Source organism: Lissotriton vulgaris, chromosome 3_1 (genome assembly GCF_964263255.1).
Source record: "Lissotriton vulgaris chromosome 3_1, aLisVul1.2, whole genome shotgun sequence".
Lineage (NCBI taxonomy): Eukaryota > Metazoa > Chordata > Amphibia > Caudata > Salamandridae > Lissotriton > Lissotriton vulgaris.
Window position 1 is genome coordinate 167838251 of NC_141689.1, and position 144179 is coordinate 167982429.

Sequence of the window (144179 nt, forward strand, 5' to 3'; positions counted from 1 at the left end):
CCCCAACAGCAGTGCTGGGGTCAAGGTAGCACTACGAACACTGTCCAGCTTCCCATCCGCATCAGGTGGAGAGGAAAGGGCATCTTCTCTAAAAAAAATGTGGGTTCTCCATCCACCCACATGTCCTTGTGCCCTGTTTCCTTGGATTCCAGATGTTCTTAAACAATTTGGGGCCAACCTCAGGATCCACTTCATTCAAAGGTTCAAGGCAAACATCTCCAATGAGTAACTCATGAGCTACTGGGAACTCTCCAGCTACCCGTAAGTAGCTCTCCTGTGTGTAGCCTAACACTTAAAATTTAGCTTTTGCTTGGTTCACTTAATATAGACTTACCAAAATTAAAAAGCATACATTCAAGATGAAAATATGTGAACTTTCAGAACTCATACGCTAAACTTTGTAGAAAATGGTTGAATTTTCAAAATATACAAAAAGCTGATAACTGAGAGTTCAATCGTGTGTATTTGGGAGACCTAATAATATTAGTGGCAGGTCATTGCAGCTATGGTTGTTATGTGCTACCCAAATAGAGGCATACCACATTGACGAAATGTTATTATTTTCTTGCTGGCAGCCATCCATGCCTGATGAGTTGAGGTGATCACTGCTTGTAATCTTGGACATGGTGCCCAATAATATAATCTTGTCTGATGTGGCCATTCTGCAACACTAAAAATAATAGCAGTTCAATAAGATTTTCATTGAACAAAAGTAGCTCTCATCTCAGAAAATGTCTTGGCCTCTTGGCCCCTGGGCCTCTTCCAGCCCCAGAGATGTGTCCACTTTCACAGGTTCTGAAGCCGAGTCAGAGGTCAGACATCTGTGGACTGGGTCTTGGTGATCTGTATATCGCGCTCATAGAGAGACCTTCATCAGTTTCTATTGTTTTGGGAAGCAGAAACGACAGGGGCAACCTTCTTTAGATAAAGGAGCATTGTGGAGGGCCTTTACATTCCCTGTACTCCCCAGCTACAAAGGATTTCATTGAGGGAGATCTCAAAAGCAGTGCCTAGAGGCTGGCATATTCAACATGGGAATGGCTATTGTAGAGCGGTTGAAAAGTTTTGGCCCTCTGTCCATCATCTTGTTGTGTTTGGTATGTTTGCCTTAAGTGGCCAAGGGTTTGCCCAGACATGGTTCCCTTTCTCGCAGTGCACTGGATTCAAGCTAGCCTGGCTGATGAGGGGTGATACCCTGAAACTGGTCCCACAATGCTTGTTTCTGGTCTAGGGAGGACCAGGCTTGTCAGTTCGGGCTGGACTGTTTCCATGGGGAGCAGGGTCAAGACTGATTTGCATGAGGCTGGGTCCAAACTGGAGTGGCATACTGAGCAAAAGGATGGACTAAACCCACATTTGTCAGTGGTTGAACAGTTTTAGCACTCCGTTCGTCATCTTGTTGTGTTTGCTATAGCCATTGTAGAGTCATTGCCTCCAATGGAGGTTCTAGGTGGGCTCCCCCTTTTCCAAACAACACACATACACAAACGTACACATACATGATAACGATAAAGTTCTCTAGTTATGGGGACTGGAGACTTTACCGATTGTTAACTGGGACGAGTGGGTATTGTCCCAAAAGTGATGTAGGGAAAACAGTCTGTACCCATGTTTCAAATAATTGCCCTCGTCGCCAGGCACTGCATAGCTTGGAAAGGTAATAGAAGCCATCCTCAATTTTTTCTCTCTTGTAAACATACGCTGTCTCTGATGATAAAAGGGCCGTAAAAATAAGATACTATCAGCTGCTTCTCATAATGAAAAACATGAAGAAAAGGTACCGGGCAGGTGGCTCAGCCTATGCAAGTGTTTTCCTCCCAACTTGTTTGCCTGCCTCTGCTTGTCTGATTGATACGTAAGTATTTTGCTATTTTTATTATTTTAAAGGCAGGACAAAATATCAGAAGTAAAAAATCCAGAATAATTGCTCTCAGCAGAACAGAGGGCCTGCACTAGCACTAAACACTTCAGCAAACAGGCTACAGCAGGCTTGCAGTGCTCTGGAAGCAGCATCTTCAGAATGATAACAACAGATGGGAGGCAGGCCAGTGATGGAGCATGACTCAGACCACAAACCGAGGGACAAAAGGGCCGCGAGTTTAAACATGTTCCTCCTGCATGAACAGGCAGCCAGGGGGAATAAACTGGAGCCATCTGAACGCTTCAACAGATTAAACAGAGTACCCGAGGCAAACACTTTCCGAAGAAGCGATTCCAACCAAGAGTTCAAGATGCGAGTGGAGGGGATGTTCAGTCAGGCACCCAACTTCATAATTAGAATCACAGTGTGGTATTCAATGGGAGGCAACAGCCTCACAGCAGGAGACAAGGAGATAAAAGCAAGCAATGATTTAAACAGGCATTGGCAAGGGCAATAGTTTCTCTCTCTATGAACAAAACATCTGTTGTAGGACTCAGTATTACACAGCACAGCACAGAAAATGCAGAACAGGCTTCTCACTCACAGTTAAAATATACAAGGCGGGTGGCACTGCTGTGAGTTTCCCTGTACACATGTCAGGCACGAATGTATGATGTTACTATGCGATCATGTTGATCCCGGTATGTTACAACGCAGGTTTTACAACGCAAATCGTTTCACCGACTTGCTCTGGAGAGCGCTGGACTTAGGGATAGAACGATTTACTATTCCAACACCAGTCTACGTACATTAGGGAAAGTCTTGGAATAGTAAACCATTCTATTCCTTAGCTTACAGCGAGATCCAGCACAAGTCATTGAAACGACTTTTGTTGTAAAGCCCGCGTTGTAAACCTACTGCGGTGAAACGCCTGCTTTGTAAAGGTCGTCTCCTGTCAGGCACAGCAGAGGTAATAGTAGAGCAGGCTTCCTCGCACACATGAAACATATACACCATGTGTAACAACAGTGCAAGATTACCTTAGGTACAAGGAACCATGCTTGCACAAACACAAAAGGCTCAACATCTGCAGCAGCAGAGTGAGTACACTGCACTGCTCCCTTCAAGTTCATGGTGGGTGAGTGTGTGTGTGTGTGGTTGTATGTTAACATCTAATGTGTCCAACACTCTGGGGTGGGGTGGTGTGTGTCTATGTAAGAGTACAGCAAGGAGGGCAGTGAAAGAGAGGAGGGTGAGGCAGAGAGAGGACGGTGAGGCGGAGAGAGAACAGTGAGGAAGGAGAGGATGAAAGAGACAGGAAGGCGGCGAGGGTAGCCAAATGGATGTAGTGACGGAGCCACCCGGCCGGTTCAGGTACGATCAACATGCACCCACGCATCCCGAGGGCGGGCTCGCCTGAGGGTATAAATAAAGGGACACTACAATGGCCAATATATTACTAGAATCACCAGCATTCCCATCTGAAGGCCAATAGAAATATTTGGAAAATAGGCAAAAAAACTGGGTTTTTTTCTCTTTGAAATCTATAGCAGAAGTTACAAGTAGGAATCACTTCTAATGTATGTTATGGTTGTCTTAATTATTCCTAATTAAACACTAACGCACACAAAGGCAGCAGAGAGGTAGAAAAATGATTCTTGAGAATGCCGAGGAGTTTATGAAACTGGTGGAAGAACGGTGGTAGATCATACACCGGATTATAGAGGACATAGAAATGGAGCTGCTGTGCGGAGCCTACAGGGGCGGAGTCTACAGTACCGATTCACAAGATACCATAGCAACATGGCTGCTACAGGAGACAATGTGGCAGCTACTGATGATCTCATGGCAGAAAGGACATGATAGAGCCTCTGCCTTGGACAAAATGTGGACCAACAACATCCACATGCGGGCAGAGCCACAGTGAAACCGCAGTGAGTAAAGCTAGTTCATTGTGTTCACCCTGATAGGTGAATAAGAGTTCTTGCTTCAACTTTCTTACTGCGCAATCAACATATGTTATGTTATTTTAACTTATAACACGCACGTATCACCCTGGGAGGGGTATCTTGGTGCAACCAAGAGACAAAGTGATCCGAACTAGTTTGAATATGATGTGGCAATTTGTTCCAGTAATAAGGAGCCAAGTATGAAAAAGACCTGCCCCCCTGAACTGGCCTTTTTTAATGCAAGGACAAAAATAACAATGCTTTATTATTAGATCTAAGGAGTCTAGGAGGGGGTTAGTGCCTAAGCTTTGAAGCTAAGTAACAAGGGCCTTTACAAGTCAGGGATTAATGTGTAAGGCAACACAATTTTATAAAGGATCATCTTCCGAACCGAAAGCCAACGTAAGGTGTGTAGGTGGGGAGCGGATGCAGCCCCTGATGGCAAATCGCAAATGAGGAGGGCTGCGGTGTTCTGCACCACTTGTAATTCTGATAGCAATGTCTCATTTGCCTATGTTACCGTATCCCAGATGGCTAATCACAAGAGTCTGAACCACATTTGCCTCGCTATAATTGGGAGAAAAGAAAAGGCTCTTCTCAGTAAGAGCATGATTTGAAACCAGAGGTGGACATCACCTGCTCTTTTATGGCAAGTGGTTGGTGAAGACGGACTCCCACGTTCTTAACCACCCATTTGGATGTGAAATCAATACCACGTTCTGTGGGCCACCTGTCAGCAGCCCACAGTTGTTGGACCTTGTTAAACAGCATAATCTCTGTTTTTCTAGCATTCAGCTGTAACATATCAGGGATAACCTAGCTTCTAGGCACCCTGGAATGATAAGCCACCATATACAACACCATATAAGTGAAATAAGATATCACAAATAATATAGAATAAGAGTTTCCCAAAATGTTATCGCACCATATTCTTAGTTTAAATAAATAATCTTTCATTTTGTTCATGAATTCATAAATGTTAGAAATGGGATTTCTGGTTGGCTAGTGTAGGCACCTAAGCTCGGCAGAACCCACCACCCTAGTCAGGGTATGGGATTTTCAAACCCTGGCTTGGCAGAGCATTCAGGCTGATCCCAGAAGCAATGTGTGAAGCTTCTGCGCAACGCGCACACACACACACACACACACAAACACAACAGTGACACACAAAATACACCACAAAGACTGAACACAGTAGTATATAAAAATATCTTCTATATTGTGTATAAAACACATAGACAATAATCACATAATCATAAATCACTTTGCCACTAGGCAATTGTGATAACATCATAGGTAGTGCAATAAGACATGTGATTATGGTAATTTCCTGGTTCTTCTTTACTGTTGAGGTCTTTCCCTGCAATGCCAATAAGGAAAATGCCCCTCAAGGTATGTCATCAGGGTAGGGGTGGGTGTACGCACTTCCTACATCCTCAGGGAGACTTATCTTAGTCCTCCTGTGGTAAATATTTGATTTACCGTCTTAATTTCTATGCAGGTAAGTACTTAATCAATAATAACTCAATCGGAAAGAAAAAGGCAGAGTCCGTGGTGTTAGAGTTCTTAGGGGTTTTATTCCTTACAAAGGAATGGTCATGACCTGGATATCATGTTCCTGCAACCACACGGGTTCAGGAAGGGATAGAGCAATATTTTATTGACAATACATAGCTTATATACTTAAATCATACAGTAGAAACCAAAACAGTAGGCGTAACAGCTGAGAGAAACAAGATAACAGCATCCACGTGGTAGTGATACGTAATTAGAAGGCGTGAACTAGGCGTGAACATAGAGGTATGTACTAGAAACGTCACAGGTAGGTGTCACAAGTGGGTGGCACAAAGCAGAAATGTTGCAATGTCAGCAGAAATCTGAGGCTTGGATGCGCGCGCAGCTGCATGACATGTGATTGACGTGAAACTGGAGGGTGCAGGGGACTTGACATTTACACTGGCGGAAAGAGACAGAAGTCTGGCATGTCAGATCAACTCGTACTTCTATCATATCTGATCTATCATATCTGATATCTGATGTTTGGGAACCATATTATCTAAACGGAAAGGTCTCTGGGGCAGAAGCTATTCCATACTGACTGTGAGTGCGTGTATAAGCGCCTAAGTGTCTACATGAGAATGCGAGGGGCATGGGCCTACCATGGTAACAGAGGTTATGAATTACTTGCACGGAGACAGTGAGGCCGGGCCCTTTGCTCTGCAGCTGGGGGGATGTTTACTTAAACTAGTAGGCAGGAATGCATTTTCGAGGAGCGGAACAGATAATTCGAAGGTTGAAGTCAGTCTTGGCAGGCAGCAGGCTGTGCTAAGCGCCGGGAGCCGCACAGAAAGTAAGTCAGAGGTCACGGGTACAGAGACAGCCTGAGTCAGAAAGCAGGAAAAAGAGGCTCGATGGCAGAATTCAGGCCCTACTTTGCCAGAGCTGAAAAACGTGTAAAGTACACTACAAAAAGACGTTGGCATAGCATACTTAGGAACGGACTATTCAACCCATTCAGGGTGGGTCTGAAAGAGGACATGTTAACGTTGGACGCAAATGTATTTACGTCTTCATAGCTGGCACAGGAGGGAAGTTACATGCACTTTAAGCTGGTACATGGAGACGGTGGGGTACACGCTAGGGAACACAACTTGACCATAAAATTTATATTTCCTCATTCCCTCCTTGTTCCCTACGGACCCTTCATGATATATCGATCCTCATGAATCGATCAGTTTGTTCTTGTAACATCATTTGTTCTTCTTTCTTTCTCTCACGTTTTGAGAGAAAACTGGAATGTTCAATGCATGATGTGGCACACAGTCCACAAATCGCTGGCCCACACTGTAGGCACAGGCAGCAACTAAATACTATGACTAGGCCAATGCCTAGGAAGGATAGGATCTTCCATCCCCAAGCAGTTAACGTTGTCCAGAACCAACCGGACCAAGTCCAGGTGCCTGGATTCTGGTGTATCAAACTTGCAATCTTATGAAGACGTGTAATAGCTTTGTATACGGTTGGCGCGTTTTCTGGGATGAAAACACAGCAACTTGACCCGATGACCTTACAAGCTCCGCCTCTATCTGCCAAGATGACGTCAATAACAAGACGATTCTGAAGAACAACAATCCGCATGGCGGACTGCTCTTCTGTTAAGTTACCTAGGGCGGAGGCAGTTTCATTCACTACTGCTTCAAGTGTTCTGGTTAATCTGCGTATTAGTTTACTATTTTGGACGGGGCCTGTGAAGAAAAAGAATCCTTTATTGAAATCTGTGTACTGCTCCCATGCCGTTTCAGTGTAGTCGACAATCGGGAGATCTCTTCGGAGCCTATTCTTTACTAGATTTGTATTTCTGTGATAATCGGGAGGGGCTAGAAAAACAGGTGGCAGAAGGAATGCAATGTAACAGGTACCATCCCAATCTAGAGGTAAGCGTACGTATGCGGTATGACCACAAACAAAGTAGGAATGACGGGTAGCTCTAAAGGAAGATTTACCTTGATCACTGAATTCGACCACAGTAGTACATTTACTATGACCTAAGTGTACTGAACCTTTCTTACTGATACATAATTCACCAGTGACTGGTAATACTGACATAGCAGGGAGAACTGGTGCAGCTTCGGATTCAACAGTAAGAATCATAAGGTTAATTGTGTAATTACCTAATCCATATACTTCATTTTCTAGATCAGTTCCTATTCTAGTGGGGAGTCCCTTCTTGTCGGGGTAACAGACATTAAGCAGAACTAAGTTCAAGTTTCCCCAAACCCAGCTCCCTTTGAAAACGGCAATATCAGGATCTAAGGAATTAATTATTCTAAACCATGCACCACAGGAGCCATTGTGAGTGAACGGGTACGGAAAGAGGGGCAGAACTCCCTTGTATTTCTGGTAGGGAGGGAGTCGGCCACATATCCAGCAATTTGTAGCATTGTTAGTCTGATGGGAATGATGTAACATACTAATGAATGTGTTGTTGCGCAGCGCAAGTCTGTAAGAAAGTTCGTGTGGAGGTAATTCACTAAAAGAATGTTCAGCAGAAACATTTGTAAGCAGATTGTTCACGCTTGAAAATAGGGTAGTAGATAGGAAGCAATATACTCGCAACAATAATCAGAAGACTTAGGAAAAACATAATCAATAATGTCACTATACAGTGACTGCGGAGTGATTTGCAATATGTACGTTTCTTGAGTTGTCTCTCTCTCTCTCTCTCTCTATCTCGATCTAGGGGATACATGTCAGAAACTATTTAACCGATTCACCTAGGGGAGGACTTAAACAATTAAACTGTCTGACTTGCTAGATCGAAGTTTCAGTTTGTACTCCTCTTGGGGAGTTTTCTCTTGTTTCGGAACTTTAAAGTCACTAGGTTCGATACAGTCTTTGGAAGGGGTGGACGAGTCTGGGTCTGGTTTCAGTTCGTTGCACTTTTTAATATGACTCGTATGTATCCACCCCTTTCTGCCTTCCACCTTTATTGCTGTCCTCGTAGTAAGAAGGACGGTCTTCGGCTCTTTCCAGCGGGGCTCCAGCGGACTTTTCCTGTCGAAGTTCCTAATTAGGACCAGGTCTCCTGGACGGACATCATGCGGCTTTACATCAGTGTTGTCAGGGAAGGCTGCGGCAACCTGTGAACGACATGATTGGAGTGCAGACATCAAGGAGGCAAGGTAATCTGTCAGCATATTACAATCGACATCGGTAATTTTCTTAGGTAAGGGCGTCCCCCACATATTTTGTGGTCTGCCAAAGACCACTTCATACGGGGATAGTCCTGATCGCGAGTGGGCGACCATCCTCATATAGAACAATGCAACTGGCAGGGCGACTATCCAGTCGACCCCTTTCTCTTTACAAACTTTAGCAAGGCGGGTCTTTAGTGTCTGATTATGCCTCTCTACAAGGCCAGCGGCTTCGGGATGTCGGACACAATGGAATCTCCACTGATATCCTAGCAGCAAGGAAACTTGTTTCATTAATTCGGATGAGAATGGCTGTCCGTTATCTGAGTACACGACACGAGGCAAGCCGTACCGTGGGAAAAATTCTCGAACCAGCTGCCTGGCAGTGGTCGGAGCAGTGTAATCTGGGACTGGATATGCTTCGGTCCAACGGGAAAGTGCACAAACAATTACGAGAACATATTTGAATCCTCGACAACGGTCCATCTGGATATAATCCATCTGGAGGACTTCAAAAGGGTGATCGGGAGGATGAAATCCACCTTGCTCTACAGGGACGCTTTTACCTGGATTGAACTGACAACAGATCATGCAAGTACGCACTTTCTGTTTTGCTGCTTTTCGTAAGTGTTTATTACACCAGAGATTCTGTAAACTGTCTAACATCGCTTTCTCTCCTAGATGTGCTGGACTATGTGCTGTATTGATTATGACTTGAACCATAGAGTCGGGGAGAAACCATGTAGATTTTCCCTTCGTCATCCAACCTTGATCTGTCTGGATCCCTCCTAGTTCGGTCCATTTCTTTATTTCATCTGCAGTAGCATGTGTCTGAATATCGATTACATCTAGGGCGGGATCCCTGACTGTCATACACTGTGTCAGTACTATTGTCTTTGTCACGTCAGTTGTCTGAGTGTGAGTCAGTGCTGTATGTTTTGCTGTCTGGTCTGCCAGGTCGTTACCCTGGGAAACAGAATCTGTAACTTTAGTATGTGCTTTACACTTCATGACGGATATGCCTGAAGGCAGATATATTGCTTCTAACAGTGCTTGAATGAGGGGACCGTGTTGAATCTTGCCACCATGAGAGGTCAAGAAACCTCGTTCTTGCCATAACATTCCGAAGTCGTGTACAACTCCGAACGCATAACGGGAATCAGTGTATATGTTAACATTTCTGTTCTTGGCTAGTATACAGGCTCGGGTCAGAGCGATGAGCTCTGCCGCTTGAGCGGACAGTGTGTCAATACGATGTGTTTCTTTAACTTCGGTTTCAGTGGTCACTGCATACGCGGCCACTAATTCTCCTGTACTTGTTCTCATGCATGAACCATCCACATAAAGTGTCAGGTCGGGGTTTGTCAATGGAACATCGGTTAAGTCTCGTCGAGGCTTTGTTACTGTATTAATGATCTCTATACAATCATGCGGGGCTGAATCTGTCATAATTGAGGGTAACAATGTTGCGGGGTTCAGAATACTGCAGCGTCTGATTTCTATGTGTGGCTGGAATAGCGTTAATTCATAACCTGTCAGTCGTGCTATAGTCAAGTGTTGAGTCTGGGTTCTGTTTAAAAGAACCTCTACAGAATGTGGAACTTGTACTGTTAATTGATGTCCTAAAACAATTGAGTCGCTCTGTCTGCTTGCTAATGCTGTTGCTGCTACTGACTTTAAGCACGCAGGGAGTGCCTGGGCTACTGAATCCAATGTACTTGAAAAATAAGCGCAAGGCTTATGTGAACCTGCTTGATCTTGAGTGAGGACAGACAATGCTGTACCATCACGTTCTGTAACAAAAAGTGTAAAAGGTTTGCTGTAACATGGTGTCGCTAAAACTGGTGCTTGGCATAAAGCTTTCTTTAATTCTTCAAAGGCTTGTGTGTGTTCCTGAGTCCAAGGGAGGGCAGTCGAAGTCGCTGCCTCCTGTGTCGTTAACTGAATGAGTGGTTTAGCTAGAAATGCATACTGAGGAATCCATTGTCTGCAGTACGAGGTGAGGCCTATAAAGGCCCGCACTTCCTTTTGTGTCTGGGGTTGCGGCATATTTACAATTAACTGAATGCGATCGGGAGTGAGCTGTCTCCCCACTTTGGACAGCAAGTGACCCAAGTACACAACTTGCTGAACACAGAATTGTAGCTTCGAAGGGGACACCTTGTGTCCCTTGTCGGCCAGGAAATGTAAAACTGTCAGTGATGCTTGTTCACATTCGGGCTCACTTCGTGCGGTGATCAGCAGATCATCGACGTATTGCAGTAAAGCGGTGTTAACTGGCATTTGAACACAATCTAGTTGTCTTTTCAGTGCTTGACTATAGATGCTGGGGCTTTCTGTGAATCCTTGAGGTGCGCGTGAAAATTTGAAACTTCGTCCATTTAAACTGAATCCGAAGAGATATTGGCTCTCTGGGTCAATAGGTACACTAAAGAAGGCGTTCTTGAGATCAATTACAGTAAAGAACGTTGCTTCAGAATCAATAGCAGTCAATAGGGAAGAGATGTCAGGGACCACAGGGTACTGTGGTACAATGCATTTATTCAGTTCTCGTAAATCAATCACCAGCCGATATACTGGCGGTGCATTGGGATCAGTACGTTTAAGAATTGGAATGATAGGGGAATTACAGATATTGGAGTCGGTCTCTACGACCACTCCTTGGGCAATGAGCTCTTCAATGATTTCCAGTAAAGCCACTACAGCATCGGGTGGTAACTTGTATTGTCTGATTCTGGGTAGAACAACACCTGGTTTGAGTGTAACACGGTATGGTGTGATATGCATACAGCCTACATCAGTTGGGCCTTGTGCCCACAAGTGATCTGGTACATTTTTCAATCTGACATCAAACTCTCGTAATACATAATGACCCTTGAAATCCCGCAGAAAGAGTCTAACTCCCTCCGGGGAACAACATATCACTGCTCCTAGAGCCTTCAATGTTTTGATACCTAACAGATTTTCTGGACATGATTTCGTAAGTAACAAGTCTGTAACACGTGATAACGGACCCACAGCCAGGGGAACGGGTTCTGATACCTCATTTACAATAGGCTGTCCTGAAAAACCAAGGGAAACATTCTGTGAGCCTGAGAGGGGTGCCCCTGGGACTTCATTATGGCTGATTGTTGTGCGGCTTGCCCCTGTGTCAATTAAAAACTTTCTGTCTTTTCCCAATACTTGACTGTGTACGTAAGGACCCTCTTGATCTACAGGAATTTCAATAAGAGGCAAGCCAAATTCCCTCTCTAGGCTGTTTCATGTGTATCGTGGATAATCGGGGTAAGCAGATTGGGCATACTGGTACATCTGTTGGGAAACTTGTTGAGTCGCGGCAATGGGCTGTGGCTGTGATACCGCTACTGTCTGTGCTGCATGTGGTGAAGCATGCATAGGCTGTGAATTCTGCATGGGCTGTACATTCTGTGAAGTCTGTTGCTGGGCCTGATCTTGTCTTGGTGGATGCGGTCTTTCTTTAGTTTTACCTGTTGATATATTATGTTTCAGAACTGGACATTCATGTACGTAGTGACCTGGCTGCTTGCAATAATTGCATGTCCCTTTAACGGGAGCTGCGGCGTGACCTGTCTGGGTCGTACCCTTTCTTTGGCCGTCGGCTGGAACCGATTGGGCCACTAACATTTTCATTTTCGTGTCTTTCATACGTTTCTGTTCATGATCCTGTTCTTCTCTAATTCTGTTCTGATGGTATTGTAACATCTGTAGCATTTGTGATGGCGTATTTGCTTGCCATGTACTCTCAACCTTGTATACACGGTTTTTAACTGCTAACAGGGAATTCTCCACTAACTTCAATACAAAAAGATGCGGGTACGACTCGCTACTTGGTTTAAGACCACTATTAATAATGAAACATTTCTCGAATCTTGAATAGAAGTCACTAGTATCTTCATCTGGTTTCTGTTTACAGGCCGAAATTGCGTCCCAATCTTCCTTTCTAGTTGTCAGTAATCTTGGCAGAACCTGTACTATCAAACCTGGTAATGCTTTAGTTTTCTCCCCAAGGCCTAGCCCTGGGGTACGTTTATCCTCCTCGTCTTCTATTTCTGCCCATACAATCTTTTTGTCTCCCACCTCCCATTCTTTTTCCTTGAGTTTCTCGTAGATGCCCGTGGGCAACAGTACTTTTAACATTTTCATGATATCTTCATATGTGTAATCCCCCATCAGTAACATGTCTTTAAGTTCTCTGTGAAAACCTGCAGGGTCTTTATCATGACAGGGTACTAGTTTCTTCATTTCTAACAGTTCTAACTTAGTCAGAGGCGTGTGTACATACACACGTTTCAAGGTCTGATCGGCACCCATAACTGGATGTACTTCTCGTAAGGGGTTCTGACTTTCAAGACCATGCAGACGCTCCATATGATACATTTTTCTTTCTGGGGGCCGAGCGGGAACATATTCGGCACTTAAGAAAGTGTTGTATCTATGTCGTTGTTCTAGAATTATTTGTATTAACTTGGTACTTAGACCTCTCTATCTATCCATGAGTAGTGCTTCTAATGTATCGTGTAAGGGACCTGGATCGGAATGTTCGTTTCTGTATAACGTGAGGAGGTGCTGAATCATGTATACACCTGCTAATTTCTGCTCGTCTGGGGAAAGGTTCAGAAATGTCTGCGCTACTGTGTCATCATTGTATATGTTTGGATTGTCAGCCCATAATACTGCTGACCGGGCTAGTTCTTGTTCATCCATAGAATTTAGTACGTGGTACCCTATTCGGTCTCGAAGCCTTTTATCAGTCTCCTGGAACTGATGTTCAGGAGAATTCGGTTTTGTTATGCCAGAGAGAAAAACTCTCTTGCTTTCCGGACGAATGCCTTTCCTAAGGTAAGTTCCCTTACCTACATACGCTATCGTATCTGTAGTCTTTTCTGGTTCTTCAGGTTCTTCCTCCTCCTCGGAGGAAGCTTTTTCTTTCTCTTTTTCGTGTATTTCTATCACTGCTTTTCTTATTCTCTTGTACATACTGGCTATGCAACCTCCTTTATCATGTTTTCCTTCGGATATATTTTGACCCCACTTGTTGAGTCCATCTAATTCCTCCTGTACTGTCTCAGGCCTGTCTCGTTCTCTGATTAGGCAATTTATAAAAAAACGTAATATATATGCTTGAGTGTCAACTTTCTGATATGCCATGGCCTCCTTAATACTGTCAGGATCTTCCCCAGTCTGGACAAAATGATATATTCTATCTAGGTGCTCTTTCATTCCTGAGAATAATGTTAGGTAATCTGTAGCTTGTCGCAATCGTAGTGAGGCTATCAACATCCTATCGTCTTTGGATAGTACTGGATTGTATCTGCAAACTGGAAGCGGTTCTTTGAGTCTGTCGAGACGGGGTGATTGAAGCGTAAAAGGGTTCTGCATATCCCTAAGCTGTAATCTGTGTGTTGGGGGCGGGGTCTGGTGACCCCCGGTCGCACCTCCTGAGGCGGAAGCGTGGACATTATTTCTCTGTGGAGTCTGTATCTGTACTTGAACTTGTCTTTTAGTAGGATCAGGTAGAAGCGGTTTCGGTATATCAATTTTAGGTGCGGGGAGTGGTGGAGGTGGAGGAACGGTGGGCTGTCGAACGGGGAAACCTGATTGCAGTAACGGTGGGATATGGTCTGGAGGCGGGTTGCCACCTCCGTCACCGTCAGTAGGCGGGACGCGGACAGGCAGATTAGTGTAAGCGGGTGCTACATCCTCTAGATAGGAATTCAGAAATATGTCTTTAGTAGTCCTATGATTTACTTTAGTTGGAACCAATGGTGGCGGCAGATTTTTTGGTATTTCTGAAGTGGCTTCAGGCGAACCCTCGGCCACGAGATACATACCATTTACGAGATTGTTTCGTGCGCGGTCTATTTGTTCTGATTGTACTCGGATCCCTTCAGTAACTAATTCGTTTTCTTGGGCTTTATCTGATTCTTTAAGTCTGTCTTCTCTACGGAGTGCTTTTTCAGCACGCTTATGTGATTCCTTACGCCAAAATTCTATGGCGTCCTTCTCAGATTGTCTGGCTTTCTTTTTCCACAGTGCTTCTTCTACCTTCATGATGCACTCGGCATCCCATGTTCCGGTAACAGGCCATCTGTGTCTCTCGTCTAGATGCTTAGTATAATCGGCCCATAAATCTAGATACAATATGGCATCTAAGCCATGCTTGTGATACATAAAATTTCCAGGAGTGTCCCTAGGGGGGATAGGAATTTCTTCCTCTAGTATCCCTTTCCTAGTTCCTATCTGCTTTAACTTGTTGAAAAACGGCATCTTGTTTACTTAATACTGAACGCTCAATCCTTGCTACTTAATTTTGAATACAGCTAGTTACACAAGAACACAATAATGCACATTAAAAACAGTCACACTCATACCACGACATTAATCACATGAAAAGACATTTGAGACATATATGACTACCCCCTCTACCGGATGTACTGCTAAACAGCACAGATACACTGTCAGAGACAATGCAAAAACAAAACTTGAATAACTGATGTACTGCTAAACAGCACAGATACACTGTCTAAAACAGTGCAGACCGAATTTGTGTACCCAAACCCGTCTTGATACGTCCCAGCAATGGTACTCACCGGGAAGCATGGAAACAGAAGGCCTCGGAAAACTCGACTGTACCGGACTGGACTCGACTCGACTCGACACGTGGATACTTCGGAAACTGGTGGGCCTCTTGACACCTCGGACCTTGCTTCTTTCGGCTAGGCTCTGGTCGGGATCCTCCGCACTCCTCACCGCCTCGTCTGGGTGCTGATCGCAGTCTTCGTCACCTCCGTGGGCCAGAGGGAGATACAGGAAATCCTGCCAGTACGCGTAGTTTCCGTCTAACTGATGGCAGGGGACAGAGCTTGCAACGCACCAACCGGCGCGTGGGGTGGGGGAGGGGTCCCTATTCGGGCGCCAAAATAATGTGGTAAATATTTGATTTACCGTCTTAATTTCTATGCAGGTAAGTACTTAATCAATAATAACTCAATCGGAAAGAAAAAGGCAGAGTCCGTGGTGTTAGAGTTCTTAGGGGTTTTATTCCTTACAAAGGAATGGTCATGACCTGGATATCATGTAGGCGTGGGCGGAAAATCCGTTCCGCTCGCGGATTTTGCGGATTTTCGGGAAATCCGCAATCCGCGAGATTTGCGAATTTCCTGAAAAATCCGCAAATCCGCGAGCAGCGGATTTTGCTCGCACTGCTCGCACTGTTCGCGTGAGTTCGCGCCCCGCGAATAAGTGCGAAATTGCAGAAATACGATTTTAGCAAAACTGAAAGTAACTACTTACCAGGTTCAAAAGTTCAGGCTCATCATTAGTAGCCATTTCCTGTAGTGCTTCCTGAGGGGCCCCTCCAGAGTTCAGTTGCCAGTTGCAACTATTATGTGACCCTGCTCTGAACCTCAGAATAGTTACACATATGCCACAAAGGTCCTGAATTACAGCTAAGGGAGACAAGCAGGAGCCAGGCTGGAAGTTAAAATCCATTAATCAGCCCCTAATTCATTATTGTCAGTTGGGGCAGGGCAGGTGTTGTAACTAATTTTGCAACAATGAAAGCACTTAGCAAGTGCAAAAGATCACTAATCAGGGCGCACTAAGGAAGCAGGTGCCAGCTAAAAAAATATTCTGTGACACATTAATCAGCCCCAAATTAATTCAGGTCACTTGAGGCAGGGAAGGTGTGCTTTGCTTTGCCAAAAATAATGTACACTGGACAACCAGAGGGTGTGGTGATGAAACAGAGGGTGGCATGGGTGGGCCAGAGGGTGGCATGAGTAGTCAGAGAGTGGCAGTGGTGACAGAGAGTGGCAGTGATGAAGAAGAGTGTCCCAAACAGGTTGGACACGTAGAAACAACAAGTTCGCAAAACTTGCGACCCGACAGGTAAGTTCGCAAATTGCGAAATTGTAAAAACCCTCGCGAACTGGCAGAAACACGGGCGAACACAAAAAAAAAAAAAAATCCGCAAATTCGCGGGAATTCGCGGATTTTGCGGATTGCGAGTTTGCAAATCCGCAAATTCGCGGATTGCCAATCCGCAAAATCCGCTCATGCTTAATATCATGTTCCTGCAACCACACGGGTTCAGGAAGGGATAGAGCAATATTTTATTGACAATACATAGCTTATATACTTAAATCATACAGTAGAAACCAATACAGTAGGCGTAACAGCTGAGAGAAACAAGATAACAGCATCCACGTGGTAGTGATACGTAATTAGAAGGCGTGAACTAGGCGTGAACATAGAGGTATGTACTAGAAACGTCACAGGTAGGTGTCACAAGTGGGTGGCACAAAGCAGAAATGTTGCAATGTCAGCAGAAATCTGAGGCTTGGATGCGCGCGCAGCTGCATGACGTGTGATTGACGTGAAACTGGAGGGTGCAGGGGACTTGACATTTACACTGGCGGAAAGAGACAGAAGTCTGGCATGTCAGATCAACTCGTACTTCTATCATATCTGATATCTGATGTTTGGGAACCATATTATCTAAACGGAAAGGTCTCTGGGGCAGAAGCTATTCCATACTGACTGTGAGTGCGTGTATAAGCGCCTAAGTGTCTACATGAGAATGCGAGGGGCATGGGCCTACAATGGTAACAGAGGTTATGAATTACTTGCACGGAGACAGTGAGGCCGGGCCCTTTGCTCTGCAGCTGGGGGGATGTTTACTTAAACTAGTAGGCAGGAATGCATTTTCGAGGAGCGGAACAGATAATTCGAAGGTTGAAGTCAGTCTTGGCAGGCAGCAGGCTGTGCTAAGCGCCGGGAGCCGCACAGAAAGTAAGTCAGAGGTCACGGGTACAGAGACAGCCTGGGCTGAAGTTTTTGGAGTCAGAAAGCAGGAAAAAGAGGCTCGATGGCAGAATTCAGGCCCTACTTTGCCAGAGCTGAAAAACGTGTAAAGTACACTACAAAAAGACGTTGGCATAGCATACTTAGGAACGGACTATTCAACCCATTCAGGGTGGGTCTGAAAGAGGACATGTTAACGTTGGACGCAAATGTATTTACGTCTTCATAGCTGGCACAGGAGGGAAGTTACATGCACTTTAAGCTGGTACATGGAGACGGTGGGGTACACGCTAGGGAACACAACTTGACCATAAAATTTATATTTCTGCACCATATTCTTAGTTTAAATAAATAATCTTTCATTTTGTTCATGAATTCATAAATGTTAGAAATGGGATTTCTGGTTGGCTAGTGTAGGCACCTAAGCTCGGCAGAACCCACCACCCTAGTCAGGGTATGGGAGTTTCAAACCCTGGCTTGGCAGAGCATTCAGGCTGATCCCAGAAGCAATGTGTGAAGCTTCTGCGCAACGCGCACACACACTAAGCATGAGCGAATTTTGCGGATCTCGCGTTCGCGAATTTTGCGGATTTGCGGATTCGCAATCCGCAAAATCCGCGAATTCCCGCGAATTTGCGGATTTTTTTTTTTTTTGTGTTCGCCCGTGTTTCTGCCAGTTCGCGAGGGTTTTGTACACTTTCGCAAATTGTGAACTTACCTGTCGGGTCGCAAGTTTCGCGAACTTGTTGTTTCTACGTGTCCAGCCTGTTTGGGACACTCTTCTTCATCACTGCCACTCTCTGTCACCACTGCCACTCTCTGACTACTCATGCCACCCTCTGGCCCACCCATGCCACCCTCTGTTTCATCACCACACCCTCTGGTTGTCCAGTGTACATTATTTTCGGCAAAGCAAATCACACCTTCCCTGCCTCAAGTGACCTGAATTAATTTGGGGCTGATTAATGTGTCACAGAATATTTTTTTAGCTGGCACCTGCTTCCTTAGTGCGCCCTGATTAGTGATCTTTTGCACTTGCTAAGTGCTTTCATTGTTGCAAAATTAGTTACAACACCTGCCCTGCCCCAACTGACAATAATGAATTAGGGGCTGGTTAATGGATTTTAACTTCCAGCCTGGCTCCTGCTTGTCTCCCTTAGCTGTAATTCAGGACCTTTGTGGCATATGTGTAACTATTCTGAGGTTCAGAGCAGGGTCACATAATAAATTCAACTGGCAACTGAACTCTGGAGGGGCCCCTCAGGAAGCACTACAGGAAATGGCTACTAATGATGAGCCTGAACTTTTGAACCTGGTAAGTAGTTACTTTCAGTTTTGCTAAAATCGTATTTCTGCAATTTTGCACTTATTCGCGGGGCGCGAACTCACGCGAACTCACACGAACAGTGCGAGCAGTGCGAGCAAAATCCGCTGCTCGCGGATTTGCGGATTTTGCGGGAGATTCGCAAATCTCGCGGATTGCGGATTTCCTGAAAATCCGCAAAATCCGCGAGCGGAACGGATTTTCCGCCCATGCCTAACACACACACACACAAACACAACAGTGACACACAAAATACACCACAAAGACTGAACACAGTAGTATATAAAAATATCTTCTATATTGTGTATAAAACACATAGACAATAATCACATAATCATAAATCACTTTGCCACTAGGCAATTGTGATAACATCATAGGTAGTGCAATAAGACATGTGATTATGGTAATTTCCTGGTTCTTCTTTACTGTTGAGGTCTTTCCCTGCAATGCCAATAAGGAAAATGCCCCTCAAGGTATGTCATCAGGGTAGGGGTGGGTGTACGCACTTCCTACATCCTCAGGGAGACTTATCTTAGTTCTCCCACAAGGAAAATCACCAAAGGCAGCTGCCCACAGACATGTGATGCATATGCCGGGCTCACTGACTCCACCCCAGCCTTCTTTGGTAGGGACACAAGTACGGCGTGTCACCCGACATCCCGCCTCAAGCCGTACAGGCTCCTTCAGGGTTGCTGCACTGTGGTGGAATCTCTCGACGCAACCACCTTTACTAAAAGGTGTGTTATTAAATTCTGAGTTCAGAGAGTCTAAACTCCATTTCTCTAACTTGTCTCAATTGAAAGTTACAAATGTAATATGTTACAGTGCAGCTTGAATTATAGCCTATGGGACAGACAGCCTTTCAATAGAGAAAAACGAAATACATAGTATTTCCCTATCAGGACCTGTAAAACACACCAGCACATGACCTACATTTCACATACAAGGCACCCTGCCCATGGGGGTATCTTGGGCCTACCTGAGGGGTGCCTTACATGAAAGAAAAGGGAAGATTAGGGCCTGGCACATGGGTGCACTTCCCAGGTCAACATGGCAGTCAAAAACTGCACGAGCAGGCACTACAGTGACAGGCTTGAGACACATTTACAGGGCTATTCATGTGCGTGGCACAACCAGTGCTGCAAGCCCACTTGTAGCATATAATTTACAGGCCCTGTCACACACAGTGCACTTTACTAGGGACTTACCACTAAATCAAACATGCCAATCATGTATAACTAATCATAATCGCAATTTACACAGAGAACAAATGCACTTTAGCACCGATCAGGAGTGGTAAAGTGCCCAGAATCCTAAAGCCAACAAAAACAGTGTCAGAAAAATAGGAGGCAAAAGGTTTGGGGATAGACCTGCAAAAAAGGCCAGGTCTAACAATATACATTTGTCGTGAAGGGAAGAATGGCCCAACATAATGAGTATGCTACTGCCAACTAATTTCCTTCCAACTTTGCACCACTAGAAAAATTAAGTTGTGTATACAGTTCAGCAGATAGAAAACGCCTCAGTATACTTAGGAGTCAGACCATGCAGGTAGTTCTGCACAGTAGCAGCATGCTGGACTTAGCAGGTGAATCTATTGTAAGTCAGCCAAATTTCTCACAAGCCTACAAATATGGTTGCATATTGTCAAACCAAAAACCACTCTAATGTCCCTACTTTTCACAGTTTGCCCCTTCTTCACAGAGGACGGTGGAGCAGTAAAGTAACTTGCTTGGCAGTTATATAGCTGGTGATGTGCGTTACTTCTCGCGTTACCCTCTGCATCTTTAGTGTCCGTCTTTTACACTCATGTTTCGACATCGCTTTTAGAATGTTTTCTCATTTTTCCAGGGGGTGCGGAGGGGGCGAACGTTTTATATTGGTTCTGGTACCATTCGTCCTGTTTTTTTGTAAGGGGAGGGGGGGAGCAATTTATCATTTTAATTGATTTCCAAGAAGATTGCACTGATGTGTATTTTTCCAAGTGTCTCAACCTGAAATGTTATTCACATATAGTCAGTCCAAGAAAGTGGAATAATGTTAGAAACAATTGGAGTTCATTTATAATTCAGTTTTAAGTCCGGTAGTTGGTTCCTGACGTGAGTAGGGCCCTCGGAGCACTGGAGAAAGCCTCAAATGCATAAAAGGGCTATATATCTCACAAGAGCGTGTAATCTGCGTCTACTCGAATATTTACATCCTCGAATAATAACCTTTGTGTCTTGGGTTTGAAGATCTTTAAACTCTTCAAACTCAAAACTTTCTATTGTACTCTGTTGGGCAATACATGGCTGTGATCATACCTGAGAGATCTGAGTCGACCACACACACTGAACAGTGAACTTCTCAGTTGAGGTTGTTGTGATATGAAACTGATCTGAACAAAACAATAATCCACCCACCATTGTTGACTTGTCAACTGGCAGGGTGAGCTGTGTAAGGGGCGGCAAACATATCATTTAACATTACCTCTAGGTGTTTGGGGAGCCATGTTTCAGTCAAGGCCATCACTTTGGTTTCTCCATTTCCCAGTGGACATGCAATATTTTATGAGCATCTTCTGCCATTATAACTGGCACTTTACCCATGGGTGTCTCATTTTCTGCCCCTGGTACCTATTATGCCTGCCAGGGAACTCTAAACTGGTTGAACATATACACAGTACCCAGACATATCAAATGTAGCACGTCCATGTGAAAGTAACTCTTCCAGTCCAGGATTTTTCTTTGCCTCTGGTACTTGTAGCTTTTTTTAAGTTCAGGACCACAAGTACCAGAATGCAAAGAAAAAGAAGGCTAATTGTGTTACTCACAAAAGAACCTGTGAAACAGGAGAACTTTGCTGCTCCTTTCATAGAAGCTACATTTAAATGGAAAGACGTCTGTTTCCATAAGGAACAAGCACTGACAATGCCAAAAGGTCTGACTTATCAATGAACGTGGCTTTTGTGTCATTGATGGTTTTAGGCACTCAATAAATCATCACACATGCATCCTGTCACTTATTTTTGCATTAATACATCTATTTAACAATCCACTTATTTGTTCTTGCATTCATTATCTGGCATGATCAGAATAAGAACATACAAACTCAACAACATATGCAAGATAAGTTAAAAGAATATAAGTATAAAATAAAAAAAGCATGCTACTGTCTAAACACATATGTTTGCAATAACAAAACTAAACGTATCAGTGGGAGGCCATCTTGCAAAGGTATTGTGCATTGACACCATATTTAGAACCAACAGATTGGCCATCTTGGAGTGGTAACACAATGATATACTATAGACAACAGCATTATATAATGACCTCCTGGTTTAGAAGATGTAGCCACGTCTGATGTGGTGCACTGTAAATTAACTGAGTTCCATGGAAGTGCCCTGCTAGCACTGCCTATAGAGCGGTAGTGTCCTCTTTAGAAAATAAAATGAAAAGAGGAGAAGAAAAGAAAAGAAATGAAAGGGGGACTATAAAGGGAGAAAATGCAACACCATAGGACTGGCAAACCAACCCTGACACTGAAGCACTAGAGAATGGCCCAACCCTGAAATAGCCTCCACTCTCAGGGAAAAGCCAGGGCGACCAACCAGAAATGGCTGCCAAGTTTCGTGACGGCCTTCTACGAAAGCTATGGTACTGCACTTGAAGTATGTTGTTGTGTAGTCTTCTCAGGATCCAGAGACACAGGATGCATGGAGTCCAGATTAGTATGTAATAAATTCTACTGCTTCAAAGAGGATATCACCATTCTATGTTATCCAAGGCTAGCCTCTCCACTCCATTTTGAATGCCATGATTATACAATATAGCTGCTGGTGGCCATCACAGTTCATGTACATAACTTGTCAGCCATTTCAGGTAGTTCGTGCTGGTTTTTCTCTGTGAGCGGAGGCCATTTTAGGGCTGGGCCATTCTCTAGTGTGGAAGTGAAGGGAGTCCACATTTTAAATCTGTTTTCTACAGTTATGTGGGAACGGCGTTCCTCGTGTGCACTTAAATTGTTTAGGAAACAGTGCTTAGTGAGAAACATGGAAGCGCGCATTCTTATATACTGCCACCTCATTGTATCGAAATGTAGATTGGTAATTCTTTTTTAGTTTGCTTCATGGCTTGCGTACTTCCCAATTGACCTGGTGGGTTGATACCTTTTTCAGTGACCACTTCATTGGTCGCCTGGTTAGCTATATTTCTCTGGTGCTGGTGAGATGCAAACATTTCTGACCCTTTCCACGCACAGCGTATAGTGCTTTTGATTTCTATAAGTTATTCTTGCACAGGCGCAATACTGGGTGCAGCAATACCATCATTTGCACAGTTCTTTTAGCACCCTGTTTGGTGATTTTTAGATTTTGCATCGTTTCTGAGCAGGTCCCTGTGGCTGCCCCCCTGTTGCCTGCCTGGTTTTGCTCCCCGGATACTGCAGCTGATTTACCTGTCTCTTTCTCATATTGCTTGGTTTTATAACATTCTGTTTGCCTAATTCTTTTGTTATTTGTATTTTTTGGTGTCATTTTTTGTCTTTGCCTTCCCCCACTGCCCGTTTGATTCTTTCCGTATTGCTCTGATTTTGTGTCATTTTGTGCTGCGTTTGCCTGACTCTGCTGTTATCTGTTGTCTTTGCCGCAGTTTTTTCCTCCTCTCACCCGCTGTCTTACCACTATATTGCTTTGATTTTGTATCATTGATCCTCCTGGGGTTCCTGAACAGCGTGCTACTCTCTGAAAAGCACTGCAACGCCTCGTACGCAGTAGTAAGAGCTATATAAATACAATTACAATACAATACAGTTCTCTCCCTCTACTTGTAGTATGCTATGTGATGGTGTCAATTGGTGTGTCAAGTATGCTAACCCTCTCTTTCTCCCCATAGGCCATAGCTGTAGCATATTTGAGTGAGTGTTCAACCTCCTGATCAGTCATTTCCGTGAACTCTGATGATTTGGTTCTGATCCCAGTTAGACTGTTGGGAGCCTGAGTGTGGGGGTCCACAAAGCCTATTGAGTGGGTCCGCAACTGCTTACAAAATAAAATAAGATTAACTTTATTTATTTATTTTTATTTATAAAGTTTTATATAGCGCAAACTTGACCCAAAAGGATATGAGAGCGCTTTACATTTAGAATTGTTGCATTAAAGGTTACATCAGTTAAAAGAGCATACTAAAGTACAGTACACATAGACAATGTTTCAGTAATTCGAAGGAGGGGGGGGGAGGAGTAATAGTGGGGAGACGAGGAAGAACAATGCCCAATGTCCAGCTGGGAAGTTGACGGACGAGGGGGAAACCAGGGCCCATCTCCTCATTAGCTGTCAAGCAGCTCCACCGGTCATCAGCCATGTTGCTCAGGTCTCAGCGTTCAGGAAAAACCAGTTTAGATTATTTGATTTGCGAAGGTTATACAGCGCTATCTAGACCCGGAGGTATCAGAGCGCAAAACCAGGGGAAACCTTGCATTAGAAGGTACATCAAAAGGTTTAAAAAGTGCTGGCTGTACTCGTAGGTATCAGAGCGCTAGAACAGAGGAAGCATTGAGTTATAAATTGAGTAGTAAGTTAAAGTAAAACAGACACGAGGTTGAGAGAACTTATAGGAAAGGAGGGGAGGAAGAAGTCATAGCGGGAGATGAGGAAGAACCGTGTCCGATGTCCGGCTGGGTAGGTGACAGTCGAGGGGGAAACCAGGGCCAATCTCCTCATTAGTTGTCTAGCAACTCCATCGGGCATAAGCCATGTTGTTCAGGTCTCAACGATAGGGGAAAACAGTTTAGAATAGAAACATAGGCTACGATGATAGAAGTAAAAAAAGAAGGTGGTGGGGAGGGTGTAGAAACAAGCCAGAGAGGGCACTGGGGCTACCATATAGGCCGATGAAAATGAAGGCAAAACCAGCTTTCCTGTAGTTGCGTTCATTCTTCCCTCGGGTGTTGGCGGGTGGATTTTTAATCAGACTACCACTAGCAGCAGGCCATTCACGTTTCCTGATCATGCACACACCCTTTGGCCCCTCAGGGGCATTTCTGTGCATGTCAGCACCGCCAACAGCCCCCAGGCCCGCGCAACCCAGGTCCTGGAAGACGTGGAGAAGCTCCGGGGCCAGCCATTCAATTCCTGCATTAGAGCAAGGAGGCAAGAGGGGGAGTCATGGACTGAGAAGAAATGCGGAGGGTCCTCTTGAAGTCAAGCAAAATCCTGGAGGGGTAGAGAAATAAAAGTCGAACAGAGAGATAGAGGTCATCGTCAGCCATGTTGGGGCCAGGCATCCTGGGGCCCCTTTCATGACTGATTGGTAGTGCTGGGGGCCGCTTTGAAATACACCAGGCAGGGCAAAGGGGTCAGACGCCTCCCTCCTCTCGTCCTCCGCCGCGCTTCGTGGTCCGTTCTGCTATTTTGCGCCATCAATTTGTGTCGTGTCCTTACTTAGGCGCCATTTTGGAAACAGGCACGCGGTAGCCGTTTTTGTTGTGACCGATTTGCAGCGCATGGGAGGGCCACTTGCTGTCATGCAGAGCAATGGGGCCAGTCGCCTACCTCCTCCCTCCCTCTGCCGCGCCACCTTGTCGGTCTGGACCTTTAATGTCTGTCTCGGCCATCTTCAGGCGCCATTTTTGGACCAGGCAGGCATTCCCAGCGAAGCGTGGCGCGTAGCACCGCAGTCAAAGGCAGGGAAAGGGAGGGGGGCGGAAAAACCGAGCGTCTCAAAATCCCGGCGCCATCGGTAAAGGGTCGCTTCCCCGCAGAGTCGTCTGAGGTGATATCGGCAGCAACCAGAGCAGGAACGTAGTGGCGGCACAACAGGACATGGTAGCTCTCAGAATGCTGGCACGGTCCTCGGCGCCCTTCTCAGCCTCAACACCGGTGCTCGGCTACATTAAGCGTTGGGTGGTCACCACTTATTCACCAGGTCTGCCGGCACCCCCCACGGAGTGCGCCGCTGGAAAGCAGTCCACAGGTAAGGTTTCTCTGAACATTAATCTCACTAGTACATTACACAGTGAAAGCATATGTTCTACCAATCACCTACCCTTAAAAGACTCCACTATGCCTCACAGGGATAGAGCGTAGTCCTTTACCACTCCAGCGTACCCCTGTTGAAATAGAGTCATAAGAACACAAAAACAATTAAACTTGTCCCAATGATAGGTATAGTTTCAAAAGCATAAGCCAAAGTTATCTTGTCTTAAAATCCAGGATAATTCACCATAAATTCCAATTGATGCACACACATAAACATATATATAATTTGAATGTCTAAGTAATCCAGAAACCCAGTTCTCGCATCCCCCTTAAATGTAGGGATAATCAAAGGCCAATAGTTCATAATGTTTATATAAATAAAGAAGAAAACTTTAAAACTGAAGGCTAAAAATCAAGGTGCATATATACAAGTCCCTTGCGCCGTCGATGCGTCACTTTTTGTAATGCACCGGCAGCACATTTTGCTGCATTATATTTACAAGGATGCGTAAAACAACTCTGCGTGGCTTTTGGTGTCCTTGTAAATACAGCCCCTTTTCACACAGCACTTTGCATGAAAGGAGTGTTCAATGGGTGTTGCTGTGGGTGTTCCCACACAACACCCATGACTTCTGTCGCATTGCCATATTCACAACCTTTCATAAACCTGGGAATGCGTCAGAATACTACGTCTTCCCAGGGGAGGTGTAGGGAGGTGTAATGAGGAGAAATGTTTTCTTTTCAGGAAGTTTTTTCCTCTTTCTATGCGTGCTGCATTCTGCAGTACATATAGAAAGAGGAAACCACCTCTCGTGATTGTTTTTGTGCCAGAAGGTGTCCTTTCCTGTAAAAAATCAATCTCCCCATGGTGCAAGCGTGCCTGCCGACAAATAGCAATTTTTTTTTTTTTACATGTTTCAATTTGGGTCTGCCACCAGACCGCTAGTGTGAAATCTCTTAGGGGCACATGCATCAAGGTATGATTTTGAAAGTCCTTAATTGCGATTATTAAGGAATCGCAATTTAGGACTCACAAAAGCCTATGCATGTAGGAATTGCTATAAAAATAGTGATTCCCAAACATTCCTTAATTGCGACTCGCAAATTGCGAGTCGCAATTAAGGAATGGCTCCCCTTTCATTCCCATGGGCCTACAGTACCAATAGGTACTCGCAAATTGCGCATGCAATTTCAAGGGTACATGGGTGTCAAAAGGACACCTTGTTGCATCCCTGAAATTGTGATGTGCACCCATGTTGCGCACAAACACATGCCCCAAGGGCATGTGTGTGTGCAACATGAAACGTTGAAAAATGCACCTTAGTGCATTTTTTGTCGTTTTTTCCAAATTACCGACCAGTTTAATTGCTCGGTAATTTACAGTCCCAAATAGCGAAATCGCTATTTAAAAGGGGTGATTGCATTGCATTTAAGAAATCGCAATAAATTGCGATTTCTTAAATTGCGAGTGCCTTACACTTTCATGCATCGCAAAAGCCATTTTTGCGGGCGCAAACTGCTGATTTTTGCGAATCGCACCGTTTGCTCTCAGAAAAAAGGTTGATGCATGTTCCTGTTAGTACTTTCAAACTTGGTAGATGGCATGATGAGTTAACGCTCGCTACAAGCATCATAATGATCAATAAATACATTGTATGTCCGAATCAGGTCAAGGCCTTCCATCTTTTCAAGCTCTGTAAATTGAACATCTCTAAATTGAATAATATTAAAACCTGTTATAAAGAGTGCTTAGAAGCAGAATAAATGCTTCATATATATATAAAATCAAGATATGACGTCTGTGAAAATGATATGCTGTTGCCCAGCCGTTCAATCCCCGGCATCCAGGTGTGGTACTTGAGCTCGCATTGTACCGTCTTCATATACCCGCTGAATAAGTGCCCTCTGCCCTCATCCGGCAATAGCCAGGCCCTCCTGCCTTGTAGCCCAGCCTCCAAGAATAGCAGTGGTCCTCTCGGTGGTGTAGCCTCCAGACAAGCCTAGGAGCAAGCCAAGGGCTGATTGAACTGCAGTGGCCCAGAATAGCCCTCCCTGAAACTGAAGCCTGCATTGTGACTTCAGAATGTGTCAGCCAAGCAGGTCTTTTAATAGCCACCCATCAAAGGCATATTTGTTTAGCTGGAAAGTCCAGACCAGGAGTGTTTTTCCCAACGTTTTGAGATCTGTATACTGCGGATACTCAAACTTTTAAATCATACCCGCTTTGTAATGCTTCAATATTCTTTATTTAACTTCTCTTTCAGAAACTGTTCCTTGACCTCCCTCTGGAACGTGTTTTATTCACACATGTTTGGTAGGGGGCGCTGTGGTCGCTGTCATGTGATGTTAACCTTGTATTCTGGATATGAAGAAGGGAACATCAGCGCCCAGAAAAGACGCTCTTCCCCTGCTTGAGAAAAGAAGTTGGACCACTAGTGCCCCCCCTGCACACACAAACACACACAAACACACACACACCCATGAAGATGCTTCCTACCGTCAGAGCCGCCGACTTTGAACCCAAGGCAGGGGTTCGGGTCCCGGCGGTGCCTTAACATCCTGTGATTCTGGGCCCATCAACTAATATCTCATACTTAAAAACATGTGAAAAGTGCTCAAGTTCAGCGCTCCAATGCTCTTGGGCCGAGCTTGCGCCATATGAAACTGAAAACAAAATAAATCTAGTGCTGTGAGGGGCTAGTCAAGGCGCTAGTTTCCTCTAAGATGTTGTTCTTGGAAATGGCTAATTGTCTTGTGTGACTGAAATTACACACACATTATTTTTTAATTTTTTTAATAGCGTTTTATATAGCGTTAACTTGACCCGAATCGGGTCTCAGAGCGCTTTACATAGCACCGGTTGCATTTCATGAGGATACTGTCATTCAGTAGGACTGAGAGGTTTAATTAAATTCACTCTTTTATTAGTATTTTGCAAGGATCACTTCTTAGAGAGAGGGGTCCTCTCACAGCACATGTGTATGTGTGCATGGTTCTCTGAGCCCCGTCGGGTGGCAGTGGCAGTTTGGCTGGGGTGGGGCTGTCAGAAAATGTTCTAGCTCCTAGCTACAGGGGTTGGCCTGGCAGACTCACTGGAAAGGGTCGATTTCATATTTACTAACATTTCACGCAACGCAGCGCAGCATGTAAGAAAGAGCATAACAGCGCCATTCTGACAACGCAGGCACCCTTGCATCATGGAACAGGAGTGCCTGCGTTGTGGCCAGGATAGCTAATGAGCAGGAAGGGGCACCTTCCTGCACAAAAACTATCCTTTGAGGTTATTCCTCTTTGTACATGTGATGTAGAATGGAGCACGCATGTAAAGTGGAAATAACAGGACAAATAAAGATATTTCTCCTTGTTACGCCACCTCGGGTGTATCATTTAGGCGCAAGCCCATGTTCACTAATCTTTGTAAATATGAGTTTGCATCAAAATACATGGGTGGATGCACGGGAAGGACCATACACCACCCATGCATCGCGTTACCTGACATAAAGTAACGCTCTGCGCTGCATTGCATTACTTTTACAAATAAGTGACGCTCCCAGACACAAAATCTTAGTAAATCTGGGCCCTAATATTCGGTGTGCATGGTGTGAGCATGTGATTGGTCAACTGGATGAAGCGCTGCTCCTAGAGTTCACCTGGAGATATCATATTCTCATGAGAGTGCATCTGAGGCTTTCTAGAGAGACAGTCATTTTTCACTCGGAGGCCTGAGTGGGGTCCACTCACTGGAACCAGATGTAGTCAGCGTGTTGAATAGGCAGACAGTAAGTCATTTTAGTATTTGCTGTGCATATTGTACCTCATGTCTGGCATTATCTTTATTGGGATACAGTTCTGTTACATAGATTTTGGCAAGGGTCACGCTCTTCTGCGTGAGGGACATGGTGGACCAGCCACATAACACAAATCACACTCATCCAACAGTCCAGTAAAGGAGACTCTCTTGTTTACATGGGTTGGTTGTAATACAAGTGGAGATGTATGTCATTGTGCCATCCTTCCCTGGTTGGTTTTTCTGCCTGGCGCTGTACTTTTCTGCTATTGGATTCGATATCTGAGAGCCCAGTGGAGGTGCTCAATGGTTTTGATTCCTGCCTCAGGAGAGCTCTCAAGCCTTTAATGTTTTTTAAAGCCCTCCTTCGTCATCAATGTGCTATCTTATGCCTAACTCCCCTTGGGACTGCGAACTGTACGACAACCAATTTGGAGTCTCTTCTCGTCCTCTGGACTGTGGCAGTCTACCCTCTATTACCTCCTCGTCTGTCTTCCCGTCCCATTCCTTACCAAGGAACAGTTTGTCTGCTCCACAGAAACCTTTTACCCAGCAAAGCCAAAATACTTCCCCCAATATGGCGCCACCTACCCGGCCCGGCATGCATAAATGGGGAAGGAAGTGCGTCACACACACATCCTGAGAATACCAAAGAAAACTCAAGAAGAACACAAATCAATCACTCAAACAGAAACAGGGAGGGAGGTACGGGCTCAGGCATGGAATGGGAAGACCAGGACTCGGAGTAATGAAGATTACCGGTGAGTAACCGGGCATTACTGGTGCTGAACCCCAGAGCTGGGAGCTGTTGACATTGCTCAGTTTTTAGCATCTGGCTACAGAATGTACAGAGTCCTCTGGCTGTCTGTCCAGGGCAAATGTAATATATTCTTACAGAGCCACAGTATATGGTGAATGGAGACAGCATTATGTCATTGGAGAAATAGTTAAAGTCAGTTTCTACTTTGCTTTTTCGTATGCATGGATCAATGGCTCCACCCTGTGATATTCTTGGTATGATGAGCAAGCTAGGAGTGTTGTCACTTCCAGTGGGCGTTTTAAATTGCGATGCAGCAGCTCCAACTTTCGTTTATGTGGGATGGCTAATTCATTTTAGCCGGTAGGATATTAAGGTCAACGCGAGTGCCATAGGTTTGAATGAGACTCCCTGGAGTTCTAAATGCCTGAGCTTTGGTACAAATAGGGCAAGGCTGTTCTTAATTTGCAAACAAAAAATACAGGGACCCAGGGTTTCTTTTGAATGACCTGCTGCCAAATGCAGTTACTGAAAACCAGGCCTGCTCCTTCTTGATTCTACCCTTGCTGAAAACACATGCACAAGTTAGGCCCTGTGACAATGTATGTAAAATGTTATTTATGATACTTAGAAACCTGTACGCGACATCCGTGCTTTGTTGATTATAAGGTAGTAATGACACTTGCGGGGAAAAGAAAGATAATTGTAGAGGTTCCCAAACTGCATGGAGTTTGCAATCCTCCACCCATAGATTAAAGTCGTATATAGGTCTGCATGGAAACAGAAACATAAAGGCTCACAGCATAAGCAGTATAATAACATTTGGGCGGACAGTTAAGGCTGAGAATGTGGCAGGACCCTCTGCTTTCTTCTGGACTGCCCTTTGTTAACCACTATCACCTTCCTATGTGTACATAGCTATTTTTTTATGCAATATAGTTCTGACTTACATTGATGTTATTGTGTTTAATTACTTATACTATGTCAGACTTCTAAATATGCAGCAGTCTTCTGCAGTCAGCCTTGACTGCTCTTCTTCACGACCCATGGGTAGTCAAGAATATAACGCGAGCCTTGGCTGTCCGATGCCTTAAAGTTGATACAGCAAAGTCTCATTGTCATCCTTGACAACATGCTACCTTAGGAAGAAAACATCAAAACAGCTGCCCACAGCATCTGATGCTACAGTAGATGGAAAGGTTGAAAGTAGATTGAAAGGTTATAAAAATTATGCTTGCTCTTACTTCAGAATATCTTGGGGAAAGGTTAGTCAACTTGCATGCATGATTCAAGACCTCTCAGGTAACACATATTTATTTATTTATTTATTTATGGAATTTGATAGAGCGCACGGCTACCCCCCACCGGGGGTGTCCCGGCGATAAGGACAGGGACATCAGTGATTAGGCAACTAGCAGCGTGAGAACAGGTATGTTTTTAACTTGGATCTGAAGAGGCATTCTGATTCGGTAAGTCTGAGGTCCAGCGGCAGGGAGTTCCACAGCTTGGCGGTGACTACCGCAAAAGCTCTACCACCTCTTCTTGCATGATGAAAACGGGGAGGAAGTATGAGACGGAGGTGGTTGGATCTTAAAGAGCGGGCAGAGTGGACCTGCTTCAGCCTGTCTCTGAGATAGCGTGGCCCATAACCATTGAGCGCTCTAAAAGCTAGGACCAGGGCTTTAAACTGTATGCTATAGGAAATTTGAAGCCAATGTAAATTCTTCAGGTAAGGGGAGATGGAATGCCGATAGGGGAGATGACAAATCAGTCTTGCCGCGGCATTTTGGACGACTTGCAGTCGATGGCAAAGGTATGCAGGAGCCCCTACATACAGACTATTGGCATAATCCAAATGTGAGGTGATGAGGGCGTGCACCACCGTCCTCAATGAATCATTTGAAAGATAAGGGGAATTTTTTAAAATCATTTTTAGTTTGCCAAAACAAGCAGATGTGACCTTTTGGATTTGGGTTTTGAATGACAGTTCATTGTCAAAGTGGAACCCAAGGTTCCGGGCAGAGTGGGCGGGGATAGGTGGTGGGTTAAGCTCAGCCGGCCACCATATAGACGTCAGCATGGGTGTTTTTGAATTGAAAAACAGTACCTCAGTCTTATCCGTATTCAGTTTTAATGTGTTAGATGTCATCCAATCCACAATTTTAATAAGGCAAGATTTAAAATTGTCGATCCCCTTGTCAGAGTGGTCTCTAAATGAGAGGATAAGCTGAGTATCATCAGCATAAGAGACCACTCTGACACCACAGCTCTCCACAACCTTTGCCAATGGTGACATGTAGACATTAAAAAATAGAGGGCTGAGTGCCGAACCCTGTGGGACACCACACTCGAGGGGCATCTTATTTTTTTATCATACATGGGTTTACCTTGGCAAGCAGAGGTATCCCTTGTGTTACCCAAACCCACAATTTCAGGAGTCTAGTCACAGAGTGATCACTCAATATATATTCAAGGATCACATTTGTTTATTTAATCCTAATGGGTGACACATATTACAAGTCCTGCCTCAGGGACCCGAGCTAACACACTCACTCTCACCTCATACAGCAGAGTTATCTTGCTCATGTATTTATGCATGTTTGCATGTATGTGGTATTTCTATAGAACAAACCAATCCAAAAGGCAGGAGAGCACTGTACACAGTCAAAGGTGAGCATACAGTCAACAAGATACAGGAGAGTTAGCAGGGTTCTGGAAGAAGATGGTTAGTACTACTACATTGTGATGTAGTGTTCTTTAAAGAGGTGTGTCTTCACCTCTATCATAAATTGCCTTTTGGAGGTCCTGATGGATACAGGGATGTTGTTCCAGATTCTGGGTGCAAAAATGGAAAAGCCCTGATGCATTTTTTTAAATGTTGTATGCTTCTTCATCTCCAGTCTAATGGTGACATGGTTGTGGTTGTGTCAAGAGCCAGGAGAGATGGTGTTATGTCTATAAGGTACGTTTGGGTGCTGGTTTTGATGGCTTTGTAAATGATGCAGCTGTTTTTGAAGACGGGCTGGGTCAGCAAGGGAAGCTAATGCAGCTCCATCATGATAAGAGTGATATAATCATATTCCTAAATGCCCTGAGTGAGATGTGATGCAGCGTGTAGGATGCCTGTTGGGGGAGGTAAATGTGGAGTCTTGGATTCCAGGAAACAGCGTATTACCACCAACCAAATGTGGGAGTGCGAAGACTTGAACAGCATTTTATGAAGTCACTTTCTGGAAGAAATGGTTTTGCTTTTCTTACAATAGAGAGTGTGTAGCAGGTCAGCTTCTATTTTTTGACAATGTGTTTGTTGAGGGTGAGGTTGCTGCCCAGAGTGAAACCAAGTGACTTGACATTTGGTGAAAGTTGGGGTGTGAGGCTGTCAAGGTTCATGTCACTGAGATACATTTGTATTCTTTCTTGCTTGTTGTTCTTGGGAAATAACAGGAATTCTGTCTTGGTTGGGTTGAGCTTCGTCTGTTTGTTGGACATACAGATCTGGATGAGGTGCAGGCAGTGTGTGAGCCATAGGATGCCTGGAGTGTGGTAAACTCTAAAGCAGGATTGTGTATCATCAGCATATTGGTGTAATGTGTATGCTCTTGTCTATAAGTAAACTCCTAGGGGGCTACATTTTAATGTTGAAGATGACAGGGGACAAGATGGAACCAGCAAGGGATCTCCGGGTGACAGGCATCTTTTAGGAGCTGGAGCTGCCATGTGAATGAACTGATATGAATTGAAAAGTACAAAGAGAACCAGTTAAGGACATTTCCAGATAATCTAACTCCCAGAGTACATAAGAGAGTGGAATGGTTGACTGTGTTGAAGGCAAGTATCAGCTGGCAGCAGGTGTGCCCCCTGAATATCAAACCCATAATATCGGTGGGACAGTGTATTGAGGATGAAATATATTCTGTCTCTTGATATTCTGTTCTCAGTATTTCTGCACGACGATATTGTTGGTGTCAGTATTCAGTAGTGCAACAAAGTCAGCAACCATCTTCATCTGTGTAAGGAGAGCATCATCTACGAAGTGTAATGTAGTGATGTCTGTCTTGAGAGCTTCTGGGAACATGCCACAAGTGAATGAGGTGTTGACAATGGTGAATAGGTAGTGAGAGAGACTCCCTATAGACAGCTTTGATGAAGGACACGGGTAAGACATCACATTTAGAGGAACTGGCCTTGAGGGGGTGAGAATGTCAGTGTGATCTGCGAAAATTAGGGCGTTGAATTAGACCATTGCAAGATTTTATGGGAAGTGGTGGGTGTAAGAGGAGTAACAGGCTTGGTGTTGTCGATGTGCTCTCGGATCTGCTGTGTGTTTTCACTGAAGAAGAGGCTGATGGCATTGCACTCGTCTGTGTAGAGTGGGGTTGGTGGGTCAGGCAGAGGACAGATAAACTGATTGTCATAAAGAGTATTCTGCTTTTGTTGGCATAGTACTTTGCTTTTGTTGGGATAGTGCTTTGCTCTGGCTCATGTGATGAGTTGTCTGTGTGTTCATGTAGGGACGTCAGTATCATGAGGTCAACTGGAGTTCTGCTTTCCTTTCATTTCCTTTCTTGTCTGCTAATGAAGCATTCATTGTCAACAAGGTATTTGGAGTACTAAGGTGCTGAAGGTTCAGGCTTGCACGTGCGTATTTTAGTTGGAGTGTGGACATGAAAGTTCACATAATTTTCCAGAAAAGGGTTGACTTTGTTTAGAAAGATGTTGTTGTCAGATGTGGAGCTGATAGGGTGAGATATGAGTTACAGCAATAGGCTGGATACATATCACATATCTGCATAACACACATGGTTTTAACAAAATTTGATTGTGATTTATTCATTGTCAATCAGCTGTCAGTTTGAAAAATACATCAGGATCATACTCAAAAGTTTACAGACGGTAAACCATCAAGTTCCACAATATACCCAACCTTCCCTCCCTTCACATAGGCCAGCACAATACCATTTCCATTGTCTGTCGAACAATTCAAGACAGTAATATCTCCTATACCTGTGTCAACATGGAGGTACAGTTAACGTATATTCTTCATAATGGTGGCTGAGGTTAATTGCATCAAGGGAGCTCTGGTAATGCAGCTATGGAGGAGGGCAGTAGCGAGAGAACCCTGTGGTGTACCTAGGAAGGATTGTTGAGGGGGTCCCTTAAGCAGTCCACCAGAGCCTCCCATGCCCTTGATGTGTCCAGGGACCCTAGACCCCGTCCATCCTCTCACAACTGTATTTCCCTTTCATACCCTGCCATCTCTCAAGTTCCTTGCGCCACATGTTGACCTGGGGACCTCCAGGCACTTTCCAGTTCCTAGTTATTTCTCTTTTTGCTTACAGGAAAGAACGATCTTGGAACCTGCTTGACTTTTTCCCTTTGGATATATGAGGGAACCAATACAAAGGGCAGTGCCCAGGGGAGCGGGGAACCTTCTTTGATATGACATCCACAACTACCGTTGTTACCTCCTGACAATAAGTTCCCAGTCTTGGGTAAGTCCACAACATATGCATTAGCTCAGCTCCACCCTCCCCGCACCTTAGACAGGATGCTTCAATTATGTGAAACTATCCATTAATGCACCCAGGGTTCATATAATATTTAGTCTGGCACTCAAAGATATTTTAGGAGTCCTCTCAAGTATAATCTTCCAATCCTTGTCTGGTATGGGAATTCCCTGAATCTCCTCCCATCAGGTTTTGAGGGACTCAATGGGTTGAAGTATGTCCTTGTGTATTGTCCTATAGAGGCAGTTCACTGCCCTAAAGGTCCCTGAGGATGATACGATATATTGACAGGTCGCGTGAGCATGTGGCACCTCCAGTGCTTGCAGAGGGCCATTTTCTAAATTACACACATACCTACAAAGTACCACACAACAAAGGCCCTGCATACCTCAACTGCATCTGATTTCACAGCCCAGCCAGGCATCTCTGCTCGAGTAACGTACTCCTCTCCCACGTAGCCTGCATCCAATAGGCCAGAGTAGGAGGTCGAGTCTTTTCCTACGTGTAGAAAAAATGTCCCTTCCACATCAGAGCTGCCAGGTCCACCCTGAAATTCCAGAAGAAACTAAAAACCTAGATCTTCCAATAGGCTGTCTGATGTCAATGTTGTAAATAACAGCATGGAAATTAGATGGTTTCTTGAAGTAATTTAATCATCAGGAGAAACACAGGACGATCCCTACCAGACGCAGCTGGTTAAACAGTAACTCTCCACTGTATGATGACCTCACATAAAGAATGCAGGTACATCATAAATACCATGACACAGTCTAGAATAACACAAGCTAGTACATTATAGCATATCTCCCCATCTTACACTAAAACACATTAAGAGGAAGCAAAGTTAGGAAAAAATAAAATAAAATAAAATCAAAATCAAACAGACACTAAGTAATCTTTAAGATACTGCAGAGCTCTCCTTTCCCCAACCTGTCTCAAAACGCGAGAAGATTCAACTACATCTCCTCTCCTTCCATCATCACCTTGTCTCACCTCCCGATCTAAAACAGCCCCCCTAGATCCCTCAAAGATCCTATTTCCACAAAAATCTTCATCGCCCATCATCATCCAAGGTGACCCACCTATTTTTTCACATTCTCCCTCCATATCAAACTCACACCTACCATTCTTCCTTTGATAAAGAGCCACTCACTTCAAATTCCTGGTCTGTCCATTCATCAATCTCACCCAATTCACACCAACAGCTTTCACTTTGAATGGACCTCTGAATTTATTCAGAAAACTAGTGTTGAGCCCAGGCTTAACCTTAACCCAATCACAACATTGATAAAATGTTTATCATTCTTACTTATTGACGAATTCTCTTCTTTTTGTTTTTTTGTAGCACGCATCCATGCTGGAAACAATTTTGTGCCAGCCACTCTACCACGCATCATATCAAAGGGACTCAAACTTAAATCAGAGTTTACTGTTGTCCTGTAAGCCCACATCATCTCAGACAAAGCACTCACTACATCCATATGTGAATTATAAGCCAACTGCATAGTACCTTTTACCATTCTATTCAAGCGCTCAGCTAAGCCATTGCCCTGTGGGTTGTATAATGAGCAACAAGAATGCTTGACACCAACTGAATTTAAAAATTCTTCCATCTCATAAGATCTCAATTGTGTACCATTATCAGATAAGATAACCGAAGGAAAACCCTCCCTCTTAAAAATTTCAGTTAAAACAGCGATAGTGGTTGCAGTAGTTATTGAATTCATAAAGGCCACTTCAATCCATTTTGATTTTACATCCACTAAAACAAGAGCAAACTTTTGAGATTGTGGCAAAAACGCAAATGGACCAATAAAATCAATGCAAACCTTCTCCCATACTCTTTCCACATTGGTAATATGCTGTTGGTCACTTGAACATCCTAGACCTACTCTTAAACGCTTCTCAGATTCTCTATAAGCTTCACACTGCTCCACCCATTCCTTTACATCTGAATCCATATTCGGCCACCAATAGTTCACCTTAATCCTTTTGATCGTCATGGTTTGCCCCATATGTCCTTCATGTGCCAAACCAATCAACCTTCTCCGTAAACCACATGGAGGCACAAACTTGTCATTTCTCATAACAGTACCATCAGGAGTTACAGCTAACTCATCTATAACCTTCACAAATGGTCTCACACCATCAGGTAACGAACCTTCTCTCCTGGCACCATCCTTGATCATCCTCACAACGCCCGACAAAACAACATCCTGCTGTATATGGGTATACCACGTATCACTTTGTATGGCACCTGCACAAGTCTCCACGGCATCACGCCACTACCTCTTCCGTCTTAAAATCGAGGATTTCTTTACTACAATCTGGTAAACGGGACAAACAATCCGCAACTCTGTTCTTCCATCCTGGCAAATACTCTAATCTACAATCAAATTCTTGCAACTTCACCGCCAACCTAGTCAATCGTCCTGAACAATTCTTAATACCACCTGGTCCTAAAACTTTCAACAAAGGTTTATGGTCAGTGCAGAGTATGAACGTACTACCACATAAGAACACTCTAAAATAATTTGTGGCCCATGCCGCTGCTAACTGTCACGATCGTGCTGGGGAAAGAACTACAGTTCCCGGCAAGACGTGTGTCAAAACTACTACTCCCATGAGCCTCCGCGAATCTCGCGAGACTCCGATCAAGGACGCATAAGGAGGAAGCTTTTCCCGAGTTCGGCGTCGGGAATTCCTCTTGTCCAGTGATTTCTGGTGGCCGTTGCAGATCTTCTGTGGGTGCGGTAAGGGTGCTTGCACCAGGAACTGTGGCCGCTTTTGTTTCTACTTGGTGTTTGACGTGTTGGCAAGGTTTGCCTACACGTGGTAATCGACGGTCGGTATTGTCGGCCGAGGGAGACGTGGATGTTTTGGAGATCCACAAGTATCTCCATTTATGTTTGTGTTTATACAGCGATAACAGGAATTAAGAGCAAGGAACTCGTAAACTAAGCTTCCGTCTTACTCGAGGAACAAACCTCTGATACATTTGCTACAAGTGAAGTTAACTACGAGGCAATTCATGTGCTTTGACGTTTTTTTTTCTTAATGGATAGTCTGATATGGATGTATGGTGTGTTAACCCAACTGTCTCTGGCTCCTTTTATTAACAGGGGTTCCAAATGAGTGGTAGTGGACTACCAAACAGTCCAGCCTGAACTGTCCATCACCACCCCCTTTTGTACCGCTTTGTTCACCAAAAGTTGGCAGGGTATGCTCAGACGTGAGTCCCTTGCTCACTTTGCCACTGGATTCAAGCAAGCCTGGCTGAAGATGGCTGTAATACCAGAAACTGGTCCTAGGAAGCTTGTTTCCGGTCCAAGGAAGGCATGGCTTGGCAGTTCGGGCTGGACTGTTCTCATGAGGCACAGGGTCACACTGATTTGCATATGGCCATGTCTGAACTGGGATGGCAGAGTGGGCTAAAGAACGGTGATGGATTAAACCCAGATCTGTTGACTGGGTGTGAGTGTTTGATTGGTTCAGATACTCCGTCCATCACCACCCCCTTTTGTACCTTCTTTAGATATTGGAGCCCTGTTATCTTCCCTCTACTAACAGTCAATCCGGGATCTCAGTTATAAGGACTGACCACAACAATATCTGTCTCTTCTGACTGTACTGGCCTCCTATGGTACCATTCCACACATAAAAACACCCCATTAGTACCAGGGGGTGTTGGAAAGTTGACTCCTCTTCACAGTCCATCTGGGCTGTAGGAATATGGGAGAGAGGTCTTCAAGATTCAAAACTACAACAAAGTTAGTAATCTCCGCAAAGGCTCAGAACATATGGAAAAGTATGAAGGAAAGGAAACCAATGTGGTATCACGCTGCTTCACCTCCCAGCAGGTCGCCCCTGAGCATTGTGGTCAATGCAGTTCACCAAGTGTGTGTGCTTGCAGGATTGTCTCGAGTAATTGCAAAGTTGTACTGGCCATCTCTATACACGTGTTTCTGGATCATTATCCGTCGTCAGTAGAGATTAGGAATCAAATATTTGAGGCTGCTGAGCAGGATGCCAAAGTATTCTCAGGTCGCAGTACCTCTCAAGGCGCGCAGGTGCCTCTCCACAAGCTCTTCAGCTCAACCGGCTCGAGGGAGCCTTTTAAACAGGAAACCAATGTGGGATCACACTTGTCTCAAGTAATTACAAAGTTGTACTGGCCATCTTTATACACGTGTTTCTGGATCATTATCTGTCGACACCGAAGAAAGTGTTATCATGCACTGCATTTATAATGATGCATCGGGGCAAACTTAGTGCTGGAGTGTGAGGCAGTGTGTGCCACACTCCTCCTATTTGAAAAGGCTCCCTTTAGCTAATGAGCTGACGAGCTCTGGCTGATGCACTGCGTCCAGCGAGTGGTACTGAGACCTGAGAAGACTTTGGGCAGCATCTCCAGCACCCCCCAAAAAAGTGTTGCTCTCTACTGAAGAAGGGCAATTATCCTGAAACACGCGTCTAGAGATACACAGCACTGGCTGCACCAATAAGGGTGAAAAACTCAAGCTTGACACCGAAGAAAGTGTTATCATGCACTGCATTTATTATGATGCATCGGGGCAAACTTAGTGCTGGAGTGTGAGGCAGCGTGCGCCCACCCCCCTCCTACATAAGGAAAAGTATGTTTAGTGGTGGTATCATTCTCACACCTTCAGTGTACAAATTATATGATGTCCCTAAATGTACTTACAGCTGACTTAACTACAGCGCTACATCCTCCTTCAGAGAATTCCTTCTGAGGCATTTCACGTCGCACACCTACTTGCGCTGAATACCAGATGATTAAGGTATTGGGCTATTTCCACTTGAGGGGGCACCACACCGGTGAGGTACAGAGAGGAAGGTCAACACATGCTGGCTTGTAGCCAGTAATCTGCTCTGTTCCCTGCACAGATATTTGCCCTACCACGTAGGTGTGTGTGGATCTTAATGTTCTGACCTGATTGTGCTGAGGTGTAACCTACCTCTCAGGGCTTTCTTAGGATCATTAGCACGTGTATCTCATAATATAGTTTGCTTCAGACAATAGGTCATGTACTGAGATAAGGATTCCTGGATTACAGTAACATTTTAGAACATCTCATTAGACTTGACATAGGATCACACCTTGTGTCTGGAATTGTGTAAATAGGTACTGAAGGCCCACACAAACCGCCCTAGCAAGTCCTGTTGAGCATAATTATTGCAGCACCCTCTCCTACTCTGCACAGGTAAACAGACTTTTTTTTAAAGTGCCAGGCACATATCCAGAAGACCAGCAGACAATCATGTCAGGTCAAACTCAACAAAGTGGCCAAAATGAGACATATACACAAATGTTACTTAAAGAGATCTCCAGACACAGGAAGCTGAGATGAACATCTCCCGCAGAAAGAAGAGACATCCGAAACAGTACCTGAACCTTCTAGCAAGAGGTGCTGAGCAAAGATATAATTTCCAATATAAACACAGATGAAGAGAAAATGAAATGTTATGAATGCTGGCTCAGAGCCTGTCTAGAAGAATATCTAATATCTGTGAAGAGACCAGAGCAGCAAGCACCAAAGACAAGTGTCTAATGACTGGTATGAGGAGAGCGAGTACCAAAGTCAGGAGACCTAGAACAGAGCCCCTTAGACAGAAGACTGACTAACAGTAAAAGTACAGCGAGTCTGAAAGATAGGTGACTACCAACCAGTAGAAAGACAGCAAGCAAAAGTGGCAACTGAGGCAACCAGTACAAGGAGAGCAATCCCAAAAGACAGGTAACTGATGACCAGTACAAGGACACCTGGCCCAAAGAAATGTGATTAATTGATTCATTGATGACCAATATAAGATGAGCCAGCCCCATATATAGGAGACTGATGACTAGTACAAGGAGAACGAGCTATAAAGACAGGTGAATGATGACCGGTACAGGGAACCGGAGCCCGAAAGAAAGAAAAAGGATGACCAGTACAATGACATCCAGCACCAAAAAGAGATGGTTGATGACCAACATAAGAAAAGCGAGATCCAAAGACAGGTTACAGACGACCAATACAAGGAGAGCGAGCTCCAAAGACAGGTGACTGACGACCAGTACAAGAAGAGCGAGACCCAAAGACATGTGACTGACGACCAATACAAGAAGAGAGAGACCCAAAGACAGGTGACTGACGACCAATACAAGAAGAGCGAGACCCAAAGACAGGTGACTGATGACCAATACAAGGAGAGCGAGACCCAAAGACTGCAAGCTGTTTCGACAATAGACTGATGATCTGTACAAGGACATATAGCCCAAAGAAATGTGATTAACTGATTGATTAATGACCAATATAAGAAGACAGGAAATCGATGACCAGTCCAAGGGCAGCCAGCCCTGAAGACAGGTGAATGATGACCTGTCCAAGGAACCAGAGCCCGAATGAAAGACAAAGGATGACCAGTATAATGACACCCAGCACCAAAAAGAGATGGCTGATAACCAATATAAGAAGAGCGAGACCCAAAGACAGGTGACTAATGACCAATACAAGGAGAGCGAGACCCAAAGAGAGGTGACTGATGACCAATACAAGAAGAGCGAGACCCAAAGACAGGTGACTGATGACCAATACAAGAAGAGCGAGACCCAAAGACAGGTGACTGACGACCAATACAAGAAGAGCGAGACCCAAAGACAGGTGACTGATGACCAATACAAGAAGTGCAAGACCCAAAGACAGGTGACTGATGACCAATACAAGAAGAGCGAGACCCAAAGACAGGTGACTGATGACCAATACTAGGAGAGCGAGCACCAACAACAGGAGACTGATGGCCAATACAAGGAGAGCGAGACCCAAAGACAGGTGACTGATGACCAATACAAGAAGAGCGAGACCCAAAGACAGGTGTCTGATGACCAATACAAGAAGAGCGAGACCCAAAGACAGGTGACTGATGACCAATACTAGGAGAGCGAGACCCAAAGACAGGTGACTGATGACCAATACAAGAAGAGCGAGATCCAAAGACAGGTGACTGATGACCAATACAAGAAGAGCGAGACCCAAAGACAGGTGACTGATGACCAATACTAGAAGAGCGAGACCCAAAGACAGGTGACTGATGACCAATACAAGAAGAGCGAGATCCAAAGACAGGTGACTGATGACCAATACAAGAAGAGCGAGACCCAAAGACAGGTGACTGATGACCAATACTAGAAGAGCGAGACCCAAAGACAGGTGACTGATGACCAATACAAGAAGAGCGAGATCCAAAGACAGGTGACTGATGACCAATACAAGAAGAGCGAGACCCAAAGACAGGTGACTGATGACCAATACTAGAAGAGCGAGACCCAAAGACAGGTGACTGATGACCAATACAAGAAGAGGGAGACCCAAAGACAGGTGACTGATGACCAATACAAGAAGAGCGAGACCCAAAGACAGGTGACTGATGACCAATACTAGAAGAGCGAGACCCAAAGACAGGTGACTGATGACCAATACAAGAAGAGCGAGACCCAAAGACAGGTGACTGATGACCAATACAAGAAGAGCGAGACCCAAAGACAGGTGACTGATGACCAATACAAGAAGAGCGAGACCCAAAGACAGGTGACTGACGACCAATACAAGAAGAGCGAGACCCAAAGACAGGTGACTGACGACCAATACAAGAAGAGCGAGATCCAAAGACAGGTGACTGATGACCAATACAAGAAGAGCGAGACCCAAAGACAGGTGACTGATGACCAATACTAGAAGAGCGAGACCCAAAGACAGGTGACTGATGACCAATACAAGAAGAGCGAGATCCAAAGACAGGTGACTGATGACCAATACAAGAAGAGCGATACCCAAAGACAGGTGACTGATGACCAACACAAGAAGAGCGAGATCCAAAGACAGGTGACTGATGACCAATACAAGAAGAGCGAGACGCAAAGACAGGTGACTGATGACCAATACAAGAAGAGCGAGACCCAAAGATAGGTGACTGATGACCAATACAAGAAGAGCGAGACCCAAAGACAGGTGACTGATGACCAATACTAGAAGAGCGAGACCAAAAGACAGGTGACTGATGACCAATACAAGAAGAGCGAGACCCAAAGACAGGTGACTGATGACCAATACAAGAAGAGCGAGACCCAAAGACAGGTGACTGATGACCAATACAAGAAGAGCGAGACCCAAAGACAGGTGACTGATGACCAATACAAGAAGAGCGAGACCCAAAGACAGGTGACTGATGACCAATACAAGAAGAGCGAGACCCAAAGACAGGTGACTGATGACCAATACTAGAAGAGCGAGACCCAAAGACAGGTGACTGATGACCAATACAAGAAGAGCGAGACCCAAAGACAGGTGACTGATGACCAATACTAGAAGAGCGAGACCCAAAGACAGGTGACTGATGACCAATACAAGAAGAGCGAGACCCAAAGACAGGTGACTGATGACCAATACAAGAGACCCAAAGACAGGTGACTGATGACCAATACAAAAAGAGCGAGACCCAAAGACAGGTGACTGATGACCAATACTAGGAGAGCGAGCACCAACAACAGGAGACTGATGGCCAATACAAGAAGAGCGAGACCCAAAGATATATGCCCGATGACCAACACAAATAGAGAGAACACCAAGGAGAAATGAAATGAAAATGGACTTTATAATGAAAATGAAATGAAAATGGATTTTATAAAGCGCGAATAGCTGCCCTGAGGCGTCCAAGCGCTGAGACCGAGGTCCTGCCCACAGAGGCCCATGGGCCAAAGGAGAGCTCTATTTATTAAACAGGAAATGAAGGAGAGTTGACTGATGAACGGAATCAAGAAGGCTGAGGCCCAATGACAGACTGATGACCAATACAAAGACTGCGAGTTGGTTCGACAAGAGACTGATGATCTGTACAAGGACATAGAGCCCCAAAAAGAGATGACTTATGGCCAATACAAGGAGAGCGATCCCCAAAGACAGCTGACTGATGACCAATACAAAGACAGCTAGCCCCAAAGTCAGGAGTCTGATGAGCAACACAAGGAGAGCGAGCACCAACAACAGAAGACTGATGACCAATCGAAGGATAGCAAGCACCAACAACAGGAGACTGATGATCTGTACAAGGGCATAGAGTCCCAAAGAGAGGTGACTGATGACCAATACAAGGACACTGGGTCCCAAAGATGTGTGACTGATGGCCACCACTACAAGGACAGTAAGCCCCAAATCTAGAGGCAATTCATTACATGTAGGGGGACAGTGAGCTCCAAAGACAGACAACTGAGGGCCAGTGCAGGGACAGAGACCTCAGTCTGAAGCCTGAAAGAAGGCCTTATAGAGCTGGAAAGGACAGTCAAGCCAGAGTTGGCATCCGTCTGGCCTTACAAAAAGAGCATCCATATGTTGATTCACTGCACTGAGAATATGAGAAAACAGAGAAATTCCACTTTGAAGAATTTGCCAGCTGAGTCGTTCATATTCTCACTAGTCTTAAAGTGCAAGATTCACATTGAGCTGAAGAGAGGAAAGTGAGAGCTGGCAGGAAAGAATCAGAGCCCTTGTTGGCTTATGTCACTATCAGACGCAAATAAACCCTTCCATAAACTCCTCACAGCATTTGTGCACCTGTAAAACCTAGACGTTCCTTGTCATGCCAACAAAGTATTATTTTGATGCCTTGTATGAATGAATGAATAAACAAAAGTGGGAATGAATGAATGAATGAGACACTCCTTTTTAGTTGACTTGTACCGCATTGAAAATATAAACTCTAGCTCAGCTAAAGGAGCGTTTGAGAAGAGTTTCAATTATCCAATTGCCCTGTCCTATTACAGTGCATTATCAGGTATCTGCTAATGCAGAAGTGAGCAATTATATATCATTCTGCTTCATAATGGGACGCGATTCGTGACTGTTTGCTTGGTAAATGGAAAATACCGGATGCTATTTAATGAGCTTTCTTTGTTATCCATCCCTTAAAAGCACCGCTGAGAATGTTGAGCAAATGCGATAAAAAAACAGCCTTGCTGTTTTCACTGGCAAACTGATAAAAGAGCTGCACCGGTGGACCTACAGACTGTGTGCAGCTAAACCAATGGAAACTTCTGAGTGTGTGCCGAATCTATTCCAAGCCATGGAAAAAAAGCATCATGGACAAAACAAAGGACCTATTACAAGATGGCGGCCTCCGACCCGCGTCATTCAGCCAATGTGTCTGTCATCAGTGCACTGCTTGCACTGCAGGTCCAAGAAGGAAGTGACAGACAAGGGCACATGTTGCAAATACATCAAAGGAAAGACATTTATTGAAGTTTATTTTAATCACCTTGGACGGATCATCTCAATTGCAGCATGCCAAGCAATTGAGCAGTGACATTTTGATTCCCGAACCAAAACAGACAATCAGTCTATCTGACCAACACAAAAACAATAATTTTACACGGTTTAGTAGAATTTTTTTTGACAAATCCGGCCCGGTGAACAACCTTTACAACAAAACTTTTACAACGCACTACCATTACAACGCAAACCATTACAACGCATTGCGCTGGGGGGCGCTCTAGGATAGGGAATAAGTTTAATTTTGTATCCAACACCTTCCCTAGTGTCCACGGGGACTGGAGTTGGAATAGAAAATTAAACTTTTCACTATCCAGCACCCCAAAGCGCTATGCGTTGTAAAGGTTTGCGATGTAAAAACCGCGTTGTAAAGGCATGCGTGGTAAAAGCATGCGTTGTTACGTCATACATCCATCCGGCCCTTCAGATAATATACCCAATACTGGTCATAATTTAAAACTTGTATGTTTCTGGAAAACTGGCACATGTAATTATTTTGCTAATATAGAAATACAGTTCAATGTCTGATTGATATAAGTATATACATTTACGTCTCCCATAAGCCACAGCTGTTTCAGAAAACAACCCATAAAAGACCAACTAAAGAGACAAGCCTGCAGTGAGCGGTCATTAGTTCTAAAAGGGCCTGTAGAGTCAGGTGAGAACAAGAAACGGGGAAGACAATAGGTTAGACTTTTTGTTTCAGGAAGGAAGTTTTTGGGGCAATAGTTGGGGGTCTGTTCGTGGTGCCCCAGCGAAGACAGAAAGTGTACAAGATATTGAAGCTTCATATTGAGCTACAACAGTATGGAAGGTGGGAGAAAGCCCCTTTGCTCAATAGAAAGAAGTAGCAAAAATAAGCTGTGCCCCTGCAGAAGAGAACTATGAAAAGGAGACAGTAAATGAAGTTTACGTTGTAAGGGGTGACATTAGTTGGCACACTCTGCAAAGTATTGCAGTCAGTACTTTTCAGAGACTAGTTTTTGTTGCATCTGTAAGAAAGCCCATGTGTACACACGTCTCTTCTTAGAGACAAAACTATACATTAAAATTAAACAGATAAACAGGCAATGTAGATTAATTATGTGTTCCTCAATACAGCATCCATGTTCTCTTCATTCAGTCTCTTCACCCACCATGATGCTCACCCTCTCCTACTCGATGTCTACTGGCTATCAAATGGATCCTTTTATTGCAGTGGCACCAGTAAAAGAAGAAATCCACATCTTTATCAAAAGGCAAAACCTACCAACAACAGAAATACTTTTATCTTGTCTTAGTGACAAAATGAATAGCATAACAGTGAAAGTATCATGGAAGCTTTTCTGATTTCTTACTCCGTTTTGGGGGAAATTCCAGCAAAACAAACGTGCTGCTTTACTGAAGAATGAACATCAAATCATTTTTACAATGCCAATCTATGTCTGTCTTTGCTTCTACTCTTCATTGTATTTATTTCTTGTCTGAACACTGCCTGGAGTGCTATAAGGTGGACATAAAATGACGTGCATCTCATGGTGATACAGCAAATTTTGGGGAAATGATTTGAAAAACCACAGACAGTTAATGTAGGTGAAGAAAAACGGGAGTGATGAGGAACACAATGGAAGCTGCTACCACAGCAAAGTCTCCTAATGGGCAAACAGGTTTGAAATGATATGGGAAATAAAGGGAAATTGACAAAGGAGTATTATTTACACGTAATCTTAACAATACAGAGACTTGGACGGAAATACGAATGTCGGAAGGGTTTAAGAATACTTTTCTTTTATACTTTTTCTAAGAAAGAGAAGCTCAACAGTCCAGGAGGCCCCAGCAAGTTTAACAGTATGTTTCACTTATTAATTATATGGTTTTGATGTCAAAACATTTAAAGCGATCATTTCAAATATGTCATCAGGCTTTAGCAATTTCTCCAAAACGTTGTCCTATATTTGCTACTTTCAAAAAGTGAGCCAGTCAATGCTGAATTTTAGTTAATTACTGTAATTAAGTTCAAATACGAATACTCTTGCTTCAATGTCAGTTTCGATTTCTCAATTTGCTTTAAACTTTTTTTTATAAAGGCATTTTATTGATCAAATCTATCGGGCATAGAATGCAAAAAAACATTTCTCTTCAACTGTATATCGTCACCCACTTAAATCATCCCTTGCTGGATCGATCCTAATTCAGAAAAGCACACGAGTATCAAACCCATTAGTGAACCAGTCCGCTGCACATGTCACACTTCTATCTTATCGCACGTCTCTCCGGGCCATCACCAGGTCCTGCATCCGCGCCTGCCGTGGCCCGTGCCTGGTTAGAGCGGCGGCGCAGTGGTGGCCGGGTGGGATTTCGACAAACGACGACAAGAGAAAATACATTATTTATTTAATGTTCCCTCGTCATTGTCTGTCAAAATCCCCCCCCCCCCCCCCGGCCCCACTGCCCCACCACTCTTACCTGCACGGCCGCAGCTGGTCTACATTTAGTTTGGGGAACTTAAAGTCCAGTGCTTCATTTCGGCATTTCCAATAGTCAGTGCTTGCGATGTCCGGTGGCATGCCATGGCTGTCAATGCACATTTCAAATTATCCTAAAGTGATTTCCACAGTTTTGACGGTGGTCCTGTTTTTTGACATACGTGGCACTTTGTCACCATCTCTTCCACCATGCTGTCAAGTCCCGGGAACCACACTTTTTCCCGCAGCATCTTTTTAGTGGCTACCATGCCCCGGTGTGACTCGTGTGCCAAATCCACTGGTCTTCTTAGCGTTTGGGGCATACCTATTCTCGTGCCTCTCATTATTGTTCAGTTTTCGCATTCTGACAGCTCCTCATTTATTCTTTTAAATGCCAGCAGTTCTTCTTTGTCTATTCCTCTTCCTACGCACATGTGGTTGTTTACGTGGCTCCATCGTTGCGCCCTGTTGATCCTCATTGCCGCCTGCATGGTGGCGTCCTGTTTCGTTTCTTGATTTAGTTCACTCTCTGTTATTGTCGCCGGTGTACTGAGTTTCAGTGCGAAGTTCAGGTACTCTTCTGCCATTGTGGTCGCTTGTGAGTTTTGCGGCAGGGGGTGCCTTGACACATAGTCTGCTGGGTTTTGCTCTTTTCCTGGCTTGTGAATAATTTTAAAATTGTAGTCCATGAGCCTGATTCCCCACCTTTCTATTCTTGGCGGTATTTTTGCATTCGGGTTGCCATAGATTGTTATCAAAGCCTGATGGTCAGTCACGATTGTGACCGGTTTTCCGTATACGAACATGGGGTAATGTTCACAGGCCCACACCACTGCCAGACTCTCTTTTTCGGGTTGTGAATATCCTTTCTCAACGTCTGTCAGACTCTTGCTCCCGTACGCAACGATGTGTCTTGGGGAATCTCTCCCGGGCTGATGTTGTGCTAAAATTGCTCCCAGCCCCACGGGGCATGCATCCACTGTCAGCTCTGTGCATAACTTGGGGTCGAAGTAGGCCAAATGATCCACTGCTGTCACTGCCCTTCTTATCTCTTCGAACCCTTTGTCACACTCGCTGCTCCACTGAAAATTTTGTCCTTGTTTCGTCAGCTCTCTCAGTGGCGCGCTGACGGTGGCGAAATCTTTAATGTAGCGTGCACAGTAACTTGCTAGCCCCAGAAACGCTCTCACTTCTGCCACGTCTGTGGGCTTCTTTGCTTTTTCCAATGTCTCGCCCTTGCTGCAGTCTGGCCGCATTCCTTTTTTGGAAAATATGTGACCGAAGAACACTAGCTCATTCCGCCCCAGTTCGCATTTCTCTTCATTTAGCGTTAGACCTGCTTCTTCTAGATATGAACATACCTCCCTTAAGGCCGTGTCATGTTCTTCGTCCGACTTGCCGAACACCAGGATATCGTCACTGTAGTTCAAGCTGTTCTTGACCGGCCTGATGACTTGACGAATTGTCTCCTGAAATATTTCTGCAGCCGATGAGATTGTATTGTATAGTATTGTATATTGGATTTATATAGCGCTTATCACCCAGGGGTCTCTAAGCGCTTGCCTTGGGAACCCGTCCTGGCTTTTCCCTGTGAGATAGCCCCTACAGGGCATCCCCAAGGTGAAAGCCAGGCATCCCGCCGCAGGGGGCCGTTGTGGAGATTAAGCAAGCTTAAAGCCCAGAGTTGCAGAGTGTGAACCCATGATAAGGTCAGGCACCGAAGCGAGAATTATCGAGTCCGTGGACATTTGAGCTCAAGACCCTGCCGCGTTTGGAATTGAACCCTGGTCCCGGGTCTGACCTCTGCTTCAGGGTCTGCCTGCTCTAACCAGTGAGCCACACTTCTCCCAAAACTCAAATGTTTGTACCTAAATAGTCTGAGGTGGGTGGAGAACGTCGTGATGTATCGCAACTGAGGGTCTAGTTCAAGTTGGTGGTATCCCTTGCATAGATCCAGTTTCGAAAATCTTCTCGTGCCTATGAGACAGCTAATCATGCCGTCCAGATGTGGGCCAGGGTGTTGCTCACGTTCAATTGCCTTGTTCGGGATCCTCATGTCCACACATATTCTTATCTTCGATTTGTCCTTCTTTGGGACGGCCACCATGGGTGACACCAATGGTGTCGGTCCATCCGCTTGTTCTATGATGTCCTGTTTTAGTAGGGCCTCCAGCTCTTCCTCGACTTGTGGATGTAGGTGTATGGGCACCCTTCTGTGATGTTGCACAACTGGTCTTATTGTTTCATCTATGTGCAATGTTATCTGCCGTCCTTTCAGCTTTCCTAAACCTTCTATCAGTTTGGGATATTCTTTTAGAATGTTTTTTTTTCTGACATCTGATACGTCATTTCCATCAGCCCCATTACTTGTGCCTTTATGTTGCTCAACAAGCATGGCGCTGGGATGTCTCCTTTGAGCACATGTATCTGCTCCGTTAGCCTTTGATCCTTGTATCGTAATTCCTCTTTGAATTTCCCCAGGTTGATCACTGGTCGCTTTGCCCCCCATGTGAATACTTTCACTGGGGATGGCTTCAGAGTCGGCTTCACTTTCATCTTCTCATATTCAGAGACGCACATGATATTGCACGTTGCGCCGCTGTCCAGCACAAACGTGGTATCGTGTGGCCCCACTTTGATTGTTACGGACTCCGTTTTCTTTATTTTTTTCTTGTCCACCAGGCATATTATTTCGTCGCACTCTTCTTCATCTTCTTCGGAGTCTGTGTTAACCTCTGTCATGAGGTATAGCCTCTCCGTTTTCTCTTCTTCTTCCTCGTCCCCTGATTCTGCGGACGAATTCCTCAATCCTGTCTCGACATGCCTGATGTGTCTGCGTGTCGGCATCCTTCCTCTACTTGTTCTTCCACGGTCATTCCTGAACTGTGCCCCTTGACATACACTTGCGTAATGGTCTCGTCCATTGCATTTTCAGCACGTTGGCCAAATGCTGGGCATGGGCCGCCTCGGTGTGGGAACTCTAGTCCGCATCTGTAGCACGTTCCTTCTTGTTGCTTCCTCCCTGCCTGGCCGCCTCTGTCTTATCTCCAGTTTCCTGTTTTGTTGTTGTTGCTCGCCATTCGATTAATTTGTTCTCCACCTCTTCCTTTGCCACGTTCCATTTCTTTCGCGTGTGCTGTTGCTCGCCCTTCTGCCCTCCCTAGTGCGAGGATATTCTCCAATGTTATCGGTTCTTTCAGTATTCTTGTTCGGAATTCTATGTCCCGACAGTCTGCGATGATCAGTAGCCTTATGGCCTGCTCGTTATCAAACTTGTCAAATGCACAGTGAGTCAATAGTTTCCTCAACTTCGTTGCAAAATCGTCTAGTGATTCCTCAGCCTGTTGGAAAGCGATCATGAAACTATACCTCTCGAAATCGACATTTCTTTGCGGATCAAACTTGTCCGTCAGGCACTTTGTTAACTTGGCATAGGTGTCAATGTCCGCAGCTGGCAGTGTCGCCAACAGATCCTCGACCTCATCGCCCACATAATTTAGAAACAGTCCTCGTTTCTTGGCCGCTGTGACATCTGTTGCGTCAGCATAGTTTTCAAAACGCCGGAGCCATTTCTCCCATCTTATCCCTGTTTGCGGTTCAGACAGGCTGAATGGCAGTGGTCTTCTGTATTGCGCACTTGGTTTTGGGTCTGCCATTTTTCCTTGTTGTCCTTTGTTCTGTTGCCTTTATTTTCTTTATTTCTTTCTTTGTGCCTTTATTCTCTTCTTCTTTTGTCTCTTTCCTTGTTCTCCTTTTTGTCTTCTCCTTGTTTATGCCCTTAATTCTCTTTCATTTGTGCCCCTTCGTTTTCTCTTTGTTTTCCTTTGTTCTGTTGCCTTTATCTTCTTTATTTCTTTCTTTGTGCCTTTATTCTTTTCTTCTTTTGTCTTTTCCTTGTTTTTGCCTGTGCTTGTTGTGCACTTCTGCCTTTCTGCCTTGACAATCGGCACTTTCCTGGCCTTAAAATGGCCGCCGAGCCAATCTCGCTTCTGATTGCCTTATTTGCCTGGTTTCAAAATGGCCGCCGATAGTCTCGCGGAACTTCGCAGCCAATAGAAATGTTGCCTGACTCCAAAATGGCCGCCAAGCCTTTCCCGCTCGCTTATTGGCCCTCTCGCCTGCCTCTAAGATGGCCACCGAGACTCTCGCGAGAGCTCGCGGCAAATCTTCAAATTCGTGCTTACATGCACAGCGCTTACCGGGGCAGGCAGTCTTTCCTCGCAGCGGCCGGGGTGGGCTCCCGTGTCGCTGCGCTCCGTCTTCTAGCCGCTGTCTTCTTCTGGGCACGCCGAGATCCTGGTCACCAGTCTTCTGAAGACGATCGATCCTTTCCCTTTCCGACGAGGTGCACACAAATTCACGCTGGTCGATGTCGCCGCCTTCGTCGCTAGTTGTCGCGTCGCGAAGATCGGGAATACACAGGAGACGGTAAGGTGATCAGCGTCGGTCTTTATTTGCATGTATACATTGGTATCAGTATGCCGCGCTCGTGGTCCCCTGACCTCTCACCCTGAGGTCCTGCAGGCGAGTGATCCCTGACCCCCGCCCCCTGACCGGATGTGGTGTCTGGTGTCCCTGTCCCCCTGACCCTGAGCCCCAGGGTCCTAGTGCCATCATGTGGACACGACACTGTGTACCCCCTACACCAAGGGGATTTTAAAGCTATGACTTTTCTTCGTGCCCCTAGGACAATCTGATCTTCGATATGGAGGAAGCCTTTTCCACAACAACTCATCCAGGGGAATCCTAGGATAATGGCCGACTGCACGGGTGAGCTGCTCTTAGCAGCTGTTGAGGAGACGGACTCGGGATCACCTTTTGGGTCTCATTCCTGGGCTATCACCTCCCTTCCGGTCTTGACCATTACAACTCTGCATCCCGCTGCAGCTGCTGTGCACTTGGAGTCTCTGCGTGATGATGGCCCTGCAGGTTTATCCGCTTTGGCTGCCCCGATCCCCGTGAGATGATTACCACCGGTCTGAGCGGGGAGAGAGGACTTTGCTCCTGTCTCCGGCCCTCTCATCCCCCTGACGGCCCCTCTGGACTCTGCCCACCTCCCCCAATACCTTCTATCCCCTGTGGGGGCTTTTTGTCTTTTTTTATTATACGATGCTCCAGTAACTAATGCTTACTATGTTGAAACTGTTCTCATGTAAAGCTCTCTGATACCTCCGGGTCTAGCCAGCGCTATATAAAACTCTGCAAATAAATAAATAAAATAAAAACTTCCTCTTGCATTCATAAAACGTTTTAATTTTACTAATGCTGAAACGGATTGTCAACCTCAGACAATCCCCAACCTTCCATTTTCATTTGATGATGAGGGAAAATTAAATAAATAATTTCCTCTTGTCGTTGTCTTTCAAAATCCGCCCCTACGCGCCACCGCTCTTACCTGTAAGGGTCGCAGCTGGCCCAGACACAGGATCTGGTGATGGCCCGGAGAGTTAAATTTAAGACCCTTTGCATAGCCCATAGGACCTATTGGGGTTTGGGACCAGCCATTAACAGACCTCTCATCACTCCCTACCAACCAAGAAAATTCCTTCACTCCTCCAATCATCATCTGGCAGTCAACACTGAAAATAAAAAGGTTGAGAAGTGGAGGCAGATCATTTAACTACAATCTGGCAGATGCATCAAAGTAATGTTTTGCGAGTCCTTAATAGCGAATTTTAAGGAATCGCTATTAAAGACTCGCAAAACGGGATGCATGTAGGAATCTCAATGTTATTAGCGATTCCTTAAGATTCCTTATTACCGATTCGGTAATAGCTAATCGCTAATAAGGAATGGCTTCCCCATTCATTCCTATGGGCCTAAAGGCCCATAGGAATGAATGGGGAAGCCATTCCTTATTAGCGATTAGCTATTACCGAATCGGTAAGGTTCCGCTATTTCAAGGGTGCCAGGGTGTCCAAAGGACACCCTGTTGCACCCCTGAAATGGACCTGTGCACGAATGTTACACACACACATGCCCTAAGGGCATGTGTGTGAGCAACATGTAACTTTGAAAAATGCACAAAAGTGCATTTTTCAAAGTTTTAGCAAATTACCACGAAGTTCAACTTCATGGTAATTTGCTCCCCCTATTAGCGAAATCGCTATTTTTTTGGGTTTCATGCATTGCATTTAAGGAATCTCATTTTGGGATTCCTTAAATGCAGGAGCAATTTAAGGAATCGCTATTTAGAGATTCCTTAAATTGCGATTTCAGCATTTGGGATGATGCATCCCAAATGCTGAAATACCGGGAGCAAACGGCCAGATTCTGAGATTCTGCCCGTTTGCTCCCGGTATTTTCTTTGATGCATATGCCTGAATGTAGCCAAACTCTGGAACATGCTGCTCTCCATTATCCGTGGCAAACCCCTTCTTCTTACATTCCGGAAACTGCTCAAAACATGGTTATTGAATCAATCCACTTAACAATCCCACTGCACTCTGGCTAGTCGCAAGCGCTGGGACGCCCCTGGGTAGCTACGTGCTATATAAAAATCCAATAATAGTAATAATATTAATCGTTGACAAAGTCTTCCCCTCTCACCCAGCACCACTGCCCCACCACTCTTACCTGCACGGGCCGCGGCTGGTCTGCATTTAGTTTGGAGTCCAGTGCTTCATTCCCGCGTTCCCAATAGTCAGTGCTTTCAATGTCCTGTGGCATGCCATGGTTCTCAACACCTATTTCAAATAATCCACAAGGGATTTCCACCTAATATAGAAATTGTGTATTTAATTTACTTAAGTTGAGAGTCAACATCTTCATGGACATAAATTCCAGATCCTCTGTGCCCAATTGTATGTGGTTAGGGAGCCACCTTCTTCCAGCTCTAAGCTCTTCCATGATTTCAGGCTATGATCATAGGGAATGCTAAAGTTCAATTATCTCTTGTCATGCCAGCCAGTATTACTAAGGGATCATCATCTGACAAAGGAGACTCTGCTCAGCTTTTCTTTTCAATGCAAATTTAGAAGGGAACGTAGATATCATTAAGGCAACACCTCTTCACTCTTTACACATTGTTGCTGCCTCTGACGCCCACACCTTAGGTTTCTCCCTGTTTTTGCTTCGTTTTGTTGTAACTGTTTTGTCTTTGTTTTGCCTTTAATACCTTGTTTTCTCCTCCTGTTTTGCCTTGTTTCTGCCTTAATTTCCTTCTTTTTCCCTCCTGTTATTGTCTGTGCCCTGTTTTGCCTTCTGTTCTCTTCGCCGTTCTCTGCCCATTTTTTTCCCGCTGCTGTGTCCCAGCGGCCAGCCCCCCTGCTCGCCCATTCGCCGCCCTGCCTCCCAGCTACTCCTCCCTCCCACCTCCCCATATATGGTGGCCGTGCTGAAGGTGCGCCTAAGGTAAGAACATCTGCGTCCGTCCGCACCTGGACCTGCCCAGAGCCAGAATCCCTGGCCCCCACGAACACTACGACGCCAGACGAACGTATTAATGTTACTAATGCTGAAACGGATTGTCAACATCAAACAATCCCCCACCTTCCATTTCCGTTTGCAAATTAGAACCATTCCATTGTAGGACAGAAGTCGGGATTGTGGATTGGAATAAAAGTTGAAAGAAATACTGTGGTGTTTCTTGTTCTAGAGTTTGGGTCCCAAAGCTGTATAATCGGGCGCATTATATGAGATGCGTATTGTTAAAGCAAAAAAATGTATTAATAGGGACAAGAAGAAGGGCACATACAAGGTTTCAAAAGAAAGTGGCTTTATTGCCAATAAAGCTGCAGCTGAGACAATTTGCAGGAGTGCAAAGTGATCTGGTTTTTTCAGAAAGCAAGCCAGTTCTTATATACCATTTTCAGAACCTGGATACATTAATGATTAACAAATTACATCATGGTGTGACCATGCTAGAATTAGGTCCACGTGTACATTACAGTATCAAGGTGCATTGCAAAATATGTCTACGTTCACAATTTACATTATTTGCGACACATCTGACCATGCAGCTACAGGTTAATCTTTAAACTACCATCTCCTGACTTTCAGCCTTGCCTTGGCCGGTTATCTTGAAATGTCAATATGCAATGTTGATCTACTATCAGCAGAGGCCCGTGTTTTCTGCTTTCCAACACAAATGACGCACTTGCTATCTATGCTATCTGTGCTGAGCAAACAATTCGCCTCTTCACTTAACGGGGCAAGGGCAGGCCAAACTTGTCACGTCCTAGGTCAGCGAACGATTCCTAGAAAGAGCTCGCTGAACTGACTGAACTGGCTCTGTACAAAGGTGAAAGGCTAGTGAATCATTAAACAACTTGGAGCAAGAACAGAATGGGCACGTTCATGTTCACTTGTCATTCTTTTCTGGTTTCAGCTGAATTTCAGACAACTTAATTTAACCCTCTGTGCACCAGCTGTGCACCATGGAGCAACATTTCATTATGACTATTGGGCTCATTTTGTTTGCAAGCAGGTTAAAAGACAGAAATTAATATAAACTACGGTTCAATTTTAATATTATCTTTCAGCAAGGGGCCAACTTAATTTTTCATCTTTTACAAATCGACCCTTTGAACCTCAGTTTAAAATAATTTCATCACGCAGCATATCACAATTTAATAATTATATTGTTCATTCTTATCATCGTCAGAAATGTCTATGTTCATTAACTCAGTAGTGACTGTTTGCATCAGTATTCTTTCTTTTTCCTTTAATTTCCTCACTTGGCATTTTGTCAGCTGTCCCAATAGTTGACAGCACATTGGCAGGCAATTAACTAATAGACAACAGCCTATTATTAGTAGGAAAATTGTTATGAACACCATTCCTATCTTCCAACCCCATGCGCTCAACCAACTCCAAAGTGAACCTCCTATATCCCATGTACCAGAATCCTGATGTGCTTCTACACCTATATGATGCAATCTTTTTATTGCTTCCCTGACAGTAACAGAGGAGTCCGGGACATAGGTGCAACAGGACGCCCCTATAATTGCACAGACTCCTCCCCTTTCTGCTAGAATCATGTCGAGAATCATTCTATTTTGTAACGAAACTAATCTCACAGCTTGAAGCTCTACTGTAATATTTTCAAGTATACTTGTTGTTTCATTTATTGTTGCTTCTAGTAGCCTGGATAATCTACGTATATCCCTGGAGTTGATAGCTGGACCAATCCATGGTATCACTCCTTTAAATATGTCACCCGCTATCTGTGATGCTGTATCTCTTTGATCCACATCCACACTTCTCCTGCCTCGCCGTGGTGCATGTCTTTGCATGTCCCTTCGAACTTCTCTTGTGTCTTTTATTGCTATAGCAGGTAATACAAAACCTAGGTGACAACAACCACCCCAATTTGTTGGAAGCCATGTATAAGCCTTCTCTCCACAAATGAAATAAATTGAGTCACCTACGTAAAGTGGAATGCTAATATTTCCGGCCGTCATTTCAAATGTCATGTTACAATTTGTGCTATTTCCCACCTGATAGGTCCCATTACTCTTAATACATATACTCCCTATTGCGTTGTGTTTTCTTAATTTTAACTTTAAAAATGGTATATTCTTATTTGCTTCTTTTGATGGGCCTGCTATCCTAATGCTTGTATTCTTATTTGGAAAGAGCGGGGTAAAGATGTCAGACAGGGGAAATGTTGCATTTTGTTCTATCACTTCCGTGCAGTTCCCTAGTGTCAGAATATCTGCCATATATTTGTTATATAATGTTCCTGCAGGTGGGGCCATAGTTGTCCCTGCACCAGCAGTACTTTTCTTTAAATTCTGCAAAACAGCTATCAGTTCTATTTTTACTATTGTTATGTAAATGGCATAACAGGATGCTGCAAACGGTAGTGGGACTTGAACCAGGGGCAAACTTTGGTCTACAGAAGCTGGGAATTGCAAACATATCCAGCAATCTCCCCTTGTTAATATCTTATTGGTATGATGCATCAAAGTCACAAAGGAATTGTGGTGCATATCTTCTTCAGGTGACAAAGTGTATGCAGGTATTGTAGCAGGTGTTGTTGGTGTTGGGATCAACCTTTCCATGGGATAGAACACATCTAATAGATAAACAGTAATTAATGCTAATAATAACAGACAGAATATCACCCCTTATATGCACATTTTAGACTTGTACCATTTTCTCTTCATTTTTTGAACTGTATTTTCCCTATCCATATCTATCTATTCTTATACTTTCTTTAATTGGATGTAGTGCTATTGATGACACTATGTTGTGAATTATCACTATGAATCTTTACTATAATATAAGCTAAGCACACAAAAAGCATAAACACATATAAGGAGAGGCTGTAGTATAAAATATATTGCGAACAGCTATTCGTTAATATGTCAGATGGTCTCTGAGTATTTTTTGGTACTTCTCTCCTCCCAAAGATATGCATGTAATTCCTATAACGCACGACAGGAGTGTCCACTATACCTCACCCCAAATGTATCTTTCTGAAGCTGGCTGTCCTGATGATCTGGAAAAAGTCCTTTGCTGGTTGCTGCAGCAGCACAGGTGCTCGCAGTGACAGAAGGACCCGCAAATTCCTTCTGGATCCGTTCAAGTCCTTTGCTGGTTGCTGCAGCAGCACGGGTGCTCGCAGTGACAGAAGGACCCGCAAATACCTTCTGGATCAGTTCATCTACTAATTACTGCAGTGGCACGGGCACTATGCAGTTACAGGAGGACTCGCAAATACCTCCTGGATCAGTTCATCTACTCAACGTTGTACTGGCCCACTTTTTACTAAGGACTTCCCTGATGAATTGTTGTAGTCTCTTTCTGTTATGCAGACAGGCTGTTATTCCTGGTGGTAGTGTACAATATACCCTAGTTTGTTTTTCTCAGTCAGCAAGTACTCTATTCAAGGCTTCTTGTAATGCTAGACTATTTAAATCTTGCATTAGTTGGTATTCTAGCTGACTAAATACTTCCTCAAGGTAACTGAGTGCGTCTTCGTTGTCTTCTTCACTGCTATTCTCAAAGTCAAAAATCGTCGTCAAAATATCTGTTAGGATAATATCTAATAGTAGTACTTCATCTATTTCCTGCAGAAGATCAGGTACCAGAATTACTGACATTTCATCTCCTTCTTCTTTGTAGATCTCAAATTGTACCTTTTTTCTTCTTTGATCAGTTCTGGTGTTGGCATGTGCTGCTGACCTGAGTCTTGGCTGGATGCAGTCTCAGGAGGTGCCCTCTTGACGTGGCTGGCATGAATCCAAGATTTGTTGTTGGTGCACTTCACTGCTGTCTTTGTGGCGAGTAGTACCTGTTGTGGTCCCTTCCAGCGAGCTTGGAGACAGTTGGACCTCTGGAATGCTTTGATGAGCACCCAGTCACCGGGCTTGAACTTGTGCCCCTCGACCTGCAGCGGCTCTGGAAGGGCTCCCTTCACGTGCTGGTTGATAGAAGCAAGAGTACGTGTAAGTGACATGCAGTAATCATTCAACAGTTCATTCGTCATCATAGGCAGAGCATTTTTGTCTGGAACTCCCCAAGCTACCATTGGCAACCCAGTGACAATTTCATGTGCACTGAGTTTGGTCTTGGCATCTGGTGTGCTCCTCATGCTCATTAGGGCAATAGGTAAGGCATCCATCCAGGTCAATTTTGTGTCAGCACATATTTTTGCTATTTTGGCTTTGAGCACGCCATTTTTTCTTTCCACTGCGCCAGCGGCCTCTGGATGGTAGGCGCAGTGTAGCTTCTGCTGTATTTCCAAGGCTTTGCATGTAACCATTATTAGTTCATTACAGAAGTGACTGCCATTGTCTGAAAATATTGTTTTTGGGACCCCAAAACGTGGGATCAGTTCCTTTATCAAGCACTTGGCTGTTGAGATAGCATCATTGTGCTTCACCGGATATGCCTCTATCCACTTTGAATACATGCACACCACCACCAGGATATACCTATACTTATTTGCAGGGGGCCTCTCCACATAGTCTATTTGCAGGGCTTCAAATGGCATTGTTGGTTTCTGAAAGTGGCCTTTGGGTACTGGAGCAGTCTTACCCACATTGTACTGTGCACATACCATACATGTTTGACATATCTCCTGTGCTATTTTTCTTATGTTCTTGTTCACCCAGAATTTGTCCATGCAATTTACAATTGCATCCCTGCATATATGTGCTGGGCCATGCATGGCCAAACACAGAGTAGACCATCCTGTCTGGTAACATATATTTATCCTTGGCGCCATTCATCCAACATCCTTGAACAAATGACCCGTTCTTTGACCAACTCATCTGTTCTTCTGCGGTTGCTCCTTGTTGCATTAGTCTTATACCTTCACTTGTTAGATCTAGTGACTTCACTTCATCTGGTAATTCTTGGACAGTTAGTACTAGTGCTGAATTATTTCTTGCTGTCTGTTTTGCTGTTATGTCAGCAAATGCATTTACCTGGCCTACCTTGTCTGTAACTTATTTGTGAGCGCTGCATTTAACTATGGCCAATTTCTTTGGAAGTGCCAGGGAGTTAAGTAATGGTGATAAGCACTCCGTGCTGTATCTTTGTGCCTTGTGAGGTAATGAAACCTCTTTCCTTCCAGAGTCTTCCAAAGGAATGTGCCACATTAAAGGCATATTGGCTGTCTGTATATATGTTAACACACCTTCCTTCAGATAATTCACAAGCTTGTGTGAGTGCCACAAGTTCTGCTGCTTGTGCAGACAACTCGGGTATCTTACAGGACTCAACTACAGTTTTATTTGTTACAACTGCATAGGCTGCTGATGTATTTCCATCCTCTGTTCTACGGCAGGAACCATCCACCCACAATTCTCCCTCTGCATCTGCATAGGCTATGTCCGTCATGTCTATTCTCCCTTTTGTTTGCTCTTCAGTTAACAAAATACAATCATGGTCTGGTGTTGGCATGTGCTGCTGACCTGAGTCTTGGCTGGATGCAGTCCACTAGATCATCAGTGGGAATAGGTAACAGAGTGGCAGGGTTAAGCACGTTCCATTTGTGAAGTGTCACATGTGCTGCAAATAAACAGATCTCATACTGCGTGAGCCTGGCATTTGTGAGGTGCTGAGTACGTGTCTTATTTAGTATCAGCTCTACAGCATGTGGAACATAGACATCAACTTCATGTCCCATTATTATGCTTTCTGCACGTTGTAGTGCTAAGGCGGTTGCTGCAACAGAACGTATACAGGAAGGTAAAGCCTTGGCTACAGTATCCAAGGTGGCAGAGAAATATGCGCATGGTCTTTTGTGGTCACCAAACTGCTGGCATAGAACCCCAAGAGCACTCCCGTCAGACTCATGAACATAGAGTTGGAAAGACTTAGAATAGTCTGGTAGGCCTAAAGCAGGAGCAGAGCAGAGAGCTTGCCGAATGGTGCCAGTGACTCGACAGGAACTGATGGTCTCTGCAGGGGATAAAGTACTGCTGTCTTTGGATTCTTCAGGAGCCTTCATGTCTCGGTGTATTCTGCGCAGCTACTGAGAGGACTTGTTTCCTGACACGCCCAGATGACAAGGCTCCCGTTGATAAGCCTTTGACAAAAGACACCACCAGCTTCCTTTGAGCCATCAGGTGATTTTGCCACAGCTAAGAAGGGTGCATACAACGTCAGGTAGGCAGTGCTTAATTGCACTGAACTCAATTTTATCAATTGAATAGTGTTTATCTAAAATACATCAGAAAGTACAAACTGAGATTCATTAGGGGTCTTTAGGGGAGGTCTGAGGGCGCCTTTTAAGATAGGTGCCTGAGGAGGACTGTCCAACCTGTGAAAGATCTTAAGGATCCCAAGGACAGGACTCATTTTGTTTGCAAGCAGGTTAAAAGACAGAAATTAATATAAACTACGGTTCAATTTTAATATTTTCTTTCAGCAAAGGGCCAACTTAATTTTTCATCTTTTACAGTATACTATAAGGGATCTATGCTGCTATGACTTTAAGACCATAAGGCCAGAGTCTATCTTAAGCAGGTTGAGACTCCATTTTCTAAATATCGGCAGAATCATCGACATGTCGGCCCCTGTTCCAAATGTTGTCTGCACTTATCTTTTCAAGAACCTGTGAAAGTTTCAAGTCACTCAAATATAGGCAATAATAACACACCTGATGCGGCACCAGTCTGAAACAAGTGCCTTGTTATCTCTATTTCAAGGTTAAACAGGAAAATTAGCCATAACAGTGTAGTCTGAATTGTCATATTTTTACCTTATTTGTTTACAAGAATGCGTCATAGAATAGCATATTGATGCCCTTTGGTTATTGCAGACATTCCTAGGGTGAAGTTGGAAATTCCATCTTAGATAAGATATAGTATAAAAGGGCTGACACCTGCCCACTCATCGGGAGAGGTCTTTCACCCTAGATTATTGTGCAAGAGACTGCCAGAGATGCTATTGACTGACAGAGATGCTGTGGTATCGCATTTTATACTGAAAGCTGATATTGTGTCCGGGAGGAGAGAAGGTGATGCAACGTTAGTTTGCCTTTCTCAGATGACACGGCCTCCCTGAGTACTTATAATTACAGCACTTGAATGTAAAATAGGTATGCAGTGCGCTTAATCTTCCTAAGAAACACTAGATGCAAGTAATACTACTCCATGTTCTACTAGTGTAGCCTAAACAAGTAGGGTTTTGGGTGTTGGGTTTTAAGATGTCATTTTTACCATGGTGGGAATAATAATTGTATTCTTGTTGTTTGCAACATGCATTGTGCTGTTTTAATTATAAGCTGTGTGGTTATTTTAGATGTAGTATGCAACATGGTGAGAATGTTGAAATTAACACTTTTTAGTTAAAGTGTATTTTTGTGGAGATGTGTGGCTCAATGGTTAGAGCGGTAGACCCTGATGCAGAGGTCTAGCCTGGGACCAGGGTTCAATTCCCGACGCGGCAGGGTCCTGAGCCCAAAAATGTGTACGGACTCGATAATTCTCGCCTTGGTGCTTATTCTAATCATGGGGTCCCACGCTGCAGCTCTGGGCAATAGCTTGCTTAATCTCCACAACGGCCCCCACAACGCTAAGGATGCCTGGCCTCCACCTTGTGGATTGATGCCTCACAGGGAAAGCCAGGATGGGTTCCACAGTGGTATTCGTACAAGCGCCTTGAGACCCTTGCGGGTGGGTAGTGCGCTATACAAGTATCAATTTACAATTTTTTTCTTAGTGCAATTTAACACCTACGCACTATCCCACTGTGTGAATAATTATTCTGCCCCCTCTATGCTAATGTCATAAGGAGATGTTAGAAAAAACTATTTACATTAATAATAGCGTGTTATATGAATAAACCAGCTGAAGAACCCGAGACTAGAGTTGCATTTTGTGACCGAGCCAGGGAAAGTTCCTCAAAAGCAGCATAAGCGATGACCGTGGAAATAAACAAGTATGTATCAGCTTGACCTTGTGCTGCAGAAATTGCAAGGACAGACGTGGGCGGGGATAACAGACATGAGTGTCAAGGGTGAATTCCATGTTGGACAAGAGGGCGTTTATACCTAATTTGAGGCCTACTTGACAAGTATCAGAAAACCACACTTGCACACGTTATAGAGAATTCATTTCAAAAGCAATCCATGAATACATGTGCAATCTCAAGTGTGAAAGTGCATTCTGTACTTTATTAATGACGCACAAAAATATAAATGATCTTTAACACTTCTTCCTCCCTTCCACTTTACTTTTTCTTTGTCGTAAGTGTGTTTTTTCAATATTCAAAGATACCCTTCAGCTTTAACTTCCAGAGCTCACTTCCTAAAAACTCAATTTGATTTAAACCTTCAAAACTATTTATGCACTGCATACATTTCTTCTAAACTTAAAATACAAATTGTACTGGTACAAAAGTAGAGCAAATGCTCTGTTACACCATTTCTGATAAAGAATACGAAATGAAGCAAGCAAGATCTGCTCTAGTCCTCAAACCATGAAGTTGGGTGCACCCGGAAAAAAAATGCAGCAGGCTGATTGACTCACCTTTAAATGAATTGCACACAAAGGAATGCAGCTAATACAGCTGTCTCCATTTTTAAAATACAAAAGATAAACACTAGTTTGCTCTGTTACTCACCATGAATGCGACATAAATCATGCAAAACCAACGTGCCTATTTTATTGTTCCAGTATGGATGTGTATCAAATATTTTCCCCAATAAAATCGTTATTACAGATGTGCATGATTTATATGCCAACAATTTTCCTTTTGCTCCAGGCCATAGTCTGATTTCTTCCAGGCTGTAGTGGAACATTGAGCATATAAACGATGGACTGGAATGTGAGCAAGAGTAAATATTAGCGGCTGAGATTAAGTCAAGCATTTAGCCATTACATTTTGTTCCTCTCAATGAGTAATCTGAATGTGATGGGTATGCCCAACGAGAGGGCACAGGAGCTTGCTATGCCATAAGATTCAAGCTGTTCCTCACCGATGACGTCCGATAAGGCTGAAACGTGTCTGAGGTTGGTTATGTGGCGTAGGTGGCTGTAGCATTACAATTTGCCTGGTCTGCTTCTTTCACACTGCACGTGGTTGGGGCCTGCTTGGCATGGCAAAATGAGTAAAAAAGGTGTTATACTGGGATGTGGTGCAGAGCAACTGTTAGTGGTTTAGATTCTTACAAACTTTCTATCCTTCACTGGTAGTTCTTCCCAGGATGTATCTTTAGAATGCTTTATGAATACTTTCTTCATTTTCTCTCTGGTGAAAGTTTCTGAAGTGTGCTCAACTGAAGCAAACTATGTTGGGCCAAAGTTGCAGTGCAGGGTTAATGCAACTTGCCCCTTGTTGTGCTTTCTACACTCCCATTGAACCACGGATGATCTACAGTTGTAGAACAGAAGCCACAGACACCTGCTTGCTGCTCCCATGGGCAGCTTGTTGTACGCACTTTCCCTTTCCCTGACACTACATGCAGACCTACGTGCTGTAACCATGGAATCTTCAGTTGTAAAACCCAGCCTGGGTGGCATGAGAAAAGTCAGGGCGATTATTTGGTTTCTCAATGCCATGAACAAACCAAGAAAAAAACTTGAGTCACTTTGAATAATCAGCTAATGGGATGTGCGCCCGACTGTCGCCCACATAAGAGCCGGGCCTTGATTTATAGCTCTGATCTGTTCAGCTGTGCCAGCTGATTAGGGCATGTATTCTTCTTTTGTAGTGAGAGGGAGAAAGTGGGCAGCAGGAAAGAAAGGTATCAGCACAGAGCGCACAGCATGTGTGTGTGTGTCAAGGCAGCTATCTTATGCACACCACTACCACAAACATCAAATAAATGGAGATTTGTAGGAAGGTAAACAGCAAGCGCGGAACAAGATAACCAGGAGGCCTCCATGAAAGTATGGTGATAGCTCATACAAACAGTCGCTTATGCTAGTACTGTTGACGTGCTCTTGTGTTTATAGGTCACTTCCTGGGAAAGCTGTCCAGTAAGTAAGTAAGTAATATATTTATTTGTGTATGATTAATTAAAATCTTTACAAAAATATAAAACGCCATGTGGCAATACAAATGATTTAAAATACAGCAATTACTATTATCAATTCAAGGTTGTTATTAAGTCCCGATAAGTCTTTCAAGTGTGCTTGAGTCTTCCCTTCATTAAATCGAAGAACTTCACAACCTGACAATTCAATTTAATATCGCTGGAGGAAAAACACAGTTTAACTGCCTGCCTACAGGTCTGAACGGCATATAATCTAAAAATAGGTAGCAACAACTTATGTCTCAGGTCCGTTAGCCTCGAGCAAATGCATATCACATGGATAATGTCCTCCTTGCCAGATTTACATAGCCGACATAAGGCCGAGGTATGAAAGCTGTCCAAAAATTGTGTTGTAAAATCGAGAACAGTTATTGCATCTGCCTTAATTATAGGATCACAAAAAAATGGTCGTAGGAGGCACTCATGGTGCATAAAATGGGCTTTGAAGAATGCTTGGTTTAGGAAGAAAAAGATTACCCAAAGGATAAAATGTTAATTTTTGTATCTGTGGCTCCAAAAAGTCTTGCACTATAACCTATTAAAACATATGGCAAAACAAGTGTTACTATTGTAACTCTTTATCAAATGTTTTAAAGCATATTTTAGCAATGTAAGTAATGACCAGTAGTTACTATAGTAACATGTCAATAATGACAGCACCCAAGGTCGCATTCTAGGTCAGTGCTTCCTTTTGGCATACTGGTCTACAATTAAGCATACTGAGGTTTCAGTGTATGCATATTACCGACAGCTAAGAGCCCATGTCATGTTAACAACCACATTTTTCCATGTTTCATGGCATTAGGCCTGGTCTTTCCATGAAAGCTGAGTAGCTTGCATTGTATGTCGAAATAGAGAGAAGAGAATTTTTGTGCTAACAAAACATTGCAGCCAAAATGTTATTGAGGTAAGTGCATACATGTTAGTATAGATATGCTATTCTTAACCCCAAAAGTATGAATCTTGAAGATATATATCTATACTAATATAAAAAAGAGAGAGCCCAAACCTTTGAGGCGGGTAATCTCAGGAACCACAGCACCAATCTCAACACCCAATACAGCGCTGGAAAGGGCAGTTGCAGCAGAAGGACATAGGCTATGCAGACGCCCACCATATGCATTTAAAAGGTAAAAGAACCGTGCCAGCAAAGTAGTCCCTTGTGGGCGTGTCTGCGTTGTGCTGTGGGCGTGTGCTGGGGGCGTGACAAACGCTGGGGGCGTGTGGTTCGTTCCACCCTTCATGCCATGACTCATATCGTGTGCTGTGGGAGTGTGATGGGGGCGTGGGCGTGTGCGGGGCGCGGGATTACGGAAAAAAAAGCGAGCGTTGTGCCCAATATTTCATTGTTTTTTCTTCCCAGGTTCTGTACATTCCAGCTCCGGGTGTGCTTGCCCCGCGCTCCCAGTGACTTGCACCTGCTTTACTGTATGGAGGTCAGGCATGGCGCTATTCCCAAGGGACGGAAGGAGCGCAAACAGGGGCCTTTGTGCAGGAAATGTAATCTCGACTTAACTTCCGGTGACGCCTGAAGCGCACACTGGAGATTTTCCACTTCTATTGCGCACAGGCCTCGCGCCACGCACATCCGGACACAAGGCCCGCCTCCACGGAAATAGCAAGAAAGGGACTATCCCTCCCCCGAGATTATGTGAGACGTTGTTCCTTTTAGAACATATAAACCACGACCTGCCCCAAAACAAGAAATCTGGTACACAGAAGATCTCAGACAGCTAAAAATAATTGCACGGAAATCTGAAAAACGATGGAGAGTCACACGTAAAGCAGAGGATAAAGAAACTTATAGGACTTCCCAAAAAAGTTATCATAAAGCTATTCGGTCTGCCCGGAAACATCACATAGCAGCCCAAATATCAGCAGCAGGTAAAAATGCTAAAGTCCTTTATCAAATCTTACAGACCTTTATCAAGCCTGCAGCCTGTGAAACAGAGGGGATTGAGTCCCAGGAACTCTGTGATAACATCTCACAGCTCTTTGTTAGGAAAATAGAAGGCATTTATGCTAAGATCTTAGCCTCAAAATCTACCTCTAATACCTTGAGAACTGCTGACAGTATGGTTCCGCCACACCTTAGCACAGCAGAAAACAACGCAAGCAAGCTTGTTGAATTCCCTCCTATATCAATGGAGGACATTGGCACTCTAATCAATCAAACTAAGAGTGGATGCCCTTCGAATATCGTTCCAGCTCAGATCATGTCACTATTGAGGGATGATCTGGGAGCTAGTATTTAGTGGGTAGTGAATCTATCCTTAGGATCTGGAGAGGTCCCCCCTGATTGGAAGCGTGCTTTGGTGAGGCCTCTATGGAAGAACAACTCCATTCCATGGACCGACCTCACAAACCTGAGACCCATCTCTCTCCTCCTTTTTTTAGGGAAGCTTACCGAGAAGTTTGTTAACCGGCACTTATCCAATTACATCGAGAGTGCAGGGGGACTAGACCCCTCCCAATCGGGTTTTAGGCCCAGGCACAGCACTGAGACCGCCTTGCTGTCCGTCGCTGACAATCTTCATTTGCTTCAGGATAAGGGGTACTCCGTTATCCTGGTGTTATTAGATTTGTCAGTGGCGTTTGACACTGTGTCACATGACATCATGACCACCAGACTAGTTGACATCGGTCTGGGAGGCAAGGCGCTGCCCTGGTTAAGGAGCTTTTTCACCAAACGCACTCAGAGAGTCATACTTGGTCCCTACCAGTCAGAGGAGGTGGAGATCTCAAAGGGGGTGCCACAGGGCTCCTGCTTGAGCCCAACGTTATTTAGCACCCCTAGCTAACATCATGAGATCCCACGGGTTTATCCCCGTATCGTATGCAGACGATACACAACTCCTCTTTCCGTTTAAAATCATGACTCTTGAAGTGCGTCACTCCTTTGCCCAAGGGATGAAAGAAGTGGCACATTGGATGGCAGCAAACTTCCTTCAGTGTAACGTCTCCAAGACGGAGGTGATGCTCTTTGGGGAAGCCAAACGTCTGTGGACTCCTGACTGGTGGCCTCGTGATCTAGGCCCAGTCCCTGAGCCAAAAATGGTAGTGAAAGATCTAGGAGTCAAACTGGATCAGGAGCTCACCCTAAAACATCACGCTACTCAAGTAGTAAGCTCCTGTTTTCATGTTATTGGGCTTCTCCGAAGGGTGTTCCCCCTGTTACCTGATACCACCAGGAAAACTCTAGTTCAGTCGCTCGTGCTGAGTAGACTGGATTACTGTAATGGTTTGCTGCTAGCTGCCAATGAGGTGATCATTGCCAGACTTCAGGTTGTGCAGAACACGGCTGCACGCCTTGTTCTCAATGCCCCGGCCCGGACTCCTTCAAAACCCCTTCTCAAAAAACTCCACTGGCTCACGGTAAAACAAAGAGTGATGTTTAAAACTTGTTGCATCATCCACAAGTGCCTGTCCGGTAGAGGCCCGGATTATCTAACTAAGAAATTCATCCCATACATCCCGACAAGATCCTTGAGATCTGGAGACCGTGAATTACTATGCGTCCCCAGATTCTGGAAGACACGACAAGGTGGAAGAGCTTTATCAGTGGCGGGTCCGAAGCTTTGGAATGAACTTCCATTTGAAGTCAGAGCATGTAGGGAACACTTTCCCTTCAGGAAAAAACAAAAAACTTTCCTGTTTAACTATTAATTCTGGTTGAACATTTAACTACGCATGACAGGGCTATTTGCTCTCTGATGACGCCAAAGGCGCGGAGATACTCCCCAGGGAGTCGATTCCCAGCGCGGTACAAGTGTGCAAATAAATAAATAAATAAATATTCCACAAACCAACATCCCGCATACCATCACTCCGCAATTTTTATAACGCAGGACTATTACTCCGCAAAGACATAATTTCTAAAACGTTTACAACGCATATGACTTTATCAGGCATGCCATTATAACGCAAATGCATGTGTGGTAAAGTCATATACATTGTAAAAGTACATTATTAAAACATCAAATATATGTTTGTCTATATGTGTATTTTTACATATATACACGCCCACTGAGTAACAGTGATGTTAATAAAGCTGCAATTCAAAATGAGTGTGAGGCTCAGATGTCTTTTGTGGCAGCCAGGAAGAAGGGGTTTTCAACTTTGAAACACGTTGGCAAGCACAATTTCGAAAATGAACATTAAAGCAGGCTGCATCATGAAGCTGTATTTATTTATTTATTTATTTAAGAAGCTTATAAAGCGCACAGCTACCCCCAGTGGGGGTGTCCCGGTGCTACAGATTACATGTCAACAGAGAGGGAAAGCTGCTTTAAGAGATAGTGAACAGCCAGGTCTTGAGTTTGCGGCGGAACACTTGCTCCGACTCAATGAACCTAAGATCCAGTGGGAGGCTGTTCCAAAGCTTGGCAGCAGCAACTCCAAACGTTCTGCCCCCGCTCCTGGCACGGCGAAATCTTGGTACCACCAGGAGACGTTGGCTATTTGATCTTAATGATCTGACAGATAAAGATAATTTGAGTCTTTTACTCAAATAGACCGGGCCTGATCCGTTAAGAGCACGAAAGGCAAGGATCAAAACTTTGAACTGGATGCAGCGGGAGATGGGGAGACAGTGCAATTCTTTCCGATAAGCTGCTACAGAGTGGCGGAAAGGAATATTTCCGATTAGTCTAGCAGCTGCATTTTGAACAACTTGTAACCTTTCAATAAGGTAGAGGGGGGCGCCAGCATAGATACTGTTGGCATAATCTAGATGCGACGTGATCAGGGCATGGACAAAAGTGTTACGGGAGTCCAAAGGAAGATAAGGAAAAATCTTCCTGATCATGCATAGTTTGCCGAAGCAGGCAGATGTAACCTTATTGATCTGGGCCTTACAAGACATGGTATTATCAAATTGGAAGCCCAAGTTACGAGCTGACTGGACTGGAATCGGAGGGGGATTCAGAACGGTAGGCCACCACAGAGTAGCGGGAGGAGCAGTTTTTTGGTTGAAAAATAAAACCTCCGTTTTGTCAGTGTTCAAAACCAGATGGTTAGAGGCCATCCAGGAGCAGATGTTGCCAAGGCACTTGCGAAAGTTGATAAAATGGGAGTCAGAGTGATCTCTAAAGGAAAACACAAGCTGCGTATCATCAGCGTAAGAGATCACCCTGACCCCCCACGACTCAACCACCCTGGCTAGCGGGCCTAGGTAGACATTGAACAAAAGAGGGCTCAAGGTCGAACCCTGAGGCACTCCACACAAGAGAGGTTTGTTATCTGATTCAAAGGGCCAAAGAAGTACCCTCTGCGTCCGCCCTGTAAGGAACGATCTGAACCAGGTCAATACAGTGCCTTCGATTCCCAGCTGCTGCAGGCGATCCAGTAATATATCGTGGGACACCGTATCGAAAGCGGCGGACAGGTCGAGGAGGACCAACATGGCCTCCTCATCCCTGTCCACACACTCACGAATCGTCTCCGATACCTCTAGCAGAGCAGTCTCTGTGCTGAAGCCAGTTCTAAATCCCGACTGGGAGTCATGCAGCAGCTGGTTAGTTTCTAGGTAATAGGCCAATTGCTTCTGAGCCACCTTTTCCAGGATCTTAGCAGGTTTGGGAAGAAGGGAAATCGGGCGGTAATTACAAAATTGTGAGGGAGCCGCATCCGATTTTTTCAGAATAGGGACCAGCATAGCCTGTTTCCACACTGAGGGGAATTGACCCAGGCTTAGAGAGGAGTTCCATATGGAAAGAAGAGGGCTGGTTAGAACCGGGGCAAGATTTCCCATCACCTTGGCGGGGACTGGAGCCAATGGTGACCCTGAACTAACTTGAACAAGTAATTTAGTGGCAGTCTCAAGAGTAAACTCTTCAAAGGAATTAAATGAACATTGCTGAGAGTCAAACTGAGCGGTCATAGGGGAGGACAGAACTGGTTCAAATGAGGAAGATAACTTAATAATTTTATCCTGAAAAAAATCAGAGAGCCCGTTGCAGAGGGCCTGGCTAGGAGAGCTCTGGGCCTTCATGGCAGGAGGATTAACAAATCCTTCACTATCTTGAAGAGGGTTTTGGTAGAATTCTCAGCCTCCTTAATTAGCTGTGAGAAGTAACCTCTCATTGTGGAACGTTTTAACTTTTGGAATTTATTCAGGGCAGACTTGTATGCTGTTTTAGACTCGGGATCATAGGTCTGCCGCCATTTACGTTCAAGCTGTTTGCATCGACTCTTTTCCTCCCGCAAAGTGGGAGAAAACCAAGGAGCAGAGGGCCGAGATCTAGCGGAAGTGATAGGGTTTAGTGGGGAAATAACATCAAATGCAGCGGAAAGAGCAGAATTATATCTAGCTACTTCCTCATTGAGGTCTGTAGAAAGATCAAACTGATAAGAAAAGCAGGGATCGATGGCGTCACAGGTGACTTTGAGCCATTTTCGTCCATTCTCTCTATTCAGAGTAGAAGGGGGGGGAAGGGAAGGGATGGCAATTTCAAAAGGAAGGAGAAAATGGTCCGACCAGGTAAGGGGTAGTGCAGGAAGAGAGGTAACACGTGGATGATTAGTAAATATAAGGTCAAGGGTATGACCTGCTGTGTGTGTCGGGCCCTTAACTAATTGGGACAGAGTTAGTCCTTGCAAGGTTTCAATTAAAAGAGACGCTTGTGTGCAGGATGGATTATCAACATGTAAGTTGAAATCTCCTAACACCGTAAAATAAGCGTGTCTTAGAGAGAGGTCGGCTATTATGTGCAACAGGGTGGTAAGTGAAGAAGTGGAGGCAGTAGGGGGATTATATGCCAGGATACCAGCTAGAATAATAGTGGCGGAATCCAGGATCCTGAAATACATAGCTTCAATAAGCCCTAAATTAGTGAGTTTCTTAACGGTCAGGTTAAGATGTGATTTTAAAATAACAGCAAGGCCCCCTCCAGTTTTGTCGTTGTCACGATTGATACCCACCAATCGATAGCCGGAGGGAGTGGCCAAGTGTATATCAGGTTTGGACGTATCTTTGATCCAAGTTTCAGTAAGAAATAGGATGTCCCAATCCTGAGTGTCAAGATATAACCATATCTCATTGGCGTGGCGAGGCAGGGAGCAACAGTTGACTAGAGCCGCTTTTATCAACCTAGGGGGATTCTGGGGATTAGTGATCTTCAATGAAGGAGGGCAATGATTCCGCAGGGAGGTAATAGCGAATTCACAGGATAAACAATTGTAAGGGAGATCCTCGAAACCTAGAGGACAAAAACAGACACCTGGGGAACAGATGCCTTGCCTGAGCTGAAGAAGCTCGGAACTAGTCCAAGTAATTTTCGTAGGCGAGTGACAGGGGGACCGGCGCTAGGCGCGGGCCAGGCGCGGACGGGTGCCGACGTGCTTGCCTTAGGCGGGCCTTCGGCGCGCCATCGGCGCCGGGAGTGAGAGCCCAATGCCTGAGACTTGAAACGAAGTAGTCAGGGGAAAGTGAAAAGTAATCTTTCTAATGTGAAGATAAGGCGCCTTAAGTAACCTGGGAGGGCGGGAGGCGTCCAAGAGCTGGAGCGCTACCCTGCCTCCCCCCAAGATGGCAGCTTAGCCTTCTAACATCCGGCGTCAGCGCTGCAATCGGTTGCGCCGGGAGTGAGAGCCCAATGCCTGAGACCTGAAACGAAGTAGTCTCGTCAGGATCAGTAAAGTAAGCAAATAACACAGTTTTAAAATGCTACAATAAAATATTTACAGGCATTAAATACACTCGCGCTAATCTCGGCAATATTAGGTATAGTGAGGGATAGGTAGAAGATGCCCCCGGCTTCCGCCTCAGGGGAAAGTGACAAGTAATCTGTCTAATGTGAAGATAGGGCGCCTCAAGTAACCTGGGAGGGTGGGAGGCGTCCAAGAGCTGGAGCGCTACCCTGCCTCCCCCCAAGATGGCGGCTTAGCCTTCTACCAGCCGGCGTCAGCGCTGCAATCGGCTGCGTGGGAGTGAAAGCCCAATGCCTGAGACCTGAAACGAAGTAGTCTCGTCAGGATCAGCAAAGTAAGCAAATAACACAGTTTTAAAATGCTACAATAAAATATTTACAGGCTTTAAAAACACTCGCGCTCCAAGCTAAGTTGATATCACACACGTCCTGCTGGAGATGTTCTGCTTCTGGATGTGATATTACACATATCATTTGCGAATGTCCTCGGACTAGATCCTTCTGGCTTTTTGTGAGGAAGACATTGGCTTCTACAATGTCATTACCCTTATCTTTTACACCTGCCACTATTATTTTACATGATTTTCGTGGTTTTTCGAAACTCTCCAAACCACAAATTCGTCTCCTTCACACTGCTTTGGCCACGGCCAAAATTTGTATACTGCGTCATTGGAAATCCCCCTCACCTCCCTCTCAGGAAGAGTGGTTGGTGGCAATGATACAAACGGCTTTACATGAACGCACAATTTATAATTTACAAGATCAGGCTTCCATTTTTCTCCAAATTTGGTCCCCTTTCTTGGAGACTACTGTGGATGATGACTCTACATCCATTCCTTCCTCTTCTACACATACTGTTTCGGCTTAATTCTATTCCTTCTCTATCACTTTACTGTGGGTACCCTTCCCCCTTCCTTTCTTCCAGTTTATTCCCTCTCTGTTTCTGTTGCTCTTGTACTCTTCTCTTTTCTTTTCTTTCTGTCTTCCTTTCTCTTTTCCTTTTCTTGTCTTTTCCTCTCCTCTCCTTTTATATTATAATTTACCTATTATTCTTTCTTATTTTATCTTATATTGGAATATGGAATATGTTATTCTTTATTTCCTCATATTTGCTATATCTTATGTAAGTTTCATTATCACTTATATTTTCATGTGTTTATCATTATATCATTTTACTTTGTCAACACATTTGTATTTCTATCTGCAATTTTCAATAAAAAATTTCAACACAAAAAAAAAAACACTCGCGCTAATCTCGGCAATATTAGCTATAGTGAGGGATAGGTAGAAGATGCCCCCGGCTTCCGCCTCAGGGGAAAGTGACAAGTAATCTGTCTAATGTGAAGATAAGGCGCCTTAAGTAACCTGGGAGGGCGGGAGGCGTCCAAGAGCTAGAGCGCTACCCTGCCTCCCTCAAGATGGCGGCTTAGCCTTCTACCAGCCGGCGTCAGCGCTGCAATCGGCTGCGCCGGGAGTGAGGGCCCAATGCCTGAGACCTGAAACGAAGTAGTCTCGTCAGGATCAGCAAAGTAAGCAAATAACACAGTTTTAAAATGCAACAATAAAATATTTACAGGCTTTAAAAACACTCGCACTAATCTCGTCAATATTAGCTTTAGTGAGGGATAGGTAGAAAATGCCCCCGGCTTCCGCCTCAGGGGAAAGTGAGAAGTAATCTGTCTAATGTGAAGATAGGGCGCCTCAAGTAACCTGGGAGGGTGGGAGGCGTCCAAGAGCTGGAGCGCTACCCTGCCTCCCCCCAAGATGGCGGCTTAGCCTTCTACCAGCCGGCGTCAGCGCTGCAATCGGCTGCGCCGGGAGTGAGAGCCCAATGCCTGAGACCTGAAACAAAGTAGTCTCGTCAGGATCAGCAAAGTAAGCAAATAACACAGTTTTAAAATGCTACAATAAAATATTTGCAGGCTTTAAAAACACTCGCGCTAATCTCGGCAATATTAGCTTTAGTGAGGGATAGGTAGAAGATGCCCCCGGCTTCCGCCTCAGGGGAAAGTGACAAGGCGAAGCTCTGTGAGTGACCTCCTAATGCTAAAAGGTACTTTGGTGGAAATACTTTGACACGGCAGCCCAGCCGTGGGGAGGGGCACCATTACCGGCTGAAAAAGAAATACAGATTCCAGCAAGGTGAGGCTGTTGTTTTGCACTTTCAAGACATTTTCCAGCACAGCCCTTCAAATGCTAATTAAGCCTGCCTAATGCTCTGTAACCTACTATAGGATAAAAATAAGCCTTAATTCAGCAAAAGAACATTTGAACTTACTAAAGGTGAACAAGGACACTCGCATCATGAACTTTCTGTTACTTGATGCACCAGGTATGTGCACTGAGCACACGCCCACTGAGTAACAGTGATGTTAATAAAGCTGCAATTCAAAATGAGTGTGAGGCTCAGATGTCTTTTGTGGCAGCCAGGAAGAAGGGGTTTTCAACCTTGAAACGCGTTGGCAAACACGATTTTGAAAATGAACATTAAAGCAGGCTGCATCATGAAACTGTATGGCGAAGCTCTGTGAGTGACCTCCCAATGCTAAAGGGCACTTTGATGGAAATATCTATACTAATATAATAAAGAGAGAGCCCAAACCTTTGAGGCGGGTAATCTCAGGATCCACAGCACCAATCACAACACCCAATACAGCGTTGGAACGGGCAGGCTATGCAGATGCCCACCATATAAATTTAAAAGGTAATAGAACTGTGCCAGCAAAGTAGTCCCGTGTGGGCGTGTCTGCATTGTGCTGTGGGCGTGTGCTGGGGGCTTGACAAACGCTGGGGGCGTGTGGTACGTTCCACCCTTCATGCCATGTCTCATATTGTCTGCTAATCCCACCCTGCTCCCTTTATAATACTCCTGCAACCCATAATCATAACCCACCCTTACACCTTAAAATACCCCAACACCCTTAAACACTAACCCATTTTAACCCTATAAATATACCCTGTACCCCAAAACCCAAACCTATCCCTAAACCCTAAAAATACCCCTATACCCCAAAACCCAAAGCTAGCCCTGAATCCTATAAATACCCCTGTAAATCAAAACCCAAACCAACCCCTGAACCCTAAAAATACCCCTGTACCCCAAAACCCAAACCTATCCCTGAAACCTAAAAATACCACTGTACCCCAACGCCCAAACCTATCCCTGAACCCTTAAAATACCCCTGTACCCTTAAACCCAAACCTACCTCTGAACCCTAAAAATACCCCTGTACCCCAAAACCCAAACCTACCTCTGAACCCTTAAAATACCCCTGTAGCCCAAAACCCAAACCTACCTCTGAACCCTAAAAATACCCCTGTACCCCAAAACCCAAACCTAGCCCTGAACCCTAAAAATAACCCTGTACCCCAAATCCCAAACCTATCCCTGAACCCTAAAATACCCCTGTACCCCAAAACCCAAACTTAGCCCTGAACCCTTAAAATACCCCTGTACCCCAAAACCGAAACCTACCCCTGAACCCGAAAAATACCCCTATACCCCAAAACCCAAAACTGGCCCTGAACCCTAAAAATACCCCTGTACCCCAAAACCCATACCTATCCCTAAACCCTAAAACTACCCCTGTACCCCATAACACAAAACTATATCTGAACCCTTAAAATACCCAAACACCCCAAAACATATACCTCAGTACCCCAAAACATATACCCCTATACCCATACTTACATTATCCAAACATTAAAAAAAACATGTTTTTACCATTCATGAATTTCGTTGTAAATGTATGCGTGGTAAAAGCATATAAAATGTAATGCCATGCGTTACAATGGCGTTGTCCGGGTATGAATTGCTGCCGGACAGTAGTATATTGTTTTGTAGGATTTTGTTTTGATAGCATTTCTTATCTGTGACAGGCCTGTGAAACGCTCCGATTCACAGTGCACTGCTAATGCACTTAAGAGTGCGCGTTCAGTAGTGTGTGAACTCGAGTTTCCCTACTTTATTTTTCCTTGCAATATTAAATAGCGCAAACTCGACAACATGGCATGAGAACAATATACATTACAGAAAAACACATTAATTTGTGGTAGGCACGGGGAGACAAAGCGATTTGCCTAGAATCACAGGATGTTGAGCTGATGCCGAGATTCGAACGTAGCTCCCCAGCTCTAAAGTTCGCAATTCTAGAACTTGTGGCGGGAGGTGTGTCTAAAAGTGTATGTCGGTGCAGGCCATCAATGAGAGAGACCTGTGCATTTTTCAAATGGATGGTGAAAAAATATGAGTATGTTGCTGGAGATGTGGGCCGCCGTACCACCAATGTACTTACCGGGGGAGGGTAAACACCCATTATTCCGCAACTTTCTTTCCGTATACCATCACTCCGCATACTTTCATTACGAAAGTACCATGACTCCACAAAGCCATTGTAACGCATGGCATTACATTTTATATGCTTTTGGTTTTAGGTTTGGCAGCTAATTCCTGCTACATGCCAAACTGGTATGGCCAGAGACCTGATTGTAAGGCAACTAGTCCCATATTTGCAAACAAACAAAACAAAGTGCTGCAAACCTGCACAAAATGCTTGTTTTTTTAATTTACTTTCCAGTTCAAAACTATCTTTGCACTTGAAAGCAGCCTGAAAGTAACACAAAGAAGCACAAAGCACTGCTGTGCGTTACTCTGCATCAAGGGGACTTTCCATCAGTGAAGCATGGGTGTCCCCATGCAACCATCCATATTTTTTGATCCAAAATGCCATCTACTAACAATAGTAGAGAGGGTTTTGCAACGAAAAAATGTCTCTTTGAAACAGGCGTTAAAAGGAGAAATGCGCCTTGTGCACTAACAAAGCCATTTGCAGATTCCTTTGCCAGGGATCCTACTGAGGACCTCTGCTGCAGGTACTCACAGGAGCCGAAGGGTAGCTTTGAGAAGAAATGAGTTGTAAACTGGAAGTCCACGACCAGAGAGGACTAACCAGCTCAGGCAGGCAACAGCAGCTGCACCCAACTGATGCTGCTGAGTAAAGCTGTGAGCAGGACAGTTACACACTCCAGAACCAGGAACTAAACACATAAGTATTCAAGATAACCAGAGCAAGACATTTCTTCAGTCATACATTTCCACAACATCCCATGGCTACAACATTTCATACATACTCTGCCCGCAACACACCACCTACATATTACATACACCCTACATCAGCCCCTTTTTCTAAACAAAAGTAAGACATGAATAACATTTTAAAACATGTAAAGAGTTTACATTTACGTGACATGGAAGTAACACAGCCAGAAGTAAAGCTTCCTTCTGTTTGACCGGTTCACTCCTGCTCAAAGAATGACGAAGCAGATGAATTTTCTGGATTACAACAAACACTGTTGCTTTCTGAGACCTGCGAAGGATGCCTGGAACTCAGACATCTTTGTGAGAAATGATATTCATTGGACCCCACGGACCTCAAATATTAAGCCCCTACAGAAGAAGATATACCAGATAAAACAGCTTCAGAATCCAGTGAAGAATCCGCATCAATAGCACCATGGTGCCTGGTCCCACTTGGATTTTTGGCTGGTTTCTCGTGATGTGGCTTCCTGGACCACTGAGGAGACACATCTGCCGAGATCTCTGTCGGATCATGCCCCATGTCTCTTGAAATTGACACTTCCTATGGCCCCTCCACGCATGTTGTCTTGGCGGCTCCCACCTCATGCCCTACTACAGCATTTAAGGAAGAAATAAGGACAGATATCACTGACTGTTTCACTCTTAATTCCGGCTCGGTGGAAACAGAATCCTCACTCTGGGAGGCATTTAAGGTGGTCATAAGAGGTCAGTTTATTGCCTGCCAAGCAGGAGTATTAAAAGCCATACGGGTCACACTTGCGTCCCTTGAGTCCCAAATTAGAGGACACAATTGTATTCCTGCAATGACCGTGCCACTCTGGCTCACGTAAAGACCAAACTGCTTGACTACGATGAGGAAGCACAGCGTGAGGTTACGTTTCTTGGAAATGTGCTAAGGCGAACAGATATGGGGAGGGCGATAGGCCGGGACGGACATTGGCTAGTATGATCCAGACTCCGGACTCCCACACCTTCATTCCCGACCTAACTGGCAAGCAGGGAACGGTTATCAGAAGTCAGGTGTGTATCCTATACAAAATCTCCTCTTTTTACTCTAGACTTTATACTGCCACCCAGGAGACGAGCCCAGAGGGTATGCATTATTTCCTCGACTCTTTGGAGTTAATTTGGTTCAATCAACGTCACAGGGAATACATGGATGTCCCTTTTAATGTAGAGGATGTCTCCCAGGTCATAAAAAGCTTGCCTCTGGACAAGGCCTCAGGATCTGATGGCCTAACCACCGCCTTCAATAAAACGTATGTTGAAGAATTAGTGCCACGTCTGTTGGCACTGTATGAGGAAGCCCAAACTACAGGTATATTACCACCAACGATGCGTCAGGCAATAATAATCAATCTGCTGAAACCCGAGAAACCGCAGACTGAGCGCGACTCCTATCGGTCATTGTCATTGATTAACGTGGATGTTAAAATTCTGGCCAAATTGATAGCCAATAGGTTGCAGCCTTTACTCCCCCTTATTGCTTGCCTCGACCAGTCAGGCTTCATACCTGGGCAGTCACCCTGATGTACCGGCCGCTGTAGTTTTTCTCGACGCTACCAAAGCATTCAATACGCTCTTGCGGCCAACTTTTGTTCACTATTTTAGGCTGCATGGGGTTCAGCCCGCTTTTTATTAATCTGATTCAGCTGCTACACACTAAGCCCACAGCTCGGATCAGAGTGAACGGCCTAATGTTGGAACCCTTCCATATTTTGCGTGGCACTAGGCAGGGATACCCCCATCCCCCATATTATTTGCGATAACAATGGAGCCCCTCACTGCGTGCATCAGGTAGCACCACACGACCAGGGAGATTGGGTTTAGTACCAGAAGCCTCCTCATTTCATAATATGTTGTTGATGTCACATTATACATCACTGATCCCGTGACCAATCTGGATCCCCTTTTGAGAGCACCCATCAGGTTTGGGGGGCTGGCTGGAGTCTCTATCAATTGGGCTAAATCCGTTGTGTCCCCCTTGACAGATAACAAGGTCCCGGTGACTTCTGAGTTCCCTTTCAAGTGGGAGGTCGAGGCAGTAAAATATCTAGGCATCTGGATCAGCTGGAATCTGCAGGAGGTGTGGAACTTAAATTATGGTTGTGCCATTACATGGTTGGAAGAGAAGGTTGCACTATGGGCTAAACTCCCGCTATCACTGGTAGGGAACATCGCCCTGGCTAAAATGGTCATATTGCCGAAAATTTATTAATTTATTTGTTAAATCACCGATGCCCCTAACACACACCTTTTTTTTAGTTCTTGAAATCACTGCTGGTTTCTTTGGTATGGGCAGGCGTGCAGGCTAGAGTATTATGAGATCTGCTGACAGTCCCGCTGAAACAAGGTGGGATGGGCACTCTGGATATGAAACTATATGCCTGGTGCACTCAGGCCCAGTTCCTTCACTACTGTGTTCAACCGATACCCTTCCAACCTCATGTAGCAGTAGAGACTGATGTGGTGGCACCTGTCCCTCTTCGGGTGGCATTGTACTAGCAGTATCAACGACCTCGGGATGGCATAGATACCACAGAGACCCTACGTTAGGCATGATATGAGCTTCGGAATCGGGCAGGTGCCCCTGCACTATATACCCCTCCTATACCGCTAGTAAATAACCCTATGTTACCAAACATAAAGGACGGCATTAGTAAAACAATGGCACAAAAATTGAGCCTTCGCACTTTTTCAGACCGTTATCTAAAGAACACATTCAGGTCCACCCGGTTGCAGATGAGGGTGAAGCGGTGCCGTTTGCTGAAATACTCCTATATCATAAGCTACGTGCCGCTTATCGCTTCCTGCAGGACAGTTTTCCAGCATCCCCACCACCGTTGTCAGCAATGGAAAATTTGCTGAGTTCACTCTCGCCCCGTAGGCTGGTCTCACGCCTTTACACACACACAAAACACATCTCCACTGTTGCAGCCCAGAGCTTTCCAGGGATGGAACGACGAGCTCCCTGCTCCACAACCTGAGGATCAATGGGCGTACTGTTGGGGCCAACTAACTGAGCTATCCCCCAATTCAGGCTTTGCCTGATTCATTTCAAATTTCTCCATAGATTTTATAGGATGCCTGTAGGTCTACACCGTATGGGGTTGAGGGATGATGAGAGCTGCTGGCGCTGTGGGTTCACTCCTGCATCCTTCTTACACATGGCATGGGATTGTCCACAGCTAGCGGCATTCTGGTCCACAATCTTCACACAGATCAATCAGATTGTTGGTACATCTACGTCTCCCTCCCCCCTGTTGGGATTGTTGAGCTATGTCAAAGACACGCCAGTGAAAGTGGGAAAACTACACGCACTACTTCTTTTGTTGGCAAAACGCCAGGTTACCATACACTTGGGGAGGAGGAGGGCGTCTGTTATTAACGAGTAGGTCAGGGACGTCACATATGGCCACTCCCAATTGACTTGTGAATTTTGCAACCAATGCAGATCTGAAAACACGAGCTATTACCACGCCACTCTGGCTTTCATCACTATGCCGATGTGACGATTTCGATGTACACAACCGTATCTTCACGAGCTGGCGCCATAGGCGCACCACTCAAACGTAAACCATTGTAAAAAGTCCCCTTATGAAGGGTTAAGCCAGAAATGCATTGGGCAGAAATGAACAAATAATCATGAAAGTCACGCATACTCTCGAAATAATAGTCTCAAGTTGAAATAAAATAAACACAACTTCTTGAACAAACTACACAGATATTTTGGGAATTTTTTTGAAATGTATTGTAAGGTGTGGCCGTTGGGGACGCTACTCTTACGGGAGACAGCGCTTGTTTGTTATATGATTTCACCCTCAAACTCAGGAGGATTCACCAATAGGCACCCACCAAACACATTTACCTTGATTACAATGTGTAAATAGAAGTGTGAATATCCACATTCCAATTGGATTCCACACTCCCAATTGACCACATTCTGGGAAATGATGCCCACTACTTCAAGACCCAAGGATATCTGTGAACCAATCATTACTTGGGCCAGGAAAAGATAGTGGCCAGCCGGGGACACCTCGACTGCTCCGGGGACAACAGGTGGGCTATTGTGAACTGTTGTATCTGTATACCTCTACCGTTAGCCTATCTCCGGTACATGTAAAATAAGGCGAGTCTCTAGATTTGTGGACTCGTCCCCCATGTGATTTTTTGCTTGATTGGTATTGGGTTGTGGTCTTACATCTATCTGTTCAGTATTTGGGGAAGGGCGCATACTGTACAATGTTTACGATGAACTGAATATGCAGACCTTATTCCTGTAAATGCATCGCTAGTACTGGCTTGTCGTTTTTGTTTGTGGTTTTGTATTTCTTTTTGAAAATATTAATAAAAATAATTCAAAAAATAACCCGCATCAATAGAGTTTTTCAGATTGTTCCTTGACTCCACCTAACTAATCAAACCATCCAAGTCTGTCACAACTCTATATTCGTAAATAATTTTGGCTTGTTGTGCAGTCCCTTTTACCATACATCCTTTGTTCCACTAGTCCTTCTCAGAGAGCAAAATTGCTCCTTTGGAAACTCTTTCCGCTTTTACTGGAGCGGTGAATTTGGAATCACCTTTATTGACTGTGTTAGACTTTCTGATAATTAACAAACCTTTAATATTCAGATCAATCACCTTGGCATGATTTTGTTTGATCAAAATACAATATTACTCTTGGCTCTTTGCCTCTTTATTTTCAACTCTTCTAGGTACCTTCTCTTACATAGCCCTAATCCAATCCAGACATATATTTGATGGGGGTTCCTTACTTCTGAAAAGTTTGAAAGATAAGACACCCACAGTGCTATGTGGTCTAAAAAGATAAGATTATAGTCTTTCTCTCAAAAAATCTTTAACTCGGGCACCTGTAGCAATTGCCATCTGCACACCTTCCTCAAGAAATCGCCTAGGCCGTTCAACTGAATCGTTCAATAAAGATGTATAAAGTGCAACTTGCAAGTGCTTAATAGGTCACTCATGAAATCCCTCATGTATGTAGATGTAGAATGTGTGCCGTTATCAGTGATCCGCTCCATGTGGGGGTCAGCAATGGCATAAATGTGCGTCAGAAATGCGATTACACATTTTGTGTTGGTGGCAGTTTTAATCATTGGGCGGGGCCGCGGCCATTGGCTGAGCACTTAAGGGGTTCATTTACAACATTCTATTATCCGTGAGTGGAGTGCTCTAATAGCATTATAGCTCTCCTGTCCCAGGCTATAAAGGTTACTAAAGGCCCTCTCCCTCATGTTCCTCCCATTAGGAGGGTCAGGATAGGCGATAGGGGGACGTTCCTTTAGACATCTCGCCCCTAAACTATGGAACTCCCTTCCCGTTGATCTTCGTCATACCTCCAATCTGTTTGCCTTTAGAAAGACCTTGAAAACTTGGCTTTATAATCTGTAATTTGTTATGTTCTGTCTCTCCTTTTTCAGATGTGGGTCAGAAAGCGCCGGGACACTCCTCGGAGTAGCCGTGCGCTATACAAGTAACCCCCATTAACATAACATAACATAACATAACATTAACATGTTAGGTACTCACCTGTGTCCTTGGTCTATGACTCAGGTTGAGGGGCTTTGGCAAGCATTATAGGCCCTGCAGAAGTCCATAATAGTTTTATAATGGTAGCACATTTTCCAGGTTTCTGGGACACAAAGACAAACCAAGCGAGCAGGCATCTCTTGGAAAAACATGAATAGTGCTACACAATAAAGTGCTTGAAGCCATCCTTGCCTTTGTGTCCTATTATTCTGAGCCCAGCTCCAAGAGGAAAGCACTTTTGCTTGACCCTGGGCTACTTCATGAGGCTGCAGCGGATGCCAAAGGCATGCCCATCTGTACCTGTCCACGCCTCTACCACTCCCAGAGCCAGGACCCCTGGATCAACAGCCCGCCTTTGATACTCCTCCCATGAGATCCGAAACCTCAACCCCAACCCCAAGAACCCTGACACCAACTGCTATATTGCCTCACCACGCTCCATGGAAGGACCCTTCACCTACCACCACTGCCACTTCTGCTATGATGTGAGTACCCTCACGACCATAACCCAGCTGACACCTGGCCACAAGCCTCAGCTTCACTGCACTCTACACAAAATCAGAGCCCTCTGCAAGCAAGCCACAGAAATCTGGGACGCCATAACTACCCTCCCCCCGACGTCTTGTTTATAACCAAAATCTGGCTCACCCCTCATCAGGACCCGACATCTGCACCGTGACACCCCCCCCGGATACAAGATGATCCACTGAGACCACCCCGACAGACAATGCGGAGGCATCGCCACCATCTTTAAGGTCTCTCTTAACTACACCGCCTCCAACGACGACACAACACCTATCATGAGACACCTCAACTTCCAGATCAAACCAGAGGCCAACACAACCATCAGAGGAGCCCTCACCTACAGACCTCCCGGCCCCCGCTCCAACTTCTGCAGCTCCATCCCTGACTTCATAGGCCCCCTGGCCATCGATTCCAACCACTAAATATTCCTGGTGACCTGAACTTCTACCTGGAAGACCCTGACGCCACCAACCCCACCAGGCTTCTCAAAAACATGAGCATCATCGGCCTCTCCCAACTGATCACCACCCTCATGCACAGAGCAGTACAGACTCTGGACTCCATCCTCGCCACCTTCTATAGAGCCAAATTCTCCTTCACCACCGAGCTGACCAGGACGGACACAGCATCATCCACTTCACCATCGATGGTCCGCTTGTTGCCCTGATGAGACCCCTGACTCCCCCTAGCTGCAAAAGTGGTAAGGTCACGGAACCCCTCTGGACCACCGCCCTAAAAGAAGCTAGACCCGCCCGCTTGAACTCCCTTAATCTCGACGTGCAGAATTTCTCCAACTGAATTTTCTCAGCCGCCAACACCATCGCCCCCCTGAAGAATACCACCAACAGCAGACCAGCCAAACAGGCCAGCTGGTTCATCCCAGAGCTATTGTCTCTCAAGCGACACTGCAAGAACTAGAGACACTGGCGATCCAACAAGACCCCCACCAATCTCGACTCCTACAGATCCGCCTTCAATAGCTACCACAACCATCTCAGAGAGATGAAGTGAGTAGCCCTCAACACCCACATCTAGGCGAGCACCAACCATACAAAGGGACTATTCAGCATCGTCAGAGAATTCCCCTGCCCCTCCACCCCCAAGAACATGATCTGCTCCTACTAAGTCCTCTGTGACTCTCTAGCAGACTACTTTCACCACAAAATCACCGACATCTAAAGCAACTTTGACACTCATCCTCATCCAACGCCGAACTGAAGCCAGCACCTCCTAATTCCCTCGGACCAGTGACTGGAAGCAGCTTTCTACTGAAGAAATCATATCCATCATGAACTCCACACCCCATCTACAAACTGGGAAGAGAACAAAATTTCACGTCCCCTTGCAGAACTGCACAACACCTCCATCACCACAGCCATCATACCCGATGCTTGGAAGCACGCTGAAGAAACCCTGAGTCAACCCCAACAAACTCAAGAACTACCGCTCGATCTTGCTTCTTCCCTTCCCTCCAAAGTCTTGGAAAAGGCCATCAACCTCCAGCTCACAGACTACCTTGAAACTAACAACCTGCTCGACCCTTCCCAATCCGGCTTCTGGCCCAACCACAGCATCAAGACCGCCCTGATCGCAGCAACTAATGACATCAGATGCCTACTAGACCAAGGGGAAACAGCAGCCCTCATCCTCCTAAACTTACCAGCAGCCTTCACCACCCTCTCCCACCACACCCTGATCACCAGACTTCACCACATCAGCATCCATAGCAAGGCACTCAACTAGATCTCCTCCTTCCTCTCCGGCTGAACCCAGAGGATTTACCTACCACCTTTTTCCTCTGCACCCAAAGACATCCTACGTGGCGTCCCCCAGGGATCTGGGTGGGGCTGAGGGATCGTCCCTCAGCCCCACTCTCTTCAACACCTACATGACACCACTGGCTGACAGTGCCTGCAACCAAGGACTCAACATCATCTCCTACGCCGACAACACCCAGCTCTTCCTATCCCTCACAGAAGATGCTGACTGCAAGAGCCAACTTCCAACACACCATGACCGACATTGGCATCTGAATGAAGACCAACTGCCTCAAACTCAACTCCGATAAGACAGAGGTCATCATCTTTGGAAAGAGGCCCTTTCTGTAGGATGACACATGGTATCCTGCTGCACTCGCCCCTCTCCCACCCCCACCAGCCATGCAGGCAATCTCTAAATCATCCTAGACTCCTGTCTGACCATGAAGCAGCAGATCAACACCATCTCCTCTGCCTGCGTCCTCACCGTACGCATGCTCAGTAAGATCTTCCGATGGATCACCATCTCATCCAGAAAGACAGTCACCAAGTCCCTTGTCGCCAGCCAGGTCGACTACGACTACACACTCTATGCCGGTACCACCAAACAACTCCTGGGCCACCTCAAGACCATCCAGAACCCGGCTGCAAGACTCATCCTCGACCTCCTCAGAAGAATGAGCATCATCCCTCACCTTAAAACTCTCCACTGACTTCCCATCCACAAAAGATGCTGTCCAAGTTCCTCACGCATGCCTACAAAGCCCAAGTCTGGACACGCATACATCAATGACTGCCTGACATTCCACCGACCGACCAGAGAGCTTCGATCCTCCACCCTCACCTTGGCCACATCCTCCGCAGCCACGGTGGAGGCAGCTCCTTTGTCTACCTCTCTGTCAGAGCCTGGAACAACCTCCACCTGCGCACTTTCCCGTCTCTGAAGGACTTCAGGAAGCAGCTCAAGACCTGGCGTTTCGACTACCTCTGCTATTTGACCAAGGCTCGTACCTGCCCACCAGCACCTGGAGACTCCCCAGGGTGACAAGCTGTGCTTTACAAGACCGCCTGATTGACTGACTAGCTGTTTGCTTTTCCACCAAGTTCTCCTCAAAGTGATTATCAATCTTAAACACCATATAATGAGGATAATACCCATTGTCCACTCACTCATCAAGTCTGCTTGTATCCTTACCCCTTCTCCTGCCCAGAAAACCATGCTTTGTTTCAAGCTGGATATCCTGCCCAGGGATATTCAAAATCCTGTACTAGAGTTGACTGCCTAGCTTCCATCTACCTCTGTACACGCATGTGAATCTGTACTCTACCTCATAGAACATCTTGAAAAGGCTAAGTGTATTTTCTTAAGGTCATGTTGCACATTTTATCATGCACACAGATTCTCTGAATATGAAAAGTAAACACAGTGCCCTTTTTTCATCTACCTCTGCCTAAATATGGCCTCCAGTGGTTTTCAATTATAGCACGTATGCGTGCTATTACTGTTTGTAGGCATCGTCCAAGCTGTTGTGTACTTATTCAAATGCTAGTATTAGGTGGATCGTCAGCACTTATTTTGTAGCTTACCCATCAGACTGTCTATTTTGGGTGGTGTGATGTGTTTACTCTGTTGACCTCTACTCCGTTGGAACGTCAGAGGCAGCTCTAAATAAATTACGTCACTCACTGCCTCTATCAATGAATGCTTAGCAAAGGAAATCCTAGATCTGTGTAGCATGGTTCTGTATCGCTCCCACGTGCCGGTTGACTTTTAAATGGTAAACCATGCCTCCAGCTATACCTCCTGCCACTGTGTGACATTTTCTCATGCTTTTCTGTTGTGTTATGAGGTCCTATAATTAGATAATGTGATTGGGTCATTCGGTGTGGGTTGTGCCTTTGCGTCATGTCACTGTGTTGAGCATTTGTAATCATCAGAGACCCTTTAGCGACTAAATCTATATTTATAAAAACCATAGTATGTCTGTTTGTCCTTTATGCATTACTACACCTTTCATCCAATCGCCATGAAACTTTGGGAAGTTGTTGAGTACACTCCCGCGAAGGTTTCTGGCAAAAAATAAAAAGTAAAAAAATAAAAACTCTGTTAAAAGTTGTTGAGTACACTCCTGCGAAGGTTTCTGGCAAAAAAAAAAGAAAAAATTGAAAAATCTGTTAATTGTCGGCCCACAGTTTACGGTGCGACTCGCTTTGGCAATGACCATCAACAAAGCACAAGGACAATCGCTGCAAGTGTGTGGACTACATTTGGAGAATCCGTACTTCTCACATGGACAACTGTATGTGGCCAGCTCACACGTCGGAAAACCTGATTTATTCGTGTACGCACCAGATGGAAACACAACAAATACAGTGTATCCACAAGCACTCAAATAAATAAACAGAATTAAAACAACATTTTTAAAATGTTTTCCATATTAAAATGTATAAGTTTCAATAAAAATGACACTGTAAATTGAATGTTATCATAACAAGTTTCCTTAAATTTCCTTTCTTCTGAGATCGCAGCAACGCGCGACGGGTAAGCTAGTTGTTTCATAAAAATAGGCTTCACAGGCAAATTGAAAAAAAAAAATCACAAGAACTGGTAAAATACTAGTTCAGCTGCCAAAGTCAGCTTGCCTCATCTTCACAACGGCCCCCCAGACTGCCGGGGATGCTTGGTCGCACCTTAGAGATACCCATTAGGGACCATCTCTCAGGGTGAGGTAGGACGGGTTCCCCAGCGGTCGAAGCGCGGAGATACTCCTCCGGGAGTCGATTCCTAGCGCTATATAAAACCCACAATAAACACTAAATAATAAACAATAGCTGCATCTCGAGGCACAAAACATTTGAACACTTTGTGAGCCTCGAGACACTTCCGAAAGACTTTTGAGTAACAAAGTGAAGGTTCTAAACATCTATACGCTGACACTACAACAGTTTGTTTCTATGTGTTTTAGCAACAGAAGAAAATGTACATGAAGTGTGATCCTTTGTATTTATACTGAATTGTATGGTTTAGGAACCTATCCGGGTATGTGATTTAATGTACTCTATTTCGAAATGCGACCACAACCACGTCCTCTCTTTCACTGGCTGTGACTCATTAGATACTCTGTGATATGTTTTTTTTATTGTATAACTGTAAGTGTTTTGTGGTCATAATTACTTATACAGACATGATGGCAGGACACCAGGTATCCCATGTTTCGCTCTGTGAACATGACACTTTTAAACATATGGGATCAGATTCACAAAGGGCCTCCGCGGTGGTGGCGGAGTCTACCCACTCATGCCAAAATCACCACAGTGAAAACTGTCACGTAAAGGTTCTGCCACGACTACGGGGGCTCTATGTGAATTGAGGCTCATACATTTTAGTGAATAAAAATGCATCCAAAATGTATTTTCCTTCAAAGGCTGCTAGCTTGCGTGCGTGCCTGCTCCCGCAGACGTCACTTGCCAGCCCGGGCACGCGTTGCCAGTAGCACAGCAGTGAGGCTGCTACAATGTATCTTTTTAAAAACCCAAGTGCATTACCGCCCACCAGCGCGCCACTGTCACAGCCTGACGTCAGGGGCCAGTCAGTACGTGCGCTACGTTCTGCTGCCACCTTTGGCACAAGCGAGGGTCGTGGCTGCATAGGCAGATGAGTGGAACTGCGGCAAATGGCACTACTGCTTGCACCACAGCGCAGATATTTTAAAACTGAACATGAATGTCTCACAGAAATAAACACACGAACCACCAGGATGTTGGACTGAGCCTTCTTAAGTTACGGGCGGAAGTGGAGCCCGATGGAGGCACCGCGGGTCGCAGTGAAACCAGAGCTCCGGGCTGACGCTGGAGATCCCTGATGCCCAGGGATTGTGAGCACGGGTGGGTGGGGCTGTCGAAAGGAGTTTCAGGAGAGCGAAGCGGCTCCCAGAGGCGAGAGAGTGCCCGCCCGATCTAGTTCCCACATAGAATGGATGAAGCACGGTGGCTAAACTAATTGAAGATGACCCATGTACAGGTCACTAGGCCTCAACTGGGGCAAATATTTTATGCTCCGGATCCACAGTAAGCCTGGCAAGCACCGAGTCCGGACCATGGGCCCTGAGATGTGGGAGGGCTGGGAATTGACAGGGCCTCCGAGACAGGGCCAGGTGTGGCGGCCGGAGGCTGACAAGGGGGCCCCCTAACTGTATTGAACATTGGGTTGTGTCGTGAGTCCTTGTGGGGCCCAATTGGAGATGGCTACTCGGGTCCCACGTGGATTAAGGTGCTGGCAGACTGCAGACTGTCTGCTAGGGGCAAGGTATTGAAGGTCCAGCATGGCTAAAGACAACAGACAAAGACAGTCCAAAGAAATAAAATAGATAATTATGCTCAGCCCCTACAATCGAACGGTGTGGTGGGTGCTGTGGCGCAGCACGCCTCTCCTGAAGAACAGGGGCCTCCCACAAGGGCTTGAAGCAGAAGTGTGAACTCTTTTGAAGCGTGATAATTATCCCGAACTTTCCAGGGCAGACTCCTTGTGAAAGTACCTCCTGCTGGCAACATGGAAGAGCCACTTGCACAGCAGCGGTATTTATTAATTGATTATGCTAAGGAAGGTCATTGACGCGACCCACTCGGCAAAGGTGGCCAGCAGGCTGAGGGTCACGAAGTATGAAGCACGGACCGCGGCGGCTGCAGGAGTGGTTGCTCTCACCGGTCACCAGTCAGTGTGTGAGCCAGAATGTGGGTGGCATTGGTTATGACAAAAGTCCGCGAGGGGGAACGGTGCCCGCCTCTTGCCCCATAGAAGCAAGTTGCTGTTCTTAATTCTCCTAAGTGTAATAATTAAGTTCACTGTGCTTTTAAAAGCCCGGTCATGATCTGGAGCTGCCTGCGGCCGTGTTACTGAGAACTGTCCATATGGTCAGGGACTAATGAGCACCCCCCCTTCCCTTGTTGTGCACCGCCACCTTAAATAATTAAAGCAATTACACATACGAGGAATTTCTTTGGAAGTGGTATTTATTAAAACATGAAAACAAATATAACATTTTGAAATAAACAATATTTACACAAGCAATTTTGCAGATAAATTCAACATTAGATTACAATCCATGTAGACAGGTATCAAAGGGCTAACCTTAACAGATGTCTAATACAGCCTGTTTCCTAACCGAATATAACATCCTACTTATGAATTTATTCTGCATATCCTAACTTTTGGGCCTACGGCATAGTCGCTGACCAGTGTCAAGTCCTTATTAATCAGCTACTTCCCCCCCTCCCGGTTACCCCCGTACGCTCCATGAACTTCATTAACCAATAAGGAGGGCCCTTGCACTCTGCGCCATTTAATGACGCCATCGTGCACATGCGGGGCGGCTAACCAGCTCAAAGAAAGCATGACTCCCCTTACCTCCGCACCCATCCAACCAGGCAGATGTACCGCCCCGGAAGTTCTAGGAGAGACCACTGGCCCCTCCCCCTGGGCGACCACACTCAAGAATGGTGACGTCCCCTAAAGACCTTAAATTGACTGCTCACCGATCATGACCTTACCGCCTGACTGAAGACTGTCAATAAATACGACAATTAAGTTACCTGTAAAAGGGAAAAAAGGCCTAATGAAAAAAGAACAACAGACTACGCAAAACGTTACTGTGCAGAATTGAGCATAACTTAATACTTCAACCTGTAAATGGGAAAAAAGGTCCTAAGGAAAAACATCACACCATAACCTAATTACAATGAAAATGCACTATATTAGCAAAACCAATAGCAAACAAAACCAAGATTCTGCTTCAGGGGCTGGCGGGTGGGGAAGGTTATTATGCCTTTCGGATGGCACGGAGCAAGCCTGGACAGCGCGGGGACAAGAAGGCGCCTCCCGCGCTCTCCCGGCCTTTTAACCCCTATGGGGGCTGACCAGATACGACTGCCCCCCTCTCCCCCCCCGGCTCTCCCCCTTTGTCCCGGAAGCAGTTAATTTGCTTCCGGGTCAACGCGGGAGCCAGCACCAATCGGTGGTGGGGCGTGCCCTCCCTGTCATCAAGACGCGGCAGAGAGGCACGCCCCACCCCGAGGGAGCAGGGTAAGGAGCGGGTCACCGCCCCGCCATATACGTGCCTTTGCTTATGGTCAGGGACTAATGACTACCTCCCCTCCTTCCCTTGTTGTGCACCGCCACCTTAAATAATTAAAGCAATTAGACATACACAGAATTTCTTTGGAAGGCGGGGGGTCTCACAACCCGCTGGCAGTATTTATTAAAACATGAAAACAAATATAACATTTTGAAATAAACAATATTTACACAAGCAATTTTGCAGACAAATTCAACATTAGATTACAATCCATGTAGACAGGTATCAAAGGGCTAACCTTAACAGATGTCTAATACAGCCTGTTTCCTAACCGAATCTAACATCCTACTTATGAATTTATTCTGCATATCCTAACTTTTGGGCCTAAGGCCACTCCCCCTGGGCGACCCCATTCAAGAATGGTGACGCCCCCTAAGGACCTTAAATTGACTGCTCACCGATCATGACCTTACCGCCACTAGCCAGCATAGTTGACCGACTATCTGCCCCCCCCTAACCCCACTCAGAAAGGTCATGCCTATTTAGAACCTAGCCATGCTAAAATGTTCTCCAGAAAAAGTTTGTTGCCTGGACCAGTCAGATGGACCCCATCTTGCAAGAAAAGTTGTTCCCCCCAGATACACCCATGTGGTATATTCTGTAGTTGAGGTGAACAAAATAGTTTCTCCATCTTGTTGTTGACCGAGTGATTCAACGCCCTGACAGAGTCCCCCCCCTCCATTTGAGCCTAGGAATCATCTGAGACCACACTATGGTACAACCTTGGCATGTTCTAGCTAGCCAGTTCACTTCTGTAATTAGCTCTTCCACCTGGACCCTCCTGCTCAAATTCACCAGATCGTTGCCACCCAGATGTAAGATAACCACTGTGGGCCGCGGGGTGTGTCTACTGAGCAATTCTGTAAAGAACCCGCTAAACTGACTGAGGCATTAAACCCCCCCTACCATGAAAGGAAACTGTGAAACCCCTCTGTTCTGCCCTTTGCCTATAGCTTCCTGAAAAGAAAACAGGTTTAGCGTGCTTCACAAATGAGTGACCAACCACCCATACCACTTGAGTGTCCTTCCTCCGTTCTTGTTTCTGACGTGCTGAAGATACTTGCTGTTGTTGGTCCGGCAGCAGTACTAGCCCTGCGTGACAGGCTCGAGAAACTGAAATATAATCAGAAAAACAGACAGGCGTCAGGGTACATACTTGTCGCCTCACAACATGTGCATCCGCACATAACGCTTGTAACGGTTGGAAGACCATCTCCCAATCCTTTTTACACTGTTCGCATGCAACCCTCTAGCAGTCGCTTCAGTGGCCGCCCCTATCCTGAAAGAATGCGTCCTGAAATCCTTTGAATTAAAATCTGCCCTGTCCATTGTCATTGCCAATACTCACTGGAATTGGAACCTGGTCAGTGGGGCACCGTCTGCATGCATTGGCAATGGTCCCTCTCTTTCACCTGTTCTCTGTCTGAGAAAGGCTTCTACATGGAACACTGGACAGCAAGGATTATCCTGTGTCTGATGGAGAACCAACCCCTCGCCCCAGGCCTTCTGATCCGTTTTTGATTTCCGTATGGTAATAAACAGCGTGTCGCCCAATATCTTTGTGTGTTCCAGCCGAAGACCCCCTAGCCTGTCCAACTTGCTGCTAGCCACCAGTTCACTTACCCGGAATGCCCCATAAAAGGCCAAAGTAAAGGCAGCTCTGAACAAGAGTACCTCCCCCGCTGAACTGCAGGCATCAGACAAAGCATTAAATACTGATGCCAGCCATTCCAAACCTATCGGTTGTCTAGAATCTGTGGCGGTTCCTTGGAGGCGCCTCCACCCCTTTAGAGCCTTTCGCTCGATGAAACTAGCCGTGGGATCTCTGGCCCCCTTAAGTTGTGCAAAGAAAGAGACGGCCGCCCTGTGTCTGCTAGCTGTCGCCGCTGAGCGCCCCTCATATGTAGGCCTCTAGGTACTGAGTGAACTTCCCCTCCTGATCCCATTTTTCTGCCCTGTCCCAAAAAAGAACAATAAGACAAAAACGCCCCTTCGTTAGCTGCTCTGGTCCTGGGTGCTAAGCTAGCTGCCATGAGGTTCTGTAGCCGAGGGCACCAATTTGTCAGAGTGTTGCTGCGAAGTGTGTAGGCCTCGCCTCTGCTGATGGTATATGTTCCCTGAATACCTGCATCTTAAAACGAGAGAGTGCGTCAGCTGCATTATTTAACACCCCAGGAACATGTTTGGCCCTAAACTGTACATTGAGTTTCATGCAAACCAGCACAATTTCCTTCAGTAGGTGGAGTATCCACTTACACCGTGCCGCCTGTTGATTGATAAAATCGACAACCGTCATGTTGTGTGACCAAAATATCACAGATTAATTACAAGACTGATCAGGCCAAACTGTTAATGCAACCCAGGTTGAAAATAGCTCCAAGAAACCTATGTTAGCTGTCAAGCCACTCTCCTCCCACCACACCGGCCACTGTTGTGCCACCCACTTGTTTCTAAGTATGGCACCAAACCCCACATTGCCCGCAGCATCGGTCCATAGTCCTAACTCTGCAGATGTTGTGGGGGGGCTGCACCACAACACTCTGCCATTGAAGCCCTCCAGGAATGCAATCCAAATACTCATGTCCTGGCGGACCTCGGCTGGCAATCTAGTACAATGGTGTTTTTCTCGCAGGCCAGTCATGGCCTGCGCAATTGAGCGGGAGAAGGGGCGTGCCATGGGTATAACTCTTAGTGCGAAATTCAATTGGCCCGCAATTGGCCCACAAAATTATGAACAGGGATGTTATTGAATGGACCCACTATCCTGCCTATGCGCAATTGTTTAGAAAGTTTTGTCGCCACCACCTCTGGGTTTTAAGACATATGCTAAAAATGTAATAACATTTATACTTTTGTATTCCTTGAAGTGACTGATCTTCTTGGCATTTCTCTTGCTTGAGTGGCAGTGGGCCTCATTTAGGTTCCCCCTATGGGACCTTGTCCAATCCTTTGTGGGCGGGTAGTTTTTCCTCTGTTTGCAAGAAACAAAGACATCAATGCGAGACCCACAAGGGAAAGAAAGAGTTCTGGTTATTTCTTTCCAGATGACTACGGTATGAAGTTTACATTTGCACATCTTTGTGACAAAAGACACGATCTCCGCTGTATCAAGGTGGACCCGCTTTTTCCCTTCAGGAGTGAGACAGGTCTTGGCAGGGCCGGACTGGGAACCACAACTGGCCCTGGCAAAGTACTCGGCCGACCTCCTCCCCAAGGTCCCGCCGAGCTCTTTGCCAGGGCCGTTTTTCGGCCGATTTTGTTACAGGGCCGATAAACGACCCTGTAACAAAAATGGCCCCAGGGGCCCAAAACTGGCCCCCACCCGTGCGACCCACCGGGGGATTGCCCGGTGCCTGCTACGGCCAGTCCGGTCCTGGGTCTTGGATCCCTTTGTATGAGTTTATGAGACTATGGCACCCATCTAGGCTCTTGTGAGGATTTAATTGTGGTGGTGTACATATACAATGAAATTAAAATCCAGTAGCAATGGCAGTAGCAGTTGTTAAAGACTCTGAACCTGAGTTGTAACCTAGAAAAATTTAGAGGGTCTTTAATGAACAGTAAAGCCCAAGTCAGAATAGCTATGATGCGATTAGTAGGTTCCAGCCACTCACCATAAATGTTATTAAATTAAACAGAGAAAAAAGAAAACAATTAGAATGTTGGAGCAGAAGGTGTATACCAGCCATTATTGGTCCTCTGCGACTCCACTGCCTTCATTAGTACTCCAAACATCCGAAAGTTTTGATTTGGGTTCAGGACCCAATATTGTGATGGAGATAGGATGACGAATCATGAAATTAGTTGATATGGTGATGTTAGCAGCTGGGTGACCTGTGAACCTTGTGAGGCATCTTTCCATGGGTGCTGCGGAGCAGTGTGTATCCTCTCTCACACAGATATGAGTGCCACAAATTGGCACACTGCATGTGGGGTGGGCACTGCTTCTTCCTCATACTAAGTTCACTTCTTGTTCTTTTTTTCTTAGGTAGGATTCTGGGCAGATAATAGTATCTCTTGGACTTTCTTTCTGCTCTTTTTTTGCTATGTTCTGGTGCATAATCATTTCATCGTAGAGTGCTATAACTGCACATAGGGTCAAGCGCGCAGGGGGGTGATAGTCCATCCCTGGTGCCAGTGACATGGGATGAGCACACATTCCCCCGAAGGCATCTTGGCATTGGGACTAAATCAGAAGATTCTGAAACCCAAAAGTGAGCCACCTACCAGCGTGTACAAAAGGGGGTATTGATGGACGGAGCATCTGAATCAATCAAACACTCACACCCAGTCAAAAGATCTGGGTTTAATCCATCACCGTTCTTTATCCCACTCTGCCACCCCAGTTCAGACATGGCTATATGCAAATCAGTCTAACCCTGTGCCTCATGGGAACAGTCGAGCCTGAACTGCCAAGCCATGTCTTCCCTGGACCGGAAACAAGCTTCCGAGGACTGGTTTCTGGCATTCCAGCTGTCTTCAGCCCGGCTTGCTTGAATCCAGTGGCAAAGTGAGCAAGGGACTCACGTCTGAGCATACCCTGCCACACTTATGGCGGCCAAAAGCGGTACAAAAGGGGGTGGTGATGGACAGAGCATCTGAATCAATCAAACACTCACACCCAGTCAAAAGATCTGGGTTTAATCCATCACCGTTTTTTAGCACACTCTGCAACCCCTGTTCAGACATGGCTATATGCAAATCAGTCTGACCCTGTGCCTCATGGGAACAGTCCAGCCCGAACTGCCAAGCCATGTCTTCCCTGGACCGGAATCAAGTTTCCGAGGACCGGTTTCTGGCATTACAGCCGTCTTCAGCCTGGCTTGCTTGAATCCAGTGGCAAAGTGAGCAAGGGACTCGCGTCTGAGCATACCCTGCCACACTTATGGAGGCCAAAAGCGGTACAAAAGGGGGTGGTGATGGACGGAGCATCTGAATCAATCAAACACTCACACCCAGTCAAAAGATCTGCATGTGGGGTGGGCACTGCCTCGTCCTCATACTAAGTTCCCTTCTTGTTCTTTTGTTCTTCGGTAGGATTCTGGGCAGATAATAGTATCTCTTGGACTTTCTTTCTGCTCTTTTTTGCTATGTTCTGGTGCATAATCATTTCATCGTAGCGTGCTATAACTGCACATAGGGTCAAGCGTGCAGGGGGGTGATAGTCCATCCCTGGTGACAGTGACATGGGATGAGCACACATTCCCCCGAAGGCATCTTGGCATTGGGACTAAATCAGAAGATTCTGAAACCCAAAAGTGAGCCACCTACCAGCGTGAGCACTAGACTGCACTGAGTATGTTGATGTGTGGGAGAATAATCATACATGGGTACGGAGCAACAATACCTTTAGTAAGCACTAGCAGCCCGTCCCGACGTTGTCCAGGTATGAATTGCTGCCGGCCAGTAGTATATTGTTTTGTAGGATTTCGTTTTGATAGCATTTCTTATCTGTGACAGGCCTGTGAAATGCTCCGATTTACAGTGTGCACTGCTGATGCACTTAAGAGTGCGCCTTCAGTAGTGTGTGAACTCTAGTTTCCCTACTTTATTTTTCCTTGCAATATTATATAGCGCAAACTCGACAACATGGCATGAGCACAATTTACATTACAGAAGAACACATTCATTTGTGGTAAGCACGGGGAGACAAAGCGATTTGCCTGGAATCACAGGATGTTGAGCTGATGCCCAGATTCGACCGTAGCTCCCCAGCTCTAAAGTTCGCAATTCTAGAACTTGTGGCGGGAGGTGTGTCTAAAAGTGTATGTCGGTGCTGGCCATCAATGAGAGAGACCTGTGCATTTTTCAAATGGGTGGTGAAAAAATATGAGTATGTTGCTGGAGATGTGGGCCGCCGTGCCACCAATGTACTTACCAGGGGAGGGTAAACACCCATTATTCCACAACTTTCTTTCCGCATACCATCACTCCGCATACTTTCATTACAAAAGTACCATGACTCCGCAATGCCATTATAACGCACGGCATTACATTTTATATGCTTTTACCACACATACATTTACAACGAAATTCGTTGTAAATGCATGAATGGTAAAAGCATGTTTTTTTTTATATTTGGATAAGGTAAGTATGGATATAGGGGTATATGTTTTGGGGTACTGAGGTATATGTTGTGGGGTGTTTGGGTATTTTAAGGGTTCAGATATAGTTTGGGGTTATGGGGTACAGGGGTAGTTTTAGGGTTTGGGGTTAGGTATGGATTTTGGGGTACAGGGGTATTTTTAGGGTTCAGGGCTAGGGTTGGGTTTTGGGGTATAGGGGTATTTTTAGGGTTCAGGGGTAGGTTTGGGTTTTGGGGTACAGGGGTATTTTAAGGGTTCAGGGCTAGGTTTGGGCTTTGGGGTACAAGGGTATTTTTAGGGTTCAGGGCTAGGTTTGTGTTTTGGGGTACAGGAGTATTTTAGGGTTCAGGGGTAGGTTTGGGTTTTGGGGTACTGGGTTATTTTTAGGGTTCAGGGCTATGTTTGGGTTTTGGGGTACAGGGGTATTTTTAGGGTTCAGGGGTAGGTTTGGGTTTTGGGGTACAGGGGTATTTTAGGTTTTCAGGGCTAGGTTTGGGGTTTGGGGTACAGAGGTATTTTAGGGTTCAGGGGTAGGTTTGGGTTTTGGGGTACAGTGGTATTTAAGGGTCCAAGGCTAGGTTTGGGGTTTGGGGTACAGGGGTATTTTTAGGGTTCAGGGGTAAGTTTGGGTTTTGAGGTACAGGGGTATTTATTGGGTTCAGGGCTAGGTTTGGGTTTTGGGGTACAGGGGTATTTTTAGGGTTTAGGGATAGGTTTGGGTTTTGGGGTACAGGTTATATTTATAGGGTTAAGATGGGTTAGTGTTTAAGGGTGTTGGGGTATTTTAAGGAGTAAGGGTGGGTTATGATTATGGGGTGCAGGGGTATTTAAAGGGAGCAGGGTGGGATTAGCACACAATATGAGACATGGCATGAAGGGCAGAACGTACCACATGCCCCCAGCATTTGTCACGTAACCAGTACACGGCCACAGCACAACGCAGACACGCCCACAAGGGACTACTCTGCTGGCACGATTCTTTTACCTTTTAAATGTATATGGTGGGCGTCTGCATAGCCTATGTCCTTCTGCTGCAACTGCCCTTTTCAACACTGTATTGGGTATTGTGATTGGTGCTGTGGTTCCTGAGATTACCCGCCTCAAAGATTTGGGCTCTCTCTTTATTATATTAGTATGGATAAAGTACACATGATTGGAAGCATTGAGGGTGGCAGCAAATGCCAACTCTGTGCCACCCAGAACATCCTCTACAAAAGAAATCTTCAGGTGGTGGTAAATCTGTAAGGTAATTTCCATTCACAGTTTTTCTCTTGTGGGTTTTGATGTAGGTTTACACCATTAACTGTTGAGAGAGGTCAGTGTTGGTGCAGGTTGGATGGTAAATGTTATGTACATTAGGGATTTGACAGTAGCTGTGTAATTAAATATTTTTTAGCTCACCCTAAGGTGGTTCGGGGTATTGGTACAGTTTTATAATGTGGATGTTCCTCACCAGTAGTTTAATAATACAGCAAAAACAAGGAGATGATGGATGGACCGCTGAAACTTTTCAAACACTCACCCCTCAGTCACAGATCTGGGTTGAATCCATCATCGTTCTTTAGCTCACTTTGCCAACTCAGTTCAGACCCAGCCATATGCAAATCAGTCTTGACCCTGTGCCTCCTGGGAACAGTCCTGCCCGAACTGCCAAGCCAGGTCTTCCCTGAACCGGAAAGAAGCATACCGGGACCGGTTTCTGGGTAACATCCTTCATCATGTATGTAGAAAAAGGGAGCAACCCCACTGACCAAGAGACAGGGTACCAAGGTAAAATGTAAAAGGGGTTTCTCTTGGATAAGCACAAGTCTTCAATCAAACATCCAACCAACCTTGTAATTCAAACACATTGATGCATGCATACTTGAAATAGAGGGAAAGGGAAGATTAAAAAACCTGTTGGGGCAAAGGCTCATAGGAATCAGCTGTATATAACAAATGAATAGAATAAAAAAAAAAATTGGGGGGGGAAACACAAATATAATTTATAACAAAATACACAAATAGTAAATACAATTCCAATGCAAATATTATAAATGAATAAAAACTACCAAGAGAGACAAAACAAATGTGAAAAGGTAAAACATCAAAATTGGTACTTTCACACAGGAATTAATTTATAAACACCACCAGTCTTCTATAATATAATCTTTGATCGACATGAGGTAGTTCCTGGAAGTAACCATAAAGAGAATTGCCGTTGACGCATTTAGGTGGTACAAAGTGATAAAATGCCACCTTCTTCCAGACATACATACTTTAGTCTCTCTTCAGATCAATTTAAAACATAAACCACCACTGTTTGTGTATGGTGGAAGTTTCTAATTTCTCCTTTTCAGAATTTAAAAGTGCTGTGTGGTCATTCAGTTCCACTGTTATATAAAAACGTCATTAGTGCAATTCCTCTACTGCTGCGTGATAGTAATAATCAAAAAGGGATAAAGGTCTTTAATATATGGTTCAGTCCGTATGATGCAGGAACAGATCATGAAGGTGCCCACCTTTTTTAAGCAGGGTCACAGTATCTCAGAGCAGCCGTCTTACCACATGTCTTCGCTGTCTTCCGATCAGGAGTCACTTCATCAGCCAGGCTAGCTTGATTCCAGTGGCAAAGTGAGCAAGGGACCCACATCTGGGCATACCCTGCCAACTTAGGGCAAACAAAGCAAACACAAGGAGATGATGGACGGAGCGCTGAAACTTTTCAGAATCTCATGCCGTCACAGGGAGGACCTGGCTTGGCAGTTCTGGCGGGACTGTTCCTTTGGGGAACTCGGTCAGTGATGATTTGCCAATGGCTGGGTCCAAACTGTAATGGTGTGGTGAGCAAAATAATGATATATTAAACCCAGATATGTGACTGGGGGTGAATGTTTGACAATGTTTAACATTCCATCTATCCATCATCTTTTTGTGTTGCATTTTCACCTGAAGTATGAAGGGTATGCCCAGACGTGGGTCCCATGCTTGCTACCCCACTGATTTTAATCTAGCCTGACTGATGAGGGGTGATGCCCCGAAACCAGTTCCAGGATGCTTGTTTTCCATCCCAGGGAGGACCTGGCCGACCAGTTTGGGCTGGACTATTCGCATGGGGAATAGGGTGAAGGGTGATTTGCGTATGGCTGGGTCCAAACTGGAATGGTGTGGTGAGCAAAATAACGATGGATTAAACCCAGATATGAGACTGAGGGTGAATGCTTGACAATGTTCAACATTCTGCCCATCATCTTTTTGTGTTGCGTTTAATAATACTAATCAGGTGCCACGCCAGATCCGCCTCAGTCCTAGTGAGGTGATGGTGTCTCCTGCCCAATATTATGGTACATAATACATACAGCATATTTGTTTCATTTGGCATGTAAGAGGCCTTCTGGAGCCCGGTCAAATATGTAGCATTTCCAGGGTCAAGGTTCATAGGTTAGTTTTCTCATGATGTTAAAGATCGTGGTGGTGGCCACAATATTTTCTTTTTTCGTACAATTTTCGAAAGCGCGAACTGGACCCGAAGGTACTGGAGCACTTTACATGAGCACCAGTTACATTAAACAAGGAAACATTCATTTTTTTTGGTAGGCGCAGTGAGATTAAGGGCCTCATTTACGAGAAGTGGCTCATCCCTGCGTGAAAGCAGCGATGTGCCACTTCTCAGTGCGCTCTCCTTGCGACACCAATGATGCGTCATATTTATAGTATGACGCATCATGTCGCAAGGAATGACAGATACATGCAAGCCCCATGTGAAAGGGCCTGCGTCACCCTAACGCCTGCAATGAGGCAGGCGTAAGATTTTGACGCATTGACGTCCTAGAAGTGGCGCAGCAAAATCTCATCGATTTCGCTGCGCCACTCCTACGACCCTTTTGTGCGGGGAAACGCCCACCCTGCATACACTATACCTGGCACAGGTATGATGTAGCACAGGGGTTTACGAAGTGATGCATCTACCTTGATGCGTCACTTCGAAATATGGCCCAACATGGCACATTTTTTGCGCCACTGGTGCATCACAAGAGTGACACACCAGTGGCGCAAAAGTGACGCAGGGCCTCATAAATAAGCCCCTAAGTGATTTGACCAGAAACACAGGATGTTGAGCTGACGCCGAGACTCGAGCCCGGATTCCCACCTCCAGAGTGGGCCGTTCTGGCCGATAGGCCACATCCTCTCCCAACAGTTGCACAGTGCATTTCTGAGGCCACTGAGGAAATACTGTGAGGAAAGATAGAGGAAGGAAAAGAAGAAAGCGTAGCACTGACGGGAGGAGCAACGCAGAGGGAAGTGGGGCAAAGCAAAACTGATGAGACGGAGCAACATGGCGGGTGAGGGTGGGAGAAAGGGACACGGGTGCCGCGAGTGTGAGAAGGTTCATCACTCCACGACCCCTCAGGTGGTTGGCAAACTCTGTGAGGCAGAGTAAGCGATATATTGAGCTGCACTAGTAAAACGAATAGTATATCCAGGCATAGTGTAATATATACCATATGTCATCATGCACGTTACTGAAACTAACCCTTTGAAATCTTAAAATTAGACAAAAATCGTAAAATGCTGTTTTTGCTGAATTTAGACGTGGTTATTCGATCAATTGTCCTATCCTGCCACCTAGCGCACTCTTGCAGATTGTCACAACTTGTCTTAGTTAAATAGTCAATAGAAGACAACCTCACTCAAACACAAAATATGTTGTTTTGCTAAGCCAGTTCTGAGCTTGCCTTGTTTTATTATTGCACGTGCATGCCACAAATATGACAGCAAAACTACGAGATATAATTTAATCGAACAGTACGGGTGTTTACTAGCAAGCAAGTGAACCAGGTCAAGTATAAAACCATTTTTATTAGTTTTAGTGCACATCTCGAGAATATGATTCTTACTAGTAGAAGGGAAAACGCAATTGGCTTTAAATTACTGTAAAGTAACATCATAATTTAAACCCCCAACGATGTAATAAAAAAATATTGAATGTACAGACAAAACATTGTGAAAGTAAAGCATTGGTCTATTATCACTTGCCTTGAGGTACACTTCTCTCAAGAGGATGTTCACATGTGGTTTGGGAAAAAATGTCATTACTCGTAGAGAAATAGAGGTAATGGCCAAAGCGGACTGACCCACCGTCCTATGTTTTATATTGTGGTGAGTGGAAACAAAATGTGAATGATGGTTGAACAGGCCAATCGATGAAGAGGGCTGTCCCAAAGCCCCTCTATAAATGTATCTCTATTTTATTGATGATTTTTTATTAAGGCCCAAACAGTGATTATTGTTGTGCAAAAATATTTCAGGAATCGCCTCATTATTACAATGCTCTAGAACGGAAGCATGATCTTTTAGAGGAAAATAAGTGAAGTATACAAAATTACATCATGTCATAATGAAAATAGAAAGTAATACACCAAAAACGACTAGCACATTTGAGATGAAATAGGAAGGAAAAAGTAACAAAAGAATAAGCCTTAAAGAAAGAATTTGTGAAAGGAAAAGAAAAATAGAAGGGATTAGAACAATAAGAAAATAACAGAATAGACAACTCAAAACCATAACACATAAAAGCGTGACATAGAAAAAAACAGTTCTAGAAAGAAAAAAGTAAAAAAGATTGACAACTGATGAACCCAATAAGCAGTCCCTGGCAATTTTGTGTGAATGGGTAAGTGAATATGCAAATGAGTCAATGTCTGGTTGAATCGACAGTGAGAACGTTTATATAGGAATAATTATGTGAATCAGTCCGTTCGGAAAAATAAATGAGTAACTGAGTACGTGAGTAGATGGATGAATGAGTGGGTGACTGCTTGTTTGGATTAAACAGTCAGTGAGTGCCTATGCAGTTGAATGTGCACCAGCGGAGAGGGACGCCGAGGTCCAACAGACAAGTAGAAGACTAGAAGAAATGCCAGGGGTCGCCTAACTCTTGCTGACAAACAAACAACTCCACACAACACCGCTCTACACAGCACCACACCGCTCCACCACAAAATGTTGTTCCAAGCAATAACACTCAAAGCAACACCACTCAGTACAATGCCACTCCATACATCGCCACGCCACCCCGCTCTACACAATGCCACTCCATTTTACACAACGGAAATGCACTCTATGCAACCATACGCCATACAAATGCACTTCACCCTACCCTACCCAATCAACTGTATGCAATGTCACTCCAAGCAGTGACAAGCAGGGCAACACCACTCTACGCAGTGCCAATCCGAGCAATGACACTCTACGAAGTGCCACTCCATGCAACGCCACTCTAAGCACTGGCATTCAGAGCAGCACCACTCTACACAGCGACACTCTATGCAGCGACACGTCTCACAGCACCACTCCACACAATGCCGCTTCAAGCAATAACACTGAAGGCCACACCACTCAGTACAATGTCCCTCCATACACTGCCACCTCACCCCGCTCAATGCAACGCCACTCCATTTTACGGACTTCAACGCAATGCAAATTCACTCTATTCAACTGTACTCCATACATCTGCACTTTATCCAACACAACCCACTCTATGGAATGCCACTCTAAGCAGTGACACTCAGGGCAACACCACTCCACGCAGTGCCACTCCATGCAATTTCGCTTCACACAACGCCACTCCACACCATGCCACTCTGCTTCACGCAGTGCCACCCTATGCAGAGCCACTCCAATCTCCTGCACTCCACACAACTACACGCCACATGCCACCTGACGCAATGCCACTATACACATTGCCACTCCCCGCAACTCTACTTTAATCAATGGCACTCATGGCAGCGCCACTCTATGCAGTGCCACTCCGCGTAGCGCCACTCCATGCCACTCCACACATCTCTGTTCCACATAACTCCACTTCACGTAACTCTATGCAGTGCTGCCCTACGCAGTGTCACTCAACTACACACAACTGCACTCCACTCCACGCAATGGCACTCTTCGCAGTGCCACTGCATGCAACACCACTCCAAGCACTGGCACTCATGGCAGCACCACTCTGCACAGCGGCACTCTATGCAGCGCCACTATGCAGTGCCATCTACGCAGCATCACTCAACACAACCCTACTTTAAGCATGGATACTCCACGCAATGTCATTCCACAAAACGCCACTTCAAGCAATAACAGTCCAAGCAATAACACTCGAGGAAACACCACACAGGACAATGTCACTCCATACATCACCATGCTACCCGCTCTACGCAACGCCACTCCATTTTATGCAACTCCACACAATGCAAATTCACTCTATGCAACTCTACTCCATACAACTGCACTTCACCCAACCCACACTACTCTGTGCAGTGCCACACCAAGCAGTGCCACTCCACGCAGTGCCATGCCACGCAGGGCCACTCCACGCAGGGCCACTCCGTGCAGCGCCAGTCCACGCAAAGCCACCCTATGCAGCGCCACTCCACTCTGCTGCACAGCACACACCTACACACTGCATGCCACTCCATGCAATGCCACTCTACACTGTACCACTCCACACAACACCACTTCAAGCTTTGGCAGTCTACGCAGCGCCACCATACGCAGCGCCACCCTACGCAGCCACACTCTACACAGTAAAACTCTACACAACGAGACTCTAAGCAGCAACACTACCAGCAACACTACGCAGCGACACTCCAAGCAACGCCACTCAGTACAATATCACTCCAGACAAGGCCACACTGCACTGCTTTATGCAACGCCACCCTGCTCCACGCAACGCCACTCCATTTTATGCAGTGACACTCCACGCAAACCTAATTCACTCCATGCAATCATACTCCATACAAGTACACTTCATTTTCCCCCACCCATTTACTCTATGCAGCTCAGCTCCAAGCAGCGACACTTAAGATAACGCCACACCGCTCCACACAACCCCACTCCTGGCAATGCCGTTGCACTCCATGCAAAGCCACTCTGCTGAACGCAAACGCCACACCACACGTCACCATTGTACTCAATGCAATGCCACACCATGCAACCCTACTCCATGCAAAGCAACCCTGCTGCATCCCACACAAGTGCACATCACTTGCCACTCCACACAACCCCACTCTACAGAGCGCCACTCCATGCAATGCCCCTCCAAGCAGTAGCACTTACGGCAATGCCACTCTATGCAGTACCAATCCACGCAACCCCACTCTTTACAGAGCCACTACGCTCCACACAATTATACCCCACGCAATGCGGTTGCACTCCACACCGGACCCAACTACACGCAATGCCACTCTACACAGCGCCACTCCCCTCCACACACCACCACTCCACGCAATACAGTTGCACTCCACACAGCAGCACTCCACTCCACGCAATGCCACTCTTCCACATACTTTATAGATCTACATATTCCTTAAGTCCACTCTCACTTTATTTTAGCCACTCATACTTTCTTTAACTACCACTATCTTTTAATACTATCATCCTTTACCAATAAACAACCTAACACATAATTACATTACACAAATACAGTCCACACAACACACAAATACACTACTAACAAATAAAAAATAAACGTACGTCCACTACCCAACACATACATGCACTACACTAAAAAACAAAACACACATGTATAAAAAATTACAATTTACAACGTCAACAGATCTAACTCTAAATGATGCGAGACCTATCGCATTGAAAATGCTCGTTTGGTTGCAGACATTGAACTGGTGATGGGCTAAAAGTAGTGCTTTTTGTTGCATTTTTGCTGCTTTAGGCACTAGCAGAATGATATTTCATGGAAGCGCAAAAATGTGCTTCAGCCTTGGTGTTGTTGCTAGTCGGGTTATGATCGGCACTGAAGTATGCTATATCAAATACACTGCAGACCTTACCTGTCCTGGAAGCCTCATTTTCAAGTTGCAACTCCGCTGCGGCCTTTATTGTATGATGTTTATTAAGATGAAATGTGTGTTTTCCAACACTAGCCAAATTCACACTCACTGTAGTCACTATGCCTGAATTCACATGAGAGTGAGCACAGCATGGACAGGTGATGCCCTCAGAGCCCTCGCTGTCATTGACTGGCAACAGACGTCTAAAACATTCACTATCGTTGACGTATAAGTTTACGAACAAATATTTACAAGGGGATTGCACCACCGGAACATAATTTTCCATGACATTCACAAACTCATCAATGTTGAGAAGTGGTTAGGGCCAATATGCTGTGATACATGTGGTACCCGTCTTATTCCTGAGAAATGGCCACCAAACTTGGAACAGGTGAACTCCCTTCGAGGTAGATAGATCAATGCCAGATTAATGTGCAAGAACGGGGAACATATTCACGACCTAGTCACGGAGACCGACCTTGATATGCTCTTCATAACTGAAACTTGGCCCAAAGCCTGGTGCAATCCAGTAATAGCTATAACAGTCCCCCAAGGCTACCTCATCCAGAGGGTAGATAGGCAGGAACAGAGAGGAGGTAGCTTGACCATCATTTATCGGGACTCTATCAAATGCACCACGTTCAACCTCCTTGACATAAAGGGAGCAGAAAGCATGGGTTTCTGCATCCAGATAAATGAAGAAAACACATTTGCTGGTGCTCTAATTTATCGCCCTCCAGGACCACTTAATGACTTCCAAGAAAGTCTTGAGGAAGCACTCAGTAACCTAACCCTCAAATTTTCCAACTTTACAGTATTAGGCGACCTAAATTTCCATCTGGATAAACCTAATGACCCTAACGCCATAAGGTTCAGAGACCTAACCAATGTCCTGGGATTGACAATACTAACCAAAGAACCCACACACATGGCAGGGCATATACTAGACTGTATTTGTACCAACATTAAAACCCTGATAGTTGAATCCCCCCCTGAGCCAAATTTGGACTGACCATTGGCTGGTCCCATTCAATTTGATTACGAATAAGAAAAGGGTCAAAACAGCCAACATGAAAATCGACGTTCAGACAAAGAGAGACTGGAAAACATTAACACACTCTCCCAACTTGCCTCTTATCGCTGAGGACACCAAACCATTCATGACTGGAAATACTGAAGCAGACTACAATAGCTTCTGTAAATGGGTCACAGATCTCTGTGGACCAGTAAACCCGATAAAAATAAAGAAGAAGCAGAACAAAAAATCCGCCCCCTGGTTCTCCCTCCCTCTAAAAGAAAAACGTAAAGAGGTCAAAACCCTAGAAAAAAATGGCGCCGCACTTATGAAACTAATGAACTCACTGCCTATAAAATCTCGAGGAGACAATATCACACAATGATAAAACATGCTGAAAAAGACCACTTCCTCGAAGCTATCAACTCCTCCACCAATAAACAAAAAGATATCTTTTAAATAGTTGAAAATTTCATGAACCCCAGATCCCTTAGACAAGAAATCCCGCCCTCACTCCCACTATGCAATTCCATAGCAAACTACTTCGAACAGAAAATACTTAACCTGACCAAAGACTTCCCAGACGTTCCCGGGTACCCCCCTGCTGAAAACTTACAATCAATGAGCAGTGAAATTCAGTTAACTAACTTTTCCCTGGTTAGTCTGGAAGAAACCCGTCAAGCCATCCTCTCCAGTAAGTCAGGCTCCCCTTTTGATCCCTGTCCTCCTCTGCTGCTTCACACCCTAGTAGACACCGTAAACCCAAGCATTAATGCTATCATTAATTCTTCATTGACCACTGCCGCCATTCCGTCTGAATGGAAACTAGCCGCGGTAAAACCCTTGCAAAAAAAACCTTTAGCTGACCCCACCGTCCTCTCTAACCTCCGCCCTATCTCGCTGCTCCCACTCCTTTTCAAACTTACTGAAGCAGCGGTAAATAAACAACTGACCAGGTACTTGGAGGACAATGACATCTTGCACTCCAACCAAGCAGGTTTTAGAGCAAAACACTCCACAGAGTCAGCATTATTACATACGGTGGAGACACTTAAGACTGCAATGGATCAAGGTAAAAAGGCTGTCCTGGTTCTGCTAGATCTATCGGCGGCCTTTGATACGATCTCACATCCCGTATTAATTGGCCGCCTAGCAGAATCAGGAATAGCAGGAACTGCCCTAGAATGGCTAAAAAACTTTCTCAGTCATAGGAAGCAAGCTACCATTTTGGGAAACTACTGCTCAGACGAAAAAGCGTTAAAAACAGGGGTACCACAGGGCTCCAGTTTGAGTCCAATACTTTTTAACCTTTACATGACACCTTTAATAGAACTAATCACATCCTTCCACATTAGCACAATATCCTATGCTGAAGATACTCAGCTCATCCTCGTCTTGGACAACAATACCACAAAGGCAGAGGAAAATCTGAGACATTGTCTTACCGCAACTTTTGAATGGATGAGAAATCACCATCTCAAATGTAATTCAGGCAAGACTGAAATTCTTCCTTTTGGCCAACAAAACCTTTTTTCCCCGAAAACCTGGTGGCCTCAGGATGCTGAAGTCCCCCCGAATACCATCACGACGGCCCGAAACCTTGGGATACGGTTCGATGAAGCCCTATCCTTTAGACAACAAGCAGGTACTGTGGCGGGGTCCTGCTTCAACATAATCAAGGGCCTCAGGAGGTTCTTTGACCTTCTCCCCCTGGCAGCCAGAAAGACGGTAGCGGTGGCCCTCATTACGTCTCGCTTAGACTACTGCAACAGTCTTTATGCAGGCTCTAGCAAAGCTGTATTGCACAAATTGCAGATGGTCCAGAACGCCACTGCCCGTCTCGTGCTGAGATGGCCTAGGAAATCGTCTGCTTCAGCAGCACTTAAAACCCTTCACTGGCTGCCGATCCACAAAAGTGTGCTATTTAAAGTTTTACTGATCACTTACAGAGCCTACCATCAGTTGGGCCCCACCTATCTGTCCAAAAGGTTTGGAAGATACGTACCATCTCGCTCACTGAGATCCTCCAACCTAAACTTACTTGTTATCCCTAAATTCAGACTCACGACAAAAGGAGGAAAATCCCTTGGAGTATTAGGAGCAAGAGCCTGGAACAAACTCCCACCCCAATTGCGTCTAATTCCATCAGAGAACCTTTTCCGAAAGGCTCTTAAAACTTGGATTTTTAAGATCACAGATACTTACTGTTTAGCTCTAATTTAAACCTCCATCTTCAGGTCGATCGAACTTTTTCTACAGAGTCCTCACTTGGCTCTTCTGTTTTATTTTTTCTTCCTCTGTGACACGTATGATTAGCGCCAAGATGCTCCATGGAGTGTAAGTCGCGCTCTACAAATACAATATCATATCATATCATATCATATCATTTACAAAGTTTCATTAAGCCACTTTTTGTGGTTTGTCGTCACTTTGTAAATATTGTACCCTTTCACGCAGCTGTCTGCGTGAAAGGGGTGTTTAATTGGTGCTGCTCTGGGTGTTCTCCCAGAACACCCAATGCTTTTTGAAGCTGCCCCAGAGTTACAATGTTCTGTAATTCTGAGGCAGCGCCAAGAACCAACACTGTGCAGTAGCAGCATTAGAATGGAGCAACGAGGAGAAATACTTTTCTTTCTCCTCATTTTGGATTTTCTATGTGCTGCAGAGGAAAACACCATGAATGATTGTTTATGTGCAGGAAGGTGTCCCTTCCTGCACATAAAATAATGACAATTTGCTACTTCCATATGTGCTGCAAAATGCAGCCCACATAGAAGTAACAAATCACCATTATTGATTATTTATGTGCAGGAAAGGACATCTTCCTGCACATAACCAATCATTTCCTGCAACGCAGGCACCCTTGCACTGTTGTAAAAGGGTGCCTGCATTGGCGCTATGCAGCTAATTTTAGCGCCAGCGGTAGGGAAAGCGCAGGAGTGCACTGTATTGTTGTAAATACAGCACAGCATGTGTTTTGGAAATATCAGAGCGCAGCGCTGCCAAATTTGGTGCAGCTCTGCTCTCCGACATTTTATTGTGCATTTGCCCCTGAGTGTTTCCTTTCTCATACATTTAACCCAGGAAAACATACCTGACACTTGAAAAGTATTTGGATTTTACAGAACACTGGCTGAGCAGTTTTGATAGAAATAACACTTGCATCACCACAGGTAAGGCAGACCAAAGAATCAGATAGGCTGCACACAGACCGTGGACCAGAATTACTGGAGCTTTGCACCAGGGTAGCTTCACTTTTGTAGCACAAACCTGGGGCAAAGTGGTAGAGTACAATTTACTAACCCAAAGTAGCAAAAAGTAGCCCTATGTGCTGCTTTGTGTTACTTTGCATCACTCAATGATGGTGCACGAGTGATCTTATGTGACTACTCATGGGTTTTGATGCTATGTATAATAATTGGTAGAGGAGTATTTGTGCCAAAATATTATGCGTCCTCGCTGCAGGCATAACGAGGAGAGTTCGAATTTCTCCTCATTCTTCCATCTTTGCATGTGTGATGTGATGTACAACACTCAAACAAAGTGAGAAATGCTTTAAAAGCATCGTTAGGTGTCTGGGCGAGTCATCTAGTGACTGCTGCAGACTACTCATTGCAACACTTGTTGTTGGGTATAGAGAACAATAGCCTGAGATCCTTGCGCATCATTAAAGTGTACACTGACTGTGAATACAAACCAAAACCCCCGCCCTCCCCCCACCCATGCAATGCCTACCACAACGAGGCATTTACGACCTATGTCCCACCCTGCATAACAACCCGAAATATCACAATAAAGTGAGTAAATAAACAAACAATAGAAAAAGTACATGACCAATGCAGGGGGTATCCCACAGAGGCAGATGTGGCCAGACATAACATTCTATAACAAATCAAACATTGCCATCTACCCAAAAGAGATATTACACCCAAGGGAAATTGTAGGTCTCAATATATATATAAAAAAATAAAGAACTATTGGCCAGATGTAGGAATCGGCCGTTACCGACCGGTATTTAGAATTTGGCATGTAGGGGCCCTATTTTACCGATTCGGTAAATTTACCGAATCAGTAAAATACCGAATCGGTATTTTTACCGATTCGGTAATTTTGAGATGTAGGTGGGACTCTTCTGAGTCCCACAGGCCTTACCGAATCGGTATTTTACCACCCAATCCAATTGGGTGGTAAAATACCGATTCCAGGTGTGCATGCACATGTGTGCATGCACACCTATGGCATGTGACAGACAGACATGCCCTTAGGGCATGTCTGTGTGCCACATGTCACACATGCCTGAATTCGAGGTGCTAGAGGGTGCCAAAGTGACACCCCCTGCACCCTTGCAACATTCGGTATTTACCAAATCGGTAAATACCGATTCGGTAATGGCCATTGATTCCTATGGGCTTCAATGCCGATAGGAATCAATGGGCATTACCAAATCGGTATTTACCGAATCGGTAAAATATACTTACCTACATCTGGCCCTATAACCCAATCCTCTCTGCTATACTGAGTTCACGAATAACAACAAGAAATCAAAATAAGCTAACCCTGAGATCTTGGACCATCAAACAAAGTTAGTAATTGTCATCCAGATTACCGCGTGAGCCAGCACCTTCTTGACCGGTTCATGTGGGTGTCTTACTCTGTTCCAAAGCTCTCCAGTCTTTGAGAGCCTTTTTAAGCAACTTGGGGTGTGTGAGGATCCTCGTCGAACCATTAACAACCACGCTGAGTCTCGCTGGATATAACACTGCATATTCTGTTTTCTGTCCCCTTAATTTATGTTTTTTCAGGACAAATTGCCTCCTAGCCTCCTGGACCTTGAGTGTAAAGTCTGGAAAATTCGAAAGTGAGGAACCATTGTGTCTTTATTCTCCCAGTTCTCTAGCCTTCTTTAGTGCAGCATCCCTGTGTCGATAGTTAAGTAGCTTTGCGATAATGGGGCGCGGGGTGCTCCCGGTGGAGGTCGCGGACCCAAAGAACGATGCGAGCACTCCACCACGAACAGAGGTGAAAAAATCTCGGCGCCTAGCAAATATTCCATAGCCCCAGTGGATTCCAGAAGTCCGCTAATGCACAGGCTGCTGTGCCTGGACCTGGCTTTTAAGTCCTCAGCCTTGTCCTGAATCACAAAGTGTGCTCTTGCCATCTGCTCCTGCATGGTGTACACTTCCGTTTGGGCTTCCTCTGCCTCCGAGATACACAGCTCGGACATATTGAGACGTTCTGCAAGTTTGTTAAGCCTTATGGACATACAGTCCAGTCTATATGATAAGGAGTCAATTTCACCATCGATTGCGGAAAGGCTTATTTGCATAGTTGCAAGCCAGCATTATCCAGGCAAAATCCACCAAGTGATAGTCCCCTTCCGGGAGCACAACAAGCCCTATGCCACTACAAGTCTGCAGATAATCCAGTTGTAGTCCCTCCCTTTTGTCAATGTCCCAGCATCGAACCAGCATAGTATGGTTTCAGTCCGAAAAAGTGGTAGATAGGTCTCTGAAATATTATAATAATTATTATGTAGGACATCAGGAAGGCGCCGAAAGCTTGCCTCTAATTGGAAAAGACTTGCCATCTTTCCCCCAGCAGAACGCTATAAGCGGATGTGGACTTGAATGCAAGGTAACACCCGTAATAAATGTGATTTGTTATGGGGTTTTGGAAACATGCTTTAAGAACTAGCGTCCTAAAAACTAGGCCTCTGTGATGGATCATTTAAGTGTATATATATATATACACAAAAAACAGATGAATGGAGTAATGCTCATTGAATAAAAGTATAGAGACAGGAGAATGAGTGTGTGTATGAGGGTCCACTGCATGGGTCTTGAAGATACCTTAAATATTGACTGTTAATTGTTTGATTTTAAACCCTATCCAATGTGTCACCCATTTTTCGAGCCCACCAATGCCCCCAACGTATGATGTAATCACTGTGATGAAGTACTATGTGACCAGCACCATTATATATTGGTATACTGGAAAATTGTTTAAAAGAAAAATATGAGGATAACCAATGAGTGTCTCTCGTACATGTGAGTCCTTCACTGTGATTAGGTACCATGTGACCAGCACTATCATGTATAGGTCTATAGGGAAATTGTTTATTTTAAAAAAAGAAAAATATAAGGATAACTAATGAATATCTCTTTAAAATGTCTTTTTGAATGGGGGCTAAACACTATACTAAAAGATGTGTTCTTTCTACAGAGTGCCTGGATATCAGAAGTATTTACCCTACTGTCAAGTACAACCCCTCCTTCCTTTCCCCTGCCCTGACGAAGGTGCAGCCTATCTTCTGGCCTGGCACCGAAACGCGCTTCGGCGTTGAAACAACCTGCCCTGAACCTATAATCACCTATCCCCGGCCTATGGCTGAGAGGAATGTTCAGGATGTTCTCAGAGCAATTTGTCTTAAATCTTATCTGAGTTGAATGCATGAATGAATCTTGTATGAGTATGACTGTTTGTGATGTATGAATATGTTAAAGTTTGAATGCTGGAAGGTTGATAGGGTGTATATTTTTTTACCTTACAATTCTGAAATATTCTAATATATGATTATGTATATATGTGCTTTAAAAATATGAAGAAAATAACAATAAAAATTATACATTTTCTATAAATCTGCTTCTGTCTAAATCTAATCTGGCCCTGACCATTTGGTGAGCGCTGAAATGGGTGATTACTGAAAAAAACTGGACTCTATAAGAGCCGATCCTTGATTAAATACGGGGCAGATCTATCCTTTCCTTTATGTATTTTGACTATTTTCCCCCGCAGATCTGCCTCACATCCCTCCCCGGGGGGCCCCTCACTCCGTGACTTATTGGATGCAGTCCTAAAAAGGCCTCTAACTTCTGAGACTAGAGCTTTAGTAGTTATACCCACATTGGCCCTTGAAGATGCAATCAGTTCAAAAGGCCACCTTTAAAATGCACAGGCCCCCTCCAAATGTTGTCCTGTCTGCCATCCTAGCCCAGGAGGTTTTATCACTATCTTTAGTGGGGCCAAGACCCTGCCCCTTGAAATGCAGGTGCCAATTCCACCCCATGTATCCATCCCAGGAAGGCCCCTCTGAGGTCTGCAGTTTCCCTTTAAGCCCCTAGTTTATGGCCTTCTATCAGGAATGCACAGATGTATCTGTCCCCCCCATCACCCAGATGCGCATTGGAGACAGGCTGACAGGCACACAGAGACCTTGGAACAAGTATTCACATGGAACTAATTTAAAGAAATTATTTTAGTGACAGAATTTTCTGTGTGGACTAAATTTATACCAGTATTTAATATTCACATTTTTGACAGAATTTTTTGTCTTGACTTAATCAATGTAGACATTACTCAAATTGAACAGCCAGTATCTTGTGGTTTAATCCGATTCAGACGTACCAAACTTTATTCATGAATAAAAAGGATAAAATGAAAGGCAAAATAGTGGCTCGGTATACAAACAGTTAACTGTTTGTATACCAGCCCTTATTGTAACTGAGTTAACAATTGCTCTTTACAACCAGATTTCTATTTCCACTATGTAGGCATTGCAAATGACATGTTGCCTTTGTGAATTGGCCACTCTTGCCACCTTCTCAGCTCAACAGTATACACCTTGGGCTAAGATTTCTTTCCTGGGTCATCATACCCATAAGCGGTCCTCAAAGGAGTGGATAGGACCCTTCGACCTTCAGCCAGTATGTATAATTTTCATTACACTTATTCATAATAAATAAGCTCTCAGCCCTGCAGTCTGGAAATTCCATACATTTCCTTAGTCCCTAGGTTACCATCATCTTGATGAGACCCAAATAATGGATATAGGATTGAAACGCTGGCAACACACAAAAAAGACAGATTGAATTTTTGTATGGGTGGCACATTGAGAACTCCCTTTGTGCCTTTCTTTGTTTCAAATATAATTGGCTGTCTTTAATAATCAATATACCTCAGATGATCAAAAACGTTACACTATGTCTTCCTCCTTGTTTGTTTTTCATTTTTTCACTCAGGATTTTCTTTTCTTTCTCAAAAAATCTTCTATTATTCACATCATTATGATTGTTAAGACTGTAGAACTGTCTCTTTTCATAAAAAATGTTTTTAAAAATAAAATGCTGTTCGGCTGAATCGCAATAAACCACAAGATACTGGCTGTTCATTTCGAATTAATGTCTACTTTGATTAAATTAAGGCAAAATAATTCTCTCAAAATTTTGACTTTAAATACTGCTATAGATTCAGTCCAAACAGAAAATTCTGTGTCACTAAAATAATTTATTTAAATCAACTCCATGTGAATACTTGTTCCAAGGCCACTTGATACCCTTGTTCACATGGACACTAGGCAGACCCCCCAGGATGGCATGGATAAGCAAATTTAGAGGCACAAATATGGAAATTTAGCAGCATTTTTGCTGCACTTTAATTTACTCATAATCATTCATTTTCAGCCTGAAATCAATGGAAACTGTTTTAGCAGAGTATTCCACTTTGCAATAGGCATGTTTAAAGTGTCTGCAGATCTACGGAAGCACAGCTCCAGTCAGGGCCGGACTGGCTACCGGGCTTTTCTTTTATTTAATATTTAATTTTGGGTTTGTATAGCGCTGGAATCGACTCCCGAAGGAGTATCTCTGCGCTTTGGCGGATACTAAGGAGGATTCTATACAGATATGCTTAGCAGGAGCAAAACAAAAAAGTTTTTAACAGTTTCCTAAATAAACAATGCAACACAAATGTTTATAAAAGTACACTTTAAAGATATTTGTTTTGTATTGTTTATTTAAAGCGTCAGCAGCTGCTCAGCAACCAAATCAATCCCTCCAGCCGTGAACCTGGACTCCACCATGCCACCCCAGTGAAATGCCCGGTAGCCAGTACGGCCCTGGCTCCAATCCTACCCTTGTGGGAGGGAGCTGTATTTCTTCATGGGATGTCCTAGTGCCCATGTATGCACCTCTGCCGGGGTACCGCTACCTCCCGGATCCATGAGGCAGGACACTTCTGCCTCAGGCACGCTAGTGCGCAAGTTCATAGTGGCTGAACCAAATAAGTGAGATGGACTACATAGGGAGGTCACACTCCTGCTTACCTGGTACAGACTTCATAGGTAGACTTGAGCATACACCTAACACCCTGGTACTATTCCTTGTGCATAATACACAGAGGCCGCTTAAAACGTAGGAGGAAGTTGTCAATGTGAAGAAGAATACCAAATTGCACTCAATTGCACCTGCTCGGTCTTTTACAGTAAGCCACGAAAAAAACACACCAGCTATCACTCAGGACTGGCTGAAACCTCCTAGAAATGTACCTCCCGCATTCGTCTGTCATCATAGCATTCAGTGGGGGTGGGGCTTGGAAGTGTCTTCATAAGGCACACCATCATCCACAGAGCACGAGCACTAGATGAGTGAACTAAAAGATCTGTAGAAAAGTGAGCTGCAAAGCAAGTAATACAGAATTTAACACATAATTGCATGATATATCTATACTAATATAATAAAGAGAGAGCCCAAACCTTTGAGGCGGGTAATCTCAGGAACCACAGCACCAATCACAACACCCAATACAGCGTTGGAAAGGGCAGTTGCACCAGAGGGACATATGCTTTGCAGACGCCCACCATAATCATTTAAAAGGCAAAATAACAGTGCCAGCAAAGTAGTCCCTTGTGGGCGTGTCTGCGTTGTGCTGTGGGCGTGTGCTGGGGGCGTGACAAATGCTGGGGGCGTGTAGTACGTTCCGTTCTTCATGCCATGTCTCATATCCTGTGCTAATCCCACCTTGCTCCCTTTAAATACCCCTGCACCCCATAATCATAACCCACCCTTACTCCTTAAAATACCCCAACACCCTTAAACACTAACCCATCTTAACCCTATAAATATACCCTGTACCCCAAAACCCAAATCAATCACTAAACCCTAAAAATACCCCTTTACCCCAAAACCCAAACCTAGCCCTGAACCCTATAAATACCCCTGTACCTCAAAACCCAAACCCACCCCTGAACCATAAAAATACCACAGCTCCCTCAAAACCAAAACCTACCCTTGAACCCTAAAATAGCCCTGTACCCCAAAACCCAAACCTAGCCCTGAACGCTTAAAATACCCTTGTACCCCAAAACCCAAGCCTACCCCTGAACCCTAAAAATACCCTTTACCCCAAAACCCAAACCTAGCCCTGAACCCTAACAATAACCCTGTACCCCAAAAACCCAAACCTACCCCTGAACCCTAAAATACCTATGTACCCCAAAACCCAAACCTAGCCCTGAACACTTAAAATACCCCTGTACCCCAAAACCCAAACCTACCCCTGAACCCTAAAAATACCCCTGTACCCCAAAACCCATACCTATCCCTAAACCCTAAAACTACCCCTGTACCCCATTACACAAACCTATATCTGAACCCTTAAAATACCCAAACACCCCAAAACATATACCTCAGTACCTCAAAACATATACCCCTATACCCATACTTACCTTATCCAAACATTTTAAAAAAACATGCTTTTACCATTCATGCATTTACAACAAATTTCGTTGTAAATGTATGTGTGGTAAAAGCATATAAAATGTAATGCCATGCGTTATAATGGCATTGCGGAGTCATGGTACTTTCGTAATGAAAGTATGCGGAGTCATGGTATGGGGAAAGAAAGTTGCGGAATAATGGGTGCTTACCCTCTCCCGGTAAGTACATTGGTGGCATGGCGGCCCACATCTCCATCAACATACTCATTTTTTTTACCACCCATTTGAAAAATGCACAGGTCTCTCTCATTGATGGCCGCACCGACATACACTTTTAGACACACCTCCCGCCACAAGTTCTAGAATTGCGAACTTTAGAGCTGGGGAGCTACGTTCGAATCTCGGCATCAGCTCAACATCCTGTGATTCCAAGCAAATCGCTTTGTCTCCCCGTGTCTACCACAAATGAATGTGTTCTTCTGTAATGTAAATTGTGCTCATGCCATGTTGTCGAGTTTGCGCTATATAATATTGCAAGGAAAAAAAAAGTAGGGAAACTCGAGTTCACACACTACCGAACGTGCACTCTTAAGTGCATCAGCTGTGCACTGTGAATGGAAGCGTTTTGCAGGCCTGTCACAGATAAGAAATGCTATCAATACGAAATCCTACAAAACAATATACTACTGGCCGGCAGCAATTCATACCCGGACAACGTCGGGACGGACTGCTAGTATTTTATAAAGTATGTGTATTCTCTGATGAGCATTTACATCTGTATGTTTGCCTGCAGTACGCCTCAAGTCAAAAGTAACGGTTTCACATTTGTGCATGTTTGTGCGCGTCAGTGTGTGTGTGCGCATGTGTGTGTGCATGCATGTGTGATTGTGTCTGTTGCACACAACTACTCATTAAAAAAAAACTTTGTGAATCATGTCTACACATTACTCCGACAGGTTACATTTCTAAATACATTTACCTACCCGGCGAGTTATTTTTTTCCCACTGATAGTCTTTGATGAACTGTGTAGAAGGAATTGCGACCTACCCATTTACTGCATGAGAGCCAGTGCATAGAATTGGGACATAGGTACACAGGCAAAGTTGTTTGAGCTTTTTTATGATTTATTTTGTTTCCATGGAGCCCAGCATGAATAGTACTTATAATTCACTGCAGTACATTACCACTCACTGTTCAGAAATGAGTAATCAGATATGGTAGAAAAAAGTGAGGAGTGAATCCATCTGCAACTTGATGAATTGTGTCCAGAGTTTCATGGGCCTCCAGTCGTATAAGATTAATTACATCACCTTGAATTATAGGGGTGCTCAGATCCTCTCCTATGTTTCGAAAGCTGGTTTCATTCCCCCCTTGAAGGTGAAGACATAATCATTACTTCATCAAGATTCCATTTGGATGCAGGCAGGAGGAGTGTTGTGATTTGAGTGAAAAAGTTAAGGAATTCTGCCATGTCTCGGTGTTCCCCAGGAGTCAGACGTTTGCCGCAGAAGAGGGGGTCATCAATTGTGAATTTGTATTCAGCCTACCTTCTGTATTTTGTGTGTTTCAAGCATGTGAATTCAACTATAATTCTATGCAAAATGTAGAAATTGGCTATTCATAGAACAAGTGTGTTACTATTTCAAACTAGAAATCTTCTTCCTTGTGGGCTAAACCTACACCTCTCACCCTGCTAGTCACGTCCAACTCACCCTCTCACATCATTAAGCTCTTTAAAGTTTCAACAGAGTACCTGGGGTAGTTTAGAAGTGGTCCTTTTTCATATTTATATTTATAGTGCGAACTCTACCAGAAGATATTTATTGGAGCGCTTTACTTGAGCGACAGTTACTTTACACAAGGACATATTCATGTTTTTAGTGTTTGAGTGATTTGCCCAGAATCACAGGATGATGAATCATCGCCAAGACTCGGACCAAGGGGCATATTATTAAGGGCCTTATCGCTGCATTAGCAGGACTTTCTCCCGCTAAACCAGCGATAATTTTATCGCCCTATTAGCAAGCTGCCGCTAACAGCCGTTAGTGACAGTTTGTAGGCGATAGCGAGCGGTTTGGGGCACGCTTTGCATGTCAGCGATATTTATCGCTAATGACATGCAAAGTGGGCGTACCCAACCTGTTAGCGACTGAAAGCAGTTGCTAACATCGCTATCGCCTATTATCAACGCAGGCGTAGCAATTAAAAAATGTGCGCTAAGTGCGAATATCGCTGAAAACTAATGCCTGCTCAAACCACTCCTTAACCTGTATATCCAATGGGAGGTGGATATTCAGGTTAAGACCCTATTGGCGTTAATGCCTGAATATTGCTGGATTTCCAGCGATATTCACGCATTAAGCCGCTATCGCCGGATATTTTATCGTATTTGAGCTAAATATTGCAAATAGCACGTTACCTCTGTGATAAAATCCGGCGATGGGCGGCGATAGAAAAAATCTCGCTAAGCTTATTTAGCAATAAATATCGCTAGTTGTTGATAATATGCCCTCAAGTTTGCCAGATCCAGAGTCTGCAGTTTTGACCATAACACCACATCCTGTCACCTTGCCTCACTCCCCACGAACTGCAAAGCATGCAAGCAATGGTTTCCCTTGATTACAGTCACTGTAATCAAGGGTCTGCACCTTCCCCCTTTCCGGTTTTGTATGTAATTTGAGTCATCTCAAAGTATTTGACGTTTACGAGTCTCCAAATAAAAAATAACCATGCTGGTGCACTGTCAATTACTTGCATGCAATAGATATTGTGTCGCAGATCGTTTTTTTTTTTTTCACACCGTCCTTCAATAATATTTTTGCAGTTTTTTTTATCATGAAGCACGTGGAATTCTATGCATGGCTGTGTCTTGTGCATTCAATGTGACTAACAAACACTCGGTGTGAACAAGTCTCAGGAAAGTGCCATAATGTAATGGCTGAAAATATAATTTAAATTCCAGAACATGCTGTCGTGCTCAGTACTGACGAACTGCATACATTCCAATAGAAATAAGATATATTTTCTAACATTGTGTAATTCCATATTTACTAAATGATTTTCAAATACTTTTTCTTGTTTTCTTGAACATACATATTAACACAAGTGTAATTTAATAAAACTTTACAGTGTATGTGCACATCTCACAGCTGAGGCTTCCACAGACGTGGGCAGCTGCCTCTTTGAGTCACATTTGATCCACTGAGAGATGGCTACTGCGGCTTCTTCGAGATAAAGTTCAGAGGTCAGCGCGAGTTCACTGCCAGAGATGTGATATGTGCCTAACAATATCTGTTGTGTTTTCACAGCATTGTCCCCTAAAAAAATTAGCATTTTCCAAATTTTGCAGGCAGTTTTGTAAAAATCGCTGCCTTTTTACAAAACTGCCAATTTATCAATTGTTTTGCAAATCACGAAATCCTGGAGGGTCTGATTTGCGTCACTCTTGTTTTCATTGATCCGACAGGCAGACAGAACCATGATCTTCGAAATGCCCACTTTTCCAAAGTAACATTTCCATGTTAGTAATGTCAAATCCGCTCGCACTGCCGGAGAGGATTTGCCATTACGAACTCATCAATATCAGACACTATACAACTACTATTCTGCATGTCGGAAATACTGCTTAATAGCCTTTCCCTAGATTCCCCTATGCTAACACAATGCGAGAAGCAGGCCCCATTGTACAAAAGACACTGCCCAGCAGCGGCGGTTTTACCATTAGGGCGTTTGGGCGTTGCCCCACCTATAATTATCAAGCAATTTATTCGAGCGGCGCGTTAGTAAAAGTTTTATAAATTAACGCGCCGCTCGAATAAATTGCCCGGTAATTATTGCCGTCATGGACAGTATGCACTGTCTGACACTGGGTGGCGCTGGACTGACTCTGTGCCGGCACAGTGCGCACTCACTGCGCATGTGGTGTTTGCCCGGCAGGGCTTTTTTAACTAGATAACTATGTGGTTTTGAAAAAAACCACCGATTAGGGGTTTGCCTGCCTAATGCAACGTACCCCATTGCTGAAAAAACGAACGACGTTTTTTCAATGCTCAGCCCAATCCTGATGCTACTCTCTTTAGAGAGCAGCTCTCCTCTAAAGAGAGCAGCATCAGGATTGGCTACTACTGTGTCTCGGCAAGTTTGCAGCCATCAGTCTAGGCGCCAACGGGACCCCAGAGCAGAGATGGTGCGGACCCGGTCAAACGAAGACGAGGTAAGTTTTTTATTTTATTTATCCCCACCCCCTGGCCCCCACTGTGAGCGAGCCGTGACTGCAACTTAGCAGTATGAGCGTTTATCTTGGTAAGCCAGAAATAATATGAGGCTTAGGGACAGCCTACAACTGATCCACAACGCACAATGGTGTTCACTGTGTATTGACCTTACATCGCCTGACGGGGGAAAGGAAATTGTGCTCTCACGGAACCAAACTGGGCTCATTCGTGCCACAACTCGCCACAATTCTGTTAGTCTTTTAAATGTGGCCATTAACAACTAGTTTAGAACGCAGCCTCTTGTAGCTGTTTTTTTTTGTGCATTGCGCTTGAAAAAGAAGAGGCTGGTAATTGCGCGAGTGACACGACATTTGTTTTAATTGATGCTTTCTGCTGCCGCAAGCTGTGCCATCTCAGCCCACAGCAGGAGGCACGAGCCCTGTTTTCTTTAATGAACACGGCGACCAACGACATTTTTAACATGAGCACAGGTCTTAATAACTCTCACGTCGGGTATCGCTTCCCTATCCCATCTCGGCTCCGAGCCTGCCCACCCTCCCTTCCCTATCCCGTGTCATCTCTCCGAATCACAAGCGGCTGCATTAGGCTACAACCCACCCCCACTAACGATTGTGGGAGAACACTTTTTATTTTAATTGATGCTTTCTGCCTCCGCACACTGCGCCATCTCAGCCCACAGCAGGAGGCACGAGCCCTGTTTTCCTTATTAAACACGGTGCCCGGCGAGATTTTTTTTTACAACTTTCACGCCTGGCCGCCCTTCCCGTCTCGGCCCTGAGCCCAAAGCTGGTCGTCGACAACAAGGACTCAGGCCCTGTATGCCCTCCCTTCCCTACCCCCTGTCATCTCTCCGGATCACCAGCGGCTGCATTAGGCTACATCCCAGCCCCACTCATGACTTATGACTGACATGCTAGTAGTAAAGGTCTGTCCGGATTTTCGTTCCAGCTCCGATAATTTTTGTTTAAATTGGGAGTGTCGAGGTGCATTTACAGTGAATATGGAGGAGAGACCGAATGAAAAAACACTAGGCAGAGTGGGGAACTTTCTTTCCTCGACAGCAAAAATAAATCACTTCCCTAAAAATTAAAACCATGACATGCAGGGAGGCCTCGCTGCAGCCAAATGGGAGACATACCGCTGTGCTGCTGGCAGGGCCGGTGAAGCTAAAACCGTGCTCTTGCTAAATACAGGGTTTAAATACTATGAACAAACGTTACGTGCACGTTATTCACCCTGGGCCATGACAGCCAGTTTTATGACCAAATTCTTTTGGGGCAATGACACGGAGGTTGAGATGAAAAAAATCCTCCTTGTAGCTAAAATGACAAAATTGTCTGCAAAAACGCAGTGCACATTGTAATTAGACAAAGTGGCTTCACAATAATAATTTATACATATGTAAACGCTCGAGTCTAGAGAGCAAGTTTAAGACATTTTTAAAGATTAAAATGTCTACAGAAGAAAGCCTGGATGTACGTCTTGTTACATTCGTGAATGTGATATAGGGTACCTTGTAGGTTCTTTCTCAAAAGGGTATCACGCGCGCGCTACGCCCCACCACTTTCAAATGTCACCAGCCGCCACTGCTGCCCAGTGCCATTCACGACCCTTGAATGTAATGCACACATGTACATGCCCTACCTCTTCCCCACACCGCACTCTGTCCCCAGGGAGAACTCTGATATAGCAAGAGACAAAGCAGAACCTTGGCATATAGCTTTGTAAATGCAGAGCCGAGCAGCAGTAACCTGCACACAGGCCCCAACAGGGTAAACCTGTGGCAAGTTCGAAGAGCTACCTCTGTGGATGGCGTAAGCAGTGGAGCAGGTCCACGGAGGAGCATTTGAGCTTCATGCCCTTGGAATATGTCTTATGCCTAGACAAGTGACTTACAGCTAACTCAAATCAGCCACTCATGTATACACCAATCACTAGTATGTATATGACAAGCACAGTGCTTTGGCATTGAATGACAGTGTTGAATGCACTCAAAATCCTAAGCCAGCAAAAGCAGGTCCACATAGGAGATCTGCAGCCAAAAAGGTGAAGGGAGACCACGCCAACAGATGCCAGGTCTAACACTGATGCATTTTGCTCAATGTTTCATTTTGTAGAGGCCTGCGTCACATTATACCTGCTCCAGGTATAAAATATGCAGGGTATGCGCCACTATAGCGCCAAAAGATGAATATGATGGATCCATGAATCTGTGCGCTGTTGAGAACTGTATTGTAAATACAGCACATCCATGGCATCGTTAGAGCATTTCCGATGCTGATGTGTCAGCTCTTGTAAATATGCCCCGCAGTCTTCTAAATTGATGATGATGATCCTGTGTTCAGGTTGCATGAAGATAACTTTGCACATGTGAGGTGGGGCAACCAGGGGCAACTTACCGACCTAATCAAGATCCAGCGTGGGGTACGCCAAGGGTGCGTCTTGGCCCCTACCCTGTTTTCTCTTTATGTCAACCAGATTGTCGACCTTTTATGTCCAACTCCAGCTGATGCGCCTTCATTGGCGAATCAGAAGATAGCTTACTTTGCTTTTCGCTGATGATACCCTTTTGGTATCTAAAACGCCTATGGGTCTCCAGAAGCTCCTGGACAAATTTAAGGCTTTCTGTGATGCGAGGGGCTTGGTTAATAATACCCTCAAAACCAATTTGATGATAATGAACCCTCGTAAATCCTTTAAACTGAACGTAGTCCTAGATAATGTCCCTTTGGAGAGGGTTAGCTCCTTTGAATATTTGGACATAGTGGTCTCTGATAGTGGAGAAGTGTGGCTCAACAGTTAGAGGTGGCAGACCCAGAGGCACAAGTCGGCCCGGTACCAGGTTTCAATTCCCTACACGGCTGGGTGCAGGACCAATGTCAGCGGGCCCGATAAATCTCACCTCAGTGCCACTCTAACCATGGGTCCCACGCTGCAACTCTGGGCAATAGCTTGCTTAGTCTCCACTCCGACCCATCACTGCCGGGGATGCCTGGCTGCACCTTGGGGATGCCCAGTAAAGGGACCATCTCACAGGGAAAGCCAGGATGAGTTCCCCAGTGGTACAGCGCTGGGACGCTCCAGGGTAACCACGCTCTCTATAAATCCAACATTCATTCATTCATTCATTCATAGCATGACCTGGAATAATCAGTTGAACAAGGCGTCCCTAAAATTCTCTCAGCTAGCAGAAGCATTACGACGGGAGATTTGGTTATCATATTGAAAGCCTGTAGCCCCAGCTCTTAAACTCTACAGCTCAAAGGTTGTGAGTAGTGTACTCTATGGGGCAGAACTGTGGGATCTGATGGACGCAAGGAAATTAACAACAGTTGAAAACACGTTTTTTAGAAGGCTTGTAGCCTTGCCCCATAGAACCCTCCTCCTTCCTTTGAAACTGGACCTTGGAGTTAGGCGATTCTGCGCCCCTTACTTTTTTGGCATAGGTTGGTCACCACCCCGACCTGGCCCCTTATGTTGCTGCTTTTAACGAAGTGTCCGCCCTAGACTGGAACAAGAAAATTGGGTGGATAAAATATGTTCACACTGTTCTGGCAGCAATTGGCCTCCCTAATGAGCCTACTAGTTCTCCACTACAGTAATCAAAGGACCAGCTAAAGCGTCAATATTGGCTATGGGTAGAACAGACCACCTATTTGAGGATTCGTCATAGTTGTCTAACCAATGTTTTTTAGACATAAAGGGCCATATGTATCAAGCAATTTAGCATTCGCAAAGGCCGAAATTCTGCGAATTTCGGCCTTTGCGAATGCTAAATACCTAAATGGTATGTATGAAACATTTTTGCATTAAAATAAGGAATCGCAAAAATTGCTTTCCTTATTTTGCGATTGCACTTAAGAATTGCAAATTTTGCAATTCCTTAAATGCAATGTATCAAAGAAAAAAAATGCAAAAAATGCCATTAAGGAATCGCAAATTACCACCAACTTTTAGTTGGTGGTAAGTTGCGAATTCTTTTAATAATGCTTTTTTCAAACAAACCAAAGGTGCCATATGACGCCCATACATGCCCTTAGGGCATGTATGTGCGCCATATGCCCCCAAATGTCTTTTTCAGGGGTGCAGCAGGGTGTTCTTGAGACACCCCTGCACCCTTGAAAAAATTCCTAATTTGCGATTAGCTAATTGCTAATCGCAAATTGCCCCTTCATTCCTATGGGCCTCCTGGCCCATAGAAATGAATGGGTAATTTGCGATTAGCAATTTGCTAATCGCAAATTAGGAATGGTAAGGAATCGCTATAAAAAAGCGATTTTGTACATACTGTTAAAAAGGGTTTCCAAAGACAACCGGTAACCAAAGACCCTTTTATGTTGCCCGGCGGTATCGCCTCTATGACCCACCGATATTAATCAAATGAAGAAGCAGGCGCTGGAGACTGGAAGGCAGGAAACGAGGATTTTATTCTCTCCGGAGGAGAACACATCAATTCAGACAGCAAGTATCGTCACGAGGTGCTCTAACCACATCTCTGAGGCCTGGCCTCTTATACTAGGGTTTATGACCTTTATTGCACATAACACATTCTCGCAATACTTTAGTACTTGAAAGAACATCCTCGGAATCTCCCCTTCAGACCCGTTCCCACATACATTTACAGTTGGATTCCCCACCCCGGTCACAACAGGTGATGGTTGTCGCACAGCAGGGCATTCCGCCGATTCACGGAATGCATGGGGTTGGTCGGATCTCATGGAGTGGGGGCTTTGATCGATTCGGGGGTCTTTTGATGGGGAGGGGAAGCTTCCTACTGTACGGGGTAATAAACAGTATCCGCAGAGCCAGGTGGCAGCCTGGGAACAGGGAAGACAAACGGGGACACAGGAAAAGGGGGTTTACATCAAAAGGGTTTGAGGCCATGAAAGGAATGAGGGGAGGTGTCGCGCTGGGAACAGGATGGGATTCCGTGGTGAAGCTGCGCTGAAGAGGGGTTTATGACCCAAGGCATGAGAGAGCGGGGGTTGTCAGCGTGCGGGGGAATGCTTGCGAGGTTAAGAGAGAGAGAGACGCGCTGGCTATCAGCGAGGGGCAGGGAGGTCATGGTGCTCAAAAAAATGGCTGCCGCTTACGCGCACGAATGGGCTTGGAAAAGGGGCAAGATGGCGCCGATAATGTTCACCAAGTTTGTATTTATTTTCCACAGTCCTCCCTTTAACATTTCCAAGACATCTTGCTGGCCTATTTCCTATCTACACCTATATGCAGCGATCATAAGTAAGGGAGAGGGGACTTAGGCGAAAGAACTGTACATAAACATCACATTATAAACATCATATTGAAAAATCTCATCATTTAGTAGGCGGGTTCATCGTTAAGTTGGTTGCAGAAAAAGTCATCGTAATGCAATATCAGACTAGAATTATGTAGCGAGGGCGTTGGGTACAGATCATAGAATAAGAACTGGTAAGTTATCATATAAGTAAGTCCTTTTTGTATACGGCGGGTGCATAGTCAGTCCAATGGTGGTTGGGAGAGAAATGAGATACAGTAAAAAAAATATATATATCAGAGTTCTCGTTGTCCTTTGTCGTCTTCTGTCAGCACTGTTGAGCACCTGGATTACCTATCAACAGAAATGTTCATGTGGATTGAGTCGTTGGGGGTCTGCGGGTAGGGGTGCATTCTGTTTGGTTTTCGTCAGACCCCGTAGGAGGAATGCGTTACGGTTTTGGAGCAGGTGCATCTTCTTCCGCAATGCAGAGCATAGATTTGCAATGGAAAATGCAATTGTTCCAGAATTGTGAGATCTGTTCGTTTCTTGAGTCTCTGTGGTGGGCATTTCCTGTTGCTTCCATCATCTTCAAGGTGCTTGGTAGCGGGCAGAACCACAGACTTTGTTTATCTTTTCTTCGGGGGCGACCCTTGGTGGAGTTCTAGGTCACCGTTCTGGGATTTAACATAGTTCGTGGTCTACTTAGTCGGAGCTCCCTCCCTTCTGACGCAGGGAGTACTCTTCTCTGGGTAGCTCAGTAGGATTTGGAGGAACTTGGGAGTTCGGGTGGAAAGGTGCGGGTGTGAACAGTCCTTATGGTAGGTCGGAGGAGGAGGGGATGGAGCAAGGCCAAGTCGGGAACAAATCAGGGGGACGGAGGGTTTGCGACAGGCGGGTCCGTAGCCATGTTCAGAGAGCGGGGACTTTTTGGCACACGTTGATCATAGAGCAGGGGCTTCAGGTCAGCCCTTTCCTTAGCTTTGTTTGAAACAGTGCCCCGTCCTGCGACTCCTTACTGCTGTGGTCTCGCCTCGGCCTCCGTCGCTGATGTTCCACCATCCGCAGTCAGGCCGCGTGCTCCCACATCCGGTCTCTTTCCCCTCCGACAGTGATACCCTTAAATGAGTGTTGAAAAGACAGTCTTTAGAGATTTTGCAGAAAAAAGGTAATTACATAAATCTATTTTCTCTCCCAACACCAAGCAACTGGGGTAAGCACTCGCTACATTTGAGATTTTTGCGGCTAACGTATAAACAATTGATGATGGATTTGCTGGATTCCTTACAACTTCCTTTTGTTGGCTAATTCTTTGACGCTTTGATGATTATTACGTTCATTTGTCATATGTCTATTATAGTAGATGTCAGTTCTTCTGGCAGAGACCCATTTCCCTAGTACGAGTCTTGCAAGGCTAGGCTGGTCTTCAGGGCCTTGTATTTTACAAAAAGTGCAACGTGCTATTCACCATAGTCTGATAGGCATCCTTCTGAGGGATGAACATAGGCTAAACAAGTCTTCATTACATCAAAACATCTTATTTTCAGCAAGGCTTACAGCAACAAGGTCTTTCGATTTTCGATCTAATTTTTAACTTTGCATACATCTTTCTAACTTTCTATATAAATCCTCGCAACCTGGTTACTACAAAAACTCGGGGGGTGGTTTGCGATAATTATTAAACTTATCCTCAGGGAAGGTGGGATCTTATGAAAAACGATTAGGAACACAGCGAATCGGAGCAAGGGGCGTTTTTCAAGTTCTCGTTCAGGGCAGCTGATACCAAACTGGGGGCATTTTGGGTAGATGGGGGTGTCTCGATCATTTGCTTACTGTTTGGGGTACGGGGACAGTTTGGAATGGGGGTGGTCGCATTACCACAGACATATTTTATCATAGAAGCCACTGACAAATAGTTCCCTGGCTGTGGGTCAAATTTAGGGAACCTCAGTCGTCTTACCTGTCCCTTTCCTACTGGCCAATTTAAATTTCATCCATATTTAGCAGAAAAGGAGAGGTAGTAACGTGGTACCGATACAATTTTATTTAGGACAAATTTGTGCAAATACTTGTGGTATTTGGGGCCAATCAGGAGGTGCACCAGGTTCGCCAATTAGGTGCCAGTCGCTAGGAAGAGGGAAAGTGTGGAGGGGTGAAAGAGTGAGAGAGAGAGAGAGAGAGAGAGAAAGAGAGAAAGAGAGAGAGAGAGAGACAATAGGCAAAACAGTACACATGGGACATAGAGAATGACCGTGTATTGTTTGGGCTATTCAGTGCGTTACCCAACGTTAGACGTTTCGGGTCTGTGTTAGGATGTAAAAAGCATGCAGTTTTGGGACAGAAAAGCATTAGATCTAGTACAAAAAGGTCGTGCATTGGGTAGGGCGTCCTTTTTGTGTCGTCTTGCAGCGGTAGTCCGTTTTCATGCATCGGGCGTGACGTGGTTCCAGATCCCTTACGATACTCTAATCGGGATTCTAATGTAACCTGCAGAGGGAAAAAGGGGGAAAAAAGGGGGAGGTAGGGGGACAACATTCGAACACATCAAATGTATGGGCACGAAAGTCCTTTACTTACCACATACTCGTACTTATCTCTTCGGGATATAATCCCTTAGGGTTTTGGTTTCCTAAAGTCATGGGGGCAGGCAATGTGATAGGTGGTTCATGGGGAGGTTCGAGGATGGCATTAAGGATCGTGTGTAGTGAAAACGCTAAAAAGGAATCAGAGGTGCCTAGCGTGAGGTACCCGGTTTTGTAGATGTATCCGGCCTTCGGGATCCTTAAATCATTCCCAAAGCTGTGAGGTTCTAAGACATATCAGTTCTTCGTTTTAACCCGGTACCTTAGTACCTTCGACCACCATATCTTAATAACATTTTATCAATCACCCCGCTTTACTTTACCCATTCTCAGAAGTCGAGGTCCTTCTTCATATGTTAGTCCCTGGGCTTAGTCGCATATTTTGGAGGCAACGTATCATACCTGGGATCCGATCATCAATCCGGGGCCGGACAACCATTTCTCGGATAACCTTGAAAAAAGAGCAGAACGGTTGCGCATAGAAAAACCCTCCCACCGATACCCGCATTTACAAAAGTATGCGATGCCTATCCGTAGCTTTTTAAGACCTTTATTTGTAGATTTATTCAGTACGTAAAATGTGAGAGCGCAATTCATATTTTGGCCTGACATGTCGTCGATGGAAGCACATACAGTGGAGGGTTATTTTGTAGCACAAGAACATGTAAAAAAGGTCTAATTAATTATTTGCAAGTAACCAAAAACATTTCATTGCGTGACGAAGGAATCAGGGGCATTTCAGTTCATAAATGGAAACACAGTCAAGCTCATCGTAATCACATTTCCTAGATGTAAACCGCGGGTGTGCATCATAAGCGACGTTATGTATCAGTTACAACAAATATCAAAAATAAATTGTTCATTGAAATCAACATTTTACGGAACTCTTCTTAAATGTTCGCCAAGTGAACCCTCCTCCCTTTAACATCGAGTGCGCAATGGTTCGTATATATATATATATATCTTAGTACATCAAGTTTCATTAGCTAAGGAACACCACGAGGCATCCGTTAGTTTCCATTGATACCGGCGCCATTTTGGGCGAGGCCGGCTTAATCCGGAAGTAGCATCAGAGGAAAAAATGTCCCCGACGATTGGCGGTTGGACCAGGGTCCCTTTCGGCAGTTCAAAAAACTGTGCTAGCAGAGGGGCTGGTGGTGTGGACCGTCAATCAAGAGAGGGAGGGGGTAGAGTCTTTCTTACCGGGTCATGTTGATGTTCAGCCGGAACTTACTCGAGTTCGTTAGCCCATAATGTTCCTGGGTGGTTCAGACGGAAGCTGATGCAGACACGAGAGCACCGCCATCTTGTTGCTAAGCCGTGGTTATTTCATTTGAGATCAATGCAACTGTTCCTCACCGGAAGCCTGAAGGGGCCGAGGGCTCTTGGGACTTTGGTAGAATCTTCAAAGTCGAGGGGATGTTTGTCGATGGTGGGGGCTTGCGCCCAGGTGGGCAAGTGCCCGAGTTGCAATTTCGGACAAAGTTACTCCAGCGGCCTAGACCCGCCTTTCGAGGGCCCAGACGCCATTTTGAGACCCTGTGGCAGCCACCTTTGCCGTATCCATCAGGAGCGGAAGAAAACTTCTTGTGATGGCGAAAGACAGAGCATCATGCGGCTGGAGCAGGACATTTTGGTTCGGGGCGCCAGGGTGCAGCAATGGAGCCTTCGTCTGGGGAGGTGAGGGAGGCTCACCCGTGCCGTCTCCCTCTCCCGGCGCATCCTACACCGTCCCTTGGAATCAGGGCGCACATGATGACCACCCTACACCCCTGATTCCGACTCTTGGGGGACCACTGTACATCCGGTGCTCCGTAGATATGCCCGTCGGACATTGTATGTCCTGTGCTGAGGAAATATACCAGTCGGGCATTATGTGTCCTGTGCAGCGTAGGTATATGGCCGTCGCCCGGCTGGAGGACATCGGCGCCGGACTAGGGCAGGGAAGCCTCCTACCTGTGGAGGTGGAAGAGGCTCGTCCGCGTCGCCTCTTCCTCCCTGCCCACCCTGCATCCGTTCGATGGAGAAATTCGTGATGGCCGGACCAGGAGATACAAGGGAGGGGGTCATTTTCATCCGCCCCCTCCCTACTCGCGGTCCAGGGGACGCCATCCCTGGAAGGGTAGTATGGGAAGACCATTTCATTGCCTGCTGTGTGGAGTCTCCAGTACCTTCTCGCCAGTGATCTCTTTTGGCCCATGGTTGCTGGCAGGCCCCGCCCCACACGTGCTATGTGTTTCGGATGGGCGGGACCATCGAACTGTTACATTGGAAGACTTCCGGAGTGAGCATAATATGTTTTGTATTTTTCCTATTAGTAAAGTTTGTTTTTTAGAGAGTTCTACTAGTTATTCTATTTACTGTTGGTTGTGTGTTTTACCGTAATTAAATCCTAAGTTATATAATAGACGCTTGGCTTTCTTGAGTCTTTTCTCTAACGGGGGGTTGTTTACACTGGTCTGCAATTGTGTTTGGTTTTTCAGAGTGGGGGAGCAACAGAGAGCAATCAGTCCCAGAACTCTAACATGTCATTAAAATTGGTCTGACGAAATCTGTGCCACCGAGCATAATCAAACGGGGTGGTCCTGTCTGTTCTGTCTGCACTAGTCTGATTGGTTTTTATCTCACGCCTTTTTCCTTTCTGTCGGTCTGTCCTTTCTGTCAACCCTCCATTCTTACCTATGCTTTGCAGAGTCGGACATTGGGTTTTCCAGTGCCCGAGACATTTACAGAAAGCACATTGGTTTTGTTTTACATCTGTTCGTCCTGTGCATAGTGCCGGGGGATTACCTTCGGGTCGTCGTGTTCCGGGGTTGACTTGTCGGCACATCCCTCTACACCGTTCTCTTTCCATGTCTACTCCTCGGGACTGTGCCATTGCTGGCCCTTCCCTTTGCCTACTAGACGTTTGGAGGGTTGTCCGTCGTGTCCCCTCATCTTTTCTAAATTCGTCGCCTTCCCTTCGTCGTGTGGCTTCTTTGCGCCACATGCCGAGACTATCGAGCATAATAGGTGTTGTTTCATTCCTACGAAGGGCTATTTCTACCGTTTCTATTTTGTCAAGATCAAAGGATCCTCTCAGTGGCCACTGACTTTATCGATCCTTTTTCGTATATTTATGCCATAGTTCACTGTAGGCTATAGCGATTAATCCATGCTTCATGAACATGTCCTTATTAGGGGTGCCTTCCAGCGGAGCCGGATGGTTCATCTCTAATAAGCGGTCCGGGCTAAACAGGCTACTAACCAGTGGGGAGAAGACAGGCATGACGGATCACAATGGGATAATAGTCAGCACTACCTATCTTATCACTGCGCGCAAAGACTAGATAGAATATTTCTATTCTACGTTGTTTGCACGTAGTGAATACCTCATGAACCAATTCTGAGCAATCAATGTTAGGTCAAAAATAAAAAATCAATATGGTCAATGGGGAGAATAAGTAGGCTCGCAAAGGTTCGCGTCACCTACCCTTTCACTATCTGTAAAGAGGGGACCTATTTTTCCCTGTTTGCAGACAGAGAATCTCCAGAAAACAATCTATAACAGTTAATCAATGGGGGGAAGGGGCAATTGTTCAGTGGGGGAGAAAGATAGGTCCGACGGGTGCGTACCTATCCTTCGCTGTTTATAAAGGGAGAGCCTGTTGTTTCTCCGTTTGTAGACAGTGAATCTCCAATAAATTAACAAAAAGTAATACTAGTATTTTCTCAACAATTATCAATCACGTTCAATTATCTATCACTTTCGCAATTCGTCGTGTTTACACGACCTTACCCGGACCGCATGGACAGTTTCTCGTCTTCCGAATCCAGCGCCCGATCGTCCTCTTCTCTTCGTACTTCTCGTGGCACTCCTGATGGTTCCCAGTCAGGACCGCAGATCACTCGAGAGAGGTCTGTTCGGAACCAGTGAAGTTCGGATGATCGGCTGTCAGACGAGGGTCTATCGGACAGGGTACCTTCCGATCGTTGCAGTCGTTCACTCTGTCGTCGGGACCTCTCCCACTGGATCCACGAGTCGCTGATGGGCCCCACGTTTGGGACGCCAATTGTTAAAAAGGGTTTCCAAAGACAACCGGTAACCAAAGACCCTTTTATGTTGCCCGGCGGTATCGCCTCTATGACCCACCGATATTAATCAAATGAAGAAGCAGGCGCTGGAGACTGGAAGGCAGGAAACGAGGATTTTATTCTCTCCGGAGGAGAACACATCAATTCAGACAGCAAGTATCGTCACGAGGTGCTCTAACCACATCTCTGAGGCCTGGCCTCTTATACTAGGGTTTATGACCTTTATTGCACATAACACATTCTCGCAATACTTTAGTACTTGAAAGAACATCCTCGGAATCTCCCCTTCAGACCCGTTCCCACATACATTTACAGTTGGATTCCCCACCCCGGTCACAACAGGTGATGGTTGTCGCACAGCAGGGCATTCCGCCGATTCACGGAATGCATGGGGTTGGTCGGATCTCATGGAGTGGGGGCTTTGATCGATTCGGGGGTCTTTTGATGGGGAGGGGAAGCTTCCTACTGTACGGGGTAATAAACAGTATCCGCAGAGCCAGGTGGCGGCCTGGGAACAGGGAAGACAAACGGGGACACAGGAAAAGGGGGTTTACATCAAAAGGGTTTGAGGCCATGAAAGGAATGAGGGGAGGTGTCGCGCTGGGAACAGGATGGGATTCCGTGGTGAAGCTGCGCTGAAGAGGGGTTTATGACCCAAGGCATGAGAGAGCGGGGGTTGTCAGCGTGCGGGGGAATGCTTGCGAGGTTAAGAGAGAGAGAGACGCGCTGGCTATCAGCGAGGGGCAGGGAGGTCATGGTGCTCAAAAAAATGGCTGCCGCTTACGCGCACGAATGGGCTTGGAAAAGGGGCAAGATGGCGCCGATAATGTTCACCAAGTTTGTATTTATTTTCCACAATACATACCATTTTGCGAATTCCAAATAGCGATTCCTTAAAATTCGCTATTTGGAATTCGCAAAACGGAACTATGATACATATGGCCCTAAATCCTCGAAATACCTTGAGAAATATCTTGATATCATCAAAGTGCCTGGGGACAGGAAATTGTATACCCAGTTTAAGTTTGGCTGCTTACCTATCAATGTCTTTACCAACCTTTGGCTAAATAACATCAGCCAGCCCAATGGATGCCCATCTTGTCCCGACCCAAACAAAACTGTGGGCCATGTTTTCTTTGCATGTCCAGCCTACGACAGACCAAGAAGGAATTGGTTGGTCCCACTATGCAGACTGTTGGGGACCCACAGCCCTCTTGACGCACTACGGATTCTAAGATCAGATACGAGACCTTCCTTTGTATGTGCCATTGCAGAATTTCTTGGCCGCTTCTAGACTATTAGGCAAAGGCTCCTGTCCACTCTTCCTTGTGCCAGGGACCAGCTGTAGTAAAAATCCTATGACTCGAGGCTGCTTTAATCCTTAGGATCCTGTTTTTAACTTTCTTCTTAAAGCTTTTATCAAAATGTTTTTAAATTGTGGATATTGTTAGTCATTATTGCACTTGCACTTTATCCCCGTTTTATACCTTTACTTGATTTGTAATCTATACTACTATTATAAAGAGAGAACTGTGTCCTTTGAGCCAGGTAAACTCGAAAAGTACACCACCAATTGCAACACCCAATACAGCGTTGGAAAGGGGAGGTCCTGTAGATGGACATAGGCTATAAAAAATATAAAAATAAACGTTATTTAAAAAATAAACAATAAAAAAAAGTAGTCCTTAAGAAGTAGCGCCGGCCGTGTGCGCTAACAACGTGGACGTGCGTGCTGACATCATCTAGCGCGGGGAGGAGTGGTGGACAGCAGCTGTGAAGTCGGGCTGAGACACATGAAGCGCGGGGAGGAGCGGAATGTGTGCGGCTCAGAGAAGCGATGGGAGGAGGCAGAACGAGGAGCGGTGAAGTCGGGCTGATGGGAGGAGGCAGAACGAGGAGCGGTGAAGTCGGGCTGATGGGAGGAGGCGGAACGAGGAGCGGTGAAGTCGGGCTGATGTGAGGAGGCGGAACGAGGAGCGGTTTAGTCGGGCTGAGGTAGGTGAAGCGCGGGAGCGCTGGGAGGAGGAGAAACATATGCGGCTAAGTGAAGCGCAGGGAGGAGTGGAAATGTCGTGGCGGGGGGGGGCGGGGCGGGAGTGCATGCAAGGCGGAACGTGTGCGGCTGAGTGAAGCGCGGGGAGGAGTGGAAATGTCGTGACGGGCGGGGGCCGGGGCGGGAGTGCACATAAGCCTGAAATGCTGCCCCAGCCCCCTTCTGCCCCAGGCAATGCTGGGGCGGGCTGCTAGTTAAGTATACACATAGAAATGCTGCATCTTAGTGATTTCCTCTGTGTTTACAATTCTTATGACGTGATACTTGACCATTTGAACCTGGTGCACTAAATATCTACTTTTACTTGTGTTAACTGTATCATGGGCCCCACTGTTAAGGAAGAATATGTTTGTATCTTTTATGGTTTTACAACCAAAATAAAGATTATGATACTGATGATCTATTGCAAAGACTCAATTTCTCTGCTTCCCGCCTGCAGCCTCTACCCCACCCTTTGCCAACGTATCCTGTGCCAATTTGGAAAGGGTGGGTTTACATGGCACTCTAAACTCTGATTGACGTCTGTCCTTGGCGATGCAGGGCTTGAGCCTGACATGCCCAGACCTTACTTTGCCTCCACGTCATCAGGGGGTGGAGATTAGCCCTGGAGGCTCTGCTTTGCAGAGCTGAGTGGCTCAGCAACACCATGGCGCAGAGATCCTCCGTCCTGCAAATGTTTTTTCCGGATAGATATCAGTCTGCGCATTACTGAGCTGCAGACTGGAGCAAGCAAGACGAATGGGAAGATTGCAGCAACCCCAGCCTTTGAGTGAGTGTTTGGGCCTTGATTTGTACAGTCCATCTGCTTATTAAAAATTAAAATAAAGCAGTGTAAATTAAAACTGGATGTGTCTTGGGTGGAAAAATAGCGAGGGAGGAGCCCCAGTGCCCATTACAGCAAACTGTCCCTGTTATGAAGTGAGATGGGAGCAAAGAACATATCAAGGTACTTTACTTAGTGATGTGCATTTGCGTATACCAACTTTTTAAAACAGAAAGCTGGGAGATATTGAAAACAAAATTCAGGGGAATGTATTTTCCCCACTGACTTCTGACTGTTGAAGCAGAGGCAATTTTAGGTGGGAAACAGGAAACATAAAGCCAGTTTTGGCCGAAAAAAGCGGGAAACTCCAGCTTGAATCGGGTTTATTGGCATGAAAGCAAAGGATAATTATTCAGTAAAACACGATTTTCACATATTGTTGTTTGTTTGCTATGTAGCATTATCCGCATGTCAGTGCACTACCACGCCATGCTTAGTAATATATTTGTGTCAGTGTGCTCCAACATGCACCACCTGCTACACTTGTTCTTTGTGTGATGCTTGGATTTTTCACAACCCCTTTGACTTCAGTGACGTAACATTGATGGCAGCTCCCAGCTCTGAAAATTGTTCCAGCATCACTGGCTAGACTCTATGGCAAAGATTGGTGGCCACTTCACATCACTCTGCCTTGAATCAAATTATCTTTTAAATGATAATTATTCAGAGCCACACATGGTCACCAAAGCCATCGTAATGACCATTGGGGAAGAACCAATCACCGACTGTGACAAGGTCCTGCACTGATGCTTATTGACTTCTTTGCAGGGCCGGACTGAGAACCAAAACCGGCCCTGGCAAAGTGCTCGGCCGGCCCCATGGGGGTGCAACCGAGCTCTTTGCCGGGGCCGGTTGTCGGCCGATTTTGTCACAAGGCCGATTTTCCCTGTAACAAAAACGGCCCCCAGGCCCGAAAACCGGCCCCCACCCTTGCGGCGCAACGGGGGATTGCCCGGTGCCCGCAACGGCCAGTACGGGCCTGCTTCTTTGTGACCTTTGACACAGTGCACCTCTATAATCTCTCACTTGGCTGGATTATTTAGGTGAGGTAATGCTTATCAAATCGTATCTAGGATGGGAACTTGGTTTTGGAGACCCTCTGCAGCCAAAATGACAGGGTATGCAGCCTTTTGTGCTGCATCTCTTCTGCCAAAGCGTGTTTCGCTGCCTGTGCTGCACTGTGTAACCAAACAGCGCAGCCGATGCTGGTAGCAAAAGGCCCTCTGGCAGGGTGGGAAGAGGGATCAGAAGTACGGGGGCACTATTTGTAAAAAAAAAAAAAAGTAACCCAGGCCAATCACTATGGGGCAAATATCTGTACCTAGAGTGTGTCGCGGTTTGCCCCGCATTGAAGTATCTGCAAATCAAACCATAGATGTGATAAATTAGCATTATCCTGACCTTTCCCATATATTTAATCTTCCTTAATCCCTTCAAGGTACTCAACAGTGATCCCCAGCCCTTATAGTGATCTTTTGAGGCACTGTCGTGTAGTTCATGTCAATTCGCGTGCCTGCACCCAAAGCGACGAGAGAGTGCCAAAGAGCAGAGCATTTTCTCTGCTCAGTACAACTGCCCACATCTCACTGCACTAGCTGCAGAGAATACAACTTGCCTTGTGAATTATTGATCAGATGCTGAGGCTGATATTGGTTTCTCAGACCAGCACTCTCATTGAGGCACTATGGGAATATTTACAAGGAGCTCGCACTGCTGTTTGAGCTTTTTTCTGTTTTACGCTGCATCACGTTATATCTGCACCGGGTATAATGAATGCAGGGCAGGCGTTCCCAAGTTAAAAGTCACGTAGAACTGATGTAGTAAAATGTAAAAAATGTCACTGTGCCACTCTACGACTTGACTGTGTCAAAATCCCTAAGGCTTATCAAACCAGGCATAAGAACTGCAGCAGGGCTTTCAACATGGGACTCGCCTCTGCGTTCTGATGCATTGCTGGAGTTGCATCGGTCCTACGGCCAAATCCAGCAATGTGTCACTTTAATGCCAAAAGATGCATCAGAGTTTCTAACACATCTGTGAATCCTTGCTCCATGGAGCACTGTATTGTAAATACAGCACATCCACAGTATCATTAGGGCTTTTGGGGCAGGTGCAAGAAATCTTATGTATTGATGCTGATGCATCAGTTCTGGTAAATATGCCCCTAAACTCTTTTGAATTCTATACCTTTTCTTCTTTAGCTGTGGTCTATTTTAGGAATTACCATCAATGTTTCAAGTCTCAACCCATTCTCCAAACATATCGACTTTGTTACGTATGAATATTCACTTTGTTTCAGAACCATGTCCTTCCACAACCCGTTTTCTAAAAGCACTCACAAACAACCTGCTTCGCTGGCTCTATAAAAAACAGTACATAATTAAGTATAAATATAAAATATAATTTTAACAATCATTGGGAGCCTTTGGTTTAGTGTTGCACAACTTAAGTTCTACATTACACCACATCACAACTATCCTACAATTTACTGAAACTTAACACTCCCTAAAGATTTGGGGGCAGATTTATGAGGCCGTTGCGCCTCTTTGCAATTGCGTCACTTTATTTGACGCAACGGCGGCGCAAACAATGCGCCCTATTTACAACGTGACGCATCAAGGAGATGCGTCACGTTGTAAAGCACTGCGCCATAAGGAGACGTTCCTGCGCAGGGGGGGCGTTCCTGCGCAGGAACGCCTCCTGAAAGTGGCTGAGTGAAATCTATGAGATTTCACTCAGTCACTTTCAGGGCAATGCTGCGTCAAAACCCTGCGCCTGCTTGAAGCAGGTGTAGGTCTTGACGCAGCATTGTGCAGATGGTGTACCCCCGAGCCTTGCTGGAGCTGCGTCGCGCTTGCGACGCAACTCCAGCAATGCGCCACATTTCCGGCACAGATGCGTCACGCATCTGTGCCGTTTTTGCACCATGGTGCGCCGCATTATAAATGCGGCGCACCATGGGTGGCGGAGCTGTGGCGCACTGTGGCGCATGTTAACTGTCGCATCCCTGGGGATGCGCCAGTTAACATAAATCTGCCCCAAAGGGTTCAATTATGGATTTTTGATGCAGGGCAACACAGCAAGGTACTTTGCTGTGCTGCTCTGTGTCAAATGAAAAGTGCAGGGATGCCTGTCCTCTTCCACTGTGCTGATGCACATTTGGGTGCTGTGCATCAACACAGGCACCCTTACACCTTAGTGCAAGGGCACCTGCATTGTAGGAAGGACACCTTCCTGCACAAAAACAATCCATTGGAGGCGTTTTCATCCTTTTGTGTGTGGCGCAGAAAGCAGAAACAGGAAAAACAAGGGAAAATAAAGATATTAAAAACGTAGGTTTTTGGCGAGTTCCCAGGTTTACAAGTCCTTGAAAATCTGGAAAGCATCAAAATTCATGGGTGTTGCATGGGAAGAGCCCCCCCCCCCATCCCCCGCAATGCCCATGGAACGCCTCTGACGCAGAGTAAGGCAACGCAGCAGCTTGCACTCCTTCGTGTTACTCCATATCTAAGAGCCCTTGAAAGCAATCCAAACTGGCTTTCCGTGGCCTCATAGATATGGGTCTGCACTCTTCGCTGCTGAAGCGTAAAAAAAAGTGATGCACCGGCTGCGCAAGCGGCTTCTAAAGAATTCCCTAAAAAATGCAGTAAAGATGGACCAAGCTTTGTTTTTTGCCTGTGGAAACCATTATTCATAGTTTCTACAGTCCAATACTGCCATCTAGTGTATTTTTATGAGAGTGTCTAAGGTTTTCTACTTCAGTGCGAATGTGCATTAATGGATGCCCACAAAAACACCCATTGCTTTGAAAGTATTATTCACCGTCCCAACTGTAAAACGTGTATTATATGATATATCGATCACCCTATATGTCATATCATTATAATAACACAATAACGCTTTGATAATTGGTTTGCAAGTGAAGATGGCAAATAAAGGAAAGAAATGCAAGACTGAAAAAGAGGGAGAATATGACAATTATAATGGTGCTACAAGGGTTGATGCCCCAGCTCAATCAACATCAAGGAGGGCTAATCTGTGGTAAAAGGAGAATCCTCGGCTTAATTAATCAGCGAAGTCATTATTGAAATATCTGTGAAATTAGACTTCTGCCAGTTCTCAGTTTATAGAATTATTTAAGGTTCAAACAAACCAGTACAAACATTCATTTGCAAAGCAATAGGTCTCGCATTTGCGAGAGTTAGAGCTATTGGTGTTCTAAATGACAATGTCTTTTAGCCCTGTGTTTTGGTTTGCAGTGGAGTGGACACTCAATTAAACTCAACATTTTCAAGAACAAGATGAAGGGGTTGTGCTGGCTGAGAGGGTTACGAGAAGTGGTCCACGATGACTGATGAAGTGTATGAAGAGGGGCCCGTAATGGTAGATGTGGACTAGTGATGGTAGGTCCATGGCAGCAGGGTGGGCTTTACTGGCTTGGGGTGCTTAGCAAAAGGGTGTGGGGTGTACAGTGGTGTGGTACTGTCGGGTGGGGGTAATCTGCAGATTACCAAACTACCATACACCCACCTGGTACCATTACAGCCCCTCACCTTGGGTGACCCCCTAATTTATGCAGTGTTCATCACAGGCCCCATGCGTCTGGTGCGGGTCTTTTACTCGCAATTCATTGCTACACAAATATTGTTCAAAATTTAGTGTAGGTGAATCAAGACTACAACATCCAGAAGGGTCTGGTGGCTCAATGGACTAATGCGTTTTCTGCAGGGGCCTGTGTTCGACCTCATGGTCACAGGTTCAAATCCTGGTGGCTCCACTCAGCCTTTCATCCATCTGAGGTCGATAAAATGAGTACCATTGAGTTGGGTAACAACAAACATTTGTTATTCAGCGCCAAGATACCCCTAGTGGTGAACGTGTGCCTTACAAACATATGTTATGTTAGAATGCATCAGGGAGTCACAGGAAAGCCCAGTCCAGGAAAAACCGCATTAATGAGCACATGGAGCTCCTCCTTAAAGGCACTGCATTCAATCATTTCCAGCTGCCTTTAAAATGTCTACTTCGAAGGATGCCACTACTCCTGTATCATAAACCCCACTGCAAGATCCATCCCCTGCCTCACAACACACACAAAGGCTGCCCCCCTCCAAACCACAGACAGCAAAGATTGCAGGACTCTCCTTTCATCCCTGTTAATAGGAGGAGCTCGAGCCAGGTGTGCCCAGGCACCCTCGTGCTTAGGGTTTCTAAGCACTGAAATTACCGGGTTACTCTTTGAGGTTTAAAAAATCATGACAGTCCAGCCTATAGTATGAATATAGTTCAAGCGCCTGTGAAGTATGGCAGAGAAAAGGGGTTCTGCGGCATGATGCAAGGTATGTCATTCTTTAGGGAGCGACTCGCAGTAATGGGGCGAGAGGTTCATGGGTAAATAGAAGCCTCCATGGTAGACATCAGGAGTGGAAGTGATGCGTGATGGGGAGGGGGAGTGTTCATGCTGGCAGTAGGAGGAGAGAGGAGGGAGTGGATCGCTTGGTTGGGGGGGTTTGTTCAAATATAGGCTAATGATGATAATAGAGGCTAAGGGCAGGGGGTTGGATGCTCACCGTCACATGCGGATCGCAATCTGAAACCTAAGGCAGCAACAGTCCTAACAAGGCCTATGGATCCTACTCTTCAGGAAATGCGAGGCTTGATCGGGGTAATCCAGTGGTTTTTTGGGGGATCCAGTGATCGGGAGGGTCTGAGGTGTTGGAAAGAACCAAGGGGCAGATTTACAAGGCACTTGCGCCACTTTTGCGTCATTTTTAACATGGGAAAAGTGATGCAAAAGTGGCGCAAGGGGCTTGTAAATAATCCCCCAACAGTCTTGGGATCCGCGGTGTTGGGAGAGTCCACAGGTTCGACACTCGGGGCCTGAACCAAGATCCTTGTGACCAAACTGACGCACGGGCCCCGATATCAGAACCGGGAGGCAAGGCGCTGTGATCATGAGCGCAAAGGAGGGGCTAAAACAATAGTTTCCAATTTGAGAAAAATATAATGGCGGGCATCGTGCTAAAACTAAAAGCGCAGCGCCCGATGACAGTAATTAAACAAGCATTTACAATGCAAAGGTTTCGCCTTCGGAAAAATTAGAGCTATTGGCATTGTAAATGACAAACTTTTTATTTATGTGTTGGTTTTGAAAACAGATAAATAAATGGCATTGTCATTTACA